This window comes from Drosophila biarmipes, chromosome 2L, assembly GCF_025231255.1.
Source record: "Drosophila biarmipes strain raj3 chromosome 2L, RU_DBia_V1.1, whole genome shotgun sequence".
Classification (NCBI taxonomy): Eukaryota; Metazoa; Arthropoda; class Insecta; order Diptera; family Drosophilidae; genus Drosophila; species Drosophila biarmipes.
In genome coordinates this window covers 21,746,462-21,878,741 of record NC_066612.1, presented here as the reverse complement: position 1 = coordinate 21,878,741, position 132,280 = coordinate 21,746,462, and the positions used below count along the sequence as shown (strand labels likewise).

Genomic DNA, 132,280 nt, shown 5'->3' with positions numbered 1-132,280 from the left:
ATAATTATGAAAGTGTTTGAGAAGATGAATTATTCTGTCGACCCATTTTCACAACATCTGAAAATAAACTTCATGTGACAAGCAACTGGACTTGACAATCAGGTTAATGGCTTTCAAATACAGATTTCCAACTAATTTATGTATCCGAAACCAACTTTATGTACATGCCAATTTGCATCGGCTTGAATATAAATTGATAAATAACGAGGTATAACATTTTTTCGACTCCCCCATAGATTCATTTAGTTCATCTTTCTTCATTATTGCGATTGGCTTGTTAATGGCTGGGAAAATGCATTACTCCACCCGAGATATAATGTGGAATGACGTTTTTTCACATCGAAAAGCATTTTGCAGTGCTGTTCAAACGTAATAACTCTCGCCTGCCAGCAATATCTCGAAATTCTTTAATTGTCTGTGACAGAAAAGTTGAAATGCGGATTAGTACTGGCGAATACAGGGCTTTAATTGAATTTCCGGAGCGACAATTCGTTCTTTGTCGTTAACTCGATTACGGTGGTATGTAAAAGTAAAACTAGAAATTAGATTTGGCAACAGTTATTTGACCTGACAGCTAGTCAATCTAAGCGCATTCCCTTAGAGTTTTTGTGGAACTGTCCAGAAGTCAGCTGAACGGCTTATATTCAGAAAGTGTATAAAAATGTAAAGCAATAGACGTTTTTATATAAAAGTTTTTGAGTTAAAATTTCCAAATAATGGGAATCTTGGCTATTTACTTACTAAATCAACACATAAAAACGTCTCTTGCCATTCCTCACCAGCGAAAGCAGGCATACATATAATTTGTCCCAAAGAATCCATTGTGGCTCCTTTAAATTTGCATATAAACGGCTTTCGCCGTAATATCAACGGCAGCCGATCACATTAGGGAGTGTGTAAAAGGCACGTAATTCGATCGAGGGAATGAAATACAATAAAGCGCAGTCAAACACGCTTTCCTCAGCCGCTCCTCCTGTTCTTACCCCAATCACAATCCCCGTTTAGTTGGCAGTCGAGGCTTTGGAGGCCTAAGCCCGAAAAGCGAAGCCAAGTACGGCAAATGTCTCTTGTCAAGAAGGAGCAATAGCAATGCAAAAGGTACGCCAAAGTTATGTGACTATGGCCTCCCATTTCAGGAACTCCACCCTTTAGTACTCCGCTCCTGCGGGCTCCTCCACGGCGCTCACTTGTCAGGCAGGTAGACCCTGGAAAAATGCAAATATTTGTAAAATATATGCGTGTAAAAATTGTTGTGCTCCATTATCCTTTTAACTGAATATGTAGGGGACTGCACAGAAACACTCACACAGCAGGGCACTTGCTCAGCTGTAAAATCACATCCAGCCCCTGGATACCCAGTACGCAGGTATATCCTCCGGACTATGTTTATTGACTTCAAAAACCGTATTCTTCTTCATCATGTTTCATTACTACACCTCTAAACTTGAATAGTTGGGCCTTAAATGTTGGAAGTGTTACCATACTTCCTTTCCTTCGATTAAATGAATGTATTTCTGCAATAACAATATTGTGGTGATCCTTTTTCGGCCATGTTTTTAATACACTTCTCCCGGCAAATACCCAGGGTATAAATATACACACATGGCAGGCAAATACCGAGAGCCAACCAGCAGCAATAGCTAAGCAAGCAGATAACAACTTGAAGGGGTGCCCCACCCCCAAACACCCCCTAACTCCCAACCCCTTTGGGTGCTTGGTTTTTTGTGTTGTCAATGCGTGTGCAATTTGCTTGTCGAAAGGGAGAAGCTGGGCGGGGAGATGACGAGCACAGGTTTGTTGGCTCCATCTAGTTAAAGTGGCTTGTCAAAGCAAACATCACAACAAGGAATAATAATAAAACGAAATCGGCTGAGAGGACCGAAGAAAAGGCAGTCGAATTATGGGCCATCCCTACTCAAGGACCTCTAAACGCTTTCCTGGGTAGTAAGCCATTTTGGTATGACTTTAATTTTATTCCCGATCGGTTGGTCACCGGATTGATGCTGCTCGCGTAATCAATCGGAGTTATTGCATAATCACGGCATTGCATGGAGTACGAAAGTCATTTCGGTTTGATTTAATACTCCCCGCAAGCATAGGAAATTCGGCGGGTGGGGGGAAAGGCAGTTACACGCCTGGTCGCATAATGTGTCACATTTCATCTGCTACGCTCTGCCGACCGTGATCCCAAACCTTGCAACCGTGATGCACCTTGGCGCAAAAGTGAGCTAAGTCTTCAAAGAGAAATCGAAATTCCAATTTCATGTACTGTAGCAAGACTTAATTGTAAGCACTTAAAATGTTTACTTTTCTTTTATTTGGTTATTTAGGAAATGATATCCCTTGTATGGGAAATATTATATTTGTGGTATTTTCTGTGCACCCAAAATTACTTGCTTTTAAATGTTTTCTTAGCTTAGTTACACTCGACCCAGTTTGTCGAAAAGCAGTTTCCCTTTGTGACAAAAAGAAAATCCATTTATCGTCACACTGTACGCCATATGACTGTGCATATGAATGCCACCACGTTTCCATCGGGCCTTCGAAGTGAGGATTTCCAGCCCGAACTCATAGAAGCCTGGCTAAAGTCCCACCGATTGCAGGCGCCACCTCGACGTCTCGTTTGCAACAAATGCAGGCTACACAGATAGATACAGAGTCAGAGAAGAGGCGCAGGGCGACAGTACATCATCATCATATATCGAATTGTATTTTGTACGAGCTACATGCAGCAGAAACATCGCAACGAACATGTGTAGGTGTTTGTGCGAGGGATATATTTGCTCTATTGGAGCGGCATCAGTGTAGGTTTTCCATATATTCGTTTGTTTGTGGCTGCTTCCCCGGTGGTCCCCGCTCGTCCATCCGTTTGACAGTAGTCAATCAGATGCTGCGATTGCCAGTCGTCGTCATAGTCGACATCGATGTCGCGAATGATTTATGAGTCGCTTGCTCGGCTCCAGCTCCCGGGAACCCCGCTCCCTTTGTGGCTGATAAAATGGAACTGTCACACACTTGGCCCCATTGTCACGGAGCAATCCCAGTAATTTCTTTAGCTGTCACGGCTCGAGATCTAAGCCGAGATCAGCTTTGAGTTTGTTCCTGTGACCCGAACCACTGACGGAATCTAGGTACCATAATTCATTTAATTATTTTAAGGACATTTTGTCCTTATTAATATACCAGGCGGCCAGTTGCGCATCCAGCTACAAAGGTGTATGGTTCGATGAGTTTCGCATAGCCTGTTTAGACTGATTTGCATTTTTACTCACACCAGGCTCCCAATTTATTATCTTCAAATCGAAAATAGCATAATGAAAAGCACTCGAGTGCAGTGACGGATAAAATCTAAACAAATAATTAAAACCGCATGGATTTCAATTAGTTTTCACGAGCTTCGTGTAATTGCAGCCACTCCTTCTATCCCTGCGGTGCCATCAGCCCCAAGTTCACCCGTGTTCGGCCTTTTCGGTGACCTCCCCCAAAGGCAACCGCCAACTCATTCCGCACAGAGGAAGCGCCTGCACCCGTCTATTAGCCATTCATTGAGTGCGTTTATAGCGCGCTTTTGTGCGCTTCCTCCGCACAAACACATATGCCAACACAAAGGACATTCACACACACGGAGGGGAAAAGAACGTTTGCATTCAAAGGAAAAGGTCCTTTGGCAGATTTACTGATTGATAGCTATTAATTTATTTGTTGAGTTGCGTTGCCCAGTGAAAGCCGGGAAAGTTGCGGGATCGGGTGCTTTGGGGCAGGAACTTGCCACAAAATAGTCGAATTAATAAAGATTTAGATATTGTGAGCCTGAATTCATTGTTGGCTCCGCTCCTCCCGCACTGAGTCTGCTCCTTTCAATCAACTCACAATAGCTTAATGTGAAACAGCAGAGATCTGTTATGGCATATCATAAGGAATAAACATAATTGATGTGGCACATACTGTGCGGAGAATATTTAATACTTCCTGCTCTTAATGCAGTCCGACTGATTGCCTTATTATCGGAAAATGTACTTGAATTAGTTACTCTGGCAATATTGATAGGGATGCTATTGGTTTACATGCACTTAGAAATATAGATTGGATATATAAACCCTTGCGAAGCGTAAGCATAATTTGTTTAAAAGCTCATATAAAAGCCTAGTTGAGTAGCTAATGCTGAATCAAAACATTTAAAGTGCGAAATTCCATCTTTAGTAAATTGGCAACGCACACCCAATTAGTATTTATGAAGTGCCTTAAGCAACCTAATTATTTTCTGAGATCCGAATAAACCTAAGAAAATGCGGTCTAATTATTTAGACGCAAAATGTTTAAATCCTATTATTTACTTCAACTTCCAATGAAGAACCGCCTACGTAACTTTCAATAAACTGCTACCTGAAATAAAACTATGAGCCTGAGCTCCATTGCAGAGGCAATAAGCACTATTAATTATGGAGACCAAAAATCAACTTATCAAATTTACCACTTTAATCTGCAAGGCCCATCGCTCCGATGACTTTCCATCACAGATTGGCTCTCCGTCGACTGGCTGAAAGCACACCTTTAAAGCCCCACCAGGCCATCTGCCTGATGAGGCGAAAGTTGGCTAATTACAGCTTGGCATGTGGCTTATGACATTCAAATCTATGGCTACCCGTCTGTGTGCTTTTGGGGGCGTGGCCCCAGCGCCCACCCGCGCACAATCCGTTCGATGTTGAAAATGACAAGTTCAAATTATTTCACGTGAAATTAAAAATCAAAGTCCGCCTGCCGGGCAGGCTTAAACTTTTTCGAATAATGAATATTTCTGTTGAACAGGGAGAATGAAGGGAAATTCATGAATTTCACAACTGATCAGGGAAATCAATTTAAGGAGGGATGGGCGCAGACTTCGCAAAGCCACAGCCAGGAAGGGAAGGACCTCCGCAGTCGGCGTGACTTTCTGTGGGGCGTGTTTCCCACGCTATTGGGGCCTGTCCCCTCACTCCGGCCGCCTATATGGTTCCCTGATCCAAATAACTGGGTGGGTGTGGGCCTGTGTCTATGTGTGCAGTCATAGATAATCAAATTTGGCACTAATTCACAGCAGACACGCAAAGCATAAATAAACTTGTGTAGTCTGTCTCCATCATCGCCTTTGTCGATTTTCCTTTCGTTTTTTAGGCTGTTTTCAACCGCAAGCCAACATGGGCAGAAAAGTAGTTGCGACACTTGCGGACGCCTGACATTTGAATACCCTAGTTGGCAACAGCCTCAGGTGTTTATTGGGCCTCATACTAACGTGTGGGCCAGCACATCCAAATCACATAAATCAGTTATTGTGTCTAATTAAGCGGCCTTGGGCTGTGGTACGTATAAATACTGTTTGAGAATCGCAAAAGTCAATTAGTTTTGTAGCTGAATCGTGCGTAGAATCCGATTAGTGAGTTAATAAATCATCGTCACAACTATTGAGATACTAGATACGCTTTATCTGTATAATAACTAATTTAGTTTAAACAAATCAAATAAATAAATCCCAAAGCAAAAATAACACGCACTTTTAAGTTTTATTTCTTTTAGTTTTAGTCCTATCAGAATTTAACAGATAAATAGAACTATTCACATCCAGTTACAGATTACAAATCTCACCCCTCCTCCTTTAAATATGTTATTTTCCCCTGCTTTTCCACCTACATCGTCCACGGCCTTGCCGAGCAACCCCTGTCATTGCCCTCTCTTCTGCATGCCCGAAATACAATAAGGAAGTTGGCCAAAAAATAATAGTGAAAACCCCGGCGACAGCTAGCTTCAGCGGCACACCAGCGGCGAAACAAATCGAAAATGGGTGAACCAGCCACGCAGATATGGGAACGAGCGGACGGAATAAATTGGTGCCATGTCTACGGCTACGGCTCATTTAAAAGTGCATGCCACAGCTACCCCGGCACCGACGACGTGGCGTATGAGTAACACACTCCAAATAGAGAACGGAAAACTGCGGAATTATGCGCAAAAGCAAAAGCATAACAATAATTTGTTGGCAGCGCATGAAAAACATAACTCAGGAAAGGGGCCGTCGTTAGCCACACACGCTTTTTGCAGCCCACCTTGGGGCCAACCTGTCATTTTGGTTTATTGACTTTGGCGAATAGTTGTCGGCTCAGGTAATAACATCAATGCAGTTGCCATTTTTTCAGCGCCCACCCCCTGAGCTATTGGCCCATTTCACCCATTTCACATTTCCACCACAGAAATTTATAATCCTTCGCCAACTTTTTCTACGCTGCCCTGTCGATGGGCATTGCATTTTATTAGCCACTATTACACGTCCCCACAGGAGCAGCCGGCGAGTTGAAGGAGGGCCAGCGACGGCCACAACGGACCGCATAAAGCCAAGAATTATTATAATGTGATTATTATTATGATTATGCGATCGTTATCGTAAACAATTTTCAATGCTCCGCATGTGCTTCGACTACAATTTTCCCCCTTCCTCGCCATTTCCGCTCATGGAAATCCGTTTGGCTTTTCGCTCTTCCTCAGCGCCCTTCATTCCTCCGGTTCGAAGGACCTCGTTTATGACAAAAACATGAAAATGTAACTATCGGCCAGCGAAATTATCACATACTAAGTCAGCTACTTAGAGCCTTTTGTTCTATGCAGCAGTTCATAAAGCAAAATGCAAAATGAGCAAAAAGTCATCGTAATTTTCGCCACAAAGCTCAAGGAGAACGCGAACGAAATATTCCTATATACACGATGGCCAGGAAGAAACAAAGTATAAAATGCAAATTAGATGAAAACCAGACAAAGAAATGCGGTTGCACAGGACCGAAGAAGTTGTCTATCCGGTTTGGTGAACATTCAGACTGTAATGGAAAGTCATGGGACGCGATTGAGTGGGGAAGAAGTTTTTCCCAGTCTAGAATACTAAAAAATGTAATACAAAAATCAAAGATTGAATTGTTTCGCTTTTATCAGGTTATGCAATGCAAATTGTACATATTGCTCTTTGTTCATTTTAGGCAACAAGATCCAATGGGCACAATGTTTATAATATATATATAATGTTTACGCTGCACTCCAGTTAAAATAATGCACATTTTAGGTTTGGCTGTTGTATTCAGCAGATTAATTGGAATCCCAGCTCAAAGCAGCTGTCCATATTTATTTAAACTAAATTGTTTCATATTGTTTAAGATTAAACATTTTCGTTCGACAAATAAGCTATTAAATTAGTACAGAAGTATAGTTTGCGTTTTATAGCCTTCCAAATATGACTTTTATTTCAAAATATCAACCGAAACAATTATCCTGAAAATGATTCAATTGGAATTTGTCTCATTGCTCTAATTAGAGTTGAGCAAAATTGATATTTTAGTTTTTGGCCTAATTAGTGGCCGGCACTGACAACTGAAATGAACTGCTAATTAAGGCTAATAACCTAATAAGCGAGTTATCAGCCATAGATTCATTACCGTCCGCATTTATTTGCAGAGCGTAGTGGCGGAAATCATTATTCAAACTATTGCAAAGCTATTAAAAATGTTCAGTGCCATATAAAATAAGTAATAGATTCTGATAGGTTTGATTTTTTGTTTTTATATGTAGCAGTTATTTTGGCATTTTAAGTGACTATTAAAGTTTGGCCAGAGCAATAATTGTTATTAAAAACGATTCTTAGTAAGAACAAAAGTAACAAGTTAAAGCTTATTGTCTGGCTGATAAATGCCAAGGATTACTCATATTTATAGTAGCAAGAAGATGCAAATGGTCGTAATTGTAAAATAATTAGACAAATTGTACAGATCTCTCTAAACTACTTAGCTTTAATTTATTTTGCAATCTCTGGCTGCCGCTCGGTGGCAATGTAAGGCGATTATTTCGCCTTAACTTCAAGTTACCCAACAGCAAAGCACATACACATTTCAGCTTCACATGAGGCGTTATATTAGCCGAGACTCATCGGGAGAAAAATGGGAGTGAATAGGAAATAAAAGGACGCAGGGACTGGGACTCTGAGGTGGAAGTAAGCAAGCAAGGCGGAGCACCGAGGCAGCATCAACTAATCGCCTAATGGTCACTTTGCAGATAATTACCAAGGCTTATAGTTGCTTGTAGGATTAGCGGCGTGGCGAAAAGGAGGCGACCGGCGACCGGCGAACGAGAACGAACGCGAGACTGTCCTGGCAGGACAACTCAAAGCCCGGACAGGACAACTGAAGTCGGTCAGCGAGTGCGCGTCCGAGGGGCTGGGCGGCCGGTCGTGGGCGGAATGAGCAGCTCATGGCATTCGCGGGTGCAACAAGCTGTCCTCGGACACCAGAACTCTTCCCTAAGGGTCATAACTATAGGAGTACACTGAGAGAATGAATTATACACACTCTAAACACTCACTTTCAGAGAAGAGGTCCTCAAAACAGTACTGCCCTAAGAGAGACAGATGTGGAATAACTAATTTAGAAAAAAGATAGCGATTTCTCTAAAATTAAACTTGAATAGAGTTGAGTCTTGAGACAGACTTAAAATAGTAGCTCAATGTTTATGAAAGACGGAAAGCAGGTAAAACTATATGTCAAAATTTATAAAACATAAAATTTCAAAGAAAGTTACAATTAAGAATACAAATTATAACTTCTCTTCAGAAAATCTACATTTTTGCCCAAGTGTATGGGGATGGCTTGAAGGAAATCAGGGTATTGAGGATGGCGGGGAGCTGGACATAAAGCCCAGACAGAAAGAATGTCCGAAATGAGAGTAAATGAGAAAGGAGGAGCCCTCGAAGTGCGAAGGAAGTGTCTAGGCCTGCTCCTCCCCTTTCATTGCTGCCCATTCACTCCCTCTCCAGGGACATCTGCCAGTCCGTAGCGAACTAAACCCAATTAGGTCACATTAGGATTTGCGTGGTTTAATTAACTCAAATTGGTTGCACGGACTGCAAATACCCTGGCCATAGGCCTTATCTTCGTCTTTGACCAAATCCATTCCCATTTCCAAGGCGCAAAGGAGAGCCGGCCAAATCGGGTTATATCACGGTGGCTTGGATACAGATACATCACTATTCAATATTGGGCCTGTCATGCAGCCAAAAGCCCCTTAAATTTGTTACTCATACCAGCGTACGGGTAGGAATTTATAATTGCTTAATATACTTTATTCCCGTTCTAGGATATTTTGAATGTTATATTTTAAATTTTCTATGTTGCTGTTATAAATATTTACCATCCACAAAAATCGTCATCAAAACACTTAAATTCATATCCGTTTCTTCTACTTATAATATGTTATACCTATGATTATTTTAAAATATTTCATATTTTGTTATTTAACTATTATCCACCATTTCCTGTTGCGTTCCTTTTGTTCCATGAAAATTCCGCCATCAATAGAGTTCAATTTATTTTCCACCCTCTTTAAATTATACACGTCTTAACCATCGACTTTCGTTCACCGGTTTGGCCTATAATAAAAGGAGTTTTCTCTTTGCACGTGGCTAGAAGTCGACTTGTGGGAGGTTCGGTGGTGTTTCGAATTTGGTAACGACGGCAACAAAGGCACCACCGAAAAACTACTCGAGAAACAACTGGGCAGAGTGGACTTGAAAAAGTTCGAGCACTCGAGCGTCGTCAGCATGTGTAATAAAGGTTATTTATGTATATTTTATCGCCACCCCCGTTGCACCTGAAACCCCCAAGAAACCACCAGACCAGCCTCGAGATTGGCCAGCAAACTTGTTCGAGGGGTTCTAGCCTGGCCAAAGATTTATTTCGGCCAGCTTAGCAATTAGACGAATGAAAAGTTGCTCATATAAATGCTAATTCTCTGCGAAAAAACCAAAAAAGGAGGGAAAGCCCGGTCGAAATTGCAACTGCAGCTCATTACGCGAAAGGAGGGAAATAAATTAAAATTCAGAAGGTGACACGGCATTGAGCTCAAGCCAAGCACCTTGTGCCAAAGTGTCGGAACGGAAGTAATAAGTGATAAAACGGAAACACAAAGACAAGGAGCAGGCACCGGATGCGCATGCAGGGCCAGAACTATTGCCAAGGCTAATCGCAAAAAGACAGGGGAGGTGGAGTGGGCGGGGTTTGGAGGCTTGGAGGGTTGAGTTGAAGAGGTGGCAAATTGACATGCAGCAATCGACCTTTATTAAAAAGTTTTTTTCGCTAACCGCCAAACCGACCGGAGAAAAAGAGCGAGTGGCCCCCAAGACGCAATATATACGGGAAAACTTCCACTCACTCCTGCCCCGCCCCCGGAGCCCCAACTGAGGGTCGCCTCGGGGCTCCGCTGGCGAACCAATAGAAAAATGTTTGTTTGTGGCAGCATCAGGAGCTGGAGCAGCAGCAGTTGCCGCCGTTGTCCTTCTCGCAAAAAGCAGGGATCCCGGGATGCCGGGAATCCGGACCCCAAGCGATGACAAAAGCTTATTGACAGATTATTCAACTGTTGGCACATATTGCCGCCATAGTTTGGCACCATCGGGCGCGGCAACAAGGCCAACAAATCAACCGGCAGCATCCAACAAATCAACAAGCGTTTCGAGCAAATAATTAAAAAAGTTGCCATTATTAAAACCGGGCCACGACAGCGGGCATTCCCGACGGGAATCAGAAGTGGAAAGGGGATGTGTTACTCATATAGTTTTAGGAGGGCGAATCTAAGTTGGATTTGCGAATATTTCCTATAGAGTTCCAATGAAACTTATCGAGTAAGGTTGTGAAGAACAGAGGAAAATAAGTAAAAACCATTAAAATACCTTAGTTTGGTTTAACTTTTTATCCGTATTGTAATTGATTTAATGCTATGAACTTCGCTTTACTTTAAGGTATCCCCAAGTCGCATAGCCAAGCGCAAACATTTGAAATTTTTGAATTTGTTGGCTGTTTTAGTGTAGCAATTCGTTTTGGTGCTATAATCGGTCAAACTCAGTGTTCTCAGACACCAACTGTCCTCTGTTCAGCTGGCCCGAGGGAAAGTGTCTGTTTATTGAACCTTGTCTTAGCCTCAGTGGAAGTCCTAGTAGCAATCCGCAAACCCACATTCCACCTCCACTTTCATCGAGGACCACACACTCGAGGCGCTGCATTCAACTGCTTTATTGCTTCTCGGGGCAAAAGTTTTTTCTATAAAGCACAATATATGTCTGCACAAGCATATAAGCAAACTCAGTTTTATATGATGTAAGGTCCCTGTTTGATTTGATGGTCTTTCGCCGCATACCCTACATTTTTGTTAATTGTTAAATAAAGCAAATAATAAAGGGTCAGTCTAACATAATAATATTTTATGAAGAAATATTTAATAAATTATTAAAAATAAAAAGTATTTAAAAAGCAGAAAACGACTTTTACCAGGAAACCATAAACCTTTTTTAAAAATACTAACAGGGCATTGCAATTCGCTGAACCTTTAGATGTCTTAAGCCCGGGATTCGTTGCGGGATCTTGTTGGTGCATGTGGGTGAGATACAGATTGTCGATTGTTTTGGCATATTGCGAAATATTGGACGGGCAACGTTGATGCAGCGGCCGCCGGTGAGTTCTCCATTGCTCCGACCACTTGGCGCATACTTAATATGCAGCTGCAAGAGCAACTGCAACTCAAACACACAGCCGCAGACAAAGCCCGCAGATACTCTGGACGAAAGCTTACAGAGGGCTCCTTCCATTTCCATTTTCACCCTGCAATTGGGTTGATTCATGAGCCAAATCTAATAAGCATTAGGCAAGAGTATATTTCCCTCCTTCTCTTTAACTCAGTGTTTTTTGCATTCCATGGACCGCAAGAGCCCAAAGAGCAAATGCACAAAACCAAAAACCAATGGACGCCAACAACAGGGAAAATACGAAGCGAAAAACCGAAATGAATGAAGGAAATTCAAACAGTTTTCCGAGAGTTGCCAAAAACCGTTTTCTTCTGACCAGCACACACTCACAGAAAAAATGAGGAAAGGTCGAGGAGAGGGCAGCGAGGGGAGTAGCTGAGCGAAGCGAGTGAACCAGTGAAAAACAAATCAAGTTGAAGTTTTCTCATTTCCATAACTAATGCAAAAATCCAATTTCTTATGCAAACATAAAATTTTCCACTCGCAATGGGCTGGTCGAACGGGCGGGTGGCGGCTGGCGGAGGGGCGGAGGGGCGGAGGCCATGCATGCATACTATAAAATTCAGGTCAAGCAAACCATAAAATCATTCATCATTTTCGTGTAAGTGTTGGGCTACACGTACAAACAAAGCACACTCACTCACAACCAGGCTTAGAATCCTTGCCAGCCCTAAGTGTGTGTTTGTGTGGGAGAGTGGGTGCTGGGTGCTGGGTGGCTTTAAAAAACGGCCGACGTTCGCATTTCCACAATAAAAATCAAGAAGCGAAAATGCCCCCAAAAGGACCCAGCCCACATGCACGATACTCAAATATAAAACAAAATAAAAATAATAATAATAATGAAGGAGCCCCGAGACTGTGCAAGCGAGACAGGTGACAAGGGCCCATATACACACCCCTCCCTTACATTCGCAAGCACTCAACGAAAAAAAGTAGTGTTGTTTTTCTAAAATTTGAACTGGGCGTTTTAAGGAAATTACAAAAAATTGTATGCATGTTTTTATTTTAAAAACCCAAAATTCAGAAGGAATGAAGTTTAATTTTCAAATTTAACTTTGTTTTTACGTCTTAAATATGGGTTTTGAATACTTTTTTGTGTATAATAACCATTAAAGTTGCACAAATTAAGGAATAAACTCAAACATTTTTTTCTTTAGCTAGCCAACAAGATTTTATTTTGAGTGTTAACTAGGGGCGTCAAGGGAGGCGGGGCATAAGTGTCAAAAGAATTTGGCATTGTCCCTATGGTATGCCCATTTTTTATGCATCGTGAATTGTTGTTATTTTGTGGGTGTGCGTCTGTTTGTTTTAATGGTAAATAGGCTGCACCCCTGCCCTTTAAACTTCCCACCCCTACAGGTTGGCTCTGCCTGCGTAGGCAATTCAAGCTTTGCTGACTCGACCGCCGAGGAAATGTTCTGTCCTTCTCATTTCATTTTTTATTCCCCAACCGAACCCGCACTTCTATTTATAAGAATTTATTGTTGTCTACCTCACAGCACAGATAAAATAGAACAGAGCAAAAAGGAGGGCATAAGAGGAGTTCAATTTAAATTCGTTTAGATTTTTTGTACTTTTTTGCTATCTTAATTGCCGTCGATATTGCCCACAAATCAAATAAATTTTACTGGCACTGAGAAATCGTTTTCTGCACAAGTAAATTGAAAACGGACTCTTTTTGTCAATTTGAATAAATCTTAGGAAAGCCCCAAAGAGAAGTTAGAATGTCCTGAATTTTGAAGAGGCCATTTAATTACTGGATTAGGTTTTGCCTGTAAGGAAAAGCCACCTTTAAGAGCATTTCTTTCGATATGAAACATATTTTCTATACTTTGAACAAAATGGAAACATTATAGGGTAAGACAAGGACTTCCTTATTTTTTATCTGAATCGAAATGTTTTAAAAAAATGTGTCTGTGTACAACAAGCTGGAAAATTCCTGCCACTCACCATCCACTCTTGAAAACAAAAAGCTCCAACTAATTACGAAATGAAAGTCAAATAATTCGATCAATGGCAAAATTGCAGCAAAGCAACGAACTTGTGCAGAATCTCCCCGAAACCACCCAGCCCCCTGAACTCTTATTGGCTTCCAGCATAATTGTGTAACACAATGAACCAATTTAGGTTCGAGTTCTCTGTGTCTTTTTACACACACGCCGGAAAGTTGATAACTTAATTTTTTAGCTTCAACACTAGAGAAAGTTGTCCGATGATGTGATATATATTTTTCCCAGCCATCCGAAGAATGTGGCCACTAATTTGGTCGATTGCACCCCCCACCACGCCGGAAGAGTCCATAGCAAGCAATTTATTTTATTTTGGAACGAAGCTGCTGATGCCCATGCTAATCAAGGGCGAAAATGTCGTAGAATAATTTATTATAGTTTTGCTAACCGCTAACCACCGAACATGAAGACGACACTCCCCCGAAAATACGCCCCATCCCCGACCCACCCACTGTGTGTAGGGGCAAAAATTAATTGAATTTTTGTACCACAAATTCTTGAGCATTTTCTGGGCCAGCATTTTCTGTTTAATTGCTGCCATCAGCGTGGCGGTTAATTTTTAGAGCCCAGAGGGGGAGAGTAGTCTGGGAACCCAAGGCCTTTTCCCGGTTATTGTCCTTGCAGCTCGCTCGAAAGTCCCGCCCACCACATCTCATATTTAAAACGCATTCCTGCTATCAGTCCACCACCCGCCCGACCTTTTATCCTTATCATAGTTGCGGTTTCTGGTCGAGAGGGAGGCCCTCGGGACGGTGGGCCTGGGGTGGGTGGGAGTCGGTAGAGCAGCCTTGACTGCTCGCCTTGCGGTTAGTGCCGCTGGCAATCAAAGCAATTGCTTCTGCGTAGGCCCCTTTTTCTCTAATAAAATAATTGAATTGCGGCCATGTGGTAATATCTCCCCACTTCAAAGCCAATGAGCCAAATGCAATTAACCAGCGAGATCGAATAGAATGAATCAACTGAGTCGCTTCAAACTCAATTTATATAGGAACTCGGTTAGCTAGTCAAAAGGAATTTTTATTCAATATTCATAGCAGGAAAGCTATAGCTCAATTTGAAAAAGTCTTTAAGACCATATAAACGGGTAACGTGAAACTGAAAAACTTGTACATAAAGAATTAAAAAATGAGGTGGGGTTAATTTTTGCTAAATATTTTTAAAGTTATAAGTACACTAGATTTATCGGTAAGTATGTAACAGATGCGATTTATTAAAGGGGTAGATCGGTGATCTTCTTACTTCAATCAAAGATTTAGAATTTTCCGGCTATATAAAGAAGTCTCCTCGCGCACACCCCTGGTGCGCTCCTCCACATTCACTTCCCATTCCCTTAGTGATTGGTTTAATATATATGGTTTAGGGAAGAGCAAATATATATGACCTTCCCTGGTTTTAAAAAATAGATTGAAGCAAAGACTTCATTTTTAGTGGTTACTAAATCCGAGCTCACGGCCTCAACCTTGCCGCTTTACTCCTCTTTAAGGCGAAATACATGCAATTACCTGCAGCTCATCGGCTGACTGACTAGCAGGATGCAAACGCGCCTCAAGGCAATCTCCTGGGCTCCCTTTGAGTCCGACAAATTGGTATAAGGAGTGCTGGAGCTGCGGTACAAAGAAAGCCGGGTTGCTGGCTGCAACAAAGTGTTTGCCGTCGTAGTCGCTGATGCTCCACTATACGCATATGCAAAATATTTAAGTGCAGCCGGCAAAGAGCAAAGCAAAGCCTCAAAACACACTCGACAGGAATCCAGCAGGCCGCCCACATTTCCGCCTTACTGCAGCCCGAAACCTCCACTCCCGCCCACCGTTCACCCCTTTTCCAGCCCACGTCAAACCATCTGAGGCAGCCCCAATTGCAACCACGCACTCAAAAATGTTAACCGTCTTATTTTTGCCACGTTGGTGATGGTGACGTTTCCCTCCAGAAAGCAACGCCCCCAAAAACTCCGTCCCACATGCTGCACTGCGTCTGCAGCACACATTTCGAGTGCTGCACAAACATTTGCACAGTGAAACGAGGCGACGATGAACGGGAGGTGGTGGCGGTGGCTGGGGGAGCGGCGCCTAAATGTATGCAGCATATAATTATTGATGGAGTGCGAGTGTTGGAGCAGGCCTGAAAATGATGAGTATACTTACAGGCGAGGGGTGGGGGGACTCGGGTATGTGGGGAATGCCTGCTAGTTAATGTTGTTAGCAGGTGCTCGAGACATTTGCATATGTTTGTGGTTCATTGCAAGTGCGAATCCATTAACATCAAGTGAAGCATTAGATGGAGTGCACTCAGCGAAAAGAGTGCGAGCATGAACTTCAAAGTTTGAGCGATTTTGAAGAAGTAGTCCCCTCGGTCCTCATGAACTATTTCATTATCTTGTGTTATGATGGGAAAACGGGGATACAAGTTAACCTAGTTTGGTTATTATTCTAGATGGATACTAACCAGAATGGAAGTGACCCAATATTATATCTCCTTATAGGCAGTTGCAAGCACCAGTTCAAATTAAATATTACTTAAATTATAAATAAATACACATCTCTACGATACTGTTAGTGCTCTCTTAAATAAAATGCACAATATTGTTCGTGAGAAATACAAAAATATTAAAAACGCTCTAACGTATTATTTCCAAGAACAATAGCAGTTCTTAAAAGGGTGTTGTGCCCTTACTATTTGGCAAGTGTATACTATTCTTTTACAGATAGGAGAAATCATGGCAGGGCTTTGGGGAGGACTAAGATGGAGAGCTTTTGAGTGTGGGGAGGATTCTTAAGTACCCCAGTGCCTGGTTATAATTTTCTCATTAGTCAGCCTAGGAATTTCTATATACCACAGAGGCAATAAATCCAAGGAATCCCAAAAAAGCAGGAACGAAAAAATTCCAAAGAAATTCTACAGACGGCAACGGAAATTGAGGGAGTGCAGAAAAGGGAGAGGGAGTGCGGAGTGCGGAGCAGAAGGAAAAAAGTCAATACGAGTATAAGGAAATTAATTTCCAAAGTCCAGACCGACCAGGGCTGGAAGCAGGGGAGGGGTTTGGGGAAGACAATCTTAAGGATTGGCGACCAACACATAAAATTCAATTAACCCGCAAATACACACAGAGAAAAGGCGGGTGGAGTGTTGAAGGAGTCCACCCCCGGCACTTGTCAGCTCACTTGAAGGAGTTACTTGGACCCGGACTTGGACTACACACACTCCCCAGCACCCCAGCTCACACACACATAAAAGCAATTGAAAGAACATGCGAAAAACAATAAAAAGAAATTAAGGTAAAGTAGCTGGCTAGGAGGACCAAGGGGTGCGGCGGGCGAAAAGGGAATCATTGAATCATTTAATTAGCGTTTAGATTGCACATACACACATCCAGCTTATTGAATATGTAAGCTTGTGTGGCCGGCAGAGGGGCCAGAACCATTTTCAATTAGTTTGCCAACCAATTTATGCGGCTACTACAAGAAACGAGCCAAAATAATGAAGGAAAGAGGATAACATGGCAATGAGTCTACTTACTCACGTGTGTGTCAGTGCCTGTATCCGTGAGATGGCGAGATACAGTCGGTGCCTTCGTCACATTTTCGGTTAAAGAAAGTAGCATGCCAGGCCAAACCAAAGGGATCGGCCAAACAGAACAGTACAGAAGAGGGCAGGCCAGGACATTCTCTCGGCAGCCTGAAAAGGATGAAAACCACAAAAACCGCAACAACAAAAAGGCCCAACGGGCCATACTGAGAAAAGAAAGGACAATCTTAATTCCGAATATTATGTAGTCTCCTAACGGAAGTTGAAACCCACTAGCTACTAGTTCAAACGTATTTCACGATATTTTTAGGCGTATATAGATGAAATAATAAATAGATATTTATTAGTTATTTATTGTGAAAAGCAACATCTGTTTATCGGACAATAAAAAAGAAAATGTACATTTAAGTCTTTTAACGGTGTCAAATCCTGTGTGTTTTTATATTAAACTTAAGAGTTTGAAATACTTTTTCATCTGGAGAGCTTTTGTTTTTTTGAGTGCTCAACTGGCCCTTAGCCCACGGATCTGAGCCTCCGCTTCGACTCCGCTCGCAGCCAAAACCACAACAAGCCAAATAAAATGTGTTCTTTCTTTGGCTCGGCTCTTTTATACATAAAAAATATACATTATATATTTTCTTTTTGTTCTCCAGCCAGACGGTGGAGTCGGCTAAAGAGGGAAAGCGATTGGGGAGTTCAGAGACAAACACAAAAAGCCGCGGGCAATTCACAAAAGAGTAAAAATTATTGATTTATTTGCTATGGTTTCATTATCCACCCACAGCTGGACCCGCTGCGAGATCATTTCTATAATAAAACACAACGGCAGTGGCAGGAACCGCAACGAACAGACACCAGACATCCTTTAACAATTATTATTCAATATTTACGGACAGATATGAACCATTGATTATCAAGATTAATGGGGGAGAAAATTTAAGTTTAATTTGTCGGAAAATTCTGAAAAATGCTTCTGATTTGAATCTCTCAAAGGAGAAGTTCGAAATAAGTAGCGAGAAACGTCAACCAAATTATTTTTAATTAATACGTGAGAGTCATTGAAAAATGGTATTGAAAAAAAAACCACCAGCTTACAATAAATTGAAATTGCGCAAAAAAGGATCATAGTAGTCTTTTGTAGAGTTGGAATTGTTTTTAAGGAATGGTAATATATTCTTTAGTTTACAACTACAATGTCCCCCGAAAACGTTGTCGAATAACTGACTAGGAGCATTGAGAATATTGTGAGCTACAGCCCGAAAAACTTAAGACCTAAAAATCCTAAAAACTTTAGTTCGATTTGTATTGATTATGTAATGGGAACTAAATCCCATTCTGTTACGATAAATAGAAATAATTTTACCACGGCTTTTGTTCTGCTCAAAAACATATACTCCTCTTTGCAGCTTCATGTACAAAACTCCTGGCAACTCATATATGTAAAATGCAAAGGCAGGGAAATACGAAAAGCCAATCATATGCAACGGCTACATAATAAATAATGTCAACACTTACGGCCCGGAGTCCCTGGATGTGGATGGGTGGCAAATCATATATACACAGTATTATATATGCATTGCCCGGTCAATTGAAATGGAATTGGATTCTGTCAAGGCGTATCGATAGTGCCCGGAATAAATCGCAGTGGAATAAGGGCGAAGGGGTGGCTTTTGGTTGGATGGGTAAACTCACAGTTCGATTCATCGTTGTCATCGCAGTTGAATGACACAAATTTTTATTGCCTTTCCAACGTTCGACGGACGGGCGAGAGAATATTAATACGGATACCTCAACCAATCTGAATTTGACCAGTACATCAGGTCAAAGCACTCACGTTTAGGGATGGCAAAAATGGTGAATAGACTGTGAACTATTCACCTTGATTTATTTTCTCAAAGTCAGTTCGAACCTATACCAACTTAAGTCTTTCACAATATTCACCATATCCTTACAGTTTGCAAATAGTTATTGTGAAATAACTAGGGAAGTTTTACCATCGCTATCGGTGTTGAATCCCATGACTTTGCATTATAAATATATCCACCAAGCATGCACCTCGATTAATTCTATTGAGTGCGTGTGCAGCAGACCAAACCGCAATAATGTACAATAATTATATAATAGAGCTATTACCTGAACGCAAAATTGCCTTCGTCAGAGGACCAAAGTAAAACCTTCGGCAATTTTTCCTCTTTTCTCTACCTTTTTCAAAAATGTACTTGATGGGTTTTCGATGCGAATTATGGTCTGGAGCTGCGGTAGGCCGAAATGCAGCCCCCTAAGCTGAAAAAACAGGGCAGAAAAAGGCAGGGGAGATTCGGGCCCAAAACTGTCACAGCAAATATTTTTCGACATCCCATCCGAAATGTGCCGGAATCAGTCAGTCGTAGCTTAAGAGCTCCACCCCCACACATGAAGGAGGCCAGGATGTGAAAAAAGGACTCGGCGCAGGACCCAGGCCAGATGAAGGCAAAAGACCGCACTAAAGCTATTTTAACAAGGAAAGGGACTGGAAACAACAGCGGCTGGCTTCGAGGGCCAAAGAAAAGGGGAAAAACTCCATTTACGCTTGCTTAGTTCCTTTTAGTATAAAGTTTAAGCTTAATCCAGCATAAAATCAACTGGTAAATTTTTTATGGGACCCTGCCCTGCGATTCCCCCATCAAAAAGATTAAAGAGTTAAGTGTTATACCCGGTGCGAGCGGCTGGGAATCGAGCCTAAAACTATATACTGGCATCGAATATGATTATAGGGGTTCATTCATGCAATCTCGCCGCTACTCGGTCTCGGTCTCTGCCTCTGCTTTTTTATCTCTCCATGCAACATAAGCCTGTTATGATGGATAGGACATGTGATCTAATCAACTGGCTTACAATAAATTTGTCGATTGAACCATGCCCCAGATTGGAGAACTAAGCTATGGACACTGCAAAAAATCAGCAACAATATATTGCCTTCGGTGGGCATAGCCACACTATTTGAGGTCAAGAATAACAATAACATTACAAATTACTTGAAAATACAGTAACATACCGAATAAATAATCTGATGTAGAAGAACAGCCTCGACTATTAGATACCCGCTACTCAGCCAAAGGCAGTGCGAGTGAGACGGAGACATGTCTGCAATGGACCGATTAAGACCAGCTTTGATTTTTCTTATGACAGCTGTAGTGCTGATTATTAATATATGTGCAATATAATACATTGAGTGTACTCCACATTTTTCTGCTAGTGCTCCTCTCAGCCATGTGAATATGGATCTGACCAGACACGAGTCCGGATTTTTGGTCCAGGGTTCGGTTCTGGTTCAGGTGCGGTGCGTGCAGCTGATGGCGGAAGCACGTCTGCCGGCCGTTTTGTTTGGAATGTGAAATCAAACCGGAAATGTTAAAATATGCAGCGTGCCTCTGACTTTCGAGCGGACCACGCCCCTTGCATCCGCCTTCCGCCTCATTTGCATTGTCCTGGCTGAAAGTTGATGTTGGCTGGTGTCGACAGGCGGACAGAGGGCAACATTAAATGCCATCTGACATATGTCAGAGATGGATGCTGCTCGACCTTAAATAAAATACACAGTTCGTAAGTGCACTAGGAAAGCTTCTTATACTAAGCTTCTGGTCAGTTTGTGGGCTTTTGTTACCCGGCCTCAAAAGTTAGCAGTGAATCGGCTCAAGACAAAAACAATCGGCTCTTTGGGAATGATGAATGCTAGCACCGAAATTAAATTATGAGCCATGCTCGTCCACAGAAAACACTTCAACCAGCAAATTGAACTCGGTCTACAGCAAGGACATTTGAGTGGAAAACTGTTTTTGGGGTTAAAATCAATCGGGCAATGTAAACAGGTGAATTCACTTGAATCCAAACCGAATAATCCATTGTGATATAAACTAGTGGAAATATCTGGACATTAAATAGTTTCAAAGCGTGGCCCTTAACCGGTAATTTAATCCGACCTTTAGGAAGCAAATGCTTTATGTTTATATTTTTTGGACGCAGGAGAAACATACAATTGGTTAAAGTGAAAGCTAAACTTTAGCTTCTATATTTCGGAAATATAACCGAAGAAGCAAACATAAAAATAATTTATCTTCGTTTTCACAAATTGTTTTTTTTAATTACTCATAGTTATTTTAATTCGTCACCATTCAGGTTAAACATGTGAGAACGTTACCGACGAACAGAATCGACGTAACCGACAACTTAGTCAAGGGAAGTGCGAAGATATGCAAACCTGGCCCAGTCCCTATATGGAGGTATGGATTGACGGCTAGTGATCCTGATCAATATATATATATACCTTAAAGGGTCGCAAACAATTAGAGCTACCTGCTGCGTACTTAGGGTAAATAAAAATAAATTAGTGTAGGCCCTGAACAAGAGTTCTTATTTCGATTACCAACTAATTTTCCCTTTTCAGCTGGCATTGCTTTATGAAACTCTTCAATATTCATCTACCTTGCTTCTTTTTCATTCTTCTTTCTTTTCACCTGACATATTTCTGTCCGTCGCAGAGGTAAATATAATTTCTTTGGGAAAAAACACTTTCAACTTTCTCTCGGGGCCATTGATCTGCCCTGCATCAAAAGTTGCACCTAACTTCGATGTAGTTCCCTTTTTCCTTTTGCTATTATAAACTGATTTATTGGTTCATTTCCAGGCGCCTGGATGAAGGACTAAGTGCAGCCAGCTCGGTAAAAGTTGAGCGGGGAAAGGAACAGAGTTGAGAGGCAAAGGTAGACAAGGTAAATTAGATTTGGCACTGCCTTGATGATGATGCATGCGACAAGTGAGTTAAGTTTCCAGGGAAGGCTGGGTGGCAGTAGCAGACTCAGCCAGGCGCAGCAAGCCGGAACAATAAGAGCAACAGACGGCGAACGTAACTTTAAGCCGATATCAAATCTTTCAATAATTAATATAGCCCACAGCCACCCACAGAGAAAGGTGCACAGCGGCGTCGAGCTGGCTGGGCAAACAAACGCCGGCTCATAAATAAGCACACAGAACGTTTTAGTTGGTAAAGTTTTCCATGCCGCGCACGAACACTGCCAAAAAATCGTATGTAATTCATACTATTTCTATGACATTTAAAGCGGAAATAGTATAACATACTACTACTGGTACTATTAAACTTTGTAGGTGTAAGCACCTTTGTTTGAGCATCAACAACTATTTTAAAATATATTTTATAGTTTAAGTTTTCACCATTATAAACATACTTTTTTCCATAAAGTAAAATACATTCTCTCCGTCATGTTCTTCTAGTTATTGATTGTCTTAATACCAGTTACTCGTGGAGTATAACGGTATACTAGATATTTGTAGGGTAGGGAAAATATGCAACAGGTAGAAGGAAGCGTTTCCAACTCCGAGAAGTATGAATATTATTGATCAGCCATGTTCGTATGTCCGTCTGTCCGTATAAACACTTCCATCTCGAAAACTATAAAAACCCATAAATGACTGGAACAAGTCTTGTGTCCGCACTATTTATTATTCTGATATAGTATTATATGATTCGTATAAATGTCACAACCAAATATGTTTAATATTTTGCAAGGTCAGTTGAGATTGCACACCACATCCAGAAAACTAGCTGTTTTCACTAATACCCCACTAGGGGTGCCACTAGTCGGTGATATGGGATTGGTTGCGCAGGGATGCGCTAGGTGGCGCTATATGTTTGCTAGTGTAAAAGCAGATTTTCTGAAAGCCGATTTTCCCTCTCGCACTTCTTTCCGCTGAATAAAAGGTATTTCATAGCCGATTCGAATATATTATTTGACGCACTTAGTTGATAATCTAGTATAATTTTAAAAGAGAACAGTTCGACTTTCGTTTTTGCTTCCAGATCATCTGTTATATTATGGGGTGGCAAACTGTTCCTTTTAACTGGTACATACCTTTCCCAGAGTACTGTATAGTCAATGTTTCTATTCCATTTACTAGTACTGTTAGTAACTATAACCTCTTTTGTTCAACATTTAAACTCTAATAAAATACAAATATAATTTACTTATTACAATTTATTTTCCAATTATATTTTACCAGTGTACTGAGGGCACACATCAGCACGTGTTCATTTCCGGCAACAGCATTTACCGTGCATATCCTGTCGCGTATCCTTGGCCAACTCTCCTTCTGCTCGGCCCTGTTCTGGTCTGGTCTGTTGTGTTGAATCCTGTAGCTGTTGCTTTTCCAGCGGTGGCTGCCTAAGCCGTGCTCCATCGTCGATACAGAAAGCTTTCAGATTTAATTTTAATTAGGTGCTATTGAATTTATACATTTTTCAGCTGCTGTCGCCGTCCTGCGTCCTTTGTCCTTCCCCCCTTTGGCCTCTTTGTCTCCTCGCCGCACACGGAGAACTTTGCCAGCCATTGGCAAAAGTTTACAGGGGGAAATCCCATCGGAGGCACCCTGCCTGTTGCCTGACACTAATAACAATAATCGCAAATTGTATTTTCATGAATTTTCAACTCGTAATTACTAATATTTCAATATACATACAAATACATAATCTATATACACAGCACCCCCATCACGCGCCCAAATAGAAGCCAAAACTGGCGCATAATTAAAATTTGTTGTCCACGCCTTCTGTGAAATGGGAGGTTGGATGGGCTGGTCCTTGGACTGGGTTAGGGGATTTACCTTTTACAATGAATAACAATGAACAGTGTACATTAATTTTCCGTATTAATTGTTTATTTGCGCAGGCTGCATATTAAAATTTTTGCTAATCAATAATAAACCCCATTTGAAAGAGATTACTTTTTGTTGGGCGTTATGATTATGGAGAAGTCTTCAGGGAAAGGTTAGCTTAATTGCGTTTTAAATGGTTCTCAAAGCTTTAAGTTAAAGAAGGGGTTTTGTACAGGACAAAACTTGAAATATTAGTGGTGGTTGCCTGTAGATGCAAAACCACTTTAAAATCGTTTACCGCCCCTTAAAAGAAGCTTAGAGTGGGATATTTAAGCGTAAGATCCTTACACAAAAACTATATTCCATAGCTCCGATGAGATATTCGGAAAAAGAATGAAAGTTTTTTTTTAATTATAGCTTGGTTATAATTTAAAAAACCACTGTGCGAAGAATAAGGTACTTTTGTTGGTGTTTTTTCGATTTTCGTGTTGATGTGTTCTCTGAATTCCTTCCACTCGGCCCTACTGTTAATAATATCCTTTCGCACCTTATTCGCCTATTAAAAGAGTTTGTGTTCTTATTATCAGTATTCTTATTAAAATGACACTAAATGCAGCAGATAAGCTGTTTTCAATAATATGTCTCAAAGTCGCTGGGGCGTTGTTAGTGTGCCAGTGAAAAAACAGATTGCTGCAATTATATATCCATCTCTCTCTTTTTAGGGGAGTGACTGGTATCGAGTAGTCGAGGTAACAATCTTTATCATTTTCGTTTATTAATTTTAATACTATACAAAATCCAATTTAAATAAATGTTTTGAACATATTTGCCTAAAATTCGTTGTTAAGATAAGTTTTGATTTGTTTTCATGAAACGTTTCAATCTAGTTACCAGAGAAATAAGATTCATGCTCGTTGACAGTTCACGAAAAGCCCAACATATAAGTCCTATGTCGTTGGCGTGCAATATGGATCGACTTTTTAGTTTTCGTATCGTAATTGCGATTTTGGCTGTCGTTCTTGAAGTCAATTCGCTGAACAACACAACCTCGGCGAGGCTGCAAAAGTTTGTGAACTGCGAGGATAAAACCTATGAATCGAGGAAGGCGATCTATCGCGACTACTGGGTGCTGGAGAACTACGTAATGGCGGGTCACGGGCAGCTCTCGTGCTATGCAAACGTCACCTACTCCAGCCATGCGGACTACACATATCTGGATAATGTAGTACCCCTCCTGGAGCGCTGGCGGTCGCCCCTCAGCCTGGCCATTTACGCCCCTGGCACGGACTTCGCACGCACACTGGAGAGTATTTTGTACCTGCTGCAGTGTCATCCTGGCAAGGACTTGGTTCGCGAGCTGTCCAGCTTCCATCTATACTTCGACGTGGAGCATCTGCCCCAGGTGGTGCCTTCGCCCAAGTCGGCTCTGAGGATGAAAGCCAACTGCAGCGGTCCGCCGCCCTACAAGAATGCGGCTAGAAGAGACTTGTACAGGACTCAGCAGGGACTCGATTACCCGGTGAACATGGGTCGAAACATCGCGCGCAAGGCTTCGCTGACGCATTACGTCCTGGCCTCGGACATCGAACTCTATCCCACGCCCGGCTTGGTGCCGGACTACCTAAATTTTCTTGGCCGTCTTGTAAGATTTGTTATTGAGCTTCTAGTTATGTTCTGGTTGCCAGTGAGCTTCTATTTTTATCAATTTGGATCGCGCTTCACCCAATAAACATTTTATTTTTTACCAAGACTCTAACAGTTATACAAATTGATCAAGAAACCACATCAATAAATTAAATTATTGAAGCAAGACAGCACCAAAACTTCATTTCTGTTTACACCTTTGAAAAACGCTGTTGCCTGGAAAAGAATTATACCACTAATGGCTCTAGCCTAGTTGTTTAACATTAAGGTGCATACGCTTTTTACAATAAAATATTCAGATGTACCTTAAAATGATCGTCTTTAATTTACAAATAGTTTTTAAAATAAATAAAACGTTTTATGCGGCGTGAGGAAACCAAATTTATATAAAGCTTTTCAATATTTAAAATGTTTAAGCCCTGTTTTTTAATCTTACATTTGTGCTTGCTTTCTGGGGGTTCATAACTTTAAAGCTATAAACAGTTTAAAGCCGTTTTAAGGGACACAGATATGTAAATCAAACTATTTCTGGTTTTTTTAACAAAAATAAAATGTTTTTTTCCTAAATGTTGTTATAACCCGCTCTATAGGTTATTGGAAGGCCCGGACAGCAGCCTACCTCGCCAGTGGTCCATGTGCTGCGTATTTTCGAGGTGATGGCAAACGTTTCAGTACCAAGCTCCAAGCCGGAGTTGCAGAAACTGTTGAAATCGGGTGAAGCCGTTCCATTTCATATGGAAATCTGCGCGGTTTGCCATCGGGGACCCAAGCTGGAGGAATGGATAAATGCAACAGTGGTCTCCGAGGGTCTGAGCGTCTTCAATGTGGGTCATCGCTCGCAACATGACAACATGTGGGAGCCGATCTTCATAGGCACCGTGGAGGATCCACCCTACGACGAGCGACTGACCTGGGAAGGTCAGAGGGACAAAATGACACAGGCGTACGCAATGTGCGTACTAGACTACGAGTTCCACATCCTTGATAATGCCTTTTTGGTCCATAAGCCGGGCATCAAGCAACCCGCCAAAAGTAAATCAAACTTCCAACATTCCACCCGGCGCACCAATGGCCTCATCAATAGAAAAATTTCTAAGGAGCTAAGGATTATGTACGGTTCTCGAAATGGATGTGTCATTTAGGATATTTATCGTATACGGTTTTCAAAATTTCGTGTTAATATATGAGATATTTTTGGCAGAGAAAAGTTTAAAATTTTAAGTATAAAAAAACTCGTAGTTAACTTTAAACTTAGCCTATATATTTTTTTAAATTTTTATAATAATATTGGGGATGATCACTTCTATGGGAGCTTTAAAATCTAGTTGTCCGATCCGCCTTCTTCTGACTTAAAGCGTCGTTTCATCCCGATAGCTTCAAAACTAAGAGACTACTTAGCTACTTTAAGTTACCGGGCATACCGAAAACTTTAAAAATAAACAAAAGGGAACTTTTTATTGTCAGATATCTAAATAAACAAGGAAGGAAGTTAACTTCGGCAAGCCGAAGTTTGTATACGCTTGCAGTTATAAGAAATAATCAACTTTAGTAAATAATTTTTTCATATTATTTCCCACTAATTTCCAGATTGTTCCTATGACAGCTATATTATATAGTCTTCCGATTTTGATAAAATTTATTTATTTATGAATATATTTCAAACTAAGAAATAACTTAAAAATGTTACATGTTTAAAAACACCAAAGATATAATTTTATTATATTTTCCGACTAAAAGTCCGATAGTTTCTATGAAAGCTATATGATATACTCGTCCAATTTTGATAAAATTTAATTCGAAATTCAGATCTAATTAAAAATGTTATTTCCAAGCTTAGAAGGTTATATGTTAAAAAATACCGAAGATATCATTTTTTGAGTTTTTTCCACGATAGTTCCTATGAGAGCTATAAGATATAGTTGCCCGATCCGGCTGGTTCCGACTTATATACTACCTGCAATAAAAAGATCACTTTTGGGAAAGTTTCACCTCGAAAGCTTTAAAACTGAGAGACTAGTTTGCGTAGAAACGGACGGACAGACGGACGGACAGACGGACATGGCTAGATCGACTCGTCTAGTGACGCTGATCAAGAATATATATACTTTATGGGTCGGAAACGTCTCCTTCACTGCGTTGCAAACTTCTGACTGATATTATTATACCCTCTGCAAGGGTATAACAATGTGCTTAATGAGGTGAACATGGCTAGATCGACTCGGCTTGTAATCCTGGTTTTTATTATTTGAATTCTTAAAATGTTCCATACACTATCAGTTACCTAAGATTTCGAAGGTGACACTCTAGTTACTGTGACACTGTCCCTCAGTTATATATTCTCAGCTCAGCTTTACATATAGCTCAGGGTTGTACAACAAGAAAGCAAACAAAATACAAACAAAGAACAATATTAAATATATTTATTACTTATTTAATTATTACTGAACAACAAATTCAAATGATTTATTTCGATTCTAATTGTGATATTACACTTACTTTTGTGTGTGCATTCTACCAAATTTTCACAAAAAACCTTTCTTTTTATCACCTCATGGCAATTAAGAATTGTAACCTTCTCTATTGCAACTTGAATACTCCTTTGGTAGCGCACTTTAAATTCGCCATAGCTAAGGGCGAAAGCATTTTATGCTTCCGTCAATGTTTGCGTAACTTTTTCTGTTGTACAGTTTACAAAAAATCAACAGCAAACGCAACAGCATCAATAGTATAAAATATGAACTGCAAACCTAAATAAATATTTATTATTTGCTGCATTCTACTGGCCGTGTATGTGTGTTTTGTATGGCAAAACCATGGGAGAGAGAAATTTTTAGCTTAATTGAATATCAATTCATTTTAAAATGCGCACCATAAGAGGGAGAAGGGGAGAGTAAAAAGAAATCAAATGGTGGATGAGGCCTTTATGATTTCCGCGGGGCGGGATTTTTAGATGCTGATTGGAGAGGCGACCAGAGGGTTATGGAATATTTATGGCGCAAATTATTAGCATACAAAATGCAATTGATGCCCTCCAGTGATTAATTAAAAAGTTTCTGAGCGCGTATAAATTCATATTGTTTATTGCGGTTCGTGCACAGACACAATGCACTCGTGTGAGCTCAGAGTACGAGGTCATGCGCCACTTTTGTGGTTCACTGCACTTTGCGGATGACCCAAGTGCCAAGGTGGCAAAGTTCCGGTGCAGGACTTCCCACACCCTAGAAAACTGCCACCGCACCTGTGGTTTAATCATTTCGGCTCAAGGGCCTAAACTGCTAACGAAAACTGCCTCAGAATATTTAAAACAAACGAAATAAATTATTAGTTGATAAATTTATCGCCAATGACATCCCTTTGTGGTTATTATTTATCGTTTTATTGACACTTGCCAAACAATCAAGTTCTACAGCCTTATTCAAACATATATACATTAAAAAAAAACAATGTAAAACTCTATAATAAGATAAATGTATTCAGTTTAAATTAAGCTAAATATAAAAAAACATGAATTGATTGAAATTTAATAACTTAATTGCACTAAATTATTCTTTTTATATGCGTTAGTCGAAGCGAAGAGGCTTTACCACATCCGTCGGAAAGTAAGTAATGCTGAAGGAAAGCGCTTATATTTACTCATGATCACTCCGTACGAACGCTGAGATTGTGGAAACTTTAAGACCTTTAATGTTGGTATTCGGTGTGCAGAATTTTGGTCTTCCTGCTCCCACATATTAAATGTATTAATATTTTGTATAACATAAAATAAATGATGTTTTTGATAATAATACCCATCTAAAAAATTATTCAAATCTGACCATTTACAAAAAATTGTTAGCAAAATAATATTAAATAAGTGGGAAATTCAATCGAGTGAGAGATTTGTGCATTCTCTTGTGCTTACATTATTTGTTTACTTCAAAAATAACCTAAAATCCAGTATATGTTCTTAAAGGTATTAATTTATTTTTATAATTGAAATATCATATGAAATAGCCTAAATTCGATCAAATAAGAATAGAATGGCGCCCAATATTACCATATCTACATACTCAAACCTAATAGTAAAAAATCTTACAACTGCTGTGGTAAAGGGCCACACTCTGCAACATAATACCTACTTGTAATGATTGTCCCATAAGAAACTTATATCCGAAAAAACCAGGCCTTAGGCTTGTTCGGAGCCCTATAAAATGAAAATATCCACTTCTGCTCGCAGGCAAAACATAAATATGGACAAAAACTGACCATAGCGAGACAGAGTGTCCTTCCCGTCCCCGTCACAGTGACATGGCAACTTGGCGAACAAAGTGAGACGAAAAGTTTTCCAAAAAGACAAATGACCCTTAAAGTTGAAACTAACAGTGACTAAATGGAGATAAGAGCAAAAAATTTGAGTGTGTCTGGGTGGATGGGTCCATGCAATGAAAGGGGTAGGTGTGGGTGGGCAATGGGAGGTGGCTTACGAGGATTGGGGGGATGAAGAGTACCGAAAACGAAAGCAGCTGAAGCAGCATGAAAATCTTTTAATTGCTGCCACCAGTAGCCAAGCAAGCAAAAGCTTTCCATTTGTCTTCCAGCCAGCTGCTGACGCTGTTGGATCTACCCAAACACAGAAAGAGACGGCCTGTGCGGTTAAGTCAACTGCACGAGAAAGAGACGGGGACAATGCCTGGGGCCCCGTGAAATTGCAAAACTGTTTCACCTGAATGCATGGGGCTCTGTTCTGCTGCCCATCTCAGAACACATCTGAGACTTCTGCTCAATAGGACGATGACGAGTAATCAAACAAGAAACTAGTTTGCATCAACAATGAACGACAAGTAGTTCGCCTATTTCACAGTTTCACAGCTACGCCAAAAAAAGTTGTTTTAAATATCTGGTATGAGTTTTTCATTTCAAATTAAATCGAGAAGTTTTAGATTGGGGGAATCTGTATGGTTCTTTGCAACTTAAATATTATCCGGTGACTTCTGCTATTTATTCTTTATAATATATAACGACGCAGATATTACTTTTCTTAACTAAATAGTAAAGATAGTAAAATAGTTATATATTATGGTATTATAATTTATTTGAAATGTCAGCGATATCCAATTGACTCACTCACAGATTCCGGTTGCCGATTTTCACCTCGAGCTTTTTCCAAAAAATGCACTCAAATTATAAACAATCAAGCTGAAATGTACCAATTCGCCTTATCGTTTAGGCTCAAACACTTCATAGTTCGGAGAAAATAAAAAAAGCTTCTCGAGCCAAGATTACTCTTCGACAGCCTTTAGCATTGACCACAATGAAGGGCAGCAGAGCACCATTCAATAAGTACTTTGGCCCAACAGAAACCCCCAATTTCCCAGCTGCCACCATTGTTGTGCAGTATGAAAAACTAGGGAAAGCGACGAGCAAGACAAACAAAACGGGGAAAATCCAAAAGTAGCAAGGAAAAACTAAAAAAGTGAACAACAGCGGAGGAGGAACTCCGAACAATAGGCAGCCGTCAAAGTGAGCGATTGTTGGAACGTGTCGGGGCATCAATAGAAGGTCCAAGTGGTCACCCGACAGGAGGCTAATTCCCCGAATGCTTGACAACTCACCCGGAGAGATCAGTCTGTTCGGCCGGCGAATAAATAATTTACAATAAGTAACTTAATTGAGTAAATCCACTTGGACTTTCTCCGCAGTGGTCTCCATTTTCAGCTACCTTTAAACAAAAAGGAAAACCTTGGAGTTCAAAATTTTTTAGTTGTTTTATCTTAAATTATTATCGAATTGTATTATCGAAACTGATTTTAGTAAACTTTGCTCGCATCGATAGCGCGACCTTAAGAATAATTCAATGATTATTAAACCTTTTACCAAAAGCACTATAATGAATTTATTTTGTAGTTGTACATGCAAAATATTCGGGCCCTTATGAGGAAGTTGAGATGGACAAACTCTGGAATTTTCCACAAACCAAACCATTGCGGCATCAATTTTCCCATTGAATAAAAGATTGCAAAGATGCGTTCGCACACAGATTCTTTTGTCCCATAGAAATTGCTGTTTGAGAATGGCCAGAAACTTTCTTAAGATGCTGCCAGTTTTTAGCCCCCTCAAAAGCAGGGCTTAGGCAAACATCTGCCATTGAGTGAATATCTTTTCCATACAAATGCCATATGGCTGTGTTGAGCGTCTTAAGAAAATTGTAATTTTGATGTCAAACAACGATTAAAAGCAACGAGATTACCTGATGCATATTGCATGAATGCATTTATTGTGTTTGCCCTGAGTCCCTGCTCCTTCGTCCTGCTGGAAATATCCTCTGAGTGGAGGGCTGGGCTTGAGGGGGTCTGAAAGCAGACATCGTTGAGCTCATTTGCACTTTGACGCGTCCTCGCTCAGAGTTCCATGACATGGCATCGTGTGGCAGGACGAAACAGGACGAAACTGCAGAGTCAGTCAGGTGCAGGTGCAGGTGCAGCTGACGGCAATGACGATGTTAACGAGTCCACAAAACAGCTCCAAAGAACTCGGCACCCTCTTCGGACCGCATACCCAAAACCATTTGCCCCATCGTTTGCCCCCGCAAATCGACGCAAATAAGCAAAAGGCGCCGCTATTGCCCAGTTTAGGACTTCGGTCCCCAAAAGCGGATTACTCTATGATTCCCTTTCAAATGGTACTTTGATTGTTGGGAAATTTAATGTTCAATTTAGGGGGTGGTAAGATATTTTAATTTTATTTTCGCTTTTTTTCCATTGCTTTTATTAATGTAAAGCATTGTTGAAATTTCATGTCAACAGGAGGAAAATGTAAAAGGATATGACCATTTGAAGGATGGGCGGTTCAGGCCGGTCTTCTAGCGTCCAAAACTTTAAATCGTTCTTCTGAAAAGTGTGCTTTAAAGTCGGTGTACAATCTCCTTCGAAAGCTAATGTACCGATCGTTCTAAAAACTGCTTCTGTACCTAAATGCACAGGTAATTATATACAAAATTTGAATAATTAAAATATCCAGTTTTTAAGGCTAAATTTGAAAAACCTAGTTACCTTCGGACATTTAATAAACACTAAAACATAAACTAATAAACATATTTTGGTTTTTTATTTTCTGATGATCTGCCAACGGCTCATTTTTTTTTTGGATAAAAACTTTTTAAAACAGAATTTAAATATTGTACTTTAATATGCTAATAAAATAAAATACAACTATTTTTGGTCAAATTAACCATAGCCCCTCTTAATGATATCCATTCAATATGCACCAAAGACAGATTTTGCATTGCAGCGATCTTTTGTGTCAGAGTATGTGAAGCTCTGTAATATAAAAGCCTCTTTTTTAGATGAATGCTAGTTGCGCTTTCGATTTTTTTGACTCGTGTTTTTGGTTGGCGAAAATTTCAACCGCAATGTTCAAAACAGCAGCGGAGCAGGAGGAGAAAATCTGTTAAAATTGCAGCAGTGGCAATAGGCGCTTAAAAAAAGCTAATGGAACATATGGCTGCCGGAGCAGGGCCAAGCGGATCTTAACCTGCGCTCGGCCCCTCATGCCACCGTGTATTCCCACAAAAATGAAGGGGGTTTCGTTTGCCCATCCGCCTCCCAAAGAGTGTTGTACACTGAAATAAAGTGTACGCTTACGTCTTTTTCAAATTAAAAAAAAGTAGAAAATACAAATTGTAAAGTAATAGTAAAAATGAGTTTCGTTAAATATCAGTCATACTTCATGTATGAGACAAACAATGATATTTGAATAAATATAATAATTACAGTTCCTGTCTTAAAATACAATTATTTTGTTTTGTTTTCTTCGACACCCCTCTTTTACTTTTAAAGCCTATCTTACACTTATCAGCAATAAATATATATAAAGAGTTTAATTTTGTAAACTAAATATATAAATAAAACACAAATCTAAGAAAGTTTGAACTCGAACTTTCCCAAAATTTAATTTTACTTCGCTAATACGGAAGTTTTAAAAATTTGTCCAGCGAATAATTCGAGTGGAATTCTGAGCAGTGCAGCCTCTCCTCGTACAATTTCCGGCTGAACACATTTTGTGGTCGGGCGCAAATGCATTTATATTTGAGCAGCAACAACAACTGCGAAGGGAAAGGGATCAGGGAAGGAGAAAGCAGGGAGTCGGAAGGAGAAAGGGATTCGGAGGGGGGGAACAGAGTGAAGTAACCATCGGCGACGCTTTGGAAAGCTTAAGCCATTTCATTTTTGGTTCGTTGGCGCTTGTAGCATTTGCTATTTTGCACTATTTTTATGAGTCACTGCGGGGGCAGCTTTTGCACTGGGGACGCGGGAGGGTGAAGACGGGAAGAACTGGGAGGCTGCAACTTGGAGCAGCCGCTCGACCAGCCACGGGGCACTCATATTTCTTGGAACTCATACAAACACTCGCAAAAACTAATAGAGAGGGCCATCGAGCGCCGAGGAAAATAAACATGGCAAGCTTGGAAAAGAATGGGAAAAACCGATCAATAAACGGGTAACTTTTTTATCCTGGTTATGTGTAATTACTTCATAGAAGGGTACTTGGGTGGGAAAATAATAGCTGAGGCCAATTCTTATGGCACAGTCAACAATTGCTTTCTCAGTAGAGTAATTTACTCATCATTTGTGGGCTTATAAATAAGTAAAGGGCTTCATATTTCTTTGAAAAAGTTATCAAAGACCACACAGCTAAATAATATACGAATTTAATAAAAACAAGGAAGAACGCTGCAATCAAGTGACCCGACTAAGAGGGAAATGGAGATATATAAGCAGCATGAAAATATTGTAAAGCGCCACCTACCGGCTATTTTGCTATATACATATGTGGGCGGAAGACAGTTTTAAGAGTTTTGGGGGCGTTAGAGTAAGCGTGGCAAACATTTTTTTAGCTCAATCGAAGGGTTTTAATGAGATAAAAACCGTTAAGCAAGCAAAATTTTCTAGCATGACAACTGTGGCCACCATAGTTTTGGGCAGTTTTTGGGCGTGGCAAAATTTGTTTGGGTCAATCGATAGATATTGATGAGCCACATACATTTTAGGTAAATTTTTTTCTATTATAAAAACTGTAGGCTCTACAGATTTTCTGGGATTGTGTGCGTTAGAGTGGGCGTGGCACCCCACTGAAACGAACTTGTTCTGCGTAGGAAGCCTAGGAATCTGCATGCCAAGTCTGGCTTTTCTGACTTTTATAGTTTCCGAGTTCTCAGCGTTCATACGGACGGACAGACGAACGGACAGACAGACGCACAAACGGACCTGGGTAATGATCCTGATCAAGAATGTAAATATGTCGGAAACGCTTCATTTTAACCGTTACATACTTTTTAACGAATCACCAAAAGGGTGTGCGAAGGCAACTACTATATATACACGAAGAAATGAAAATCTACAGTAATGAACGGATTGTTTCGACAACCTAGTTGTATGTTCAATTAATTGAGAGTCCTGAAATCTCTAGACGATGTTAAACAGCTCAATGTAAGAAACATAAGCTCTACAACTTTCCGAGACACTAGCTAGTTTGGCAAGAAAACACCTAAAAATAGTTAAATGTTGTATACCCGTAACACGGAAGTACTGAAGCTAGAGGCTTGTGATATACGTCGTTGGAAAGGTATTTCGAAACACAATGTTCGCCTTTTAAGCACAATTTCTATACCCTTGAAGAGGGTACAATGATTTCAGTCAGAAGTTTGCAACGCAGTGAAGGAGACGTTTCCGACCTTTACTTATACTTTATGATATATATTCTTGATCAGCGTCACTAGACTAGTCGATTTAGCCATGTCCGTCCATCTGTCTGTCTAAATTTTATCAAAATCGGACGACTATATCATACAGCTGCCATGGAAACGATCTTTGTTTTGGGCGGTTTGTGAGCGATAGGTAACGATGATACCAATACATTTCAGTTAAAATTAGATGTTCGAATTGGCGTTAGAGTGGGCGTGGCACCCTGCTGAAACCCAGGAATCGCATGCCAAGTTCCAATTCTCTCGCTTTTATAGTTTCCGAGATCTCTGCGTACATACGGACGGACGGACAAAGGGACAGACGGACACACGGACTTGGCTAGATCGACTCGGCTAGTGATCCTGATCAAAAATACACATACTTAATGGGGTCAGAAACGCTCCTTCTGCCTGTTACATACTTTCCGACGAATCTAGGATACCCTACTCGTAGAGTAAGAGTAACGGATAAAACTATTTAAAGATGTAAGAAAAATATACCAAAGAGGAAAAAATAAACTTAAGAAACCTAAAGTATTTTAAAGGTTTAAAAAAGTGGAAGTAGGCGTAGTTTTTGTTTAACCTGGTAATAGAAGTACCACCAACAAGCAGTAGATTACCCCAAATCGGATGTAGTTTTTGCAGAAATTTCATTACTGTAACCGCATTTACCAATAATTTTGCTCTTACCAGTTCCTATTGATTGTTCAGGGACTCAGCAATCCCCCACATATCAAACATTAAGCCCAGAAACAATGCAAATGCTCCTAGTTCGATGGGTTATCATAGAGAAATCCACTTCAGGGGGAGGGTGCTGGGAGGGAGCGAAGCTCCAAGTTCATTTGCAATTTATTAAACGCAGCTATAAACAAATCGAAAGCGAAATGCTGGCCCCCCATTGACCGCATTTATGTCGATTTAAGCCATATCGGCTGGACCGAGCCCATAAAGGAAGTCAGCAGGGCCGAGAGGATGTGAGGCTATGGAGGGTCACTAAGTCAGTCGGCTGTGCTTACGCCGTCCATTGGAATTGTGGCACGGCGTATTTTGTGGACTGCAGACACGCACCAGCCTATGGAACATGCATGAGTTCTGATGGAAGGGGCGCAGATTGCACATAAATAGCTGCCAGAAGTCAGCCGAGGAACACTGCAAGAAACAGCGTAAGCAATAGCTTTTGCGATTTATATTTGAGAGGCCCACAGGGGATGGAGTTGTAGTACAGCGTTTATAAAGTCTAGCTGATTTCAAATTTAAATATAATGAATATAAAAACAAAAATTAATAATTAAAACCAAAGTTCGCATGCCTTTTTTAGTTAACTGGTTATGACAGCTCCTTAACTGAATAGATTAAAAAAGTACCATTAAGATACAATTATCTACCAATAAAATGTCAGTATTTACAAGCTTCTATCTGATCACTATGTAAATTATTCCAAACCTACAATCAATTCTTGCCATTAAGACAAGCAGACATAGTCTCTGCATATGCCATGGCACTAAAAGAGCTCTGCTCGATCTCCGACGCAACACGTACAGCGGACGGTACACACATCGACGAACACACCAAAATGGAACATTTATGGTATTGTATTATGAGCCGACCGATGGACTCGAATAGAATTTAATGTTGATTTCTACGCACCGACTTGGAAAAATAAAATCTGTCTAAATTCAGAACCCAACATAAAGGGTTTCCGGATAGGGCTCACCCCTACAAAGGATATTAGGCCTCACTTTTAATATAAATATTTAAAGCAAACGAATTGGCCTTTAAGTAGAACAATGATTTAGTGAAATGGATATTTTTCCGTGCAGTACGGGCACTAAGCTAATTTACTTTCATGAACCGAACCGGGCTCCGAGCAGTGGGCGGTGGTTCGAGGGGCGTGGCGGGACGGACCTGCAGAACCCCGAACTGAACTGAACGGAATGGAGTGGAACCGAAGCGGAGCGGGCGGGCTGAATGCAATGAGCATCTACATAACGCCCAGGAGTGATTTTCTGTGTCATTTGGTTGTAATCGTGTCTGTTGTTTGTTTCTTATTAGTGTGTGTGCTGGCACTCGGGTGTGTGAGCAGGGTGTGTGTACATATATATGGCATATTGCATGTCCTATGCCATATTGCGCCATTTGCATGGAAGAGTGTCTCCGGCGGAGAGCCCGTGTGTGTGGGTCTGCCCCGTGTGCGTTTGCAGTTTGACTTGTCTTAATGGTCATGTTAAACAAATGTTTATCAGGGCATGCAGCTGCTGTTTCCATCCGTTGGAGCCCTCCTCTCAACCCTCCTGACCCACTAAGACCCACCTCCAGTCAAGGCCATTAGTCAATTCGATAGTGGTTGTTGCTGTTGCACTTGCATTAGGTAGTCGTTGCAGCTGCAGCAGCAACGTGAGCCCCAGCCTTGAGGTTGCTCATAAGCCGAGGCAGCAACACATGAAATATGCATATCTCTCGAAGAAATGGCTAAGGTTAAGGTTAAAGTTAAGTGCTTGCCGAATGTGCATAGGGCCAAATGGCAGGCGGACAAATTTCGTATGCAAACAACTAATAGATTGCAGACACATAAATGCATGTACTGTACGTCTGTACACAAACAGGGGTTAACTTATGACAGCGATCTCGCAAACAAGCAGCAACATGCAACCGGGGTCAGTTATTAAATTATTATTATGTTTCCTTACTTCTGGCCCTTCATCATCTTAATTGGGCTATCAAGCGAGCCATTATATTATAATATTATATTAAGAGTACAGGTTTGGTAAAGTGGAATAGAAGAAAAGCGGGAAAATTAAATTCATTTTTTATCAACCACTGTGTCGAATTTTAGAGGCTTGGAGTGTAAAAATTGGCTATAACAATAAAAATTAAGAAGGAAAAACAAAGTTCTTTAAAAAATGCACCCACCTTATATACCATATTGCGTTTTTGAGTACATTTTATTTTGTACTTCTCTGCATTTTGTCAAGAATAACATTGAGGACCTTTACCTGTAATTATTGTCTTATAGATCGAGTAATACACCAAATCTTTTAATCGAAAAAATATTCAAACGCGAGCGAAGCCTGAAGTAATACAGACTGAACATTACTCAATAATTTATATCAACAATCATATCAGATTAGCACTGCAACTCAGAGGATATATCTATTTTCAAAACAAGTTAGAGATAAGGAACCTCAAAGTGCGACTGAATAATGAATTACCTTTTTGTCCCAGCCTATAAAACAAGTTAGAGATAAAGAACCTCAAATTGCGACTGAATAATTAATTACTTTTTTGTCTCAGCCTATAAACTGAACTATTCAATTAAGATTTACATTGCGCTCTATTAAAAAATGATTTTAAAAAATAACAAAAACGCGCAATAAATTGAGTTCAACATTTCGCTCATTAATCCATTTTAATTGCCCAATCAATCAGTGTTTCCCTTTTAAGAGTGACTATTGCTATTACATGAAACTATGAAATTATGTTGCGAGCCTGACTCAAATGTCAGCACTTCTGAACCACTTCCATTAAATCTTGTCCACTTAAATCCCGACTACCAGTTCAAGTTATTCTACGGCCGCAGGCACGGCCAGATTAAACATGGCATATGTTGATTTTGATGCATATATTATTTAACACTCTTGCCGCTGAACAACTGATGGCAGAGCACACATAATAACCATGGCTCGAAGCGTGTTTGGAGTCTGCTGCTGGTCATTTCGAGTGTTTGCACTAAAAATCGACAGTTTTTCAATGATGTTCTCATGTTGAGTGAAAAAGCGTACTTTTTCTTCAATTAATTTTTAATTTAAGCTCGCCTGTGGCCGGGGAAAAACACGTTTGGATGATGTCGAGTACCGGGAGGGGAGGGTTATTTGCCACCTGAAAGCGGTGAGACGGAGAAAGCAACAGGTGGAAAATGACTTTCTAGTTTTCCATTCCATTTCCTCCTTTTCGCATACTTAAGAGCAGAAATCAAACTCAATGCGCTTGTCAAATAAATATTACGCACACACACAAAGGGTCACATTCGCTTAGTCACACACAGGCACATTCACTCACACACATCCCGAAGCGGAAGCTAAATGCTATGAAAGCGCACTCCCACTTCCGTTTCCGCCCCACCTCCCCGCCCATTTCCCACTCCCCACTGTTTGCGCTTCGTTTTCAGTTGAAAGGCAAAATTAACAATATGCAAAATTCATGTTAAAATATCGGAAAAATATATATTTCTTTCCTGCGCGCAGCAAGCAATCCCTTTTTCCTTGCCCTCTCTCCGCCCTTGTCGCCCCTTTTTTGCCGCCGTTGCGCTCTTTTCGTTTGGGTTGGCAGCAGAAATAAAACAGCAAGGAACGAAATAACCAGGAAACGGGAGAAGTGGATAATGCGGCGGATCGAATAGTAAATGTCCTTGATTCGATTGGCCTTATCGATTTTTCGTTGAATTTTTTCTTAATTTTTAAAGTAATTGTATACGTTAGGCTATTTTAAATGTTCAAATGCTTTAAACAATTATGACGATTATATCAATGTATGCAATGTTTCTTACCGGAAACTTGCCTAAAAAGTGTCGCATACAAATGTGGTCTACTGCTAACCCTATTTTTTGGTAGGCCATTCCTCAAAACTAACATGCTAGTCCTACAAGTATATACTTTTGCTAAATATTCCAAACTAAATCAGATGTAAGGAGCAGAATGTATATAAAGATACCTAGTAGGAGAATACCGTCTTATAAGCTGAAAGCAGACAAGGACAGATCAATATCCAGAGGTTTATATTCCTGGTCTTCCATAATACAAGGTTGCCCAGTCCTCGACTAGAGTATTCGAGGAAAAAAGGCATTAAAGGGTTGTGGGTGTGTTTTTCTGCCGGAGGAATGGCTTCGTCGAAGCGGCTTTCATATGCTCCATGCCAAGCAATAAAAATGTAACTTCTGTTGTTGTTGCTCATGTGGATGCTGCTACTGTTGTTGTCTCGCTGCCACTGAATGAATGAAAGCGTCGACCCGTCGACGACTCAACTCCACGAGATGTGAAATCGAATCGAATCTCGAAATTCTTACGGCCCAGCAAAGTGGGCGCCAATATATATACTTCGGGGATACGTATTCAAAGGACGATGTGCACATAAAAACACAGTTATCTGTTCTATTGGAGCATTTATAAATATTTGTTTGCGTCAGTTCTCGATATGCACATGCACATTAAGCCAAGGAGCCACGCCAAGGCGGGCCGAAGCCAGCCTCCAGCAGGACCTCCGACTCCTCGCCGCCTGAGTTATTGAATTGGGCTTTAGTCGTGAGCGGGTTGCCGACCTTTCGGCCCCGTATCCAATCCAATCCCACCGAATCCCCGTCCATTCCATCCCTTTGACCCCCGGGATGTGCTGCTGACACCCCAGAGAAACGGGGCAAAATCTCTTCGCAACCTTTCCCACTGCTCTTTTGTTCGACTACGGTCTTTATTTGAATTGTTTGGGCATAAGTATGTCAAATTTCAAACCATTTACTGGCTCCGGCCAGTGCATAAAAGCGAGCGAAAAAGTGAACAAAGTATTGGGAGCTGATGGTTTTAAAGCGTCTTCCGGGGCTTCGTTGGGCCAAGGTCAGGGGCTCAGTGCTCGCTGGCTGCGAACTTTAATAAATATTATATTTATGGTGAGATTATGTTGCCGAGTGAGATGCTGCAATAAAATGGGTGTGTTTAAATATTCAAAGGGTCAGTCATCACATTCGCTTACGCTCGGCAGTCATGAAGAGTAATTTAAATTATATATTTAATAATCGCATTAAGGTTATTTTAATTGAACGGAGAGGGGCTTAATAATCGCCGTTTTTACAAAAAGAGGAGCTTCTCATACATATACATACAAAGTTACAGGGCTAACATGTGTGTCAGATGCTGCAGCAAACAGTAGATCGCAGTTCAAGCCATGAAACGCACTGTAGCCCCCGGGGAACAGTTTATGGCAGAAAATGTAAAAAATGCTTATTGGAAAAAATCAAATTAACTTACTCGGCATGTACATGAAAAGTTACAGAAGTTGAGAAACTATCTCCAGCAAGGACACCCCACCAACTCCCCTGCGGCCCAGCCCCCACCTCCTCAAGGTCATCTGCCAGCAGAGCGTTACACAAACGCAATGGAAATGGGAACAAAAAATCAAAAGCTGAAAAAGAATGCGTAAAATTTCATTTTCAAATTGCACCCCAGTGACACATTTAGCCGAGCTAACCTTTTACTTGCCTGCAAGACCCAGCCCCTCCTCCTGGCACCCCCTCACCCGTTCTCCAGAGAGACACTCCCAAGACAATCGAAAAACTTTCAGTCGAGTTTTCCGCTTCTCGTTCCCGTTTCGGGGAGTTTTTCATTGTTTTTCTTACGACTCATTTCACGTTTTAATTTCTAGGCGTTGCGCCGACTTTCTGCGTCATTTGACACCGACGACAAAAATTTGTCGAGCAGTTGGACAGCATTAAGTGGATAAGTGCACGCAAAGAAATATCGCCACAAACTACTTTCGGAGCCAAGAATTTCGTGAAAATATAAAATATATTTTATAAAACTTATAAAAAATCATTTATTTGTTATTAAATCCTTAGGTTTGTGGAATATTTCAAGTTTTGAGATATTTATCAAATTTATATGACATGTAAACATTCATCATATACTATAAATACCTAAATCCACTACACTTCGACTTCATATATAAGTATCTATCTCTCTAAGTGTATGGTGGATTTTAAATATTTGTCTTTGCTGGTACTCGTACTAAAACTCCGAATTGCTTGGCTCAGTAGGAGTTCAATTACGAGCAGCTCGTGGAGGATAATAATAGAGTGGGATGATGATTAGGATGATGGGGCCAGATGATGGCCCACATTGATAGCAGCTGCGATTGATGAGTTGGGGTGGGAATGCGGCGGAAATGATCTAGGAGGTCTAGGTCCGCGTCCAGCAATTGGTTTAAATTTTATTTATGAGCTGCCATCAAATCAGCATAAGTAGGTTAAACGCAAATGTCAATCGTAAATTCGCTGACTTCCAGCCACGCCCTCCACTCAGCCCCGATCCCGGGGCCCAGTAAAGCGGCCAAATAAATTAAATTGTCGCCCTGTCGCCGCAGCTGAGCTGAAATGCTAACCAAAGTACGTGCCACCATCGATGTGCAGCATCTCCGTCGCAGAACCAGAGCTGACACCGCCCCATCCTTCCGCCGGGAAGCCAGAATGCGAAAAAAGTGTTCCGCAATATTTCATAAAGTGGGGACGGACGGCACGAGGGGCTGGAGCAGCTTTATAGAATTAGCTAATGCTGACATAGATACCCAGAAAGGAACCTAATCCCGGGCATCGTTTGTTTAGCCTAAATAAGGAAAAACCACGCCAATTGCAGCCAGCAGGGGGTGGAAATCTGAAGAAGGTAAGTGGGATTTGGCATTTCGGCCCAGGCCAAAGTAACATAGATTTTATTATTTTCCCCTAATAATCGCCCTTGATGGTAAGGCGCAGGAAAAAGCGAACTGGATTTGAAAACGATTTTTAGGGTGCGAAACATCAGGGTCAAATTAGCAGTAATCTGATTACTCATAAATTCACACGTATTCTAGCTGAAAAAATTAATTCAATATTCGTACCATGATCCTATTAAATTGGATTAGTTCACGTGAACACATTGGTAATATATTATTAATATGTCAGGTTTGCTCTATATTTGTACTTATTTATATTCATATTTTAATAAGAGTTTATCATGTAAAGTATCTCATTATAAAATAGCCTTAAAGGTAACTAAAAAGCTCGACTGACAACCATCACAAATAACCATAAGATAGAGCCTTCCAAGCAAGGAAAAGCCAGTCCTAGCCGGAAAACTTCACTTGAGCACTGTTCTATCAAACAAAAGCGATGGGATATCTGATGGGCTAAACATTTTGTTACAATGCTGTTCCCATTTAAGCGAAGTCCTTGGTTGGGAAATCTAACCAAAGGAATCTTTACCGCATTCATGGCCGTACTCAAGAGGGTTGTGTCCATTAGACCAGGGAGTGGGGGTGTCAAACAAGTCTGACAAGAAGCACATGAAACTTTAAATAGATACTTTACTTTCATTGTATTTATGTCTCTCAGCATTCTGGACTTTGATCAAAATGGTAAACAGTTATTTGAAATACATAAGAAAATATACAAAATATGTAAATTTAATAAAATACTTTTAAATAAACCCCCTGTGGGTCCATCAAGGCCGGCACCATGAGCCCACATTCGCTGGGGGACACGTGTTCATCTAAATCTTCCTGTTAAAACTCAAGCATTTCTCACTAATGATGAGGGTGCCCCATCATCATCCACACCACAGGCCTGGGACACCCCATCCCCGTCCTCCACCAACCGTTGTGGCCACTGTCTCCACACTTGTCCTTAGCCTGGTTAAACCTGTTAACGTTAACTTTTGCTCCATCCCCTTCTGGGTCTCCGCCTCCACGGCGCCACACCTCCAGTCCTGCAGTCCTGCAATCCTCCATCTGGGGACAAATTGATGGAGCCTCCTTTGGGGCTCCCTCGGCCTCGGCTCAGTCGTGCGCACTTGACCACACATTGGCGCATTGTCACGCGCCGGCCTCTCCAGTCCCCTCCCGCTGCCGGCCCTGTCACATGTGAGTGGCCCACCAGCATATTCATCAATAGAGTAGCAAATGCTTCCAGCCCACCGTTCGCTCTTGTTGGGTTAACAAAAAATCTGTTAAAATAAATCACAACAATTTGTACATTTTCGCTTCGTTGGAGTCTTCCTCCCGTAAGAGGGCTCTCGGGTTTTCCGGGGTTCCGGGGAGTTAGTTTCCCAGAGCGGCGAAGATGATGGCAGAGGCGACACATGGCAGCCAGCAGGAATCCTTGGGTTCGGAGAGGACAATGTCTTCGCTTGGCTTGATTTTTTGGGCGATTAAGCTGTCATTTGGCTGCGGGTGGGAGCTGCCCGCTGAGCCAGGGGCGTCGTTAGCGGGGCTGGATAATAACCGAAAATAAGGTGGTAAAACTCAAGCTGAAGATTCTAAAAGTAGTACTCGTAGCATAGAGTGTTTTTACTATGCTCAGGGAAAGTGTTTTAAAAATGCGAGGCCCCCATTTATACCAATTATTACTGTTCTTAAAACTGTAGTTTTTAAGTGCAAGAAACTAAATAAATATAACAACAACTATTATGTTTCTCAGGGGCTATCCCTTTGGGCCCCTGCCCATGTTCCCGTATACGTGACCTCAGTTATCTGTCCCTCGTTTGGGGCTGCGTGGGCGTTGTCCTGCTCAACTTATGACAGCTTTGATTGCAGTCAATTTATTAGCAGCTTGCCGCCGAAAGAAATCTGTTTGCCAAAGGTGAGCCAAGAGCTTGGGCTGGGACGTGGCGCGATTATGTGTGTTGTACAAATGTCAGTCATAATTGCTTAATCCCGCTTTTTAATTAGCCGCCACCTGTGGCCGCCGCAGCGGAAAACAAACAAAGCAAAACACACCGAAACCAAAACCAAACGAAACCAAGGGAGTCAAACAAAAATCAAAATTCACGCAAAAAGCTGTGAATGTTAGCCGGGATATGCTTAAAACCCTATTACCATGGTAATCCTTTTGACAAGTGAATTTTAGCACGGCCTCACAAACTCACCTGTACAGAGAAAAAACAAAGTGAGGGGAAAAATAAAGTCAACTAATTAATATATGTGCAAATGTATAACAATGTAGTTTGCAAGAATTAACCTGCAACCATAATAACGTATCTCATTTAACTTATTAGTTTAACCGCAGCTTCTTTAATGCTATTTTTAAATCTATGATTACAAAATCCCCACATTCTAAGTTGCTTATTATTCTTATTAGAATATATATCTTTTGATATATATATTTTGATGTCTTTGTGGGGTTGGATAACCAATATTACAACATTAAAGTTGGTAAAGTAATTAGTCTTAAGTGTAGGAATTGTTTGCAATCGGAGGCGTCTGGTTTTAACAAGTTGACTTTAAATTAAGTTTTACCTTAATTTTAGATCTCGTTTGGGTACCTCCTAAAAATGTTTAAAACAGAAATAATTTTTTGAGTGCACACACTCGAACACGCGCACACCCGCAAGCTCGCACCCAGACAGCAGATGTCACATGAGTGAAGAGAGAAATGGACAGACACCGACAGGGAAGGAGGCGCGAAAAAGTATGCTATAAAATCCGTATGCTCACTGCCACCTCTGCGGGAGTGCGTCCCATTTCCATATGCATTGCTTCATAGACAGGACATGAAAACCAAAACACTGATTCGCTTTTGGATAATTTGCGGTTTTCCGTGGCTATCCATCGCTTGTCAGTCAGGTTTTTGGTGAAACACTTCAAAACTGCTTTGACTCGTATTTATGGGTTTGGACTCCTACCTTAAATCACCAAGCTTATTAAATATTGTTTCACCAATCGGCAAAATATGCACAGCATAGTAGAAGCATATCCGACCACATAGAGTAGACATACCACTATAGTAATACAATAAATTAATAAGCCCATTCGATTCGGCAATGTCCGTTCGTCTGTCTGTCCATCGGAAATAGTTGATTTCAAGTATCAGAAACCGAGTAAAGCTAAACGTACATTTAAAATATTACTGCGCCCAATACTTTTGCAAAACTGAAAAACGCTTGCTTCAGAGAAGGGCGCTTACTTTCACTCGCTTACTTTCTCTTGCTCACCGGAAAAATACCCTCACTCACACCTTAAATCACTTAAAAGAAAATATGTACATTTTCATATGGGAGAATATAAATTTGTACAACGTTTTGATGCAGCAGCAACTTGAGAGCAATAGAAAATGAAGCGCCGCATGACATCCACCGTGGAGCTTTGCCACATCCGAAATAGGTCCTTTGACGCGTGAGCAAAGCGATCTACCAAGGAGCTGCCCCCAGGAGCTGGAGCCGAGTCCTGGAGTATATGTTTGTTTAGTTGCGTAGCACGCACATTCCCACGACGGCTATGGAAGATGCCCCGAACCAGGAACGGTCCGTCCTTTCTTCGCCACCGCACGGTGGGACTAAGAAGTTATTATAGCTTTTATTTTTATTGCAATAATGGTCAAAATGCATAAATTACATCCGATACTAATTTTAAAGACTATTTATAGATTAAACAAAAGTATGATTCGACAGTTAATCAACTTTTGGATGTCACTTAATTTCTTGTATAATTCCCATTTCTAGACCCCGCAATCGTGGAGTAGATGGGGATACTACATTCCGACCACTTGAGTGTATATATGCTCGGTCAGAGTCACTAGCCATGATAATTTCGCCTTTTTCGTCTGTCCGACTGTCGTCAATATAGTGCGAGAGTGATGGAGATTATTCGTGGCTTTTGTGTGGTGTGTAATCTTGTACTCCCTTTAGCTGAGTAACGGGTATCTGATAGTCGAGAGCGTCGTTCCCTTGCTTCGCTTTATAAAGCCTTGTGACTCACTCTCATTAGGCACCTATATAGAGAATTAACTTAGAAAGAAACGCACACGATGCTCAATAAATTGCAAGAATCTCCTAAAAACATACAAATTTGAATTGATAATTATTTGGGTAAATGGTACGCTTACACCACTGTGGTCGTGCCTCAAGGAACTCCTGTGCCTGCTGCTGCACGGCGGGCGGCCAATTTCTGGGAACCAACTTGCCATACATCAAAAATCTTTCACTCACTTTCGGCTGCCGCTGATGCGCGGGCAATAAAATATTCATTTGGCGCCTTTTTCCGGGGGGCGATGCAACTTTCAAAGGAGTTCGAGAAGGGGCGGTACCGGCCCCGCTCTGCCATTCATGTCCTGGGATCGGGGATTGACACTTCAGCCAGGAGCCAGCACCCCTCATAAAAAATGTAATTTCCAAACAGAGGAAGAACAAAAAATACATGCATTGATGTGGGAGGGTGTTGGGGCTGGAAAATAAGAAAAACATTTGAAAATTTCAAATTGAATTTGCCGCACGCTTGAAGTTTTGTGTTCCCCAGATCCCAACCCCGCGACGAGACGTATGCAAAAGGCGTTGCCAAGATTACCAAGGGAAAGACCAGCCGGCACACATAAAAGCCAGCGAAGGGGCTGGCTAAAAGGGGCTTTGAAACATGGCCAAAAGTGTAAGTGACATGAAAGCGGGCACACAAAGCGCACACCAAACCTTTAATAACTTTACGCTTTTTGTTTTCAAGTGCACTCGGCATCAAGGCCTCAAGCTGCCCATCAAAAGAAAAAGCAAGGCCTTGCAACTTCCCCTTTGAAGTTTGTTCGGCCTGGTAAAAAAAACTAAAGTTAAGCCAAGGACTTTTATTTTATGGAAATTTTGGAAACAGCCCCATCTAATTCTCAGCCCATTCAATTCGTAATTTATGACCTGTTTATTGTCAATAAATGCAGCCTCCGAGCAACCATTTTGTGTGCGCGCCTAAATAAAGACAAATGGAATGCTCATTTTCAGTGGGAGGCTCCCAGCAAATATCTAAAATAAATACATATATCTCAAGGTGGATGGGTAATAAGTGGCTGGAAATTGTCTCCAAACTGTTCGGACTGCTTTTTGGGGCTTATAAATATATTTTATGGCCCATCCACTGCCACATTTGTCAGGCAAAATTTTGAGGCCAAAGCTTTAAGGTGTCATAAGAAAACTCGAAAAGTTGGGAGGATTTCTGATGACTGCATAATTTATACATTTGGAAATCTAGTTACATCATACATAAGCGAAAAGTCCCAATTTCCGCAGATTTATTGAATGTGAAACTCAAAATAGGAGTTAACAATTGATTGTAATAATATTTTTGGATGTAACTCTTTTAAAGCAGAGTGAAATCCTACAGCTTTTGGCGTAAACTAATTTTTTTTAATTATTTAATGTTTTGGGGTGAAGTGATCTGATAAAAACACACTAAAATTCTACGCAGCACTATGGGGTAAATGACACCTAAAACTGGCATTTGGGCATTTTTTAAAAGTGCTCCTATTGGAACCAAGTTACTATGAATGTCTTAACAAAATATTTAACAAGGAAGAACGCTGCAGTCGAGTGCCTCGACTATGGGATACCCGTTCCTCAGCTTATGGGAGCGAAAAGAAAATGGAGATATATAAGCAGCAAAGCGATATTGTAAAGCGCCACCAACCGGCTATTACCGTCTAAGCATTAAAGTGGGATTGGCAACATTTTTTTTGGGTCAATCGATAGGTATTAATAAACAATCTTATTATAACCAACTCTACATATATATAATTTATTTTTTAATTTTGTTAATTTAAATTTTGTATACCCTTAAAGAGATATTATGATTTCAGTCAGAAGTTTGCAACGCATCGAAAGAGACGTTTCCGACCCCATAGTATATATATTCTTGATCAGCATCACTAGACAAGTCCGTCTGTCGGTCCGTCCGTTTGTACGTCCGTCTGTCCGTCCGTTTGTACGTCCGTTTGTCCGTCCGTCTGTCCGTCCGTCTGTTTGTCCGTCCTTCTGTCTGACCGTCCGTCTGCTATCGGTCTGAAACATTCCCGAAAGTTTTCTTTCATTTGCAGGTAGTATATAAGTCGGAAACAGGCGGATCAGACAATTAATAATCGGGGAAAAATTTGTTTTATTATTTCTTTGGTGTTTTTTTCTGATTTTCGAATTAATTTTATTCAAATCGGATGACGGAAACATTCTAAATGAAACGTTTTTATCAATATGCCATTATTTAGGTGTCGATGTGATTTTGGCGTCATTTTGATATTTCCGAAATTATTAATTTGACCCTTTTTGGTGTCAAAAAGACACTACGCGTTGGCATTTTTAGCGAGAATATGTGGTCACATTGACACTACTTTGCAGTAATTTGAAACTGAATCGGGGTATAAGAAGGCCATTTAAGGGTCAAATTGATACTACTTTAACACCCAAAAATGAAACAAATAAATTCTTTTGCAATTTTTATTTCTAAAACGGTGATTTTTTTTAAATACAGTAAATAATATTTTCTTGAACATAGGTAATCCTTGGAGTTTCAAAAAAAGATTTTTGTTAATTATTTTTTATTATTATATTTTTAAAATAAAAAGTTAAGTTAAAGGACTGAAAAGCAACAAATGTTTTTATTTTATCGGACTTAATTTCTATTTCAACGATCTTTGCTTTTCTTAAAAACCACAAAAGAAAAACACATCGAAGTTTCATTGGGATTTTAGTAGGGCTTATTCAATCCCTGTGTTTATTATTTTATTTAAGTATAGATTTTACAAAAGTTTTAATAAATTGATTTAACTACGCTGACCATTTTTCTTACTGATCTTATCAGTTGAAGGCAAAAATTTCTTGAGTGAGTTTAGGTATCATTCTCTTTTTCAATATTTGTTAATTTAAGTACATAAATATGTGGCATACATTACAGTTCTTCTCATTTCTGAACCTATCATTGTTTCAGCCTGCTTAAATCGGGTTTTTGTTGCATAGAAAACTAAGTACAGTTAACAATAGAAAAATACACTTGACTATGTAAGTACATATACATATTAAAAACGAACATAGAGTAACCGACGAAGGCCCGACTGGCTTGAATAATTTCGCTTAGGCTAATGAACATTCAGTTGGTATTTGCTAATTTCTTCTGGTTATTGTTTGCTTTGCTTTGTTTGTTTGCTTTGTTTCGTAATTGCCTGTCGTAGTCATGAGGTAGAGCATTTTCCGACTGCCAGGTGCCAGTGCCAAATGGCTTAAAGCTACCGATCAATGACTTTCCTCTCGTACATCTATATTCCTAGGGGGTTTTGTTGGGGCACTCTTTCGTTTGAGTTTCGTGTAGTTTCAAGTTGACATTCGTGGATCTTAAACTAGGTTGGCATCCTTGGCCATGCTGTAGAAGGCAGACTTGGGATTGTCTAGCAGCTCCGTGGGTGATGCGAATTCCGTGATCTGTCCCTTGTCCAGCACGATCACCTTGTCCGAATCCAAAATAGTGTTCAAACGATGCGCAATTGTTAGGACAGTGCACTCCTTGAACTCGGTGCGGATTGTTTTCTAATAATAATAAAATATTTAATAAATATTGTAGAAAATAGAACAACATTTACAGCTTAGCACAAGTGTTTTTAGTACCCACCTGGATCAAGTCGTCTGTTTCCAGATCGACAGCCGCTGTGGCCTCGTCCAGCACCAGGACTTTGGTCTTGCGCAGCAGAGCACGCGCCAAACAAACCAACTGCCGCTGACCCACCGACAAATTCTCGCCACCCTCGGCAATCTCATGGTTCAGACCAGCTGCCAAACTCTTGACAAAGGTCTTCAGATGGGACAGCTCCAAGGCCTTCCAGATTTCATCGTCTGTTTTAATTTCGAAGGGATCTAGGTTGATGCGCAGAGAGCCAGAGAAGAGCACTGGGTCCTGTGGGATGATTGTCAGACGGGAGCGCAACATGTGCAAACCCATGGTGGCAATGTCCACTCCATCAATTGAGATGCGACCACCGGCAGCTTCAATGATTCTGAAAGCGAATCACAGGATTTTGGTGATCATGAAGCTTTATAACAAATAATTTTTCCTACCTGAACAAGGCTAAGGTAAGACTGGATTTACCGGCTCCCGTTCGACCAACTATGCCGACCTTTTCGCCACCCTTGATGTCGAAGCTTACTCCGCGTAGTACCAGATCCAGCCCCTCGCGATAGCGCACCTGGAAGTTCTGGAACTCAACACGTCCCTCCTGCGGCCAGTTCTTGGGCTTGCTCTTGTCCTGCTCCAGCTCCCAGGCAGCCTCCTGCTTGGTCTCACCATACTCCTTGATGCGCTCCACGGAAACGATGTTGGTCTCAATGTCGGATGACATGCGCACCAGCCAGTTAAGGGTTTGGGTCACCTGTAGAGCGTAGCTCACCGACAAACCCACCAAACCTGGATTGGTTTGTCCTCCGAGAACGGCGAAGAGCGAAGCGAACAGAATGATCAGATTGCCCACCATCTCCAGACGAATCGCCAGCCAACGGTTGGCTATCACAGAGGGATACTTGCAGACCTGGTTCTTGTCCACCTTGGCATCCGATTCATCAATAAAGCTGAAGTAATGGTCAAAAAGACGATAAGTAAAATGGAAATAAATCAACCGTCAAAGTAAGATTTCTTTACCGATTTTCCACGTTGTAGGCACGAATTGTGGAAGCTCCAGTGACGGTTTCGCTGAAGTGCGAGTAGATCGGAGAACGGGAAACGGATTCCAGACGCATCAGTTGCCGGGATGTGGCCACGTAGAAGCGCTGGGCGAAGTAGTAGAGGAGGGCGATGGGCACGATGACGGCCAAGAAAATCGGCGTGGACAAACTAATTACCACAATGGTAGCCAGAACCTAGTCAATGGCAAAATAGCAATGTTAATAAATCTGTTCAGGACAATAAGATTGACGAAAGTGCGAGGAGTTGCGAGGGGTTAATAGAAAAACGTGATAAAATGAAAAAACTGAATTTGCCTTCTCTTTTGGATCGAACGCTTTAACTTGATGGGGTTGGGTGTAAAGGATAGGAGAAGGGCAGTCATTGGGCGCCGCCAATCAGATATTAATATGGACTAGTTAGTTTTTCTAATATGCACTCGGTAAATGTCTCTGGGGCTACTTCCGATGGGTTTTCGTAGCAATCTGAAGACGGAAACTGGTGCCTGGAGCTGTGAAATTACCTCGTAAGCACACCAAAGGCATTCATTAATGACCTGCGGCATTTTCTGGTCAACCGTTTCAACGTCTTTCGAGAATCGGGACAGAATGCGACCCACCGGCGTCGTATCGAACATGGCCATTGGTGATTTCATCACATTTTCGAGGAGAATCGAGTGAAGGACTCTCGCGGCATGCACGCTGCCGAGCGCCGGAGCCAGGTCCGAAAAGAACGACGTAACACCTGCGATTAGGCAATTCAGTTTGGATGGAGAATTAAATTTTCACATCGATTGGCAAAACAATAGTCCAATCAGCTAAATTCTGAGCTCGAAAGGTCTATTCGAGTGGACAGTCAAATAAAGGTTGCCCAGCTAAATCCCAAAAATGGTACGGGATTGACATACTTTCTAAACAAATTATTTACTGAAATTGTATTTTTTCTTTTGGATTCTAAATTGTTTGATTTTTTCTTTTTGATTCAGTTTTATTTGTGAACTAAGTATGTGTTACAAGTGCACATATTAACATTGAGTTAATGAAATTGAATGAACGTGTTTCAAAATTTCAGTAAATTCATTTGTTTTAAGTTTTTAGGCGGTCTAGACCCGATCCAATCATGGGAAACAACCACAGGGAAAAGATTTTTAAGTTAAAGAAATAGAAGTGAACGATACAACATGCGCCCGCCCCGTCAATCCAACTATTTATTTACACACTACGCTTGTGGGTTGTGGAGAGTCGGAGAAAGCCTCAAATTGCTACGAGTTTAATGATAACTATACCATTTTTTAGTCAGGGTTAGTTGTGAAGTTATTCTTTAGTTGGCTGTTAGTCACGGCGAACGTACCCGAAACACTTGCGAGTTAAATACGCGTATTAGTTCTGGCAATATCACATCCAACTTGTAAATATCGTTTGCCAGGCGATCGAGAATGCGGGCCCGGGGCTTTATGTCGAAAAAGGATTGCGGGACATGCATAATATGGCCAAATAGCTGGATAAATATTTTTTGGGTTCCAATCAGTGCACCCAGGTAAACGATTACCACACTGCCTATATAGCTGAAGACTACGGATATCGAAAGGAGTTCAACTTTAAATTTTGGACGTAACTTTTACCATTGAGCATTATTATATTTTCGACTGACTGACAGGGCTTAGGACAAGGGTTAGGAGGCAGACAAGAGTTAGCCTAAGGTTAGGGTTAATTTCTTTGGACAAAACAGAAGAAAACGAAACCCTCGTTAGAGGACTTAGCAACCATGAACAGAGACCTCGCTCAATTACCGGATGGAACTTTAGGTATTTATTAAAAAAAAAAAAGGCGGAACAAAAAGGATACAAATATAAAACTCTCGATTGAGCTTTAGGGGAAGAGATTACCTGAAATGCCGTGCTCATGACCATTCTTATATTAAGCGGCATTACCAAGTCCAAGCAGTTGATATCGTTTGAACACCGATCTAATATCCGACCCTTGGGCGTGATATCGAAAAACTTTGAGGGACAATGCATGATGTTGTTAAACAGTCGGTGAAACACTCTGGATGAGGCATGTAGGGCGGCTGTGAAAAGTGATATGGCGGCGCCGTAATTGCAAAGGCCTAACTTGATTCGATGAGCATTAGAAAAAGAGGGGAGAGATCAAATGAGATAGAGATACGTTTGAAGTGTTAGAGGTATGAATGAAAACTTGTGCAAATCCTTTCTAGAACGAAAGTTCTGCCAGTACAAACCGTAACACTTTAAGGCTACAAATCAAAAGTTATCAATCAATAATAACAATAAAAGGGGGAGAAAAAATACTGCAAAATGGGAAAGATCAAAATGCAAATACCATAAAGATAAAGGTCATAAAGGAATCCATGGTAGCGGGCAACTCTTCGTCGACAACATCCATATCGCCGCTAAAACTGTTCAAGATTCGCCCGATCGGAGTGACGTCGAAGAAGCGGCAGACCGAGCCTCGGATTATGACGGCCAGCAGTTCATTGTGGATGGTCTTTGCGGCCTGGAAGCCGCCTAGGTAGACGATGACCACTGCAAAGTAGGCTAGCACACCTGGGACAATCGGAAAGGTGGAAGAGCGGAACAGGGGTGCCCGTGGGCATTTGGTAAATGTCTGGGGAATTCGTTGCGATTGGATGGCTGACTAAATGAGGCGATCTCCTACATATCTTTGATACCAAGTCGTTCAACCAAAGCGTAATGGCAGCACCCACTTATAAAGAAAGCTTAACACTAAGGGCTCTGAGACCAGCACATCTTCAGAGTGTTTTCCCACCACAACAGCTGCTTACGGTTGGGCTTAAGCTTTAATGGTTTCAGTTCCCCTTTCGGACTCTCGCACACACAAGTACGGACACTCAGTGAGTTCTAAATCAACAGGCAGGCTGTAATGAGTCTTATTTTAAGTTATCGCGTATTTTGATCCAAAATCAAAGGCAATAGGTGTAAGTTCTGATGCTTGGATTGGTAAAATGTACATCTTCATGGAAAAGGATACAAAGAATACTTCAAATGCGATGTTAGGTTAAGGTATTAAAAAGTTAGTAATTTATAAAAATGATGCAGATAAGAGTGCTTTTTCGGGGGGTTAGTTGAATGCAGCTTTTGTAAGGTTTCAAGCTAGGGATCTAAGCTTTCCCAATTCCATCGGGCAGTAGGGAGGTTTGAAGGCTAAGAGTCAATCTTTACCCCGAAACACGTGTTCAACAACTGTACGATTATCGATGGCAGCACACTGTCAACCGTGTCGATATCCTTGGAGTAGCGACTCAGAATGCGACCTATTGGCGTCGTATCGAACAGTTCCATGGGCCATTTGAGGCCTGTGTGCAGCAGTTTGTTGAATACATTCTTTGAGCAATGAAGTCCTCCGAGCGCTAGGGCCAGGCCCGATAAATATTTGGAGACCACTGCATATAACGTAAATCGTTTTAGGTGCTTAGTATTACATTATGGGTTTTGGGGAAACTATCTTTCTAAAAAAACTTAAGATTCAACTGATCATGCTGCTATGTTGGTGTAAGCCCCAGAAGGTTAGTAATCAAATTTACATATATGTACACAACATCGATCGTTGGAGTTAGTGCAAAAAGAACAATTTGCTTGGGAGAGTTTTTATTAGGATTGTGCCAATTGGAAAAAGTTGGTGAGTATTATCGGTACAGTATGAGTAAAACTGTGGCTAGAAAACCACTGCAATAAACTAACGTTGTCCCTAAAAGATCACTGAAGTTCACATATAATCCTTAGCCTTTGCCAATTGGTTTGAGTATCAGATTCTTTCAGAATATGGATGAAAAGCATAGGGTTTGGGTAAGAAACGTTTCATGCTAATAGGTCAGCGTAGAAAAGGTTATGTATCGAGCAAACTAAGCCAGGAAAGAGCACAAACTATATATTGACTATCTGTAAAATACGGTTCCAATGAACGTTTATAGAAAGTTGTTTTCTAGTCCCTGACCTTATAGTTGTGAAACGCCCTTCCTAAACCGATAGACATTTACCGCAAACGCTTGACTTATGACCATGCGCCAAAGCATGGGCAGGACATTGTCGATGGTATCGACGTCCTTCGAGAATCGATTAACTATGCGCCCAAGTGGCGTGGTATCGAATAATTCCATGGGCCAGCGGAATACGTGTGTCAGGAGCCTCTCGTGCAGCGCCTTGGAGCAGAATATGCAACCAAGGGCCAGCGTGAGTGAGCAAAAGAAGTACGCAGAAACTGGAAAGTTAAATTATTTGATGTATTCTTTTTTAACGAAAATTTAATTGAATTACAATTGGACAAAACATTCTATAAAGCTTTGACAACCTACACAGAAAAACTGAACTAACCAGATGTGGCTGGAGATGGGGACCATGGCTTTGAAATGTGCTTTGTTTGGATAATTAAGTTAAGTGGCAGAATGATGTCAATTGTGTCCACGTCCTTGGAAAAGCGATTGACAATGCGACCCATGAAGGCCATGAAGGAGGTCGTTGTGCAAATATCGGGCACTATAAAGGATTAGGGGTGGATATATATCCTCCAACAACTTAGAAAAGAGCGAAGACACAGGTATATCAATTAGTGACTACATACCGCCACAAAACCAGGCAGAAGCCTATAACGATATATCTTCAACCGTGCTTCCACTTTGACAATTAATTTAAATTAAGATTGAAAGTGACCAAAAGATTAGTTTGGTTTGGCATAAGTCGAATTAGGAGCACGACAGAATATTATAAAGGATAATAATATTGTTATTAGTGAGATGTAATGTATAATGAGCGTGGCCGAACCATGACAGAATGATCCGAGTTCCTTGTTTGAATATTTAAAGCAGTGCTTGGATTAAAATAGTTTGTGGCATTCATTGATGCATCTGTTCCGACTCCAATCAATTACCATAAATGCCTGGCCAATGACGACACGAATGTTGAATGGCAGCACGTTATCGATTGTATCGATATCTTTCGAAAAGCGATTGACAATTCGTCCCAGCGGTGTCGTGTCGAAGAGCTCCATCGGCCAGCGGAGATTGTAGTACAGCAGGGTCTGATGTAATAACTCCGAGCACTTAAGACAACCCAATGAGATGGCGAGGGATGAAAAAAAGTTCGTCGCGACTAGAAATTGCCAATTATTCGTTTTCGATGTTTTCGATTATTGGTCGATAGTTTTGGTTTATTTGGATTAGGAAGGGTCGAAAAGTATTCACAACGAATAATAGTGTAGAAAAAATTAATATGCATCACATATACTCGCACAAACATACACACACAAAAGGAGAACCGTTAGTAAAGTGGGTTAAGAGCAATGTTTTGTCATACGATAACTTCGATCGCGATCGACCGATAAACACAAGCTATCGATATACATTTTCGATATCCAGAACTTTTTGTTTAGCACAAAGTACGTGTACGGGGGTTATATTAATAGCGTTTATTAATATAGAAAGCCGTTTGTGTTCAGTTTGCTAAGCGTGCAGCAATAAATAAACTAATTGGTTTAAGGTGTCAGTGCTTTCAGTTTTATGTGCTTTGCTTGCTTTTTTGTGGTAAGCCAAAGGTGGAGTTAGTCATTTTGGTTTAGGAAATCGGAGATGAAGTTTATAAAATCCTAATGGTAACAAGCAGCATGTGTGTTTTCTCGGCGTCAAAGTAAGAAGCAGTAAATAAGCAATACATAAATAAAAACCCCAAACATAAAATAATCTAAGAAACAGGTATGTCAACGATGGTTTCAAACGTATAAAACTATTTGTTATGCGAGTTTAAAGTGTTTAATAAAGTTCTAGCAATCTATGATTTTAAAGAATCCTTACATTTGTTGTCGGCGTCGTTTACGAAAATAAGGTAAATTAAATGTAAATATTTAAGTTTTCATACGTTTTCTAATAAGAACTGGAGTTGAATTTTCAGCCATTCAAAATGCATTATTTGTTTTGAGACCATCGTTTTTTTTAGAAAAACCAAACAAGTATACAAAAGCAAACATAAAACATAAAACGCTTAGGCGGTAAGCATAAAACACGCAACCAAATAAAAAGATTAAAATAAACATAAATTAAGAACACAAAATGGACATAACGAACATGAAACAAGAATAACTTCAAACGAAGAATATAAATAATAAATCGAATCACAATGGACTTACCTTGGCCGAATCCGAAGGCACCGTAGACACCCAGATACATGTCCCTGAGGCCTGTGTCGTTGCCGACGTTTTGGTCGTTTGCCCACTGAGTGAGCCACAGATTAGAGCCGATTTGGAAAGCTTGGAAAACAAAGTTGAGCACTAATGTTGCCACCGACAGGAAGATTCCAACGCTCTTGATGTAGTGTTTGTATACGGCAAATTTTACGCCACCAGTCTGTGATTTTTCAGTTTCAATCAGCTTGCCCTCGACCTCCTGCTTCTTTTTCAGGGATGCGGCGGAGGCAACGGAGTCGTGGGAATTCTGACGCCTAGTCCGCCGACGGAGACTTCCTCCCCCGCCCATCAGACTGTCTGCAGAGGTAACGGAGCTAGGAAAGGGAAATTCCAGGTCTTAGTTGAATGTTTTAAAATATATATACTAAAATAAAAGAATTTCCATCTCGCATCTTGCCCTCCAATAGGTACACTGATCATTTTTACTTACATAGAATCCGACAAGCTTTCCGTGCGCGCCAACTTAATGGCCTTCTCGACACTGCCTAGCAACTCAGGGACATCTCCGGTGCTGGAGATCTGCCGCTTGATCTGGTTAAGCTCCTCCTCCTCTTCATTGCCATCCTGCAGATGCTGGATAATAAAGTCGGCAAAGGCGCCCTTGTTCTTGACCAACTGATCGAATGTGCCGCTCTCGCTAATTTCGCCCATTTTCATCACGTAGATGCTGTCCACCTGGGGCAGGAAAGTGACGCCGTGGGTGACCAGCACGCGTGATTTGCGCGCCAGTATGCCCTTGGGTCCGATTACCTCCTCAAAGATGTGTTTACCCACATGGGCGTCCACGGCGCTCAGAGGATCGTCCAGCAGATAGAGATCGGCATCACTGTACACGGCTCGGGCCAACGAGATTCGCTGCTTCTGGCCACCTGATAAATTAATGCCTTTCTCACCAATTTCCGTCAAATCTCCGGCCGACAGAATGTCGATATCGGCACGCAGGGCACAGGCGTCGATGACCTTGTTGTAGCGCTTTCGGTCGTAGGGCTGTCCAAAGAGAATGTTGTCCCGCACCGTAGCATTCTGAATCCACGCCTGCTGCGGCACATAGGCCAGCTTGCCCACTGTGTTGACAACGCCCGCAAGTTTCTCCATTTCGCCAAGGAAGGCCTGCACCACAGACGACTTGCCGGAGCCCACCGTGCCAACCAGGGCCACCAGGCTGCTCTTGTGCACCTCAATGTTGATATTGCGCAGCGTAATCTCATCGCCCCAGGAGAACTCGCCATTCTCAATGCTCATGGGGTGGGCTGTAAATCAAACGTGTTAGCCCAATGATCTTTAGAAAATAAATTAACGTCCTTACGTTTGGATTTATCGTGTAGAACACTGTTGGGATCCAGTTCCTCACTGTTCAGGAATTTATTTATACGATTCACAGAAACTTGCGTCTATTGGTTCGCACATGAAAAACGGGAAATCGGTTAAAAATTTGCACGAATTACAATTTTACAATGATACACAGAAAAGTTAGTAAAAGGTTTTGAAAAGGAACAGTATGGGGGAGATGGGGAAACCTTGGATCCAATTCTGAATGAAGTTGAAATATCATCGGTTTACCGATGATTTTTTCTACCCCTGCAGAGCAAAAAACTGTAAGGCCACTAATTTAGGGCTACTAAGAAGATGACATAGGTAATATTAGAGATATTAGGATTAGTTTTATTATTATAAGGTCTTTAGACCCAATGTGCATAGTAATCCTGGACACAACTCATATATATATATGAGAATGATTTTCATAATTGCATCCACAAAAAATTCATATATTTCCTTTGGAATGGACAGACAAATAATCATGACTTCGCTGTACCCATAACTAAATTTCCCACATTTAGTGCCCGCTGCAAGGGCATATTTAAAACCCAAACAAATGGTTGCTATTGAAACGGATGGAAGAGGCAACCCACCACCAGATATATGAGAAATCGGAACTGGTTTGGTTCGGACAACGTTAAACCCAGATTAAATGGTAAGTGGATAAAAAGAAGTCCGAGGGAAGGATAGGGTAACATTGGTTAGGGGAAATCTTGGGTGTAAAATTGGTTTGGCTAAAAAAGAAGTTAAATTGAGTAAATAAACATAAATCACAATCACAAAACGGCACAAAACGCCAATCACAGTGGGGCCGGCGACCGGCGTGGGTTATATTGAAAACGTAGTCCCACAGCCCCACTGCGATCAACTAAAGTGGGAGTATTGGGATCTGCAGTAGAGCGTAACTTACTTGCACCAGGTTGGTGATCAGCATGGGCAACATTGTTAACGGAAAACGGAGAATGTTGAATAATGATAATGAGACAAAGGTTTTGGTGGCATCAAGCACGTTATTTTCATCGATAAGAACGTAAGTGGCAAATGTGACTAATGAGACCTAAAAGATAATACACAATATCGTTTAAGGCGTTGCTAAAATGACTTTTCTTGGTCCGTGCTTTGACCGGGATGTATAAAGAAGAGGCGGAGATGCACCATAGCCGAAGAGGTTGTTAATCCATCGTCAACGTGGGCGCCGTACCTCGGCTATGTCAACACTCAGCATGGGCAGAATGGTCAGCGGGAGTTTCATGAGGTCGAAGAGGGCGATTGAGACTAACACCTTCTCGACGCTCAGCTGATTCGCCTCGCTGGTCAGCACGTAAGTGGCGAACGTGACCAAGGAAACCTTTGATTGTTCGAACACGAAGTACACATATTGCCAGATTAGTCCAATGCTATACGTCCAACTCATCTCGGTCAGCTGTAAAGAAATCTCGGAGGACTCAGAGCCCTGCGGGGCTGGCATATCTTACCAGGAAGGGGGCACAAGACCACAGGAACGAGGTTCCCGCGTTCAAATATGCGGTAGATCGCAGAGTCGCAATCTCCTTGTCACGGATGTCCAACACTTGCTTCTCGAAACTCGGCTCCCAGGCGTACAACTTGAGGACCTGTTGGGATTTAATATATTGTGAGCATGTGGGATCGACTCTTGGCTTGAGCCACCATGACAGTGGATAATAACTTAAAAGATTAGGATTGACCGAGGACTGACAGTTATTAAATAGGATTACAATTCAAACATCTTCTGACGTTGATCCTTCTGTAAAAATGTAGTACAAATCCTACGTTGGAATCACTCACCTTAATGCCGCTCAGAACCTCATTCATCAGCTTAACACGCTCGTCCTTGTACTTCATCTGTCTAATCTGATAGGTCTTGATGCGGCTGGCAATTACTCCGTTCACGGGGATCAGGATAATCATTACAGCCAGACCGGCCAAAACAGACGGTCCCAGTTGCTGCCAGAGGAAATAAAGGGCCAGGCCGATCTGCAGAGGCGCCGACCAGATCATATTCAGGTAGGTAGTCAGCTCCATGAAGCGCTGTGCATCCACAGCCATCAAATTGACGATCTCTCCCACGGTGGACTCCTTTTTAGTGGAGTTAGAAATGAGCAGGGCCTTGCGGTAGATGGCGTTGATCAAAGCTGTCCTGATCCTCAGACCCACGATGAACATGCGGTGGAAATACTGGCCCAGAATAAAGGTCTGGGCAGCGGCCAGCACGAAAAGCAAGACAGCGTACAAGATACCCTTCCATTGGGGTTCTGCTACCGTTTCTTGTGCCTCAACGAAGCTGATGATCAAACTCAAAACCTGTGGCTGGGCAAATGTCAACACGTCGGTGAACAGCTTCATCAGGGCGCCGAACAGAAATACACCTCCGAATGACTTGTAGATGGGTGGCATAATACTGGCCACGCCCTTCTTGCGGCCATTCTTCTCGCCGTGGGGATTCTCAAAGGTCACATTTCCGTTGCTGAACTGCGCTTTCGGTTCGACGCGAGCTCTGCCTTTGTAGTTTTTGCGCACGTTCTGGTTCCAGTGGTGGGCGAAGATGGGCATCACTTCGGAGCAACTGTCCTGTGGCCTCAGGTCCCACAGGTCCTTCTCCTCCAGCGGATTGCGATAGCCCTTGAGGGCCATCCTATCGAACCACTGGTACGTGATCCTAGAGAGGAAACTGGCCGACAACTCGGGAATCTCGTTTTCGCCCCTCTTGTACTTGGACTGCTCGGGCATACCGTCCGCGAAGCAGTTTAGGATCAGCATGATGCAGGTGAAGGTGAAGAAGACGAAAAAGCTGACAAACTGGTACTCCTCCCAGGAGAAGTTCTGCTCCGTGGGCTGTTGCGAGTCGAGTACCTTCTGACGCTCCGCATCTAGCCGAACTTCCGTGCGGCAGCGGGGAATCGACAGCACGGTAAGCAGGAACCAAAAGATAAACTGGCAGCCCGTGGTCTGAACACCGTATTTCCGGTTCAACGGGATGAAAATGAAGAGCAGCAGGAAGGTGGCGAACTTAATGATGGGACCCCACACATCCACGTCGTAGAGGGGCAGCTCGGAATCGCCGCCCTTCTTGATCAGGGCCATAATCAGATCCAGGGCAGTGATGACCAGCAGGCCCAGGTTCACCAGCGCCTTGCTTACATTCAGCTTGTTCCAGGGTATGTTTCGGTCCAGACTGGCTTTCAGGTAGTAGAAGTCGAAGATCACAAACACCCAGTAGAAGGCGCATGGCGTCCAGACCAGCGCCGTCTGCTCAAAGCAGGGCGTGAAGTCCGGATCGGTGGTGTACCATGTCTCCGTTGAGTTCTGTTGGGCGTTAAACGGAAACCATATATCTCCTGACCAAAACCCAGGTACCTATGCACTCACCCAGAATGTGGAGCCACAAAATCTGTCCATTGCGGAGCTTGTGTCTTCCGCCATGGTCACTCGTCTCTACGGCAACCCTCTCCACGTGCGACTGGGTTATGCCTGCTATATCGGGCGATGTGGTAACTGTAAAGCGGCAAGGAAACAAACGAATCTATACTTTCTGACCAACAGCTGTTCCTTCCCAAGCCGCACAACTACAACATCCGCTACGGGCGACAGTGGGAGAGGTGTTTCGGTACTGGTATTTTTAGGTATTTTTGGACAGTGGGTGTCGTGCATGAAGCAAAACAAAAGTTGCTTGGTATTTTTTCAGAATACTTCACCAATATATTTAGTTTTAATGATATAAAAAAGAAGTATAATCTTCATCAAGGAGAAATGTTGGAACTTCAGGAAACAACTAAATAACTACTTCATTTTCATAACTAAGTAAATACTTTCGGAGCACTTGGACTTATAATTGCTTCGTATTTGTCAATACTTAGGGATAATTGGGTTTATTTGTTCGCAATTCGCAAATGTTATGTTTGTAATTGAAAAACTGGTAAATGGAAGGCAAGTCACAATTTACGAAAACCACTTCCCAAAACGCGATATCTACATTCTCGCCGTATGAGTTTCTGGTATTTTTAGTGAACTGTGTGGCATTGCAAGGTTCGCCATTAAGGGTCACACTACCGCAGTCATTTTAATTTCAACCGAGTTGACAGCTCCGCTCTGATAAAAAGGAGAATTGTGTATTTTTGTCTGTGGCAAAGCGAAAAACAGCATTTCACTTGGTTAATTTCGTGGCAGGCTTGGAAATCGGAGAACAACATGTCGCGTCGCTCCAACTTCATTGAGGGCAACGACAATTTTCGCGAGCAGAACTTGCGATTCGTGCGGGTAAGAACCTTTGAGAGCGCGATGCGAAGAACTCGAAGCACAATAAACTTGCGCATTTTTCAACGCAGAACGAGTTCGAGGACAACATCAACCAGTTCTTCGGAGGCGCTAATCCCGGCGCAGGTGGCCAGCAGCAGAGGCCTCCGCCGCGGGACTCGCTAGTTGTGCAGCCGACCGCAGGTGAGTGCGTTCGCCGCAATAGCCGGAGTATCACAGGGGACACTAATCTTGGCCGTCGGAGCGGAGAATGCCGGGGACTCCAGGCGGCTAAGCATGACACCAACTTTATGAGCTCTAATCTCTGCGAGCGCGGAACCATGTCGACCAGATAAACATCTCACGTCGCTATCGATTGCGCGTGAGGCCGGTACAGTGAATCCGCGATAAGCTGGCGACGGCTTTGTTATAAATTGCTTTGATTTATCCGTTTTTCACGCAATCCAATATAGCAGGTATTAATGTTTATGTTTTGTACGTGAAGTAATTGAAAGTTTTTAGTTTTCACACCACGAACCTTCAAAATATCAAGACAAATGATAGCTTTTTTAATAGAACCAAACTCATCTTGATTTTATCTTCGATTCTGGATACTAACACAACCCATTATTTTGCAAAGTATCCCAGTCAAATCAAAGAACGCGGCATTTGGGGGTTAGGAGAACTCGCTTAGATTGTAATCTAGCCCCTCGTAATTGTGGGCTACGCGCAGATAAGTGCTTACATGTCCAGGGCCACTTGTGGAAGGTCTCGTCGCGACCACTCGAAATGATAGTTTATTGCCTGTTGCCCAACGATTGTTCGTTGCCAATGACAAATATGCACCGAAAACGAGTTTTCCCGCCTCAAAGAGAACTAATGTACAGAGAAGAAAGACGAATTTCGAGCTAATCTTGACCGAAGCCGCGAATTTGTCAGAAGCGTTGGGCTAGTCACATTTTATGGGCACTAAAAACTTGTTTGCCCGTTCACGCATGTGTTTTAGGCATGCGGCTTTAGATAAAATTCTGACAGCAAAAACGGGTATTTTAAGTTCGATATAATTAGCGGAGGAACCTGTTCCCGCCGCGATTATATAAGCACAACAATCGGCGGACAAAACCCCCAGCAAATGTAACATTCAATTGCACCAACTGTTTGTTGATTTTGACGCCGACGAAATTTCTCTAAAGACAAAGCGCCAAGTCACGATGAGATGCCAGGCGAAATGGAGGCGAGATCTCTCGCCTCTCCAAACAAACCAAGGAAAAAGGCACTGCCTAACAATTCTCAGGCCAAAAACAATTTCTCTCACTTGACAGCCTATTGTTTGTTCTGGATCTGACGAGCCGGCACAAATTGTTGATACGTTTTTCTTTGTCCGGCAAACAAGCATGATTTATTTACACAATATTAACGACACTCGACAGTTGCTGTCTTTAAGACTGCAGAGCGATAAGGCTGACTTGACTGACTGCACTTGGCTGAGTGCGAACTCCGAAAAGGATCTTCCCTGTAGCGTAAATGCTTTTTATTATCAATTCCCTATCGGGCCCCCACGGCTGAACCTTATCGGCCCACCATATACTGGACTCCTCCATTGTGTTTGTCGTTGCTCTAGTTATGAGTCGCAGTTTGTAATCCTTCTATTGCTGCTTATCGCACACTTGTTTGCTCTAGCTGCTGTGGCTTCCTAGCCTCGAGAGCTCCAGCGCTCTTTCCTACGAAAGAATAATCACCGTGATGGCAGAAGCTGTCGAAACTATAGATACCATCTCTCAAGGCCTCTGACGTCAGCAGCGGTTACTGTGGGACCCACGAGGCAGTTATTGTCTATCGCGGTCTAATTCGTTTGAATGAAAGACTACAACCTTGCGCACTCCAATTATACATTTTTTGTTATCAATTAAATAATCGCGCTACAAGCATGACGGAACACTAATGGTTATTATCAAACCATTTCGATAGTGAATCACCCATTTCGAAGAATGTTTGGGCGGGATTCTCTGGAGCCCTTCGGAAATTTCACAATTTCGTGCAAAGAAACTTTCGCCTCCTCCACGAAATACAGATACACTTCACGTAGATACAAACGCACACTCACACACTTGTCTCGCTCTAGCGGACTCCAATAGCAGCAACAACCAGAGAAGCAGCAATGGACGGTATCGATGCGACTGAAATGTCACTTATAATTACCTCTACGTAGAAAAAAGTAGCTGCGGTTCGGACGGATCGGGGCGAATAGAATCAAAGCGTACCGTAGCGGTTGGGACCGGATCGCGTTCGGACGGAGGGCAGCGAAAGAGCAGTAAATCGACGCACAACCTGCTCGTTGCGAGCTAAAAAGGCAACTGAAATCGAGCCGAACGCGGCGAACAAACTTATTTGTTTTGCCTTTCCGTGCTCAAAACAAAAATGAGATAACAGCTGCCCCAGAGAGGGATGTACCTCGTAACAAGAGTATATCTATGCAGTAGAAAACGTTTCACCCCGCTCTTTGCTGAAGGCCCGGCTCTCGCAATAGGGCCATAGTACCGTGGTTGGTCAGAAAAAAAACCTATCAGATACCGAGAGATAACATCGTCCTTCCATGACTTTAAGTGGTATATGACCAAAATGGGCTTTCCCTGCTCTGGTGAAATTATTCAGACCGCGTGTATCGCTGCCGAGATCCGAGAAGCAGCCGTTTGTTGTCGCAAGAGAACAGAAGCCCCCAAATGATAACGATACGGACAGTAGACCCCGAATCGGGAGGATTTAATGGGTGTTCGCTTGCGAAGTCTCAGTTTTTTGTATAAGCATGACCATCACTATTTCTGAAGTTTGTACGCGTGACTGAGGGCTTCTTGGCAATTAGGTAGTTTGTTGTGATTTGATTTCATATTTATATTTTGTGCATACATATGCCAATGCAGTGCTGGCTCGGAAATATGAAAGGTATGCATGGAAAATTCTGGAAACTCGAGTAATGCTGTAAATATTCAAATTATAGCATTGATAATCTAATCAACTTGGGGATCTTTTACTTCAAACTGTACATAGCTACTGTGATTGTTTAATAGATTGACGAAAAACACTAAACATCAACTCTAGTCATCAGTTGATAACGATTAAAAGCCAATTAGCCATGCAATTTAAACTCTACTTTTATGTTATTTTACCCATTGAGTATTGCAAGTATTTTAAGTCTTAAAAAGAACATGTGAGTGAGCAAGACATTAATATACAATATATATTTGGAACTTTACCAAGGAGAATGATGGGTCGACCTCTCGATCATGGAAAAGAGTCATAAATATTTTAAAAATACATGTTTTTTAAAGAGTTTTTAAGGAAATTGTTTGGTTTATCCTGTTTTTAATAATTTCTCGAGTTGTGCCTGCCAATACATCTTTCAATTTGCAATCACAGTGTTACCCTTTAATAATTTAAAACATAATTACTCATAATAAATTGAGTTTAGTGACTAGAAGCGTCTGTTGATATCGTGAAATCTCTAACTAAATCGTACTTTTTGGCTGTAAAATTGGGTTTTAATACTTGAAAATGGATGATGTGAGTGTTTATTTCAATAAATCTATTAAACATAAACAATTATAAACGATTTTTAGCGAGCACTGGATATGTATATGTAAAGTTTTAATGAGTAGATTAGATTGGAATCGGTCAGGCAAACGTGACAATACCTCTAACCCACGACGTGTCTGCTTTTCTAAATTTCTAATACCAAACGGAACCATGAAATTAGCAAACAACGAGCTGGACAACCGACGGGAGTTTCTCCGCGCGCTGGGCGCCAGTCGGATGTTGGCCAACGCCCTGGCCCAGCGCACCCTCAGTGTGCCCAACTTCAACCTGCGCCACTTCCAGCGCCAGAGATTCCGCCTCAGCGTCGAGCTGGGCGACAGTCGTCAGGACGTGGTGGACAAGGAGGTGCTGCGGGCCATCGGGGAAGCGGTGGAGAACCCGGACGAGGTCGAGTCACGGCCTCGTACTCCGTCGCCACCACGAAATATTAATTGGCACAACATCAGCCGGGATAATTCGCCGGTAAGAGGTGACCGATCCCGCCCGAGAATCCGTGAAAGGGACGGCAACTTTCAAAACCCAAAAGACAACAGTCAGGCCTTCGCAGAGCCACGGGGTCCGGTACGGGAACCAATTAATAGAAATTGTGGACCTGTTCCGATCAATCGGAATCGAGGCTTCAACCGCTGCAATTCTGGAGGAGTTCATGAAGAAACGAGAAAAAATCAAAATAGGAACATTGCTGATAGAAGTGCAAGCCGACCAGAGTTTAAGCTGAAAAATACGATTGATGAATTCAGCCAGAAACCAACGCGAGCGCCGAACAACAGGAACTCCGCACCTACTAATGCTCTGATCAATCGAAATAGGGATGTTAATCGCCGTAATCCGGGCGGGGACCCAGAAGGACTTAATCGCTACACAAATCTACAAGAATTTAATCGTAACAATAGAATCGACGAATTCAGTCGTGACAGTCGCCATGCAAGCCAGCAGGATCTCAGTCGCAATAATCGTAGTGCGAGCAGCGTTGAATTTGTTCGGAATAATCGTAATACAAATCCTCAAGAACTTAATTGGAACAACCGAAATGGGAACGTGCAGGCCAATCAGCAGGATTTCAACCATCATAATCGAAATGTGAACCCGCGTGAATTTAATCGCTACCAAGAACACGCAAACGATGATTTCTATCGAAACGTTCGTCATTTCAACGACAATGAATTGAATCAACAAACTCCGCAAGGACCTAGCATTCGTTATGCGACTCAACAATTCGACGGTGAACCCAATTTTAATATCCAAGATGAAGGTAATCAAGTTTTTAATCGCAATACCGACATTGGTGGTCACTTGCAAAACAGTAGAGGTACTGCGTCAAACCTAAACAATTCTCGCATCAACAACAACAGAGGATCTGGTATTCACAATTTCGTTACCAACCAACAAACCCGCTTTGACCGAACTTCTGTAATCAATCAACGTGGGAACACCGAGGGCAGCTTTCAGCTGCCTAGAGAACGATTCCACTCTCCCGATAAGCGCTCGCAAGAACAACAGGAGCATTACATTGACCAAGATATTCGTGATTTGGACGCAAACGATGGCGGAATCCCAGCACGTCAAACCAGTCGCATTTATCAGCGCATTGTTAACGATAATCAAATAACACTCTGTCGCACAGACTGGATTGAAGCTAATGCAAGAAATGTATATAAAGACGACCCACCCGAGGATAGAGGACCTTTTGGACCGCAGCATGGTCATTTAAGAGGACCGGATGTGCGTAAGCGAGAAGATCGTGGTTATATTCAAAACTCTACGGCTAACCAACCGAGCCCACGAGAGCAAAGCTATGGTGACGGCAGTTTTTATGGACGTAGTCACATCGATCAAAACTTTGACGGAAATAGGCGCCACTTTGATCGCGGACTTGATCTTCGCAACACAAATGACGACTTCAATCAGCGGAACAATTCTTCGCATGGTGTCGGCTCGCGTGGCGTCCGACGCTTTCCTCCAAGGGAGGACGATACATTCCAGGGCTCAAATAACCCGCATTTTCAAGCCAACAACGAACTACAAAATGTCGTCCGTGGATCGGGCTCTGTGGATGGTTACCCCGATAACCCGCAAACTGGAGGTCCAAATCTAAACAGAGCCATCGGCCCCAAGCACAGCAGACCGAATGTAACAAATGCATATAGAGTTGCACCAAGGACTGGCAATCCTGGTGGACCAAGTCAAAACCAAGCTACTTCAAGTCTAGATCGTAAAACGAAAAGAAATACTATTCCCCGAGGAACACAACAACAAAGACCAAGTCCAAGTTCAGGCATCAATCCCGGCGTGCCAAGGCAACCAAGATCTTACTCGTCGGCAAGTCAAGATCGCAATCAAAGCCGACCAAACGAAGCTAGAGATGGCAAACCCGGTGTGCCGGACCAAAATAAAAAAATACGTGGACCGAATCAAAGGAAACCCAATCAACCCGCAATCGTTGCTAGGAACATCGACGCTGCTGCAACGAGACCGGCTCAGCAGCAGAGTAAACTTAAACCAGAAGCTACTAGGAACAATAAGGCGAATCCACGTGCTGGTAAGAGACGGCTTTTCCTCCTTTTGAAAAACATCAACCAGTTGAGAGCTACAAAAAATCCTGTTGTATGCTTTCTATTGGTTCAAAAACCCCAATTTTCACCCATGGAATGCAAACCGACTAAAACAGTTTTGTTTTTAAATATGCTTTTCATATCACGCTTATTAGGAAATGTTTCGGATTGCAGTTTCAATTGTCTTCCTTTTCTTAACGGAAACTGTTCACTACCATAGCCAAATGGAGTTTTTTTATTCAAACCTGACTTAAATTATTAAGAGCAGGCGGGAGCAGCAGAGGTGCAGAACTGTACCAAGTGTTTCCGAGAACCGGACTTAGCTTACCCTATTTCTTTTAACCTAACTATCCAAGTTGGAACTGTTTTGGTTTGCATTGCTAGATCGTCGAAAATACCTTAAAAATAAAGCCATATTGAATTTTGCAGGCCAAAAGAGAGAAGCCGAATCAGCGGAGTTTGGGGCTCCGCACCGGGCTGAAAAACCCGTCCCGAAGCGCAAGAAGGTGGACACAAGTCGCAGCTTTATTATAGGCGGAATGCGACTTCCCTACATAAACAGCAATCAAAAGAAACTACCACAACCAGAGGAAGAGTCCTACGCGGTGACTTTCTTTGAGCAAACGCCCATCTACAACACAAACATGTATGCCACAGATGACGGCGGGATCAAAGGAAGTGATGAAGATGAAGACTTGTCTGATGCCGAATCCATGGACTCGAACCGATCTGGCCTTCAGTCAAAGATCCAGAGTCGAAACGCTAAGAAGAAGGTGCGCGCCCAGTTGCGCAGGGAGTGGACGAAAGTGTACAGGACCAATAACTACAAGGACTGGCATGCTTGGTGGAGGGATTACAAGTGGTGCGGCAGCGCAATCAACAAGAAGCTGGAGAAGTTTGGCGACCACAGCTTGGGTCACCGCTTTAAGTGTCCTGGAAAAGTCATCACCGAGAAAGCGATTAATCAAGTGTTTAAAAGTGGCCACATGGGCTTGGAAAAAAATACATTCAGCCACTACCGCAACATGCGTTCGATTTATCTTCTAATGAACAAATCTTTCCTCGAGAGTTTGTCCGTCACCCAAATTGAGGACTTGCAGGACTTGATTCGTGGCATTCCAAATCACTTATGGCTGTACAAGATCCGCGCTATGGTCTACCTTTGGGAGAGGTATCATGGCACACTTAAGAGTCCAGCCCCAAAAAATGTGCAAAAGGCTAAGGAATTGCAATCGATTGCTAAGGAGTGGCAGAACCCCGTTTTTCACTGGCTAGCCAAGCAGGCTTTCGATGAGCTTAAGGTGGGGTTGAAAGTTTCATAAATATAAATGCGCCTGACAACAAGAAAAACTAAGCTTTAATTTTTAAAAATCAAAGAACGTTGCTAGATATTGAGTACAAGTAATAAACATTGTCCCGAAGCAACAATTGAAATCGTACAACCATTTGTTTTAAAATAGGAACGATCATTTACAACTTGTTGTCAGGTGTGTCCTTCTACATATCTGGCTAAGCGACTAACGGATTAATATTTATATTTTTAGGCAATCAGCGAGATCGCGTGGCCAGATTTCCACAAAATATATCCTGGCCTGAAAACATAATTAGTGCAAACGTGTTACCCCATTACCTCTAAACTTTATGTATATTAGATTGTATACTGAATTAAAGCGAAATAAACGATGGGTTTTGCTTCTGTAATGGAAAATCGCTTGAATCACCACAAGATTGATTAGTTAAATGCAATTTTTTCCTGAAAACAAACTCTAATATCCATTTCCGTTTCCCCTCTCTGCCTCCTAGGAATCTGCGTGAAGAGCTTTAAGTTAAATAGCGATGAGAAGTTTTTCATTAATGTGTGCCAGGCACCGGAAGTTCCAGCTCCCCAAGATGTCACCGAGGAGGAACTGATTGCCATACTGGAGTCCCCTACGCCTGGTTCGTATCGGGTGCCAATGAGCATCTCGGAGCCCAGGCACACAAAGGACCGCTCCGATAAAACCGTCGATGTCTGCGATATTGCCGTCAATCCAAAGTTCCTGGTCAAGATCCAGAAATCGCAGCTGTTCAACAACTTCTTTCTGCAAATAGTGGCTGAGGCTCTGAGCGAAAAGTACAATGTGCAGATCAACATGGAAAAAACCATTATTTTGAACAATCGCAAGTTCATAGGCAGCCTGGTCTCTCACAGAGTGCGCAATGACGATGTCCGAAAGGCTCAGCCCGTAACTGCAGACCCGGCTACCATAACCAGCCCGAGTGCAGCCTCGACATCGGATAAGGCCGGCAAGTTAGTCCAGGAGATCAACGAGAAGGATGCTGCGGCCATAAAGAGTACCCGCCAACTCGCAGGCGGAAGTCAGGACTTGCAGTACAAGCTTCGTGCTCGAGTTCGGGACGATTCGGTTGATGAAATCCACGCTGAGATTTACCTACCTAATTGCGTAAGTATCAAACGCGTCTCTTGGCGAACAGAAATTCAAAAGCAGCGCATCGTTTGAACAGGTCTCTTCACAAGAGGTTAGTCTAGATGTGGGCGAAGATCGTATCCTAGTGGAATCCCATAGACATGGCTATGTGTTTGACAAATTTGTCAATTACCGTCTGCAGCAAGATCGTGCACAAGCCTTATTCGACAAGACCAGCAAGGTAACACACTGTGGGACCAAACGAAAAGCCATTCCTAATTTCCGATTCGCTCTTCTTTCATTTCAGATGCTTCAGATCCGCATCCCAGTGTTTAGTAATTGAACGATAATTATGCTTGCCTTATGTAGTGAATCATTATCGTTGTGATGTTAATAAATTTTTAAATGCAGAAGAAACTTATTTGTTTAAATACATCTCTCAATCATAACCTATCATAACAATAGAAGGAATTCGGAATGAACAGATGCTGGTGCTTTGGAGGTAGGTTCTTTCTGCGGGGGTATATGGTATCAATATAAATCGTAGACGGTATTTATGTGATGTCGTCAGGACATGAAGATAGTTCTGGGCTTCTCCTTAAGATAGTCCATCCGAGGATAACGGATCCTACAGCTGCCCCTCAGAAGGCGGCCTTATGTCTTCCTCCAACTACTCTGCAGATTCTTCCTGTTGTGGTACTGTTTTCGGGTGGTCAAGACCCACAATAGCTTGGATTAGGGGTCCTTTTGGGGTCTTTGGTGTAATTTTTGTGTTTTTCCTTCCACTTTTAGATTTCGGCTTCGACTTCTGCGCGAACACAGCCAAATATCAAATTTTTTATTCTTTAAGCTGGTATTTCTTGTGGTATTTCATTAGCTCCAACAGACACGACGACAGACTTGCCCCTCGCTCGCAAATGATTTTCAACAATCGGTCTACAGTACGGGCAGAACATTAGTGAGTTCATAAACTCTATTTTAGATTTTTAAAGCACTCAAAGCATTAACTCAAAATACATTTTACAAATGCATAACACTTTTTGAAAGAGCGTTACGACTATTAACTTTTAGGGCAGTAACTATGACCATTGTCATAACGAGCGTTATGACACGCACCCGACGTCAGTGCTAGGCACAAAGCAAAAAGGAAGAAGTTTGCCAAGTATTGAGGAAATACTGTACTTTGCAAAACCTTAGAAATAACAATTAGCAAATCCCACAACTTCACCGTAGTGTAAACAAGGCTTTAATTTTAACGTGCAGAAATTAAATTGAACCAACAGGGAGCGCAGTTCTGAACCATTATTTCTATTAGCTATCAAATTATTAGCTATAATAATTAAAATGGTAAATGTTAGTTACCAAATTCGTTAATGATAATCACTTACTAAAGTCAGTATTTTTAACACGATAAAATACCAGCATCGGTTATCGAGTTTTTAACCATTTCGTGTAGCCGGCTTCCATTTGTGCTGCAACCCTGGTTGACTGAAAAAAATTTGGGGAAAGGAAAGCATTTTTTAGGCCGCGTTTACATAGTTGAGCAAAGCGTCGAGAAGCGTGTTTACTTTATAAAAGACAAGACCCAGCGACAAGGTAACTCCGGATCAGCACAAGTCGGGATGGACTACCGCCAACTGAAGAACGACGCTTACGGCATTGGCCAGCGGCGTGGAGTGGGTAACTCCGGCGGTGGTGGTGGAGGCGGAGGAGGGATGTATTCCTCAAACTTCGGTGGTGGCGGCAATTATGGCGGCGGAGGTGGAAACCCAGGTGGCGGCGCCTACGGCGGCAACCGAAACCCGACTTCGGATGGCGGAAACTTCAACCGCGGTGGCTATAACAACGGCAGTGGCGGCAACAGCAACTACCTGCGCTCCTCAGACGATCGCTCCGGCTTCAATCCTAACAATCAGCGCTTCGGTGGGAACTCCGTCGATGATATTCAGGACAACAACTTTCGAGGTGGTCCCTCATCTAACTTTGGACAATTGAACAGAGGTTCTTCCAACGTAGGGAACATAGCCCGATTGTTGGAACTGGAGGCAGCGCAGAACCGCATCCCCGGAATCTCCGCCAATTTCAACTCGGACCGCAATCCGGACGTCAACTACCGTGGCCCGCAGTCGCAGGGGAACGGCGATGGCTACTTTAATAACGAGCCCAGAAACCGGGGTTCTTTCAGTAACTTTGGTCCCAACGATGGGCCTTCATTTGGCGGCAATAATGGACCTCCTTTTGATGGAAACAGTGGACCTCATTATGGAAGCAGTGACGGTCCTTATTTAGGAAACAATGGGCCTTCTTTTGGAGGAATTAATCAACGCAATTCAGGAAATTTCAACAATGACAATTTTCAAGGAAGAGGTCAGAACTTCGATAACCAGCAGTCTGATTTTAATGACTCCTACGGACGAGGTGGAAACCAAGGAAATTACCCGACCAATTCTGGAAACTTTGGCGAAAACAATAGCGACATTGGGAACTTATACAATCGTAGGCCAGGAGGCGGAGGACCTGGAGGCCAAGGCTTCAACCCGAATTCTGGTGGCAATTTTAGCAACAACAACTCCGGAAGTGGCTTCAACCCAAATTCCGGTGGCAACTTCACTAACAACAACTCCGGAGCCGGCTTCAGCAACAACATCAGTCGCACCTTTAACGACTCTCGAAACAACTGGAACAACTCGCAGTCGCAATCCTCTTCGTTTCAGAGCTCTGGCTATCAGTCGAACATCGGTAGTGGAGGAGGAGGAGGCGGCGGAGGAGGAGCCAATAGCTCTGGTTGGGAAGCCAGCCAGCGTGCCTTCAATTCGAAGCGCAATCAATTGCAAAAGATGAACTTAAATAATGGCGGATCTGTTCGAAAACCCGGACCCCAGCCCGCCGCCAAAGCGGTACAGAACTTGCGCAGCAATCCCCGCGCGGCTGCTGCCATCGTAAACACTGTGGGCAGAAGCAATGTACCCAATAACAGGAACAACCAGACAAACAGGCCTGGAAACCCGCGTCCTGGCAACGCCGCTGGATTGCAGAAGAAACCACCCCATGCGGCACCCAATCAGTATAAGGTCAACCATTTAGCTCACAAGCCGAATACGGCAGTAGTGGCCAACAAGAAGCCTCCAGTGGCTGGACAAGCCGCGAAGATTGGAGCTGGTGCTGTGAGGAGCGGACCGCAGGCAGCCAGAACAGGGCCGCAAGCTTTGAAAAGTGGTCCACAGGCTCAGAAGTCGGGGCCTGTGGCAGTTAGGACTGGCCAGCAGATAGTGAAAGGTGTACCACAAGCCGGCAAACCAGCCGTTTTGGCTAATAGGCCACCAAATGCTCCAGGATTTCCTGTCCAAGTCGGTAAGTTTGTATTATTTTAACTTTAACCTTGTTTCCTGGTTGTGTGTGCCATTTGTGCGTTTTATGACCACTGAAAATAAATAATAAGATTTGTTACATATTGCAGGCCAGAAGCGTGTTGCTCCCGCTCCACCGCTTGAAACTGAGGCTGCCTCCAAGTCGGTGAAAAAGTGGCGCCGCGTGGCCCGCAAGCGCGGATTCCTGATGGGCGGATTTAAGATCCCGTACCTCAACGACCAGCCCAAGAAGCTTCCGCAACCGGAGGCAGACTCTTATGCCTTGTCCTTCTTCGAACAAATATTCAACTACAGTACAAACCAGGACGCCACAGAGGAGGACTTCTTGGAGGCGGCAGTGGTGCTCAATGAGGATTCGGAGGACGAGTCGGTGGCCGATGATGCCAAGTCGGCTCGTAAGATCGCAAAGCGCAATAGGAAGCGATTAAGGTCCGAGTGGGCCCCACTGCACGAATCCAAGAAGTACAAGGACTGGGGCAACTGGTGGAAAGACTACAAGAGCGTCGGTGAGGAGATCGGACAGCAGCTTTTGGAGTGCGGCAACCTCAACCTGGAGCATTGCTTTCTGCCCAATCTCCCCAAGCTTACTACGGAGCAGGTGGTTTACGCCATTATTAAGTCGGCTCACTTCGGACTAGAGAAGAACGCGGATGTGCCGTACGACACTCTGAAAACCATATTTACGATGATGAACCGAACCTTCCTGGACAACCTTACGGAGCTAAACATGGTGGAGATCCAGGACATTATTCGCGGTATACCCAACGATCTGTGGGTATATAAGATGCGCAGCATGGTTTATCTGTGGGCCAAGTATAAAGCCATTACCAATTCCACGTCCACCGCCGAGGAGGACGTCAAGGATCAGCAGGCCATCGCCCGCGAGTGGAAGAGTCCTTGCTTCCATTGGCTGGCCAAGCAGGCCTTCGACGAGCTAGTGGTGAGTAAATATAAAATTCCGTGCCCCTTCACTTTTACTTATCGTGTATGGTCTTTATCAGGCAATCAGTGAAACCGAATGGAAAGAACACCGCAGTGTCTTTCCGACATTGGAGTAAACACACGTCCTTTCTCAACATCCGAAGCTAAACAAATCCCACACCCGAATGGAATGTAGGTTCTCCGTCGGGACTATTTTATGGATTATACATACGAGTATCTAGTTGTACTAAAAACATTTATTGCACACATGAAGAATCATCCTGACTATAAAATGTATTCTGTAACTAGACCAGAATGCTTTAACAAATAAAGAACTAGCCCAGATGCGTGTATCTTGCGCTCTGGGGGAAAAATAGAATTGATCAGAGAATTTCCTCCTACTAGGAAGTCAATAGCAATTATGTCTGTGTACTCATCTTTGGTAAGAGTTAACCTCAAGTTCTTAAATTTGTATATGACATTAGGTAAATTCTATTTATATAGAAGTAGTTTGTAATTGGAATAAATAAAAAATAAATACCCGGCCCAAAACTGGATTTTCTTGCTTAGGGACTACACGAGAGCCCCCTTTTTCCCTCTTTCGATAAGCAACATATAATTGCCAACTTATGGCCTAGATAGTCCTCAAATAGACAGAAAATAAATGAATATTACATAAGATATGATAGGTACCACCAAGTAAAAAATATTTTGAATGCAAAAACATAATATCACCAGGTAAAAACCTTTTCGGGACTTAAGGCAAAAGCTTTTGTGAAGTGTAACAAGAAGCTTTAGAAGTTGATGTTTTCAACAATTTTATTGCCAGCAACAATGTTTTACAAAGTGTTCGGTAGTGTCTTTTGTTCAGGCTTTCGGTATTAATAGATTGGCGAATCATGAATCCAATTCCAACTGGCCTTATGATGTATGTGGGGCTGTAATTAGGCACCCAACTGCTTGTAGAGTACGGGCACATAATCATCGTACTCCGCCTGGTAGAGGTTTCCGGCAATGGGATCGCCCAGATCGTACTTCTTCGCGAAATCGGCGATCTTGAAGCCGCCACGTCCATCTCCGCTGTTGTTGGGCAGCCGCTTCTCGTCGAAGGTGAGCCTGCACTTCTGCTCGTAGATGAGGAATACGTAGCGATGGAGCCCGGTGTCTGGAGGAGGTCCCGATCCCACGTAGGCGGACAGGACCTCGCCCTTGGCGACATCGCCGCCCGGAATGTTGCCCACCAGCCAGTGGTGCCACTCCCGGAACTTGGGGTCCTTGCGACTTGGGGCATCCGGATCGGTCATGCAGAGGGTGTAGAGCTTGCTGGCATCCGCCTCCCACTTGACGCACGGCTCATCCTTCACCTGGGTGGGGGTCAGTACCTGACCCGGCTTCACCACAATACCGCACGGATACTCCACCACAGCGGTTTGCGCCGGGGCCTTGCCAATCACGTCCGGGACCACGCAGTTTTCCTCCATGGTTTTACCGAGATTTTCACAGGAATACAGCCGTTGAGATGGGGTGAATGCAGAGAGCGGATCTTTGGTTAGGAGTCGGTGTCCGTTGCTCAAGGTTTTCAGCGTTCTAATGGCGGCCGGGAAGTTGACAGCTGAGCCCTTGGCATTCACAGCGGTTGCCCGGGGTAAACCTTTCCAAAGCCCAGCTAGGGTACTGCGATTGAGATTACGCAACACTCTTAAACGCACCAAGCTCATCCTTATTGCTTAAACTAGCCCGTCGGATTAATTAAATAACTGTTATTCTTTTGGGGGCCAATTGTCAATGGGCAACTCTGCCATTCACCCGGAATGCTCTTCTTTGTTATCGCTATCGGTAGAAAGGAATATTTTCAAATTTGGATGGTTCTTGGAAATGTATTGAAAGGGCTACTGGAGCGAATTGCGACTTGGAATAGACATGTTTAAGCTAGGGCATTTTCGAAACCGGTTGAAAACTTGCACATCATGGCCTGGGTGCCCAAGACGCGGTTCGAGCTCGACCTGGTGAGCATGGAGCCGGGATTCAATGGAGGATTGGGAGGACACTAGTACGGCGGAGATGGAGGCGGTGGCCATGATGCGGAGCTTTGGCATGAAGTCTATGAGTCAGGACCTACTACCCGTTCTTCCACAGATAAGTGTGCAAGGTCAAAATCGGCTATTACCACTAAACAAGGACCCCGAATTCTGTTCGCCATGTAAAATGCGTAGGCCGAAGGATCCTCCGCCAGCGGACAACTCCAAAGACTCAGCGGATGATTCTCTTCACACAGCCGAAAGTATGAGCAACTGCATCTTGGTCTACGGATCTGGAAACTCTTCTAAAGGCGAAACACAAGAAAAAAATAACAAGGAGCTCAAGGAGGGAAAGGCGGTCCCCTCGTTCAGTTATATCAAGGCGATTCCTGTTCATATGGATAAGGGAAAGGGGAGAAGGAAGAGCCAGCGATCCTCCCAAAAATGACGTCGTCAGCAATACGAGGCCAACCATAAAAAGGTTTTTTCCAGTTCTGATAATTGAGTTCATATTGCTCTCTTCAAATCCTTACTGAAAGACATTAATTCTTGCCTACATCGTTTTTAATATATTTTTAAATAAAAAGCCACTTGAAAGTTGATTTTGTTTAAGTAAATCGATTTTAATATCTATTCAACCTAAACCTAAGTCCTTATGCTAGAGAATGTGTGGATAACAAGATCGAAGGAACAATAGATGGGGATGAGATGTGTGAATGCAAGTGATATGCACAGATATTTGGACCAATGCTTTGTCTTCGGAGACAGCCCCTTGTCTTCAGGCCGTCCGCTGCAGAGGATGCAACTAAACCTGGTACCGGTGCTTATGTCAGGCCTTCCGGAAGATATCGCCCGATCCGTACGACAGCCGCCTTTCCTTGGAGTTGCTGGTGACCAGCACTTCCTCGTCGAACTGCGACACTCGCTGCATTTTCGGTCGCATCAGACCCCTCACATCATTTAGCGATATATCAATATCCCTGAAGGCGTTGAGCAGGAATACGGCTGTGATTACAATAAGGAAACCGCAAACATCGCCCAGGATGTCGTCGAAGCGCATGTGGGTGAACTCCTTGAACAGGATGGCAGATGCGACTATCACCAGAGTGGTAAACATCACATAGTAAACTGGGGTCACTATACTAGTGTTGAATATATCCAGCGCCTTGTTCAGGTAGTTCATCTGGATTGCTATGAACGTGACGGTGACCAGAATCAGGAACCAGGGCATCCAGGTGAGAAATACATTCCCTCCATTATTCAGCGTCTGCCGGATGGCCAGACCCAAAGCCTTGCAGGACATCACTGTCAAGGAGCCAATCCCGGAGCACATGAAGATGTAAACCACCACATTGGTGTGTCCATGACGCGGGGCAATAAAGCAGGCCACGAACACCGTGGAGCCAACGATGCAAATCACATACAGGATGAACACGGGGTCCAGGAGCATGTCAAACAGAAGCTGCAGATCCTCAACCTCCTTCTCTTTGGGGGAGTGAATCACAATGATCGTGGATCCCAGTATGCACAGGAAGCAGCCTATCTTTCCTAGCAGGTTCAGCTTTTCGTTCAGGAATCTGGAGGCCATCACGGCGGAGATTATCACGCTAAGGGCACCCAATGGGGTCACCAAAGAAGCGGGGGCAAAAGCGTAAGCCGCAAAGTTGGCCGCCTCTCCCACACCCACTGTAAAAAACAGAGACAGTGAGTCAGTAAGATAAGGGGTTTTGTTTGTGCGACAACATACCCTTGCAGGCGGTATTCAAATTTGTAAGAATGTTTGGAACACATATTCGATCCTAAACAGATTTAATAAACACATGTGTTTTTCTGTTGTTATCTCCCTGTTTTAAAATCATTGAATGTTTACAAACATTCAAATTACTAAATTGTGGCGTAAGTAAAGGGGAACTACTGCAATAGGGTATCTATATCTAAAGGCGATTAGTCTTAATTAGATTTCTTTTCATATTTTGGAGATAATTTAATGACACATAGCAGGAAGGAACAATTGGAGCAGCCGACGGGTATGTTTCACAACCCGTTTGTTTACTTAAATATATTTAAATTTGCACTATTCAGAGCAAGGTTAAAAATGTAATACTTCAAATTTTAAAAGCACTCAAGTGGTTTTTGAGTAGACTCGTACAAACAAGTTAAGAAGAAAGCAAATCACGTATGTTCCTTTAGAGTAATCACACTGCAAGGGCATTCCCTGAACCAATTCTTGTTCTTGTTTTCCACTCACTCGTTAGAAGACCCGCCCACCAGATCCACTCCCTCAGGTATCCGAATCCTCCGGCCGAAGCCCGCACCTCGCCGTATCTGCTCAGCCGGATGAGGGCCTTCTTCTTGATGATGAAGCTGGAGCCGATGAAGAAGCAGGAGGAGATGGCCAGGCCCACGCCGATGTAGAAGTCCGTGTTGGACACCGCCTCCGACACCGAGAGAGGGGCGGGGCCCGGCGGTTGGTTGGCTTCCCCCGGGAGGATGCCCCCAACCGTCATCTGGGACATCTGCAGTGATGAGGCTTCGCCGTCGCTGTTCATGGCTAATCCGCTCTGTGATCCGCTCCTGCAGTCCACCTTTTCGCACTTCGAAATCTGAGTCACAGGCTAACAATGAATCTCGGGAGTGGCTGCATTTGGTCAGCGGGAAAATACCGAATTCACCAACACTGGCAGTGATGGCAAATGAGCTTGTTAGTTGATTGGCTATTTTTCATCTTAAATGAGATCAGCTATTTTTTTAATTTACATTACTTACACCAGTTATTGGTTTATTATATCAAACCACCATAAAATGTATACAAAGATAACTAAAGTAAATGCACTGAAGTACATTTTACTTTGTTTAGAAATAGACAATAAAAGAGGATTAAAACGTCAATACAATTTAAGAAAGAAGCAAAGAATGCAAATTTTGTACTGATTGGAAGATTTGACACTTTTGTATCAATCTACCATCTTCTGTCTGTTGTGGTCAGAATTTTATATGGGTTTAACATCATTGTTTAAGTATGAATATTATGAACTTCTTTAAAGATTAATAAGAATTAAAAATGGTTTTGCTATTTTCTGCCAATTATTCCACTAAGAATGGGTGATTTCCTAGCTATAACTTTGTAGCTGCATTTGCCCAGAGCCAACCACCACTTGCCATTCACAACGGACGCCTCCACCGAGAATGAAAACAAAACGTGCCGGGCTACGCAATGCCGCCAAAGTCGAGCAGCAAGAAAAACCAGGCCAGTTGGTACCACTGCGAGTCCTGTGGCGTCCACATTCCCTCCAAGGCGAGGGATAGCCATGAGGGTTCGTGCTCCGCCATCAGCCAGGATGAGGTGGGTACCGATTCCGAGGCGGAGTACGTGCGCAGTGGGGCGATCTTCACGAGAAGCCTCCAGCAGCGGAACTTTGAGGTGGAGTCACTGAAGGATTTATCGGCCAAGTATGCCAACATGCTGATCTTTGTCTCCGAAGGCGCGATGCAGTTAGCCCAGCTGCACATCGGCCAACATGTGGTGCTGGAAGCTCCTTCGGCGGCGGAACAGCCGCTGGTGAGGATTGTTTGGCCCATATCAGAGCAATTCCTGACCACAGTATTTGTGAGCGAAGGTGGTAAGTAACAACAAGAAAATTGAGATTCTCAGCATTAACATCATGATTTTAACCAGACTTCAAACTCCATTGCACTCAGCTGCGGGGAAAGTTTCTGAAGATCTCTGCCTTGGACCCAGGTCGCCTCACAACTGCTGCCAGCATTTCTCTAAAGCATCTGAACAGCACAGGGAGCCCTCTAAGTCCCCCACAGCTTCAGGACGCATTAGCCCTTCTTAAAAGAGACATGGTCAATAGAGTTTTTTGCGAGGGTAGTCAAGTACTCATGAATTTCTTCAACAAATCTCTGACTTTTCGGCTGGAACGCTGGCAAGGTACCGTAGAAAAAGCTCTAGCTGGTCTCAGTCTGGACTCCAAGCCTTCGCAGTTTGTGCAGGTTACCAACACCACAAAACTGCAATTGATGGCGGAAAATACAGGCCAGCAGCAGCAGGAGCAGAAGATTAGCCTTCGGGTGACCAAATCCCAAATAGGAGGGCTGGATAGGCAATTGCAGCTGGTCGAGGAGAGCATGGAATACTCTTTGGGCTTCCGGACATTGCCTGCAGGCAAGTTTTACCCAAGATTTTCTTTCAGCTTTTTATTGTTGTAATGATTTAGGTCTTCGAGTATCTCGTGGATTGCTTGTTTACGGTGCCACTGGCTGTGGAAAATCAATGGTTTTGGAAGCCATGTCTGCAGTGGCAGAAGAGCGCAGCCAAGGACACGTCCAACTGATTCGCATCAACAGTGGCGAAGTCTACAGCAAATTCTTGGGCGAAACCGAGCAGAAGCTGGCGGCTATTTTCGAGCGTGCCTACAATCACTACCCGCACCCAACTCTGCTGCTGATTGAGGATGTCCATAACTTGTGTCCGAAGCAGGACGGCAGCGATCTTGTCAAACGCGTTTCGTTGTCTTTTCTTTCCATGCTGGATCAGTTGAGCTCGCCCAGTCAGCTAAAGGGAAGCAAAACCTTCGTGCTGGCAACCAGTTCACAGATTGAGGCTCTGCATCCCAGCATTCGGAGAGCTGGTAGATTGGACAGTGAAATTGAATTATGTGCTCCCAGTTCCGAGGCAAGGAGAGACATTATAAGATGCCTCATTCAGTCGTTGGAGAATAAGTTGAGTGAAAAGGAAACCGAGCATATAGCATCTATAACCCATGGCTACGTGGGAGCAGATCTAGCAAATCTGGTTTACGCTGCCATGCTACAAGCGCAGCCAAAACCCCTCGACTTGATGCATTTACAGGCTGCTTTGACCCGCATCAAACCGTCAGCGATGCGTGAAGTCCTTATAGAGTGCCCCAATGTTCAGTGGTCAGACATTGGTGGCCAGTCGGAGCTCCGATTGGCGATGCAGCAGGCCATCGAGTGGCCACTGCTTCATGCTGAGAAGTTCCAGCGGCTGGGCATTAAGCCACCAAGAGGAATTCTCATGTTTGGACCCCCGGGCTGTTCCAAAACAATGATTGCCAAGGCCCTGGCCACTGAAAGCAAGCTTAACTTCCTGTCCATCAAGGGCCCAGAGCTCTTTTCAATGTGGGTCGGCGAATCGGAGCGAGCGGTGCGTGAGGTGTTCCGAAAGGCTCGGCAGGTCGCTCCCGCTATAGTGTTCTTTGACGAAATCGACGCCATTGGCGGCGAGCGAGCAGAGGGCGACGGTTCCGGCTCCGGCTCATCCGTAAAGGAGCGCGTTCTTACCCAACTACTCACCGAATTGGATGGCGTGGAGGCCCTGCAAAATGTTACCATTGTGGCAGCCACGAATCGACCAGATATGATTGATAAGGCGTTACTTCGACCGGGGAGAATCGACCGAATTCTTTATGTGGGCTTGCCACAGAGTGAAGCTCGTCGGGAAATTTTAAAGATCAAACTGCGTTCCATGCCGATTTCTGAGGAAGTGGACATGGAGAGGTTGGTGCAGATGACGGAGGGATATTCAGGAGCGGAAATCCAAGCCGTGTGCCATGAGGCTGCTCTGCGGTCCCTGGAGCAAAGCTTTGAGGCGGAACACGTAAAGTGGGCAGACTTTGAGCACGCATTAGAATCAGTTCCTCCACGGACCAGCCCAGAGCTTCTGAAACTCTATGAAGATTACCTCAAACGAAAGTAAAGTTAGATCAAGAGGAATGGTTGATAATAGCCTTAAGTTAAAAGGTATCCACTTGTTTATAAAACTATATGGATAATATGTAAACTTAATCCGGCACATTTTAGGGGGAACACCTCAAGCACTTACATCAGGCTAGAAAAAATTTAAAAATATGTTTTACGAACATTTATAAATGAGAATATCACAAAGAGAACTTTTATTTGTATGAGAGGTCGACAATAAGATTAATATTCAAGTGGGTAAATATTGTGAATAAAACAAATTGGCTTTGCATAGCACATTTAAAGTATTTACTGGCGCAGCCTTGAAATCAAAGTCCCGATTGTAAAGCAGACCCGATCTGAGATATACTGTCTAATATTGTGTTCAGGCAGTGCTGAAAATATAATTTAGTGTTCATAGATTAGGCTAAAATGATAAGATGGCATATGCAGAGTTATCAGTAAGCTTGTGCGGCTCTATTTGTACTCTTTCAAATTCGAGAGCAGAACTGTCTGCTCATGAGAATGGAGAGCTAACCACTTGAACGAGCATTGGATGAATTTCCAATTAATGCGTCACTCAATTGACAATAAATTGATGTGAAACAACACCAAAAATAACTCAAATTATGAAATGGGTTTTATGTAGGTGAAGCAACTGATTTAGCTTACCTTGCCAATAAGTGAGACGAGAGATTGTTGTGGGTACTGCGAAACTTGATTACAATTTTTTAACTTCAAGTCCATTTATTCTTTTAGTTCGGAATATACATAAATGTAGAAAATGGATTGAACTGCAAGTTGATTGCATTTTAATTTAAGAACGATCGAAGAATTTATTCTTCACGTTCTTCCGAGGTCAAACAGGCGCTGCAAAAAATATCTGACTTTCTGGCAATTTAGTTTTGACAGTAATACCAATGTGTTTATCTGTCTGTAGTTGTTTATGCGTCCTTTAATTAAACTGTCGATGACCTTAGGCAGTGAAGGAACATACTGGTTATTTGGCAACACACGAATTTTAACCGTGTATTGCCAAGTAAGTAAATATTTTTATAAATAAATAAAAAAATATAAATATTTTTGGGACAGTTCGCATTTTTAGGGATCTATGGTAACTATTTACACATCGAATTCGAATCAGACATATTATAACGTTTAATGAGATATTTGAAGTTTAAATAACAATACATTTTGATAAAATATTATTACAGCTTTTCGAGCCGGGGAAGCCTATCCGGCTTGGGTTTGTAGTTGTTGTGTGAGCGTACTTCTGGCCACGACTGTAGCCGCTTTCCGAGAGCGACCGGGAGACACTCTGCTCTTAATTCGCGCGATCAGTTGCCGGCTGGCGTTCGTCGCGCTTGTTACGAAACTGTTCAATTGGCGCAACATCTGTCGACGGAGGGGTTTCATTCCGATAGGCCACCTGGTATCGCACCTTACGACATGAAGAACTGGCTGAAGATCTCGCTGCTGCTGTGCACGTTTGGGTTTTTCCGGGAACTTCGACCATCGGAGCCGTACGTCACTGAGTATTTGGCTTCGGACTACGGCAATCTGACCACGGAGCAGATCAACCAGGATGTGTACCCCTTTGGAACGTACTCGGTGCTGGCCCAGCTGGTCATTGTGTTCCTCATCACTGACCTGGTGAGGTACAAACCGGTTATCGTGCTTTCGGCGCTGGCGGGGATCACCCTATTTTCCCTGCTTATCTGGTCGGAAACCCTGAGGATGTTGCAGGTGACGCAGATATTTTTCGGCACGTTCACGGCCGCGGAAGTGGCCTACTACACGTACATGTACGCCAAGGTTAGCAAGGAGCAGTATCAGATCGTCACGGGTCACACGAGGGCTGCCATCCTGAGCGGAAAATTCCTGGGCGGCCTCTTTGCCCAGATTTTGGTGTCCACCGGCAGCATGGACTACCGGCAGCTCCACTACATATCTCTGACCACGCAGGTTATCTCCCTGGCAGTGTCCCTGTTTCTACCAAGTGTGCCCCGGAGTCTCTACTTCTACGCGGCTTCGGATGGGAACCCCGCTCCCGGTGGCGAAGTGACCGCGCCTAGGTTATCCTTTTCCAACGCCTGCCGTCTGCTGTGGTACCACCTCGTCTCCTCCTACTCCAACCCAGTGGTGCTGCAGTGGAGTCTGTGGTGGGCACTGGCCACGTGTGGGCAAATCCAAGTGAGTTGGCTTTCACTAGTTTTACGATTTTTTCAAACTCTACTTTAAATAGTTATTTTATTCAGTCATACCTTAGAAATTCGTAGGCTTCCACATATTAACATTGGTAACAAGGAAGGAAGCTAGCTTCCACAAGGCAAAGTTCCTATACTTTTGCATGTGGATCTCGTGGAAGCATTGTTTGTACAAAGCGTTCCGATCCTTAGAAAACAAAAAATTATTTTTAAAATATTCCGATTCTTAGAAAACAAAAATTATTTTTAAAATATTAAGATAATGGTCCTTTCAGTTTATTCACTTTTCGGATAACGAAATATAACGGTCTGTTTATTTTTTTGACTTCTGGAATTTCAGGAACAATAGCAGAATATAACTAGAACTAGAATATATCAAACAAAAAGGAAAATAACTTCGGCAAGCCAAAGTTTGTATACCCTTGCATTTATAATAAATACTCAACTTTAGTAACACCATGTGATATTTTTAAGGATTATTGCTGACTTCAGTGATATTAAAAACAAATTATTTCATTATTTTCAGACCATTTTTTTGACATCTATAGAGTAGTCCGGTTTTTTATTAAATTGAATTCAAAATTCTTAAAAATATAAAAAATTTTATTCCCAATATTTAAAGATAATATGTCAAAAAGCTCCAAAGCTATAATTAGTTTCATTTTATTTTCCCACCAATTTTCCGATCATTCCTATGTCAGTTATTTATATAGTTTTCCGATTTTGATAAAATTAATTCGAAATTCAAAACCTATTAAAAAATGTTATTTCCAAGCGTAGGAGGTTATATTTAACATAAAAATAACATTAACAAACAGCAAATACATAATTTTTATTTTAAATTTTTTCCCCGTAGTTCCTATGGGAGATATAAGATATAGTTGTCCGATCCGGCTGGTTCCGACTTAAATACTACCTGCAATAGAAAGAAGACTTTTGGGGTAGCCCGACAGCTTTAAAACTGAGAGACTAGTTTGCGTAGAAACGGACGGACGGACAGACGGACTAGCCATGTCCGTTTAGTCTAGTGACGCTGATCAAGGATATATATGCTTTATGGGTTCGGAAACGTCACTGCGTTGCAAACTTCTGACTCTGCAAGGGTAAAACAAGTTAAAACGATTTCTTAGTTAATTAGATATCTAAGGATAAACTACACCGTAGGCCTATTAGGTTATTTTATTCAATGAATAGTTCCGAAAAAGTATCAGAGTAATATAAAAATATATTTCTGTTCCACAGGTAATTTCGTACATCCAGTTCCTTTGGAAAGAGGTGGCCCCGGATCACCTCAGCGTGTATAACGGTGGAGTGGAGGCAGTGGCTACACTCCTAGGAGCTATCGGAGCTATTCTGGCGGGCTTTCTTAACTCCAATAAGCGACGTGGGCCCTACATGATGGGCATATCCATATGTGCCGCTCTCCTGGGAGCCCTGATCATCTACGCAGCCAAGACGCAGGAGATCTGGGTGGCCTATGTAAATTATGTGCTTTTCTGCGCCGTTTTCTTCTTCATCATCACAGTGGCGGGGGCGGTGGTGGCCGAGAATCTGGTGGAGGACAGCTTTGGGTTGATCTTCGGCATTAATACGTTGGCGGGATTGGTGCTTCAGACCATCCTCACTATTTCGGTGGTGGAAAGAGTTGGGTTCGCTCTGAGCCCCCGAGATCAGTACGTGGTCTATGGTAGCTACTTCCTAGTGTTGGGGGGGATATACATAATTGGGGGCCTCTTGGTGAAATTGTTTTGCGGGTCTAAGACATCAAGTGCGGGGAATGTGGATAGTACAGGATTTTAGATACCTCATAAGAGAATAAGATGCTACGTGCAATTCTGTAAATATAAGATTTCCTATGTGCCTGGGAATAAACAGTTATTCCATTGTTCATAGCTGGTTATACCTTTGTAAATAGCATCCATATTTGTATTTCCATCCATGAAAATAGGTGTATATATTGGGTACATAAAATAATTTCGAATCTAATTAATTCATTAGCCGGTTCAGGAGACCTCCCACCGATTCAAGAGAAGCTCAATGATTGTAAAAAAACTTGTACTGAAGAAAATAAATTGTTGGGAATGCATTCCATTGATGTATTCAAAAGCCTAAGACATGTTTTGATATTATTTTTATCAATACTGGAACATTTAATATTTATCTAACACGTTTTTAAATATTTGTACTAGAAAAGCTTATTGCAAGAGTAGATCCATCTCCTCTGCATTCGAGGACATAAGATCTCGCTCCAAGCTGGTAGTGGCTGCAGTCGCCTGGTTCAGGAACAGGTCGAAGTCGTATCCATCGTTCTGGGCCGCAATGGAGTCCTTTTGGTTGCTAATGGTCTGCGGATTGGACAGCAGGTCCACATCGTACAGACCCAGTTCCTTGAGCAGCGTTTCGTTGTCACTGGTGGAGTGGGAAGCAGATGAATCCACGGATGCCTTTACATCCACGTTAATGATGGCCGCCGGCTGCTCTACAGCCTCAAATCCGCAATCGACGTGGGAAGAGGTTGAATTGGAATGGTTGTTGGCCTCTATTTCATCGTCGTCCAGCTCCTGCGGCTTCAGAGTACTAGACTTGTACTGGAAGTCCGTCTCCTTGAAGTCTACTTCGATGGGAAACAGAGGCGGCAGCGAGTCCAAACGGTCCACTAAACTTCGGTGAAGTTCCGCCAAACTCTCCAGCAGGCTCCTTAACTGCTTGTTCAGATCCATGGCATGTTTGCATTCCAGCAGCTCCATCTTCTCGAGAACATCCGTGCGGAGCTTGGCGAACTTGCTGCGTGCATCCTGGCGACATCTCAAAATTAATCTGTACTCGTAGTTGCCTGTTTCGACGCGATAAAGTGGCTCTTGTAGGGCAGCAAAGCCGTGCTCCTCGTCATCCATTTCCTTGACCTTCAGGCAATACGAGAGATATGTGAACTTTGCATCCGCATAGCGACGTACCGTGAGCTTTGTGTCCGGGATGGCCTTGTTCAGATACGTTCCCAGATCGGCAAGCACTGGCTTTATCTGCTTGATGATCCCCAGACCATCCTTCTCCAAGGTGCGATGGAACTCCCCAAAAGTTCGAAAAGCCTCCGAGGCCCGCTGTTGTGGCTCGTGGACCGATATTTGGGTGAAGCAGTCCCCAAAGGACTTGTACGTCTGCAGGAGATCGTAGTAGGCTTTGAGCATCCGGCGGGCATGCTCCACCAGACCCTTGTACATCAACTCGGTGCCCTCGAGCTCCTCCAGTCGCTTCACCAGCGAGTCATTGCAGAGTATTGCCCGGGAGAGGCCCAGAGTATCCGCTGTATTGCTCGACAAATTGTCTACGATCCGATGCTTTAGCTTCTTCAGGATGATGTCTAGTGTCTTGCCCTGTTCGGGGTCAGCATGCAACTTGTTGTAGTGGACAACCACCTCGTCTGTGGCCGTCTGGATCATCTTGGCTACCTCAACCTTCGTCTTGCCCTTCACGCTCACCGAGTTGACCGCCAATAATTCGTCTCCAGATTGCAGGGATCCCTCCCTTGCGGCGGGCGTTCCATCGAAGATCTGCAGTTAAGGAAAATATTGGTATATATGGCAATTCTGGGAGTAGTTTTCATTTATTAAACGATTGATTAATGGACCTAAAGCGTTCTTTGCATTAAAAATATGATTTGTTCCCAAATTATAATGCTACCAAGCTAATAGTAGTCTTCATTCCAAGCTTCAAAATCGATTCAGAATAACAATTCTGATACACATTTGGGTAGCCAAATTATGACCACCAACAACTGGAGTAAGTGGTTTGTGGGGGATTTTACAAGTGATCCCCAGACCAGACCCAAATTGCTACCGGGCTTTGACCGGTTAGATGACAGACTAAGGGCGGTGCTCCTGGAGCAGGACTTGCAAACGAATTTGCTCAAGCGAAAACAGGCGGGTGGCGGCCAAAAGCAGAGGAAGCGCCAGAAACCGAAGAGGGTCGTGAAACAAGCCCCCCGGGTATGTGACTTTCAGGAAGTATACGCCGAGAAACGCAAGGAGCTTAAGCGTTTGGCCAGAAGCCAAAGGAATGAGTTCCATTTCCGGAGTACTCCTGTGCCCAACTTCGAACGATCCCATCAGCGTTTGGAGAGGCGCAAGATATACCTGAACTCCCTGCAAAAGGTGACGAAGCCTCGATGTCCCGGCACTTTGGCCACTTCGATGGAGGCGCTCCAGAAACGCAACAAAGAGCAAGGGCAGCGACATAAGGTCTCCGGCTTCACACCCAGGATTAATCCGGGGTCTTCCATGGACTACCTGCACCGCCAGCCCTTCATCCCGCGAGTCGAGTCCACCTGTACCCATCCAAAACCTTTTCGTCTTCACACTTCTGAGCGAGCACTGAGGCGGCGGCTGTATGACGAGAGGAAAAGGATGCGGATGGACCTGCAAATGGAGCTCCAGGCCAACGACTGGTTTAAGCGGGAACGATCTGAGCTTCGAAAGCTTCGCCAGATGACAAACTTCAAGGCTACTCCCAGTCCCTGGAAGCGGAAAAAAGGCAGCTCTGCAGGTGTTTCGTAGGAACATAATTTCCACTAAAACAACTTTGGCAAGTAATAACCACAGGACAAAGTGCAAGAAACCGAAAAGACCTTTTTGGAGTGTGTTCCAACCCCTTCTAAGATCTCGGTAATTATGCAGATTCTATAACACTTTTGGTCGTAAACTTGGAATAAAGGAGTATTTTAATACACATTACTCGTAGAATAAAATGGTATACTAAGTTCGTCGAGAAGCTCGTAACAGGTACCCTGACGCTATAATGTATATAAGAAGTGAGTATAAAGTATATAAGAAGTGAGATTTAGTTTTGATTTTTAATATCCAAAACATGCCAATAATTGTTTAAGTCGAACCACTCTCTAAAGTCGACAATAGCGTTCTCTCTTTTTGGAAATATTGTTCGTATCAACAAGACCCTTGCAAACTACACGAAATAATAGAGAACTATAGGAAACTTCATAGACATAAAACTTCGGTTTATACCCATAGGTTAAATTCATTCGATTTACTTACTGATAATAAAAGTATTATATTTTATATTCGTATCTATATTTATCAAATAAAATTTTAAAAATCTATTGAAATATCTTGCGAAAATTTGTTTCTTACATAACTCTTTAGAAGCGCTTTTCGGTATCTTTGAACTCACCTGCACAATGTATAGACAGGGGCACATGGGTGCTCCACCTCCAATGCTAATTCCAATCAGGTTACTCTGATCCTTGGTAATGACGACGGCACTTGTGCTGACAGTCATCCCCCTGTTTTAAAAAGTACAAGAAGTGCCACCATTAGCTTCGCAGTTCTACGATATATTCAAGCGTAAACTACGCGTGCTATATGGTTTTAAAAGTGTAGTTATGGGTGGGTGATTTAATACCAGTTTTCCATACGTACTCACATCGAACGGTGCAGTTTTCTAATTAGCCATGTTACCAGTTCTAGGAAGGCCATTGGACTATTACAAATTTACCTACTGCTGTTTAGGGAATCTGTGGATCGGGGCAGCTTACTCTAAGGTTCGAGATAGTATCGATTGCGAGTATAGGGATCCGAATGCCAAAGGGCGCCTCGAAGTCAGTATAGTTTGAGTAATTCACTAGCTAGCCTAGCTATAGATACGATATTGCTAGGTATAAGCATCTAGATGTCTACACACATAATAAAATCATATTGGCCTTTCTGGATTGACTCATTAATAAAATACAAGAAAATATAGTTAGTTCTAGTTAGTCGTAAAAATACTATAAATATAGAGTACAATCATCGCTTGAAAAAATAAATATTGGTAACAAAAGTGTAAACTATTATATAAAATGTTTAATTTATCAAAAACCAGCAAAAACACAAAATTTAAGTAACGAGTAAAATAAAACAAGAAAAAAAATATATATTTAAAAAAATAAATACAAAATTAAAAATGAATTTCAGAATTCGTCCAAAAACTTGAAATGTTGTTCATAAGAGGTTAATTTTACTAGTTATCGAGCGACCAAAGTGGAATACTAGTCGAACGGTTCCGGGTCAACGGAGTTGACTTACAAACGGTCTAACTCATATTTCTGCCTATTGGCGGACTCGACGCCGAACCTGTCCCCGGATCCGGGATCGGAGCAAAAGCCCGCCGGGGAGCAGAGCATAACGGTGGCCTCGAGCGGAGCGGCGGAGGGTTGCCCCTGCTCCTCGGGAAAGTCCTTGTGCCGCCGGACGGCCTGGGCACTGTCCCCATCCAACTGGATGAGCAGGGGTTCAGGCCTGAGTCCAGCAGGGTGTTTAGTGGGACGGTTATTGATTTTTAACAGATGCTCTCGGCACATCGCAACAGATTGTTGCGCTCAAACCATGCTGGGCAGAGAGTTTTCGTTAGTTGCTGGGCCTCGACGGATACTTACATCTTATCCTCCTCGAAGAAGAAGTCATCCTCGGTGTCCGTCAGCATTTTCCGTGATAAAAAATACACTTGTTTATTTTGGCAACTGAAGTTCCTCCAACTGTCATCGGGGCTGACGGCCGATTTGAAAAGTATCGCATCGCACTGCGAATGGCAAACTCCAGGGGAAATCGAACATTCTCACGGGAAAATGACCACTTGTTGCCTAGGAAACACCGAGGAAAAGCGTAAACAAAAGATGATGGACTGGGCCGAGGAACTCAAGATGACCATAAGAAAGGTGAGAAGCAGTACTTAAATGCGTGTGTACTCAAGTTCGGACGTATTTTTGCCGTAGACGACGGCCAGGAAGGGCCGGCGCTCCAAGAGCCGCGATGTCTTGAAGGAGGACTCCTCGCAGGCGCCCGCAGGCTCCAAGGACATTTCCATCGACATCACCCTGAATGTCCAGGCAGGCTCTCCGCCCACAACCTCGGACACGGCCACCTCGTCCACCTACAACAATGAATTCGAGTCGCACCGACCGCCCATCCGTCGGATTTCGGGAGGTTGGGCGGATTCGGGACTGAAGGGGTTAAAGTGAGATGACAAAGCCTGAAACTGGTCCTTTACTTATTTCTCCGTACCCCACAGGTCCAAGAAGAACAACTCCTTTGATGAGTGAGTTATATAAAGTACTCTTCAGTTTCTCAAGTGCCATGAGTATAATGGGTTGGAATACACACATTGCAGAATATATTTTAAAACGCTTGATATAAGCATTAACAGTCGCTTCACTTCCTATGAGTTTTTAGTTACAATTTTCTGCAAAGAAAATCACTAAAATAAATTAACCCACAATAACCATTTTCAAAGTTAGTTCATCTCGAGACAAGAAGATTTAATGCTGTTTTGTATTTTTCAGCGAGCGTTTCAGGCAAACCAAGTCTGCTACAAATTCCATTCCTACTGATGACATTCCCGTCATTCCAGACATGGATGATGTCAAAGATGAAATTATGCTCAATGAGATAGTGGAACCTCCTACGTATGCCTTAGACCGTATGTTTTGTCCACCACACTAACTTAGTACCTACCACTTTCAGTATGGGCACTTCTCGATCCGCTGTCCTAAAGGAGGCCAATTCCGAGTTGCTTTCCCAGTACGCCTTTTCTGCAGTGGACGGCTTCGATCTCTCAGTCCTAACAGACTGCCTGGTTCCACAGGAGAGTCTCAGCGAGAAGGACGATCTCTGGCAGTGGGACCAGCTCTTTACCGAGGTCACGGCCGAAATCCATTCGGATAAGGCGCCCATCATAGGCATGAAGATAGGACCTGATGTCGTACCCCCGACACAATATTCCTAAGGGATTTAAACCTAAAATTTCAGTGCAATACAAATACTCAATATAAATATTAAGGGAGCACAAATGCATTTCTTGCCGTCTATGATCACAAAATATACTTAACAGCGAAACTCATTAAAATTCGAATTTGAAATATTATAAAATCGGGCCTTCGCTGATTTATTGTATGGCTCTGCCAACTCCATCGAAGGCCTTATCCTTGTGGTCTGCGGCATTGGCTCGAGCCTCGTAATTGCAGATGGTTACTCCATGATAATGAGCTTCGGTAAACTCACCCCGAAGACCTTTAATTAAAGACTGATTTGAGTGATCTGTAAACAAGGTTTCTGCGGGCACCTACCTATGTAGTAAATGCGGGTATTGTCATCGCCAAAGTTGCTAGGGAAGTACAAGGAGAGGTGGTGCACGGAGGAGAAGGTGACTACTTTGGGCGAGTACTCGATTTCTCCGCGGGCATCGCGGGTAAGGTGAAATTCTTGATCGGGCTTAGCTTTGGCATCGTCGAAGGTCATCCTGGGTCGGTTTTTAAAGCTGAAAAGATATGTGCACATCAAATTATTAACCCACTGGTACGATCTATGAACCGCTTTCTTACATTTTGACCCGGTTCGGATGAGAGTCGTCATTGGCGCCGCTTATGATGATTCCCTTCAGCTTGACGTTGCCGGTGAAGGGAATATTGAACAGGAGTTCCTCGTCCGCGTCGCTCTGCACGAACTTGGAGAGATCCTGGCGCTTTTCGTAGGGCTTAAAGACACCTTTTCCCTGGCCTTCCGTCTCCTCGTTCAGGCACTCCGTGTTGTCCAGGTCGATTTTCGTGTACAGGCTGTACTCGATGCCCATTTCTAGGGCGTGATCCACATCCGTGGCCTCATGGCTGCATCCGCCATGGTCGTGCGAGTGTCCGTGCGGCATTACTTATATTTAAAATTTATCTAAAACAAAATGTAAATAAACCAGCCGAGTCACTACCGAGAATGTGGTAACCCCGAAATGCCATTCGCCCAGAACGATTACTCTCACACCAGTAGGCTTATCGATTTGGACGGTGCTCGCAGACCAGCGGTTTCCCGCCTAATTAGATTATTTACTTAATTATATTACTTTAGAACCAATATGTGCAACACGCAAGCTTTGCAAGTTTGTTGGCACCAAGCAAGAAGTCATTTTCTTTGTTTTTAAGAATACGATAGTCACGACGCCAGACCCAACGCAGCCACACTATTTTCCGCTCGCCACTAGCACCTCTTCTTCTTCCGTTTTGCTTCCGCTGTGCATTTTAGTGTGGGAATAATTGGTATCGCTTGAATTTGGTGTGGAAATTGTGCTTTGCTTAGAAATATAACTTAACGATCCAATGGCGCCCAAGGCAAAGTCGGTTAACATCAAGCCCACGGCGAAGGCCTTCAAGGACAAGTCGAAGCCCACGGACGTGCGTTTGTCCAACATCCAGGCGGCCAAAGGTGAGAAAACGAGGAAATTTACTGAAGTTAAGGAGGTCTGAGGAGCATATGATCTCCCGCGGACTATTTGTGGATCTAGGAGTCTGCCAACTCGAGTTTTGACCAGTGCTATGCCGGAATTCCTGACCAAATGGCCCCTGAAAATCGCAGTTGGATGCCGGCTGTCTGGAAACTTCTCGGGTGGAAGAGGAAGAGCGAGCATTACTCATGTGATGAATTGAGCGCTGAAAATTAATTATAATTCTAATTCCTTTCTGGAGTTAGTTTAGCCACGAAACGGGGTTTACACTTCCGAAGAGACAGTTTTTCTCGCCATTAATGTATTTTAGAAGTAAACCACTAAGGGAAGTGTGCTCGAGCACATCTGTCTGTTTATGTCCAATTAGTCATGCGATATTTGAGCATTCAGCACTGAGCACATGCTTCTTTAATATTTGAAGACAAGCAGTTGTACTTTAAATTAAAATTGTTTAAGAACTGGTATCAAGTAACAATAATTCCATTTCAGCCGTCTCCGATGCCATCCGCACCAGTTTGGGCCCCCGCGGCATGGACAAGATGATCCAGGCTGCCAACGGCGAAGTTTCCATCACCAACGACGGAGCCACCATCCTCAAGCAGATGAACGTGCTGCACCCGGCCGCCAAAATGCTGGTGGAGCTGTCCCGTGCCCAGGACGTGGCCGCTGGCGACGGCACCACCTCCGTGGTGGTCATTGCTGGTGCTCTGCTGGAGGCCTGCGAGAAGCTGCTGCAGAAGGGCCTGCATCCCACTGCCATCTCGGACTCGTTCCAGCGCTGCTCCAACAAGGCCGTGGAGATCCTCAAACAGATGTCCACGCCCATCGAGCTCAACGACCGCGATACGCTGATCAAGAGCGCCTCCACCTCGCTTAACTCCAAGGTGGTGTCGCAGCAGAGTAGCCTGCTGGCCCCCATTGCCGTGGATGCCGTGTTGAAGGTCACGGACCCCGGCAAGGAGACTTCTGTGGATCTCAAGAACATCAAGGTCATCTCCAGCCTGGGCGGTACCGTTGAGGACACCGAGCTGGTCGATGGCTTGGTCTTCACCTGCCGCTCTGCCGGATCCAATGCTCCTAAGCGCATCGAGAAGGCCAAGATTGGTCTTATCCAGTTCTGCATCTCGGCACCCAAGACCGATGTGAGTAGTGAGCTTCACTTATACCGACTTTCTTATTCATTCAAACGACATATTATATAGATGGATCACAACGTAATTGTGTCGGACTACGCTGCCATGGATCGTGTCTTGAAGGAGGAGCGTTCGTACATCCTCAACATTGTCAAGCAGATCAAGAAGTCCGGATGCAATGTTCTGCTGGTTCAGAAGTCTATCCTGCGGTAAGTGAAGCCCACTTTCACCTTGCTCACCATGGACTCATAATTACCTGTTTCCTTCTTAGCGATGCTGTTTCTGACCTGGCTCAGCACTTTTTGGACAAGATCAAGTGCCTGGTGGTCAAGGATGTGGAGCGCGAGGACATTGAGTTCGTTTGCAAGACTCTGCACTGCCGGCCAATCGCCTCCCTGGATCACTTCACTGCCGAGAACCTGTCCAGCGCCGATTTGGTCGAGGAGGTGGCCAGTGGCACCAACAAGTTCGTGAAGATCACTGGCATCCAGAACATGGGACGCACGGTCTCGATCATCTGCCGCGGATCCAACAAGTTGGTGCTCGAGGAGGCTGCTCGCTCCCTGCACGATGCCCTTTGTGTGGTGCGTTGCCTTGTAAAATTGCGCGCCCAGATTGTTGGCGGTGGTGCGCCGGAGATTGAGATGGCGCTGCAGTTGGCTGCTTTGGCTCAAACTGTGGAGGGTGTGGATGCTTACTGCTTCCGGGCTTTTGCCGATGCCCTGGAGGTCATTCCTTCGACTCTAGCCGAAAACGCCGGCTTGAACCCCATTGCCACGGTCACGGAGCTGCGCAACCGTCACGCCCAGGGTGAGAAAAACGCTGGTATTAACGTGCGCAAGGGCGCCATCACAGACATTTTCGCTGAGAACGTGGTGCAACCCCTGCTGGTCAGTATTTCATCGATCACCTTGGCCACGGAGACAATTCGCTCGATCTTGAAGATCGACGATATTGTAAGTGTTATTAAAAATAAATGATTATTCGTTGTTAAACATACCCTTTCCTTTCAGGTTAATACCTTCAGTTAAGCATTGTGAGCTGACTCCTTCGGTGGTCTGTCTCTGATCAAGATCAATCTTATAGCATTTTCATCTAATCCCTCACATCTTATGCCCATCATGCGATTGCGCATTAAATTTTGAATAAAATTCACATATACACTACGCCTTACCAGCTTAATATGTATTTAAAAATAAAAACTAAAAGATTTAATACTTCGCTAACACAACCCAAAAACAGAAATCATGTTTATTCATTTTTTATGATATATATATTAAGATATATCAAGGGTCCAAATGATTAGGAAATAAATCAGATCAGCACTACACTTGAAAACTATAAAAGTGAAGAAGTTGGGATCAAACATGCAAACTCTGGAGATTCCTGCGCAGAGGAATATTTTAATGACCGCAGCTGTGTGTATATGGTTTTGTCTTCGTCGTTTATAACCTGGTTAAAAAAATCCTACATTATTTTGACTATGGGGTTCAACAGAAAAAGAGTGACACCTTTGATAAGTTCTTTCGAACTAACAAACCACGAATCGGTTCTTCTGTTATTTCGGTTGAAAAAAACAAAAAAAAAAAACAACCTTTTTTGAACGTTCAATCCGGTATCTCAGACTCCTTGCGCGGAGCATTTATTGGAGAATACATTTCTTAATTTTTGAGTTGGCTAAACACCCCAAAACTCCCTCTTAAATAAGTATAACGCAACTCCTTTCATTTCGGGACAAACTAAATGATTATCAACTAACCGTATCCTCATCTAATGTGTTAACTTATTTTCCTCGTTTCCAGCCACCACCTTGGGTTTCAAAGGGTTGGCTGAACCCCATCCATTTCCCACCCGCCTCCAATCTTCCCCTCCCTTTCGGATTGGGGTTCTTTTGTCCCGGGCGTGTAAATAAAAATCACTTGATGCGATTTTTATGATGTGCGTTAAATGATTAAACCACTTGAACTGGTTTCAAATTGTCAAAAAGGGCAGGCGGCGGCTCTGGTTGTATAAAGGCTTATCCTTTTGTTTTCTTAGCCCCATTTTGGAACTTTGTGCGGGTTGGGTTTTCGCTTGGGTGTGATTAGATGGGGACTATCTCTCGTGTCCGGAAACTTTCGGCGTGTGTAGTTTAATTAAATGTGTAAACATGTCAAAGGGATCAGCTTTTCCATCCCACTATCTCCCACCACCCATCTGGCCAAGATGGTGTTGATTTCGGATCACGCCCTTGATTGCCTTTGATTTTCGAGCCTCAGAAAAGCTACTCCTCTAATTGGCTGCTGAAAACTTGGGGGTAGGACTTCCATCTGCCCTCGGTGGTCGCATGCAAATTTTTCCATTTTAAATTTTGGTTTTCCTCCAGCGGCCATTGACTGGGTTTCCATTTTGGATTAAAGAGGGTGATAAATCAGGCTGCTGAAGATTTCTGTATTTGCCATATTTGTGTGGGTAAAGAAATTATTTATTTTATTTCTATCCTTTGAGGCTTTTAATATAACTATTTATTATTATTATTATTCAGCTACATAATTTTCATATATTGTGCAAATAATAAATAACATATATGTACATATATCCAAGAATATCTCCTATTTTTGTTATTTATTTTATTTTTTGCTACTTTTTTAGATGTTTGCTCGACTGTCTTGGGGCATTGTCGTTCACGTCCTCGTTTCCATTTGTTTCTTGTGCAAATATTGAATTTGCGCTTTTTTCCCGAGCTATTTGCAGGAGCCAGTGCCCACACTTTTGAAACTTTTCATTTCGGGGGTTTTTCCTTTGTTTCGCCTGTTTGCTTAATTTTCGTATGCGATTTTCTTCATCTACTTTTTGCTCATTTCATATTTTCATTGTAATTCAATTGTGTTTCCCCGCTGCTGTTGTTTTTGGCCAAATGTTTGCACAAGTCTTATGTTCTCCACTCGGGCGGAAAGGGGTGTGTCCCCGTTCTCCCTGCTCCTTTATTTTTGTTAGACGAATTGAAATTCAAAGCACCGAATTGTCAGCCAGTCACGCAGAAATTTAACATATGCTCGCCATGTAATTTTCGAGCACTTTTTATTTCGCCAAATTCCTCCGAAATTACCAACGTCTGGTACCTCACATCTCGGGTATCTAACGTTTGAAGAAAGACAAATCACATTGAAACTGAGCGACATAAAATCGAATCACATTACGTATACCTGTCTCATTACTATCGTAAAAAAACAAAAGAATTTTAAACGATTTTATAGTTTTCGGACAAATAGTAAAATCAGAATTTGAGAGTGCTCCAAATTTAATCTCAAACGTGTTAATAGACACATTCTCTGTATCACTTGGCGTTACATTATTAAAAACCCAGAAAGAGAATACAAATGTATTTAAAAGGTCTAATACTTAATAGATTGCTTAGCAAAACACTCATCATAGCGAAAAGAAATGGTCCAAAAAAAGCATAAAGGGAACTTAATTTTCGTTAGTCCTGCCAAGTGGCGAGTGATTAATGGTGGCAGGACAACGACAGTGTTATGAAAACGCATTCGAAAATTTCATTAAATTGTTATAAATGGAGCGGGCGAAAAGGAAATGAAACATTTCCCGGAGAGAAAATTCAATTTGCAAATGCAGCGATGTTTGCTTGTCCGCCGAAAGGAAATCCATCAAAAGAAACCTGAATGGAATCTCGGTCGAACGATCTGCAACCACCGGGGAACCCCCTGACGGCCTACGGGGCTTATCAACCCATTTTGACCAGCTCAGCCTAGGGCACTTTGAATACGACCAATGCAATTGAAGTTCCCCCATTGAAAACCCACAAGCCGAATGGCTCAAAGCCATTTTGCGTTCGTTTCCATTATACTTTCCTTTTTGGCTATGTGGAATGGACAGACGTCGTCTGCACAGGACTGATAACATTCAAGGAGTCCCAAGCCCAAGCCCCCGAGCCGAGGTTCGAGTGCTCGCCAATTAAGTGTGAGTGCCGGCATCGATGGGCTTTTCCCTTGGCCTCCGTTTGATGTGAGCTCGAGTGTGTGGGCGAATGGCCTGCAAATTAAATAGGGTAAGCATTCTGGTCGAGATTTCACTTCTGGCCAGATTAAAAATTTATTCGCTACTCTGGTCAGCTGTGGGCAAACTGTCAAGTCGTAAGCGAATATGGTGGCGGAAAACTGTCAAGCCTAAGAATATCCATTTGCGCAGGATTACATACCACAATAATTTAAAGAACAGATCGAGTCTGCAGTTCAACTATAAAGAAACAACACACCCTTAGTGTAATATGTATCCTTGGGCCACTGTTATTGGGAAAAAGAATTTTACGAATGTTGTATTTATTTTTTTAACAAATGAAGCTTAGCTTACAATGACCAACTTCATTTCAAATTGCCTTCGACTCGTTCGCTCAGATTTTATCCGATTCTCGTGCTACTGAGGTTGGTTTTGAAATTAATTATATCTTACCTTATAACGATTTTCTGAAAATACTTAAAACCAACCAAGCCCTCTTGGAAATCGTATTTAAAGAGAACGATTGCCAATTCTAGCTTTCTGAGGGCAAACATACTGCTTTTGTTTGTTGTCTCATTTTTCCTTTGTATTCTACATTTGTTCTGAACCAAATAACTTTCGTTGATCAAGTGTTTAAACATATTTTTCAATTTATGCGAAATAGTTTCGGAATGAAATGATTTTATCAATGCATTGATAACAGTCATGTTTAATAGAATTTTTTTGCTGATAAAAACATGCCGTTCCCTTAAATCACTGATTACCTAATTTATTGGCACACTTCCATTAAGATATCTCCATGAAGGACTTGACTCGCTTAAGCGATTCAAAAGATACAACTGGGACAGCATAAAATACTTCCACTGCCCACATCGGGGACCGAAAACAGCAAAAAACAGGAACTAGAACCAGAACAAGACCGAAATCAACCACCGAGGCGAGGACCATATGACATAACTATGTGTGAATTGATGGCACGAACCCTTTCCCTTCCCCATCTCTTGTCATTTTTTAGAGATTCGTGCCCTAAACGAATCAGAGCCCGGCAAACTTGGGAAGGGAGGGGAATCCAGGAAGAGGGATCGGAGTTGGGGGTTGCCAGAAAGGATTTACACGCTTGCCTCGATATACAAATAAGGGTTTCTGTCTGGGCTGCCATATTGACTGTCGCCGGCCCAAAAAGATGAAGTGATTTCTTATCCAACAAATCCACACTCGACAACCAAAAAAATAAAAGGGGTTGCTGGTGTGGGTCCATCGAATCCCTTCTGCCTTGGCCCGCGCCTGCCAGGAAGTTTATTAAAAAATGGTCGTGTTTGCCTTTGTCGCGTGGCCGGCAAACGCTTTTGGAGCGGGCCAAGGAAATCAGTTAACTAAATATCTCGTTCAATATTTATTTAGGCGGTGCCTAATGAGGTTCGAGTGGGTTTTGGGAAAGCACACGACCGGCAATAAACCCAAAGCGCTCGCTAATTGAATAATAAGCTGAGGCCTGTTTTCTCCTTGAGTTCAGATAAAAACGTTTAAGGATGAAACATTGAGTTTAAAAACTATAAAATTTGCTTGCCATTTCAAACTGGCTTAGCAATTACGTAGGCTAAGAATCAAACGAACTTTAAAACTGATTTATTCTCTTCTTAAGAATCAACACCAAAGATTTTTATACCCTTACCTCGCTTATTTCCAAAGACGTGGGACTATTTCACTCGTATATATCTCATATTAAAGTAACCACCCAGAGAAGAACATACGATACCAGTTTTATATAAATTAATTTATCGGAATAATTTTATTGAAATTTTTTGGATACTACGATCTATGTTCAAGATCAATTTACAATTGGACATCGTACAACAACATCGGTACACATTCACATCTAAGTCAATACACATAAAGTACAACTAGGGGAATTGATTTGTGGCTTAGTGGATGCAGGACACAACAGATACATATATGGCATTTGGGGGACAGTTAGAACTAGGAACTCTATATGCATACAGATACGAATAGGTAGTGTGGAACTATATGTACTCATAAATTCGTAATGGATTTTCTGATACGACTGGCTATCACCTAGTTTACTAAATACATCCATGGCATTGTTTGCATTGATATGGAGAGTGGCTTGTGGAATGTCGTGGAAGAGTTTGGAGTATAAGCTGACTATGTACAAGGTGGCTTTGGTGTTCCGGCTGTTCCTACTCCCCGGAACTGATGGAGCTGCCGCAGAAGGAGCCCGAACCAGCCTCCGGTTGCATGTGGGACATGTTGAGAGCCTGAGGTGGGTAGCCAAATGCATGACTGCTCAGGGGAGTGCCCGTGGGACTGTCCAGGTCCAGCGACGGATTGATGCGCTTTTCCTTCTGGCGGCGATTGCAGAACCACACCCGGATCACCTCCTTGTCCATGTTCAGGCGCTCGGACAGCTGGCTGATCTCCTCTGACGTGGGCTTGCAGTTCATCAGGAAGGCCTTCTCCAGAGTGGTGCGCACCGTGGTCTCGATGGAGGTCCGCTTCTTGCGCCGGCGTCCCAGGATGCTCTCCGGTGTGCTGCTCAAGCTGCTGGTCATCGTGTTGATGTTGAACACACCGCCGCCCGATTTGGCCACACTGCTGTCCGCATCCTCCAACCATTTCTGGAGCAGCGGCTTAAGCTTGCACATGTTCTTGAAGCTCAGATTGAGGGCCTCGAATCGCGAGATCGTGGTCTGCGAGAAGTCGTTTCCATACAGTTTGCCCATGGCTAGGCCCACATCGCCCTGGGTGAAGCCCAGCTTGATCCTCCTCTGCTTGAAGGTCTTGGCGAACTGCTCGAGCTCCTCCAGGTCGGTGGTTTCCTCGGGTGACTGCTCCAGCTTGGCCATTGCTGAGGCCACAGTGAGACCGCTGGAGGGTTTCGGAGTGCTCTGCTGCAGTTGCTGCTGCTGCATGCTGGGCGTGTTTGGAGTCATCACGGCGCTACTGAGTCCCAGGGAATTGGCAGTCATCGAGTTGGGCGGAGTTCGTTGCTGGGACTTGCTATGCCTGGGCACCGGACTCAGCGAGGGACTTCTCAGGGGCGACTTAGCCAAGGGAGTGGAGTAGCTGGGCAGAGGATCCTCCCTCTGCTGCTGCTTAATCTGCTGAAGTGCCTGGAACTGCGCCAAGGCTTGCAAGGAGTTCTGGAGCAGGAACTGCGTGGCCAGGTTGGGATTGGGAAAGGTCTCCGGAGCCAGTTGGCGGACCATTTCGATGTAGCTGTGCAGCTGCAGTTGCAGAGCCTGGTGCATTTCCCCTGGCGCAAATCCCATGGGCTGCGGCGGAACGGCACTGGCTACCGATTCCTCCTCTCTCTCCTCCTTGAGCTGGTTCTCCGCCAATCTCTTGGGGGGCGGTGCCAGGTCAAGGACCTCATTTTCCAGCTCCGAATCCAGCTCCCTGGCCTGGCGCTTGCTGCTCAGGTTCTGCGGCATCTCGCAGTTATCGCCCAGCTCCAGCTCCTCCTCCTCAAAGCTCTTTCCACAGTCTGCAAGAAAAGGAAAAGGATATTTTTTATAGTAGCTGATTGTGGGTAGTTTGCTTTTCAATTTTCCAACTCAATGAAGTTCAAGTAGCCGGACTGGTCAAGGCACGCGTAGCATAATTTGATTTTAACCAAAAGACTTTGCAAGTTTACAATATTTCTGAATCTTTTTTAAGGGTATACGGGGCAGACAAGGCCTTAACATTGAAGGTATATATAAAAAAAGAAACGTAAACCAAGAATGTTTGACTGTTTAAAATATATATATATATATATATATTTATATATGTATATAAATATATATAAAATAGATAAATATATTTAATAGTTGTGGAATCATTATATATATATATTATCTTATTATTAAGCTTTTTTATGGTTAGCTAACCAATATTTTAAAAAACAATTAAGCCCGGTTTTTTAGTCTCTCCTATGCATGTTCCATGCGTTTACCAAGTGTATTCATTGACCGACTTTCTGTAAATATGTTCTTTTCAGCCTTTTAAGGAAATTTTATTCAATCTTCCAATTGATTGCCCATCCTTTTTCGCTATCCTGTCCAATGTCTGCGTCCTGCGGTTAGCTACGATAGACGCTCAAGCGGAAGGGTTGCCTTTGAGGCCCCACTCCCCTCTTCTCTATTCAACCTCCGCCTCCCCCAACATCCTTGTTGAAAACCCAATCATGCATAATAATTGAAAAATAGCCATACATCAGAGGCCACGCGGAGTCAAGCAGGAAGCTTGCTCCTTTGTCTCCGATAAATGCGCAGTAGAGCAACGAAAAGAGCTCAGATTTCATAATTTTCTAAAGGAATATTGATTTGGTGGGGACTAACATAATAAGTCGGGCACTTCCGACAGGAGAAATATGAACGAATAGTCTCCATCTTAGCCAAAAACACATGTAAGAGAAGACCGGAAAGCCATTTTTAAAAACCTCCAGTTGACCTTATATCCGAATCCTACTTCTAAACATTTGTCAAAGATGTAAAAAATGTAACGCTGTAAACCGATTTAAAAGTAAGGAGAAATGATAGTTCTAAGCGGATTCAACCCCGTGTTAAACTCGATTCACCGGATTAGGACATTTTTCAAAAAATATCTCCAATGCGGGCGTCTGAACTTTGCAAATAAATTGCATGTGGGCAGCTGTTTTTATGACTCCCTTTATGTAGAACGGCGAAAGTTGAAAACGCCGTAATAAAATTAGCCATTGAAAACGCATTGGGAACCAGTCGGAAATGAAAATCATCTAAGGGTTAGGCATAGTCAAAATTTGTCACCCTTTTTGGGAATATTTTCAACCCTCCACCGACTTTCGAATTTAAAATTCGTTACAATTCCGAATGCACGAGTTGCGGATTAGAGCAGAATGCAACTTGCCATTGGGTGGGGAACTGGACCAGCCAAAAAAGGGTTCCACGTTGCATTGTTTGGCTGCTCGTAAAAAGGAGGAAAGTCAAGAAGCCTCGGGAGCAAGTTCGAGCCTCGGCAAGAAACATTGTTGTGATCCTTTGTGAGTGGAATGCGCCGGCAGCGAGCGGTCCGCGATCCTCGAGCCTCGATTTGCCGAGACCCAAGACCAGGTGATGCCGCTTTGTCTGTCTCCGGGGCAGATGTGTTATCCTGCTGATGAGGACTACATGCTGAATGCAAGTTCCTAGCCCTGCCACAATGGCAATGTGTGACTGCTTCCACTGACAAATGAAGTGTTGCCCTATTCGAAAACTCTGAATGCTGTGCACTCCTTTCCCTGCAGATTTTAGGGGTTGATTTCGCCTGTCCCAAGAGGGAGTGTAAAGTGCGTTTCGATTTATGGGAAAGATACAACCTAAATATGTAGAGTGCAGCGAGAGAGGCTTTCAGCGACAGGGACCAGATCCAATTATCCCTCCACATCTGAGCAGTTTATCTACATACTAGCTACGCAAAAACTTCATTTTCACAACTGAAACCCGATCTAAAAGTCTAAAATTTCCATAATCGAAATGTTTTAAAATGATCGGTTCTTGGTGAGAAAACTGTTTTTTAAAGGGCGCATTAGAAATATAAATGTTTACTACAACACTAGCTTCAACAAAAAGCTACAGTGGTTTTTAGAAACTATAAGAATAATAAGCTAATTTTTTTATTATTTAAAATTTAAAATAAGGTTTCAACCTTGGAACTTTTGTCACCTTTGCTTAACCCTTCGTTAAAAACTCGTCCCGCCTCTCGGCTCATTCCAACTTTTTTGCATGGCACACAAAACGCCCTCGAAACGCCCTCGGAGGAACGCTTTTTGAGGTACAAAAAATGAGAGCACCCAATCAGAACCGCTGATTATAATATCCTTTACGCGTTTCCTCTTCTGAATCACCCTTTAAGCATTCGGAGAGTCCCAATTAACTTCACGCAACCGAATCCTTTCAATTTGAATATGAAGCGAGGGGAGATCGTTCAACAAGTGGCACTTTAAAAAATGAGGTGGCAAGGGTAACCCTTCGCTTAGGGTTCCCCTCAATCGACTTCACACCTCGTCGCTATTCAAATGATATGTTAAACAGGGTTGAGCCGGGATCAACAGCTTGCCTGTTGTGGGTTTGTGATGCTAATGTTAGGGCACTTGAGTTTTTTAGCGGTTGAAGCAACCCTTTTTTGGGAAGCAGAGTTCCCCCTTATTTTGACAACATTTGAATATGCATAATGGCCTGAAGAGGGGTGAGAGAGGGGTTAGGCACCCCAGGCTCGATTGACTCGCCTAATTTGTGTAAACCAATAAAAATGCAAGTTTAATTGTCAACTACTATCGGATGGCATTGGCAGCCCTGTTAATGCGCCGCATTTATTCAAATGGGGTGGATTGCCATGCTTGTTTTGCATAGATTAGTTGCACTTTGTTAGGGGTTGCTAGCCTTCGTTCCGGGGTCCTTACATAATTGCCATCGGGCCATAATTTAAATGCGCAGAGCAAAAATTTACATTTTGACAAATTGTTATTTCTGTTTGTTTGCGAACAGAAGAGGGTCGTGTTAGGGTCACCGGGGGAGGGAGGTGGAGGTCAAAAGAGCATATAGGGGTCTCCGAAGGATCATCTCTAGTTTAAGCCTGCTTCCCTGCGGGGTTGTTTCGGGGGAGGTTGTGGGTGGGTGTGGAAAAAAAGATTTTGGGTGGCATTCCGAGGAAGTGCGTTAGGGGGATTTTGCGTTTGAATAAAATTTGACAATGCGACACAATGAACGCACTTATACTAATTATTTAAATATATATATATATTGTAGGTTCATGTACTTATGTACATTATACATTACATGTTCTGTACTTATGTACATTAAAATAACAATCCATAAATAGGGACATTCTCTGCCAATTCCATATTTTTAGAACAATTTAAGCAGGAAGTCGTCCGAATTTCTTTATCAGCAGTTTGGTCTTTTGGAGTCCTTGAACTTCTTATTGCAGCCCAAAGGCTGCTGGCACGTCCTCAGTCACGCTTCGGTCACGTGCTGGTTCCTCAACAGCTCCTATAAACATTATAGGCGCCCAAACCAAATGCCTCATTACCAGTAACAGAGCAGAAACTCCAGCTCTGAGTTACTACCTAAGCCAAACCCTAAAATAAACCCGGTGTGGATAGGGGATGGATGCAGTGGAGGGGAAGGGTGCGTGGCTTATTGCATATTGCAAAACGGGGAAAACGGAAAACTATAAAAATTGTCTGTCGTGTGAGTAATCAATTTAGCCACAAAGTAGCCACGTTCCGGCACGAGTCGGGAGCAGGATGAAAAGGACATGTCGGCTGAATGCTGGCCAAGGATTAGCCATACTGTAAATGTACAAATACGTAGGTATTTACCTGATAGGGAGCGCAGCGGCGAGGGCGGAGTGGGCGAGTTGGACATGTGCCGTATAACTGCAAGAGAAAAACAAAAATATTTTTAAATTTTTAATAATGCTCGTCACTCGAAAACTCAAATGCAAATGACACGTACTGCCCGTTCAAGACAGATATGGTCAGGACATTCAGTTCTCAAACAAGGAGTGGGGATGGTTCTCAGCGACAGGGTGTTTTCATTTCATGTGTGGCTCGTAAAATGTCCATTAGGAGTTCGGACATAGCACATTTCTTATGGCGTATATAACATGCAAAAATGTTTTTAGCTCTGAGCTGAGTGCTTGCTGGTGTAAAGTTTTTAAGGGTCACTTTCCGCTTGCGAATGGTTGGCATTATGTAGAGTAGTTTTCACACAATTTTTATGAAGAAGGAAAAACACTGTACATAACTACGCAGTTTTGGACTTCATTTGGTTTTGGGGTCTCAGTAGCTATCTTTGCTTTAATTGTAGTACATGTTTCCTATTCAAGCTGCTAAAACCCAAAGTTTATAAAAAACTTGGACCCCACCATTTTTCATCCATTTTCGCCCGTCCGCTCTTATCCTCCCTCTAGTTTTTTTGTGCCATTTGGTTTTTTGTTTTGCAAAGTAGATATTAAATTTATAGCTCCCTCGGGGCGTAAGCAAAGTAGTATCCTTGCCCGAGAAGGACAACGGGCAGCAGAAAAAAGTAACATATTTTTACGACAATATATTGTTGCGAGGACGCTCTGACTTGGGGAATCCTCGTGCATAATGTCCAGTGCAGGACAATATAAATAAACAGATTACCCATTGGCCATTGGGATGGCGTTGTCCTTGTGGTTTGGTAATGGTTTTGCCCGGTGGGATTGGGGTCGGCTTAGGTGGGGTCGGTGTTTGACCTCACACCTAGCTTCTTGGCAGGATAACAAGTGGCATTAGTCAGGGGATCTTCGGGATTTTAGCTGTGCACATGATCTGCATGTTTGAATTTCTCTGTCTTTTTATACCCACACCTTCGGCTTAAATGTAATTACACAAAATTTGCCTTTTGTGGCTAATTTGGTTTCTCTTTCTTTGTTCCGCCCAAAAAATTACCTACTCCTGAGGTTCGAAAAGTAGTTTTCCCTTAAAAAACGAAGGAACTGCTAAGAAAGATGAAAAAACGTTTCCTTTCTCCTTTGTTGCCGTGCAAAATACCCTCAGAAAAAAGACAACGTCTCGGACACAGGTAAAAAGGACACTGCCAGGATGCAAATGCAAACACAAGGAATCTGAAAACTACGATCACACGCTCGCACAGTGGGACGCTCAGGACAGCTGCTGCCCAAAACGACACCGTCAGCAGCAGGACATCGCATCAAATCTATTGCAAAACGCCATGAAATCGTTCATCTGATAGGGAAATTGTGTGTGCGTCTTTATGCTCTTCTCCATCTGATCTGGACCCTCTGCCCGGGATAATGTGTGGGCGTGTAATCATCATCGGTGACCTTTGTCAGCTCCGGACTGGTTTTTCTTAGTCCTTTGGTCCTGACCGAATTTATTGCTCGAGAAAGTGAAAAGTTTCAGTAACAGGTACACGGTCTAAAAAATCGGGTAGGGATTTGGTTTTAAAATGTGTAGTTCAATCGGTTTTATATCTTTCGGAATCGGTCTATTAGAACTTATAAACAAAGAAAATATACAGATCAAAGTTGCATTTCAAAGGAACAAGTTTTTTAGGTTCAATCTAATGGTTAAATAACAAGAGCAAGAAATCGCGAATTCGCAAAACTGAGGACTCCAAAATGCTATCCAATATCTTTTTGCAGTTGACAAGCCTTAAAAGGTTTGAAAGCTGCCGGCTTGTTGTGGGTGGCAACCCTGAAGACTCACATGCGTGTGCAGTTGTGGTGTTCTCCTGGTGGCAAACTTTTGTTGGTGTGCTTTCGCCATTCGCCGATTGTTGCGTTGGTGTGCTTGTGTTGTTGGCCGATGTTGCATCCCAGAGACGCTGTTGTTGTTGCTGTAGCACCATCATGTTGCAGTGGTACTTTTGTCAGTGTTTGTAAACTAAATGTGCACTTGAAACAATCACAGCGAAGAAAGCCTGCGCTTCTTCTAGGTTCGATATTCTGTTCTTGCGCTACTTCTCCTCGCTCTTTGCTATTTCCTCGAGTAAGAAACCGGACCGCCTAGCTTCAACTGCTTCAGTCGAATGCAACTTAGAAACTGAATTGAGGAATCGTATTTTGCTGCATTCTCGCTGAGTGCATGCTACCTCTCGCTCGCACTCGCTGCCGCTCCCTCTCTCTCTCGCCGGTTGTTGGTGTGTGTGGTATGCCTTATGATTTGCAGCGGCACTTTTCCCCATCCGCTCTGCGCTCTCCGCACTCCGCTCAACGCTCTCTCGCTCGTTTTCCCTGGCAATCAACCCTGCACCGTTAGCCGAACTTCAATGTGTGTGTGTGGAACGTATCCCTTGTTGCCTGCATTCTGATCGGAATTTCCATGGACCCCATTGTCGCCCTCTCCTGCATTTTCGCGTCTCCTGCACTTCCACTCTTTCCTGCATTAGCATAGGCCACTGGTTGACTTCTCCTGCGAAATGGGTGTGGCCTATGTATTATGCATTTTCCGACTTTCTGCGCAACATGCATCGTTTCCTTGCATACCTCGCTTCCTCCGTTGCGAGTAAATCATAATTAAGGGGGTTTTATGTGCTCCTGGAAAGGTGTCGTCTGGTTTTTATGTACCATTTCGGATATAGAGTTTATGTATAAGATAGATTGGATGTGTTGGGAGCTCAACCTCCGGGCTGATTCATTATAATAACTTTTATTTCGGCACCTTTTGTTGTTACTGGTGTCCTGACACTTTCTGGGCAGGCAGAGAACCAAAATAAACATATGAGACTAACTGCCTGTTGCAAACACCTCGTAATATTAGCTTCAATAAATTTGTAACTAAATAAAGGTATCTTAGTTGTAGTATTTAAAGCCAATAAGTTTCGAAGAAAAAAAGAATTGCCTTTTCAGTTTGGTTGAGTTAATAACTGGTATTAAGAAATATTTTCCGTTATATGATAAGAATTTTGTTTACAAATGTATTAGCAAAAATATAGTGATTAAATAAGTCATTTGAAAGTAATTTTCTTTTTATTTTATTTCGCTGTGACTTTATTGTGTGCTTTATTTTTTGCCATTTATTGAATCCAAGAGTCCTTCGGCGGCCTTATCCGAGTCCTGCAATCCTGCCACCCATCACGTTGAGCATTTCGGCGTGATTATATAAACACAAAACTCACTCATATAAACATCAGCGCAGCCATTGAACCGAGACTTGGTCGGGTAATTACAACAAGTGTTGCTGCGCTCTCTTGCTTTCTCCCAGTTCCTGACCCTTTTCCCCACCTCCCGTACCACCCACACAAGCTCACGTACATTTTCCTCCTTTTTGTGAAATAAAAGCGAATGGAAAAGGACCTTTGCAGCCCTGGTGACAGCGCGTACATTTTATGAATATGACTGCGACTGCACTTGCCTTTGCTTTCCTTCTCTTTTCGCCCAAGTTTGTGGGAGTTACAAGAGCAAATTCTTTCCTGGGGAAATTCATTCCGATTTCCTTTGGCTGACTCGGGCCCATTTCCCGTTTGGTCTGGAGCGTTTTAATTAAAACTGCAAAATTAATGTTTTGCCTTCAGTTCTCGATTTCCTTTGCAATCCAAGGACCAAAAATTAAAGAAATGTTTGAAGCACCAATCAGGTCAAGAAACCTATATACAATGGTTTCTCCTTATGAATAAATAACTTACTAATGTCATAAAATATTATAGTTCGAAATGTTAATGGATATATTGAAATTATGAAAATTGTGGACATAAATAATGTGTTTTTTTTTAATCTCAAGTGGGCTATTAGGTTGCAATTTGTTATTCAATTTGTCTGATTTTTAGACACTTAGTGTCTAAATTCCCTAAATTAAAAATCTCTTCGGGCATAATCGTAGTAGTATTTTTTAATAAAATAACGGTTGGTATTTGTCTTTGTAAAATATATTAAACCTTAAAAATAACTTCCATTCTAATTCTTAGGACATTTATTTGTATTTCATTCCCACAACAACTGCATGATTTACTGCTAAATAATAGGTTTTCACTATCACTATTTACACATTACTTCACATTAAAGTGCCAAAATGATTTAAGGGCCAAAAACGCAGGAAAATCAATAGCATTGGTATATTCTCCCCCAAACTAATTTCAATAGTTATCCTTTTGGGCCTGGATTTACGCTGCTGCTGATTAAACTTGTCACTGGGAGACAAAAGATAAACAGTTCCTCACTTTGGATAGTTTCCCTGTGTGTTATTTTGCGTTGTCCTGGGCGGTGTCTAGGCAATTTGATTATTTGCCAGAAGCGGACGGCACAGACAGCCAGGGCACCAGTGGACACTCCAGACAGGACCAGAAAAGGGGGACGAACACCCAAATACACACATGTGCATGGCACATAGAAGTTTCGGGCATGGAAATTAATCAAGAAAATAAACGCTTGGCAGCATCGCCGGAAAATCGAGAGGAAAAGGGCAGTGTTGGGTGGAAACCACACACACTTTGCATGACGAAAACAGACGGCACAAGAACAAGGACATCGGCAGGACCGTCGGAGGCAGTGGACGTGGGAAGTGGGAGCACTAACCCGGAACCAAACAATGTCGGGTGGTTGTGAAAACCCCGACATTTCCCTGTCGCTTCTCGTTCCGCCGTCGCTGTTGTTGCATCGCATTAAAATGACATACCAATTTGCGTTAAGCAAATAAGACGAGACTAGCATTCGGTCCTCAAGTCGGTGTACACTTTGGGCAGGGAAAATGGGGGTTAAGTGGTTGGGGCGGTGGTTGTACATCTTGCCATCGTTGGGTGGTTTCTGCATGGGTTTTGTGTCTTTTCGTTTGCGTCGGAAAGTTAAGGCGCAGTTTCTAAAGCTAAATATATTGAAAATATTGCAGCTTCAACATTCGATGATGAAATCTTGATATCTACTAATAACTCAATTTAAATAGAAATACTCTAAGAAAACAGCTTTGTGTTTCTGAACAGCGTACACCAGTGTAGAGGTACAATTTTACTGATCCTTAGGTTACCAGTTTTAGAGAAACAACCTTTATCATTTCAATAAAAAATATAGACCTAAGAGTCAGTTTTGTACTAAATTAATAGAATGTTTAAAAATTTTATTTAAAGACGTAACGGTTTTATTTTTCTCCTCTTCTTTTTCAATGCCAAAATGGGTTAAAAAACAGGCACGTAATCAATAATTCCTCACCCAAAAAAATTGTGAGAAAATGTTGAGAAAATTCCGTTAGATATCCGTACTTAATCATAGTCCCGGCACCCAAAAAAGTAAAAAAGGAACCGCAGTTTTTCGAACCTTTTTCTCACCCTCCGAGAAGACACAAAAATCGCACAGAAATCACCAAAAAAATTGCCCTTTGTTCAATTTGAATTTCTTTCAATTTCGAGCTGTTTTTACCTTAAAAAATTACGCATTATTGGGGTACATTCACCTTTAGGTAGCCGAGGCCAAGGGGTTGCTACCCCTCGTGAGTTTACCTTAGAGCTAAGCCGTGGAAGATCTTGGGTAATCCCTGACAGTGATCCTCAATTTTTACCCTTGAGTCCCTGTCGTTTCTTCGGTTTTCTGTCCCAAAAAACGGCGCGCAATTTTCTTCGGCATTGTGCGGCGAAAAAATGTGGAGAAAATGCATTATTTTTTGTCGAAATATCCGAGTTTGGCCTTCTACGAAGGGTTGTAGCGCCGATTGACAGCGATTTTCTGTGGCAGATTGCCGCTGGGCAAGTCGAAATCAATAAACGTTAATAAATAATCCAAGAAGGGAAGATCCGGCGCTACGAATGCGGAAGTAAAGGACATTTGGAGGCTGCTTTGTCCTCTTCCTCTATTGATTTCCGTCGCTGAGGCTTCCTCATCGATTTGCACTCGCTTTAATCGAGTTCCTTTTACTATTTGGCGCGCTATTTTTGTGGGTTTTTTGTACAAGATTTTGGGTCTGCAGATGGAAAGAGTTGAAAAGTTTTTGGAGGGAACGCAGTTTCGAGAGGGTTCTACTTTTGTAACGGCTGACAGTTGGGTAAACACTTTATATCTAAAAAGTATGTGGTCTGAAAATCACTTTTATGTAAAAAGTGGTTAGATGTTGACATCGTTTTAAAATCATATTTGCCTAAAGTCTGTTACTCATCGCTAGCTTAGGATTTTTGCATTGTTAGTGTTATAAATATTAATGTCTTTATTATGTGTTTGTGCTCAGTAATTTCGGATCTATCGACACAAATAAAGCATATTCCCCTATCCGACGCCATTTTCCCGATCCCAGTGTTTCCCGCTAAGGTTCACTTTATGCAAATCTAACCCTTATGTTCTTGCGCAACCACTTTAGAGTCGGTGGAAAATGTTAAATCGCATTTAAATGGAGGTGGTGGGTAAAAACAAAAATGGATTTATGATCTTTGCTTTACAGCTTGTAAAGCGTTTTTATTGGATTTACGGCCACCCCAGCGGAGTTCGGTCCCCGCGGCGGGGCTCAATTGGCCATAAGCTGCTCAGAGTACCGGGCCACAGTTGGTAGTGACACCAGTTTTCGTCAGAGCTTTTCCTTTCGACTTTCCCCTGCTTTTTACGGTGCCGGGGTGGGTCCCCGTCTGCTTTTTGTCTTGCGTCCCCGTTAAAGGTTACCTCATGCAATTGTGGTTCGGTTTTTTGAGCGCCGCAAGCAACCTTTTCGAACAACCCGACAACCACCCACCAACTGACCCGAGGCTAACCCACCCACCCACTGGGCACTCAAAGTGGTTTTAAATTCCATTAAATAAAGTTGTAAAGGTTGCGCTGGTGTACTTGAGAATTTTCACGCATATTTTGTTCGCACTTTTGTAAAATTTATTAATATTTTAGTAATTTTAAATGGAGTTTGTATGTTGGCATTTCTAAGGGGGCCCTTTCCCTCCTGTTCTGGGGCATGGTTTGTGGTGGGTGATAGCATGAAAGGTATTGTATTGAGTTGGGAGCCCGTAATTGAGTTGGATTTCGTTTTATTTCCACTGTTTGAGTGCTTTTGGGCTTAGCTTGGATTGGATTGAAGTAGTAAATGTATGTTTTTGTGATGTTAAATGGATGACATTATAGGAGTTTTTACACAAGGCATTACTATTGAGAAAGTTTATAATCTTAGTTATAAACCAACATTAATTGATAAAAAAAAACATTGTTTATTATTTACTTTATCTTTCTTATACATAATTATGTATATTGACAATATTTTCCACACTTTCTTGACTAACTAGTCCATTTCCCCTCTTTCTCCCCGCCAAACAATTAATTCGAGCATTAAACTTACCTTTGTTGGCAGGACGACAATGTCGACCATTCTGAGCTGGCTGCTCGTAAACGCTGGGCTCCTTGGGTGGATCCACGATGGCCAGGAAGGATGCGGAGTCCGGGGGCAGGCCCTCCCTGACTGGCGGTCGTTGAGGGGGCAATGGTGGTGGCCCTGCCTTCGGAGGGGCAATGTGGAGCAGCCTCGTGGCGTGGCCGTTGGCATTGCAAACGACGCCGTGCCAATGATGGTTATGCTCCAGCTGGGACGGAACTTCCTGGGCTTGCCCCGGCTCCACCACCAGGCAGTCCTGCTCCTGCTCCTGGAGGACTTCCTCCTCGTCACGCAACTGCTGCTGCTTGAGCTGGTGCTCCCGAATGAGGCGATCTCGCTCGTGAAAGTGCCGGACGAAGGAGTGGTCGCCGGCGTGATTCTGGTGAGTTCGGTGGTTCGGGTGATTCTGGTGTTGCTGCAGTGGTTTCGGCGGGGTTAACGACTTGAACGTCTCTGCTTTGGGGGGATAGCCCCCGACCAAGCCGGGGGGCAGACCATTAATTAATGTGCCCATTGTCCTTTGCTGGTAATGATGTTGTTGGAACATAATTTCGTGCAGCGGTATTAGAAAGTCTGGCAGGGATTTCGGTCTCTGTTTGACAGATGCCAGCGTCTCCATGCCAAAGAACGGGGCTGGCAGACATGTCTGGCCATCGCCGCATGCGGAAGTCATCTGCTGGCCAACATCCTTGTTGATTTCCCCGCTGCTGCCGTTGTTGCTATTATAATTATGATATCCAATGCCGTCGGCTGGCCTTAGATACCAGGGACTTAATATTGTTTTGCCACGACAGCTTGAAGCCAGCGCTATAAATCACGGAGGGGAAATAAGTGGAAGCAGAGAAAAGGGTTAAACGATTGCATTTTTATAGACTAGCCGAAATGAAGTGAGAATTTGCCCAAAAAGAGCTGGAAAATGGGCTAAAAAGGGGTAAAAAAGGGGTTCAATATCATTATCAACACTTGCTGGCTTTTCACCCCTCCGATAGTAAGCAGCCCTTGTTCATGCTCCTCCAACCCCTTTCGCAAGCATATTGCCAATGGAAACCGTTTATGTCACTATCAATTACTCATCATTATGGAACTTTGATACGCCTTTCTACCTTGTAGCCCCCTCGCGGCACTGCACCCTCAGTCCATTTGGTTACGCTGCTTTTTAGTGGGGGTTGTACGCCATGTTCGCCATATTCGCCATATCCACTTTTCAATCAGTTTTTTGTTCTTCGTCGATCTTTTCATTTATGACTTTGATTGATTATGAAATCTGTACACAATTTTGATTTTATAGTTTTCAGATAAGCGGCGGAGGGAGTGAAATCCGAACATTTGTTCATCGAAGTGTGGGCGTTGTGCGTCATCATTGGGAGTGACACGCCCTACTCTGGGCGACGGCGTAACTCCATTAGATGCATTTAGGACTACTAATGGAGGTAAAATGAACCCAGAAGGGACACAAATGTGTTTTAAATTTTGTTATCATATATAATATATAAAGGGAAAAAACCTTTACATATATTCAGGACACCCTTTTCAAATTATATTTTTATATATTAGTTTTAACTTAAAACCTATAATATTGGCTATAAAAGGCAAAAAATACAAAAGAAGAATACGTAAGCCAAGAATTTGTTAATATTACCCCTAATTAAATGTAAGCGCCATGGAAGCCCAACTATTTACAAAATCCCTTTTTCATTTTCCGACCCACCAATTCCTCGCCGCCAATTGCTACTGTACGGCACATGATCACTTCATTGTATTTCATTTGTGATCCAGCACTCAACAGAAAACACAGAACACTTTATGAATGAAACTCTGACCTATGGCTAATGATGCACAAAAATAAAAAGCATCAAACACAATTGCCACCGCTTCAAGTCCAGCCGGCCAACCGCAAAATGTTCATTAGAGCGCCAAAACCCGTCTGAATTATGACAGAAGTTCACGAATCTCGAGTCCGGGGTAATTGTGATTAGAGGCAGTAGTCAGATCGGATCACAGCCGATGTTATGGGTATTAATTTGATTTATGGCCGGGGGTCAGGTAGAACAAAGCCGGCAAAGCCGCAGGAAAGCCATTTCCCCTTCTCTTCGCACAGACTGAACCGGATTCTTAGCATAATGAGAGTAGGGAAGAATTAGTTGACGTTTAACCCTCTGCCACCCCTTCGGCTCGTGCTGGTCACGCGACATCTTAAAGATGCAAAAAGGGTTGACACACCGGAAGTGGTGCAGAAACATCTGACGCGAACTGTGATGCCAGCCCAGCTATTTTCGAGCCAAGTAGTACAGCTCTAGCACTGAGTACTTATAAAATTGAAGATATGCCAGTGTCATATATTGAAAAACTCTTTAACATTTAAGACACTTAACTAAAAAGTAAGTGATCAACACGGAAACTTGTTTAGAATGTGCTTAGGTTTTGTTTGAAATAGGCATCAGTTGAGCCGATTTTAGGTACATTAAATTTAAATATAATGAGCACACAAAAAGTCAAAGATGAATTAGTTTTCAGTACTTGAAATTCTTGCTTTGGCTTTTTTTACAAACAAAATTTGTCACGACTGAAGGAGAAGTGAGCCGGGGATTGTGAAAATGAAACGGGGGCGGGTCGGGCCACAAAGCTGACTTTCCATAATTGGAAAGGCTTCCTGATTTCTGAAAACGATTCCTGCGCTGCTCCTGTCAGTACGCCTGAATGCTCGTGCCAGTCAAGGTCCCTTCAAAGTGCAATCTGTCGAGGGGAAAACTCTCGCTGAAAGATGAAGATCCAAAGGTGAAAGTTTCAATCAAATGAGGGGATGGAAGCGGAAAAGGAGTCGTTGCTTGCACAGTTGCCGTCGAAGCAGCTGGTTTAGCCGCACAAGCCGCAATTGTTAAAAAACTGAACATTAAATCCTTTTTCAGGCTCAATTTGCCACTGATGCCGAGCATCCTTTGGCCCCGTGCATCCTAAGCCTCGCAAGCTGTTTCCACTGAATCGAAGGCGCTCCAAGGTATGCCCCTGCCATCGCCGTCTTCTCCGCTTTCTCCGCTTTTTGGCATTGTTACTTTGTGCGACTATATTTACCTGCAACATGGCGATTAACGCGCATCCTGCTCTACCTGGCCCGTCTTTATTGCTTTCCTATGCGCTTTGATTTCCCTTTGCGGCAATATCCTTTATCCTTTGTGCTCCTTTGTTGCATGCACCGGCTGGCAAACACATTAGAAAAAGTGAAAATCGGGGGCAGGGGCAGGGAAGGGGGCAGCCCCGCAAAAGTGTCAGGAGCGCAATGCATTGGCAGTTGGCTTGTTCCCCTCGATCCTTTGAGAATTTTCAATTACGCAATGTCTGCGAAGGAAATTCGCCGAATATCTCTTTTTTCGGTTGATCGAAATGAGTTTTTTTTTATGATTTTTCTTTGGAAATATTTTTAATTGAGAAATTGGACCACACAGCAGGCACCTGGGGTATTGTGTGGGTAAAAAGTATTCGACCAGCCGCTAATGTGAAAAGTAGTTAAAAAGAGGTTCACTTTTATTGAAATTTAATTTGCAACATTACCCAGGGAGGAAAATACATAATTGTGGTAATACGAATTTTTAAAATTAAAAAATGTATTTTATTGTGGTTTTTTAGTGACATTTAAAACGAAACGTGTCAAAAAATGCACAAATTGTTTTGCCCATACTTAATTGAAATATAGCATTACTGTAACCCATAATTTGCCTGATTCTATTTTTACCATTAAAATTGGTACTATTCCGAGCGAAATAACCAAGGCCCCCTCTCGACGAAATTCTCTCGCCCTGCTGACTGATGTAACGAGTCTATTCCCAGACAAGTACGTAACAGATAAAAACGATAAAAAATAAATAAAAATGAAACCACCAGATGCGAGAGTTAAAAACATTTAGAAATGTTTGCAATATAATTGCGGTGATTATTTCGGATCGGGGTCATTAACATGTGACATGCTCAAGCAAAAAAGAACACAAACAAATTCGAGGCGAGTCGGGAGAGAAACCCTCTGGGACGAGATCTCCGGAGAGTGATAAGGTAGTTAAATCAGCATTTGGGGCATCGAGAGCTTTCTAGAGTGATAAGAGCTCTTTTGGAGAATTGCGGTTAATTGAAGAATGCCAAGATTCGGGCGGAAGATTCGCTCGCTCTGAGGTAAAACCATAAATTGCTCCACTAATGCGAGTTCTGTGGTGAATCCGAGAGTGTTGTATTACCTAAGCCACTGAAGCGTGTTCACCCCCTTTTACCCGAGTGCCCCTTTTGGCTCTGGCCAGGTCATTATTGTATAAATTGCCAAAGCGCGTTGCCAAAAAAGTTTAGAACTTTTCTGTCCGCTGCCGGGCGCGCAACTAATTATTGCTCCCGAATCGAGTGTGCTTGTGTGCTCGGACCATGGTCAACGCTCCGTGGGCCACGTTAACAGCGCTTGTGTTCGTCGGCCCTGTGTTGGCCAACGATCTGTTTTCCCTGCCACCTGCCACGAGTCACAGAGAGGAGCTGCTCGAGGACTATGGCCGATTTCTACTGTCCACCATGAACAGGAGCATCGATCCCTGCGAGAACTTCTACGAATTCAGTTGTGGCGGTTGGAAGAAGGCGGAACTCGTACCGGAGCAGGCCAGGAACACCAGTTTCCTCCACGCCATCCAGCACAAGATCGACGAGCAGGTCCTGGGATTCCTGCAGAACGCCACCAAAAGGGAGCTGGAGGATCTGGGTGTTAATGGCACCAGGTCGGCGGAGATTAAGGCCAAACAGTTTTACGCCAGCTGTGTGGAAATGAAGGCCAATTTGACGTTGGCTTATCAGTATTTTTTGGGACTCGATGAAGATCGTCTGAAGGGCACTAACGCCACCTACGATTGGATGTACATCAACTTTATGTCCAAGTACGACATATATCCCCTGCTGCCACTGAAAGTGCATTACAGCACCTCGTCCAGGAAGTTCGACTTGCTCTTGACTCTCCCCAGCAGAGTTCTATCCGGCATAAGTGAGGAGCAGCTGAAGAATATGACCAGGGAGTTCGGCTTGGACTCGAGTGCAGAGAAGGCTAAGCAGTTTACGGATAGCTTTGCCAACCTCACACAATTCGAAAGGACCCTAGTTTCAGTCGGCAAAGCTCGCAACGAAACAGAGCAGTTGAGTTTCAATCATTTCCTGGCAAAACACAAGTACGATCGCCTAAACTGGACGCGGTTCTTTGAACTGGCCTTCAACGGCAGTCAGGAGGCTCACTGGCCAGTGCTCAACCAGCTGGATACTGTCAACGATTTGGTATACCTTCTGGAGCAAACCAGTCTGGAAACACTGAGGGGTTATATTAGAATGCGGGAGCTGCTAAAGTTTTATGGCCTGTGGAAGACTCAAACTAGAGTGGGGGGAGTTCAAAGAGAGTGTCGTTCCTTGTCGGAGACCTATTTCAACTACGCTCTGCTGCCCTGGTTCATTGGGAAGGTCTTCGATAGGGAAAGGCGTGCTGATATACTGAGTGTAGCCAAGGACATCAAGGACACGTTCTACGATCTCCTGGACCACTACACCTGGTTGGACGACGAAACTCGGTCGCAGGCCAAAACCAAACTGGCTTCCATGGACATTTTGGTGGGCTACACGGATGATCTGCAGCACCGCGAGGTGATCGACGGCGTTTACAACGACATCAACATGACCGGGAGCTGGTTCGAGAACCTGTGCACCCTGGAGGGAAGTAGAGCCAGGATACGCCTGCGGTCGGTGGACAAGGCACTGATTCCTCTTCTTATGCCCACGAGAACTGTGAACGCGTACTACGCGGACTTTCTCAACCTGGCCTTCATCACCATCGGCATGGCCCAGTGGCCCTTTTACCACTTGGACTTTCCCGACGTCCTGAAATACGCAGGAGTGGGTAACATCATAGGCCACGAAATGGCCCACGGATTCGACTCCTACTGCTATCAGTACAACTATGATGGCAAGAAGACCAACTGGTGGTCTTCAGCTTCCTTGAGGAACTTTAAGGAACGCTACCGCTGTCTGGAATCGCAATACAACAAATTTATTCTGATGGGCGTCCAAACAAATGGGACCCTCACCTCTGGGGACAATATAGCCGATAATGTGGGCACCCGAATGGCGTATTATGCTTTCAAGCGGAGAACTGGCGACAAGGCTTGGCTGGAGACGCCCCTGAGGGGTGTGAGCTTCAACAACAAACAGCTGTTCTTCGTGAAGTTTGCCCAAACCTGGTGCAACGGCAAGGATAATGGCGACAAGCTGCGGAGACTGAAGACTGATGTCCACGCCTACGACGAGTTCCGGGTCCAGGGCACCTTGAGCAACATGCCCGAGTTTAGTGAGGCTTTCAACTGCAAGCTGGGCACGGAAATGAATCCGCTCAAGAAGTGCGTGGTTTGGTGAAATAAAGTGAATTTGTAAAGAGAATGGAAGGAATGCATCTAGTTATTGGGCTAGGGTGGGAGAGCATTGGAACAACAATTAATAGAAAAACAGAGCATTACTGTTACAAAATACGTAACCGATAAGTAAGTTCCTATTTAATTACAAATGAAGAGTAGATAATTGTAAAAAAAGGTTTAAACAACAGATATATTTTCGAAATTGTTGAACATAAATATTTGTCGAATTTCAAAGGACACTTACAGTATTTTTATGGTTCTTTAAAAATGAATATTTAACTCTTTGCTGGTTACGAAAGATACCTAAACTATACCTAGTTAGTAGTATTACCAATTTAAAGTAATATCATCATATACTTGAAGGAATCGCTAACGCAGTACGCATACCTCTTAATGGTGATTAAAACCGCAACTAAACATTGTATAGCCTGCCCCAAAGATGACTTCATTTCCTCGGGAAACTGCTTCGGAGCAATCAGCGATTTCGTGGTTCTTCTGCCGGCGGAAAATCGATATTTCATGGACCAAACTAACGCCCCCCACTTGGAACAGCTGATGGCAATCGAAGAGAAGAGAAGTACTAATTGATTTGATGCAGAACCTGCAGGAGGAACCTCCCACCGGGGACGGGAACCCGAAGTGTGGGCGGGTCCCGGCAATATTTGTCTTTTGACTTTGCAGCGATGACACCTTTCTCATTACGAATTAATGGCATTTTCGGCCGGCCAACAAAAGGTGCAACAAAAGGCCTAGAAGAAAGTCACCGGGCAGCAGAAAAGGTGCAGAAAGTGCGGCTTCGGTCGAAAACCGTTGGCATGTTCTGTTTTTCCCAAAAAGAAAAACAGTTTTTACTATCATTAGTCGTCACTTGAGAGTCAGATACGGAGAACAAAACCAATGCTTGGAGTCAAAAGGAAGCCAAACCGTTGGATCGAGGCTGCAGCCTGAATACGAAATAAGGATATGTGTTTGCTTAGGGATATTCGGGCTTATCTCGGGCGTCCGAGCGGCGGCCTAACGGATTTTCGTGCATTTGTTATGGATTTTCGGCGCCAGGTCTCTTATTAGCTGGCCAGGAGCAGGCAGGTAAGTGATCCTGCTGCCTTTGCATCCGCGCAGCGGGAGTCCTGACTCCTGGCAGGTCGTAAAATCCAGCTCATGCTTTGCAGATAGATCATTAATTTAATGGCTTTTGTGCACTCGGAAATGCAAAGTGCAATCCCGCATAAGTACATAAACGAGTGTATGTACCCACATCAGACAACTGAGCGTGAAGGTGGTCTTAGGGCAAGTCAAATTGCAAAATCGCCAGGGCTGGGAAATTCGAGACTGCACTGCTATATCTCATAATTGCCTTTCCGCTGCACAATGGACCAGTCAAATTAGCCTTCATTTGTAATCCTCTGGCACAGGTTCTCGAGTCTCGCCCCCTCCTCGACCACCCGGATCCCCTTTCCTGGTCGCGTAATTTCATTTATGTAAACCATTTCGGAGGGGCTTGTCGCCAGTAATTCGAAAGGCGTAGACGGTGTAATAAAAAATCAACTTGCTCGAACAGCCTTTGAACAGCGGAGGGGGTGGCTGCCAGGCTGGGTGGGTGATGTTCGGGAAATATGGCAGAGTAAAGGGTTGTCAGGTGGCTCAATAAAATGGACTTAATTGATCACAAATGGCAAAATTGAATACAAAAAAGTTTATAAAGAGGTTGAGGAATAAATTGTATACAAATAATTAAATTATCTATTTAAAGTGTCCAATCAAAGGTCGATGATGCATTTATATAGCTTCTCATAAATTATACTATAAATTCGCGAATATTCCAGCAATAAATAAATTTATTTATTACAAATTCAATTTTCTGAAAGGCCAGCTTTTCTTTAAAAATGTTCAATGGTTGACCTGGCAACCCTACGACACCGCGCTCTGTGTAAACAACTTGCCAAAATCATGTTTCCATAATTACATGCAGAGTGCCCTTTAAGCACGGCAACCTGCTTCCGCCGCTTAGCCAATAATGCCTCATCCACCTCGATCGACATCAGCATCAGCCTCAACCTTCACCCATCACCCCTACCCCACCTGGCTGACCCCCCAGCCTCGTCGTCGCCCTCATCCCCATCCTCTTCCTCGTCATCATCTCCATCTGCCTGCACCATCGCAGAAATTGAACGAAAGGGGCGTCGTCGCAGGCCAAGCTAAAAGGCAAGCTCAGCCGGGCCAACTGCCAGGTAGGAACTACCAAAACAGTTGCACTTGCCGGGGATTTTCGGGAGGGGTTCTGGGGCACGGATCGGCAGGAATCCATCGGTGCACTAGCTGCCAAGTCGGGTGTTCATGGTGAATTATGAAAATCGTTGCGAAATTAAGTTAAGAACTTTTTCAGCTTAGCAGGAAGCAAAGGCAGCAGCAGTGCAAGTTGGGAACGGATATGGCAGCGTGAGAGGAGCGTGAGCAACTGGAGTTTTGCTTAGATTATCAATGCCGCAAAGACAAAACTAATTTGAAATATATTTTTAAGCCCAGTGGTTTTGTTGTGAATAGATGTTCCATACCCTATATTTAAGTGATACGCTGGCCCGCTCATTCACTTGCTATACAATTTTTGTTTTATTCTTAAGTATTGAAAATATTCACTTTTTTTAATTTTCAGAAAGACTTAAGTTTGTCTTCCATTACGAATTAGGAAAGCATGATCTAATATATATTTTGTTATAATAGAAAAAATACATTTGTAAACAAAATTTAATTATCTTTTAGAAGCGATAAGCATGCGTATAAGTAAATTTTAAATTGTGTTCAGGTAATTGTTGTTATGAAAAGAACACGTTAAGAATGCCCTTAGAAAATACCTATTTTCAAGCTACTCTGAGACATCGTTTAGCCTGCTGGTCACGCTGCCACCTCTGCGAACCTGCAACCGCTGAACCCGTAGCTTTATTAAATGGAGATGATCAATTTAAATATTTTGCAATTGTTGCCGGTGGTGCGTGAGCGCCTGACCCTCAGTTGCGGTGGTGCCGGGATGCAAGAAGCCACCGCAGCTGGGCAGGAGCAACGTCATTGGAGCGAGGCAAATGCTTGCGGATCTTGATGCAACCTGCTGCTGCTGCCGATGCTGCCGGTGCTGCCGCCTCCTCTCGATTTGTATAAAAAATGTGCTTCATTTTATTTGGCCGCGACCGGCGTCCGCCTCCATGGGTAAACGCCCCAACTCTCAAACTTCGAGTCCCCACCTCCAAGGAAGCCAGCCAGCCGAAAATGCAGCCAAACAAATCGCATATGGATCGCATGGATCGCTGGTGCTTCTGCTGGATTTTCTGTTTTTTGCCAACGATTATCTAAATTGCATACGAAATTATTTTAATTAAAAAATCTAATTTTCTCAGCCGCCTTACGTTGCAAGGGAACCTCTTCTTCTGTTCTTTTCGTTCTGTTTTTGGAGCAATAGTACTCCTGCCTACCAAGAAAATTGTTGTTTACAATATATCGAACTTGCAACGCTGGGAATTTTTGGTGAAGCTAACTTGTTTGTCCATTGAACCTTTAATTTGACGCGATTAAAATGATATTAGTGGTGCACGTCACATCTGCTGCAAGGGTTTTTCCTTCGGCAATTCCTTGAACTTCCCTGTACAAGGTGTGAAGATGTGTCGGCGTCAGCTGGGGCCTCATCTTTCCAAACGTGACCATTTATTGATTAATGATGAATAATTTGGTGGGGAATATTAGTCGGGTCTAGGTTAATTGACGTCTTTCCGGTTTGAAATGCGATCGGCAAGGGTTGATGAAGAATAAAGCAGATACAATTACATTTGTTTTTGGGAGTGGAAAAATGTATACGATTGTAAAATAAATTTAGGCTGGATATTTTTAAATTTCAGCTTGAGCTATGAAATTGAAATTTATAAATTTCTTTAATAAATGCATGCATTTAAGAAAAAGGATGTTTTCAAAACGAATTTTTCAATTTAACTTAAAATAGCTTTCACGTTCAGCGATGTTTTTGTTAATGACATTGGACCTATTCATTACTAAATCGTTTTCCAACCATCTCGAATTTCACTCATCTTCAGAAGCTGTAAGAAAATCTCAGTTGAACGCGATTCAATCAACCACCAACCGATGCATAAAATTTAAATAAATGTTTGATTTGAATTTAATTGCTGCGGCCGGGCAGCCAGAACCTGTCTGTATGCCGTCAGAGAGCCTCAATTGAATATAAATCAAATGCAACCGACAGCCGCACATCAGTGCGGATCAAAGGGACGCGCTAATCACACGCTGTGCCAAATAGGATCTAATTTCCACACAAGAAACCCCATTTTTATATGAATATATGTATAGCGAAGAGCCGAGAATCGACAAAAGATCGTATGGAGATGCGTTTATAGAGAGATCAGGTGCATTCGATGGGCATTCAAATTTCGCGCATCTCTGGAAGATAAATGATGGCGCGGGCAAGACAGGTAGACGAGGCAGGTAGCCCAACCATTTCAATTTGAATTTCTACAATAATTAAGCGCAACAATGGATTTATTGAGTTTTCCCCATCGGAAACCTAGGAATTGCTTCTGCGGTTCCCGCTGCCAGTGAGCCCACAATTAGTTGGGAACCCAAGACCCTCTATACACACCATCCCATCCGATCCCGTGGCAGTTGCAATTATCATAATTATTTTCATTCATGCGCCGATGCATTGAGCATCTCCGACTGACAGTTCATCTCTAGCTGGTGTAGATTGGCGAGATAAATCCGAGTCCGCTCTGTATGAACTCTTCGGGCTCTGAACGCCGTTTCCCTTTTGTTATCCCAGCACTATGTTCTCACAAGTTGCAGTGGCAGAAGTTGGGAAAGAGGATGCATCCCAATGTTTTCTTTTTCTTTGCATTTCCGGCACTTGCTGCGAGAACTGCACTTATTTTGAATACCCTTGTATGGGGAAGGGGGTTATGTGTATACTTCCTCAGATCTTGATCGATATGTACCTTTTTAGTTCGAATTTGCTTCTGAGGATTTAAGTTTAAAACTAATATTTGGTTTCTCAGCCCGCTACACGTAGATATTTCCTATATTTCTACATTTTTTAATTTTTGATAAAAATTAAATTTTAAGTTCAATTTTTCTTTACATTTTCAAACAGTCTTTTATTTTTATACCCGTTAGACGTAGAGTAAAAGGGTATACTAATTTCGCCTGAAAGGAAGGTTTTCCGACCCCATAAAGTATATATTCTCTTCTTCAGGATCACTAGCCCAATCGCAGTGTCCATCTCTTCGTCCCTATGAACGATTATATCTCGGAAACTAAAAAAAGCTAGTAAGGTGTTAGATTCTGGGTCAGCGAAACCTTAGAGTAGCACGCCCACTGTATCGCCTATCCTAAAACCTGTTAGTGCCCACATTTTTGAATATTTTGTTAAAGTGTAAATGCCATTGATTGATTATCAAAATCTACTCTCATGCCGAACATGGTCAAAATTAGATAGTGTAATAAAAACTTATGAGTAAGTAAAGAAATCGACGCTAGGTGGCACCCATGCAATTGTAAACCGTCGCTGTGATGAGTAGCGGGTATTTGACAGTCGATGGCATTGACTATAGGGATTTCTTCTTCTTCTTATGAAAAAGTCAGTATTTGATAATATATACTATGACTATTTTATACTCATACCACCTTTTAATTTCATGTAAGTACTTATATTAAAATTGTCTTTTACTTCTCTTCCTCTAAGCGCACAGGAACTGGAATCTTGGGATTGCATCTACCAGACCACTTCCCATGGTGTATCTGCCGTAGATGTGCCATTGTGTGGCGTTGGCTCATTTATGGCAGATTATTGTTTGAATCGTAATGGGAAGCTTGCCTCAGACCTGGGTGATGGATCGCCCCAAATGCTAACGATCTTGGGCCTAGACGAACATCACGAATATCCAACAGAAGATCTAATCAAAAACCAACCTCGGTGAGCTACATTTGCCTAAATCGACTTTAATTTCCGGTCGCGTGTTGGGCTCATGCGTTTTAAGGTCCCCTCCCTTTGTTTTACTCTAAATTTTTGATAATTGCGCACTTAAGGAGGTTTGATTTTTTGTGGGTTTTGCATGTCATGAGAGCATTTCCGAGCTGGAGCAGAGGAAATGGATTTACATATGAAGATGAATGGTAATGAGTACCATTTAAATATGAGTAAATTGGGGTTCGGTTCGGCGGGCTCCGAATACAATTGAGGTCACGAGAAGGGGTTTCAAGTCCCCCGAGTGATATCATCAAACGGCAAAATGGCAATTTCAATAATCGAAAGAAAACAAGATGTTGCAACCCCCTTTGGGTTGAGCCGGAGCAACAGGATGTGCGGCACCCTCCTTAACCCTTGCGGTTCCCCTTGTCCTTGTCCCTCAAGACGGATGAAGTGTTTGACAACCCTTTCAATCTTCATAAATGCTCGCACTCGTGCCACCGGGCGTCTCACTGCTGCAATATTAGCCCGGGCCCGGGTCCCTTGTGTCGCATCCTTTTCTCCCAACTCTATCAAGATGACGACGACCCTTGCCAATAAAAAATGAAATCTGTTCCGATGCATAAAAAATGGAAACTCCCATAAGCATGCGTTTGGCACGAGTTTTTCTTTGGCAAAAGGGGTTCCCCCATTTCTTGAGACTTGTTTCTCGAAGGCCATGAAAAATGGCCGTGCCCTTGTTAACACGTTGTAAATACCTCATTTTTCACTTAACGGGTTTTTAAATACACATATGCATTTGAGTGGAGGCTTTTGGGCTGGGAAATGGGCGGCAGATGGAAAAGGGATTTTCTTTGAGAAGGACTAAGGTGGTAAGGTGAATGGGATCAAGCTGTTTCTCTGACCGTTAAGAAGTTAAAATGTCTCTTTAACAATTCCTTACGATTTGAATATAACTGTTTTTATTATGAATTTAGGGGTTAATTTGAAGTGGAGCACAAAGCCGAAATTAAAAAAAAAGACTGTGGCTATTAGAAATTTGACCTCATGACTTTATGGTATTAAAATAAAAAGTAAATGTAAGCTGATATTGTACAAGTTATTTGATGGGTTCCAAATATATGACCGTTATAATAAGTTAATAATTATTGCGATCCCTAAATAATAGATATAAATAAAAACAAAACAACTACAATTATGATTTAATATTAGACTACTTCCCCTTTTATGAAAGGCGTTTGGTACACCCTTTTAAAAATAATGTAATGCAATGCATTGAGCTCTTTGGGCTTACGACATTGGGCCTTTCCCATGAGAAGAGGGCCAACCACTCACCTGGTGCTGCTGCCAACTGCTGGTGGTTCATGGGATTGCAGCTGGAGCTCTCCGGCGGCGACTCCATGAACTCCTGCTTGACTTGGATCTGCGGCAGGCGCAGCAGTCCCTCAAAAGCCTCCTTGGTGGGTGGAACTGGTGGGCAGTTGTCTTTAGGGTTAAAGCCATTCAAATGGCCAACGTTAGCGGCATAATTAGCCGCTGATGCTGCCATCGCCGGCAGTTGCAGTTGCAGTTGATCGTCGACTAGAGTTGCTGAAACGCCTTGGCCAGTAATTTGAACATTAACACCTGCTGCCGACGTTGCTGTTGCAAGGCAATGAGTTGCTGCTGTCGGCGACGTCAGCAACATGGTTGCTGTTGCCGCAGTTGCTGCTGTTGAGCTCAAGTGTTGATGATGGGAATTGTTGGCGAGTGTTGTGGCCAGCAGTAATGGCATAGTGGTTGCTGCTGCTGCTCTTGCCGCAGCCGTTGCTCTTGTGCCGATGTTGCTGCTGTTGCGTTGCAGTTCGTCAGCAGCAAATTGCGTCGCTTTGATTTATGGGAGCCTCAACTGCTCCTTGCTGCCTGTGGCGACTTGTTTGCCGCTCCGGTTGCTGCCTCAGATTATGATATTGACCCATGGACCGATGGCGATTTATATGTATGTTCCTGCAGCCTGTCCCGCCTGCAAACGGTTGATAATTAAAAGTGTCTTCTTCTGCTGAAAGCTTAATTTGCTGCTAAGTGCATTTTAAAAAGCTGTTATTAAATATATAGAGCGCTGATCTGCACAACTCGATAGCGGAAGTAATTGATTTTCCCTTTTCACATGCACAAAGCTGACCAGGCAACATTCTTTTTCACGTGACTTTTTCACTGAACTTGGCGAGCGATCACTTTGCAGATTGAAACAATGAATTGAATTGAAATCGAACTGATGTTTCACCCGAGTTTATCGCTTAGATTAGCTAGTTTCGTCTAACAACTGGCTCATGAGTAAGTTGCTCTGTCTGCGCATTTTGCGATTAGCAAGTTTGTATTCTGATACGAGTCTGTGGAAATATAGGGGAACATAGGGCTGGTTTAGAAATTTTTAAATAGGTATAGATCGCCCTAGAGACCTTGAATTAGTTAAAACCACTTTTAATGTAATAAATTATAATTATTATTATAAATTATTATTTGTATGTTTTAGGAGATTTATTCTCCAATCCGCCTTATAAAATTATCATTAACTAAATATCTATAAAGTATTGTTACCTACTTACATGAAAGAGCAATAAACGCTTTCAGAAAAATAACAAGTTTTCTAAATATAATAGGCTATTTTTTATTTAAATGGCCTATAGATTTGTTTTTTTTTTTATGGCCATCCAAACAATTTCTTTAAAATTTCCCATGACCTGCGAAATCAGCTCCCACAACTCTAAAGTGGTTGTATAAACTTTACGGCAGTAGACGCCATAAAAGGCACTAAAACCGTAACTTTGTGCTATTATGCAAACAAGTGAGGGAAGGGAAACGGGCATATTTACCAAATGTGACTGGAAACGAAATTGTTGTAAATTGAACACAAATTGAAGTCAGAAGAGATAAGGGCTGGGTGGGAGTCGAAAAATCACAGCCAGGCGATGAAATCAAAGGAAATAGAAATGGGAAATTAAAACACCCCAAGACGATCAAATGCCCCGAACAGGCACAAGTCACCTCGCAGATAAGATACGGTGCTGAAAAGTGCAACGAGTTTATGGAAATGTTATTTACATGCACAACCGTATACGAGTAAGAGGCGGGTCGGGCAACTAACATTAATGGCACTTGTAAACAAATCAATTGAGTTGTCAGTATCGCCGGCAAATTGGCCACAGCCAAAGTGCCACACGAAGATTGTTTATCAATTTTGCAGTCGGTAAATTATGTTCTTTGCATGTCAGCAACCAATTGCCAAGAATCGATATAGGAACCGGCCACATCAAAGTCGACGCCGACTAAATGCAGCCACCTCTTCCCCACTTCCACTGCTACTTTCAATAATTCCCATTCGAGCCGGTAATTTCTTATTGGCCCGATATCGGGGCTTTCGCTATTTTCGTTTGACTTTACCTTGTTTTAAAATAAAACACAACTGCTTACTCCAGGGGGATCGTATCGCATATCGCATAATACCGAACATTGCGTTGTTTGTCTCCAATTTGGAATGTGTGTTTTCATAATTTTCTATTGGGTGTACACAGTTTGGTTGTAAAGATACCGGGGAACTCAATTTGATGATGTGATTTGCTTTCGGTTGAGAAATTGTTTGTCGTGATTACCGAACCATTGCCAGGAGTGGAGCAGTAAACAGCTCATAAAAATAAATGTGGAGTACCTACGAGTGTTTCAGTATCACAGGAAGTTCCCTGATAGAAAATAGGTTATGAGATCGTCCTTAAATCAAAATTGGATTTTATAAAATAGGCTCCTCAAAAAGCGTTGGTTATAAACATTTCTGAGATGCTGTTTGTGCTTTGAACTAAAATATGGTGTGCTCCGTATTTATTTATCATTACATTGTTTTGGAATAGAATTTAAATTAAATGGTTCGAAAATAACTGTTACTTTAGGAGTTATAAATAAAACGGAATGAATACCAAGTGTTTACACAGTATTTAATTAAATTTTAAAGTTTGATTATTAAAAATCAAATTAAAATTTTAAAAACTGTAAATCATGTGTTTTACTGGTTGATTAATTAAATCAAAAATGATCAAACTTCCGAAAAACGTTGGAAATGTCGAATTGGGGTAAGTGAAAGCTTGGCTAGGATCACAGATGGATTTTGTTCGCCTAACCAACTGCAAGGCAGCCATATCGGGGCACTTGTTGGCCCTCAAACTCATAAGGCCAATTAAGGACGCAGAATCGTATAATACCGGGAGACACGGGGAAAACCTCATTAGGAATCTGACAAGCCAGAAGAGGCTGCGCCTCTCCCTTTTCGCCTGCATCTTGCAGATCCATCTCGCTGATCCATCGATCCCGCGGAGTGTGGGCGTTACAAGACAAGCTCCCTGACACACTCGCGCGGATCTAAAAGGAGGCTCACTTACATGGGCTGGATGAGGGCGCACCTCCTTACTGGGCTGCCTTTACTTTTAAGTATTTTTCCCTGTCGCGAATTATAATTTAATTGTTTATTTAGCCACACTTTATAAATTGTAGTTGCATCGAGAATTGCGACAGCTTCACGCCCTTTCTGGGTTTCCTGGGGGGGAGGTGATCTCAGCCTTTTGGGACAATTCTCCGAGACACGCTTTTTGATTGACTTCCGACAAACGACTGACTTAAAAAAACGCGCCAGGAGATATGGGCAAAAAGTGAAAAAACAGAGTACAGAAAAGAGAAAGAGCAAAAAGAAGCCAAGTTCGCGACGACTTCCGACGACGTCCGACGTATCCACAAAATGTCAAGCGAGCACAAAAAATACTTTTTTATAGAAGCTGTTGGAGAGAGTGCGGGACTGTGCGGGTGTATTGGTCTGCCTGCGATGTGTGTGTACGAGGGGAGGGGGCTATAAAACAGGTGGAGGGGTGGTGCGTGGGTGTTTTGGGGCGTTTGACTTCGTTTTTCGTTCTT

General features: G+C 42.9%; 16 protein-coding genes across 35 annotated transcripts; 10 read left to right on the top strand and 6 right to left on the bottom strand.

Annotated features, from left to right (window-relative positions):
• The first annotated feature begins 24,656 nt into the window (after positions 1–24,656).
• Positions 24,657–26,652, top strand: LOC108033442 (beta-1,4-glucuronyltransferase 1). Its single transcript, XM_017107770.3, has 2 exons — positions 24,657–25,396; positions 25,989–26,652. Exons 1-2 carry the CDS (start codon positions 24,662–24,664, stop codon positions 26,538–26,540), a joined length of 1,287 nt encoding a protein of 428 aa, XP_016963259.2. The 5' UTR covers positions 24,657–24,661; the 3' UTR covers positions 26,541–26,652.
• Positions 26,653–49,320: 22,668 nt separating this feature from the next.
• On the bottom strand, positions 49,321–65,408 carry LOC108033629 (multidrug resistance-associated protein 1). 14 transcript variants are annotated; one of them, XM_017108033.3, is made up of 13 exons: positions 65,266–65,408; positions 62,203–62,328; positions 60,622–62,139; positions 60,291–60,428; positions 59,726–59,872; positions 58,805–58,889; positions 57,929–58,748; positions 57,442–57,812; positions 53,629–53,852; positions 51,269–51,486; positions 50,692–51,198; positions 50,249–50,630; positions 49,321–50,166 (listed from the first exon to the last, which is right to left on the bottom strand). In XM_017108033.3, exons 2-13 carry the CDS (start codon positions 62,254–62,256, stop codon positions 49,975–49,977), a joined length of 4,656 nt encoding a protein of 1,551 aa, XP_016963522.1. In that variant the 5' UTR covers positions 62,257–62,328; positions 65,266–65,408; the 3' UTR covers positions 49,321–49,974. The 14 variants fall into 14 exon arrangements, with proteins under 14 accessions (XP_016963522.1, XP_016963525.1, XP_050740741.1 ...); XM_017108036.3 differs by having other exon boundaries at positions 65,328–65,408; XM_050884784.1 differs by lacking the exons at positions 53,629–53,852; positions 59,726–59,872; positions 65,266–65,408 and adding exons at positions 56,191–56,411; positions 60,017–60,163; positions 65,171–65,243.
• Positions 62,682–72,034, top strand: LOC108033631 (PIH1 domain-containing protein 1). Of its 3 annotated transcripts, none has more exons than XM_017108047.3 (5): positions 62,682–63,090; positions 63,159–63,270; positions 66,818–69,196; positions 69,639–70,510; positions 70,754–70,920. In XM_017108047.3, the coding sequence occupies exons 1-5, from the start codon at positions 63,022–63,024 to the stop codon at positions 70,811–70,813; spliced, it is 3,492 nt and encodes a 1,163-aa protein (XP_016963536.1). In that variant the 5' UTR covers positions 62,682–63,021; the 3' UTR covers positions 70,814–70,920. The 3 variants fall into 3 exon arrangements, with proteins under 3 accessions (XP_016963536.1, XP_016963537.1, XP_043950067.1); XM_017108048.3 differs by lacking the exons at positions 66,818–69,196; positions 69,639–70,510; positions 70,754–70,920 and adding exons at positions 71,013–71,653; positions 71,715–71,858; positions 71,925–72,034 and having other exon boundaries at positions 62,881–63,090; XM_044094132.2 differs by lacking the exons at positions 62,682–63,090; positions 63,159–63,270 and adding an exon at positions 63,281–66,006.
• Positions 72,035–73,078: 1,044 nt separating this feature from the next.
• Positions 73,079–76,459, top strand: LOC108034063 (uncharacterized transmembrane protein DDB_G0289901). The gene is made up of 3 exons (XM_017108817.3): positions 73,079–74,968; positions 75,075–75,925; positions 75,987–76,459. The coding sequence occupies exons 1-3, from the start codon at positions 73,240–73,242 to the stop codon at positions 76,041–76,043; spliced, it is 2,637 nt and encodes an 878-aa protein (XP_016964306.1). The 5' UTR covers positions 73,079–73,239; the 3' UTR covers positions 76,044–76,459.
• A 248-nt stretch (positions 76,460–76,707) lies between these two features.
• Positions 76,708–77,685, bottom strand: LOC108034317 (protein D3). The gene has a single exon (XM_017109187.3). It carries the CDS (start codon positions 77,622–77,624, stop codon positions 76,851–76,853), a length of 774 nt encoding a protein of 257 aa, XP_016964676.1. The 5' UTR covers positions 77,625–77,685; the 3' UTR covers positions 76,708–76,850.
• Positions 77,686–77,838: 153 nt separating this feature from the next.
• Positions 77,839–78,517, top strand: LOC108034318 (uncharacterized). Of its 2 annotated transcripts, XM_017109188.3 has the most exons (2): positions 77,839–78,046; positions 78,120–78,312. In XM_017109188.3, exons 1-2 carry the CDS (start codon positions 77,935–77,937, stop codon positions 78,191–78,193), a joined length of 186 nt encoding a protein of 61 aa, XP_016964677.1. In that variant the 5' UTR covers positions 77,839–77,934; the 3' UTR covers positions 78,194–78,312. The 2 variants fall into 2 exon arrangements, with proteins under 2 accessions (XP_016964677.1, XP_050741046.1); XM_050885089.1 differs by having other exon boundaries at positions 77,839–78,517.
• A 5-nt stretch (positions 78,518–78,522) lies between these two features.
• Positions 78,523–80,561, bottom strand: LOC108034287 (magnesium transporter NIPA2). The gene is made up of 2 exons (XM_017109147.3): positions 80,173–80,561; positions 78,523–79,610 (listed from the first exon to the last, which is right to left on the bottom strand). The coding sequence occupies exons 1-2, from the start codon at positions 80,471–80,473 to the stop codon at positions 78,754–78,756; spliced, it is 1,158 nt and encodes a 385-aa protein (XP_016964636.1). The 5' UTR covers positions 80,474–80,561; the 3' UTR covers positions 78,523–78,753.
• Positions 80,562–81,104: 543 nt separating this feature from the next.
• Positions 81,105–83,924, top strand: LOC108034177 (ribosome biogenesis protein SPATA5). Its single transcript, XM_017108990.2, has 3 exons — positions 81,105–81,544; positions 81,601–82,092; positions 82,145–83,924. The coding sequence occupies exons 1-3, from the start codon at positions 81,139–81,141 to the stop codon at positions 83,644–83,646; spliced, it is 2,400 nt and encodes a 799-aa protein (XP_016964479.1). The 5' UTR covers positions 81,105–81,138; the 3' UTR covers positions 83,647–83,924.
• A 1,029-nt stretch (positions 83,925–84,953) lies between these two features.
• On the top strand, positions 84,954–87,946 carry LOC108033928 (thiamine transporter 1). Its single transcript, XM_017108606.3, has 2 exons — positions 84,954–85,820; positions 87,077–87,946. Exons 1-2 carry the CDS (start codon positions 85,077–85,079, stop codon positions 87,632–87,634), a joined length of 1,302 nt encoding a protein of 433 aa, XP_016964095.1. The 5' UTR covers positions 84,954–85,076; the 3' UTR covers positions 87,635–87,946.
• Positions 87,947–87,952: 6 nt separating this feature from the next.
• LOC108033927 (PRKCA-binding protein) lies at positions 87,953–92,371 on the bottom strand. 3 transcript variants are annotated; one of them, XM_017108603.2, is made up of 4 exons: positions 92,259–92,366; positions 91,909–92,121; positions 91,016–91,127; positions 87,953–89,382 (listed from the first exon to the last, which is right to left on the bottom strand). In XM_017108603.2, the coding sequence occupies exons 1-4, from the start codon at positions 92,303–92,305 to the stop codon at positions 88,030–88,032; spliced, it is 1,725 nt and encodes a 574-aa protein (XP_016964092.1). In that variant the 5' UTR covers positions 92,306–92,366; the 3' UTR covers positions 87,953–88,029. The 3 variants fall into 3 exon arrangements, with proteins under 3 accessions (XP_016964092.1, XP_016964093.1, XP_016964091.1); XM_017108604.2 differs by lacking the exon at positions 91,909–92,121 and having other exon boundaries at positions 92,259–92,371; XM_017108602.3 differs by lacking the exon at positions 92,259–92,366 and having other exon boundaries at positions 91,909–92,183.
• On the top strand, positions 89,519–90,556 carry LOC108033929 (targeting protein for Xklp2-B). The gene has a single exon (XM_017108607.3). The coding sequence runs from the start codon at positions 89,593–89,595 to the stop codon at positions 90,382–90,384; it is 792 nt and encodes a 263-aa protein (XP_016964096.3). The 5' UTR covers positions 89,519–89,592; the 3' UTR covers positions 90,385–90,556.
• LOC108033931 (intraflagellar transport protein 43 homolog) lies at positions 92,169–93,746 on the top strand. Its single transcript, XM_017108609.3, has 5 exons — positions 92,169–92,537; positions 92,595–92,836; positions 92,891–92,917; positions 93,162–93,284; positions 93,343–93,746. Exons 1-5 carry the CDS (start codon positions 92,169–92,171, stop codon positions 93,602–93,604), a joined length of 1,023 nt encoding a protein of 340 aa, XP_016964098.2. The 3' UTR covers positions 93,605–93,746.
• On the bottom strand, positions 93,654–94,598 carry LOC108033930 (PITH domain-containing protein CG6153). Its single transcript, XM_017108608.3, has 3 exons — positions 94,200–94,598; positions 93,945–94,135; positions 93,654–93,888 (listed from the first exon to the last, which is right to left on the bottom strand). Exons 1-3 carry the CDS (start codon positions 94,517–94,519, stop codon positions 93,764–93,766), a joined length of 636 nt encoding a protein of 211 aa, XP_016964097.1. The 5' UTR covers positions 94,520–94,598; the 3' UTR covers positions 93,654–93,763.
• Positions 94,599–94,847: 249 nt separating this feature from the next.
• On the top strand, positions 94,848–97,464 carry LOC108034203 (T-complex protein 1 subunit delta). Its single transcript, XM_017109034.3, has 5 exons — positions 94,848–95,067; positions 95,576–96,228; positions 96,289–96,428; positions 96,491–97,175; positions 97,233–97,464. Exons 1-5 carry the CDS (start codon positions 94,962–94,964, stop codon positions 97,248–97,250), a joined length of 1,602 nt encoding a protein of 533 aa, XP_016964523.1. The 5' UTR covers positions 94,848–94,961; the 3' UTR covers positions 97,251–97,464.
• A 4,524-nt stretch (positions 97,465–101,988) lies between these two features.
• On the bottom strand, positions 101,989–131,965 carry LOC108034050 (POU domain protein 2). 2 transcript variants are annotated; one of them, XM_050884868.1, is made up of 5 exons: positions 131,751–131,965; positions 128,684–129,350; positions 114,953–115,792; positions 107,552–107,608; positions 101,989–103,717 (listed from the first exon to the last, which is right to left on the bottom strand). In XM_050884868.1, the coding sequence occupies exons 2-5, from the start codon at positions 129,120–129,122 to the stop codon at positions 102,411–102,413; spliced, it is 2,643 nt and encodes an 880-aa protein (XP_050740825.1). In that variant the 5' UTR covers positions 129,123–129,350; positions 131,751–131,965; the 3' UTR covers positions 101,989–102,410. The 2 variants fall into 2 exon arrangements, with proteins under 2 accessions (XP_050740825.1, XP_016964294.1); XM_017108805.3 differs by lacking the exons at positions 114,953–115,792; positions 128,684–129,350; positions 131,751–131,965 and adding an exon at positions 109,430–109,739.
• On the top strand, positions 119,384–121,393 carry LOC108034052 (endothelin-converting enzyme-like 1). The gene has a single exon (XM_017108806.2). The coding sequence runs from the start codon at positions 119,384–119,386 to the stop codon at positions 121,391–121,393; it is 2,010 nt and encodes a 669-aa protein (XP_016964295.1).
• Positions 131,966–132,280: the final 315 nt, after the last annotated feature.

Bases quoted from the DNA above. Each gene is read 5' to 3' on its own strand.
- LOC108033442 (XM_017107770.3), top strand. From the start codon at position 24,662: ATGCTCGTTGACAGTTCACGAAAAGCCCAACATATAAGTCCTATGTCG. The intron at 25,397-25,988 runs GTAAGATTTGTT...CCCGCTCTATAG, and splicing joins TAAATTTTCTTGGCCGTCTT to GTTATTGGAAGGCCCGGACA.
- LOC108033629 (XM_017108033.3), bottom strand. From the start codon at position 62,256: ATGGCGGAAGACACAAGCTCCGCAATGGACAGATTTTGTGGCTCCACA. The intron at 58,890-59,725 runs GTAAGTTACGCT...GCGAACCAATAG, and splicing joins TGATCACCAACCTGGTGCAA to ACGCAAGTTTCTGTGAATCG. The intron at 51,199-51,268 runs GTAAAGAAATCT...CCATTACTTCAG, and splicing joins GCCTACAACGTGGAAAATCG to CTTTATTGATGAATCGGATG.
- LOC108033631 (XM_017108047.3), top strand. From the start codon at position 63,022: ATGTCGCGTCGCTCCAACTTCATTGAGGGCAACGACAATTTTCGCGAG. The intron at 63,091-63,158 runs GTAAGAACCTTT...TTTTCAACGCAG, and splicing joins AGAACTTGCGATTCGTGCGG to AACGAGTTCGAGGACAACAT. The intron at 69,197-69,638 runs GTAAGAGACGGC...TGAATTTTGCAG, and splicing joins TAAGGCGAATCCACGTGCTG to GCCAAAAGAGAGAAGCCGAA.
- LOC108034063 (XM_017108817.3), top strand. From the start codon at position 73,240: ATGGACTACCGCCAACTGAAGAACGACGCTTACGGCATTGGCCAGCGG. The intron at 74,969-75,074 runs GTAAGTTTGTAT...TACATATTGCAG, and splicing joins AGGATTTCCTGTCCAAGTCG to GCCAGAAGCGTGTTGCTCCC. The intron at 75,926-75,986 runs GTGAGTAAATAT...GGTCTTTATCAG, and splicing joins AGGCCTTCGACGAGCTAGTG to GCAATCAGTGAAACCGAATG.
- LOC108034317 (XM_017109187.3), bottom strand. From the start codon at position 77,624: ATGAGCTTGGTGCGTTTAAGAGTGTTGCGTAATCTCAATCGCAGTACC.
- LOC108034318 (XM_050885089.1), top strand. From the start codon at position 77,935: ATGGAGGATTGGGAGGACACTAGTACGGCGGAGATGGAGGCGGTGGCC.
- LOC108034287 (XM_017109147.3), bottom strand. From the start codon at position 80,473: ATGAACAGCGACGGCGAAGCCTCATCACTGCAGATGTCCCAGATGACG. The intron at 79,611-80,172 runs GTGAGTGGAAAA...TGTTTTTTACAG, and splicing joins GTGGGCGGGTCTTCTAACGA to TGGGTGTGGGAGAGGCGGCC.
- LOC108034177 (XM_017108990.2), top strand. From the start codon at position 81,139: ATGCCGCCAAAGTCGAGCAGCAAGAAAAACCAGGCCAGTTGGTACCAC. The intron at 81,545-81,600 runs GTAAGTAACAAC...GATTTTAACCAG, and splicing joins AGTATTTGTGAGCGAAGGTG to ACTTCAAACTCCATTGCACT. The intron at 82,093-82,144 runs GCAAGTTTTACC...GTAATGATTTAG, and splicing joins CTTCCGGACATTGCCTGCAG to GTCTTCGAGTATCTCGTGGA.
- LOC108033928 (XM_017108606.3), top strand. From the start codon at position 85,077: ATGAAGAACTGGCTGAAGATCTCGCTGCTGCTGTGCACGTTTGGGTTT. The intron at 85,821-87,076 runs GTGAGTTGGCTT...TCTGTTCCACAG, and splicing joins CCACGTGTGGGCAAATCCAA to GTAATTTCGTACATCCAGTT.
- LOC108033929 (XM_017108607.3), top strand. From the start codon at position 89,593: ATGACCACCAACAACTGGAGTAAGTGGTTTGTGGGGGATTTTACAAGT.
- LOC108033931 (XM_017108609.3), top strand. From the start codon at position 92,169: ATGCTCTCGGCACATCGCAACAGATTGTTGCGCTCAAACCATGCTGGG. The intron at 92,837-92,890 runs GTGAGATGACAA...CGTACCCCACAG, and splicing joins TCGGGACTGAAGGGGTTAAA to GTCCAAGAAGAACAACTCCT. The intron at 92,918-93,161 runs GTGAGTTATATA...TGTATTTTTCAG, and splicing joins AAGAACAACTCCTTTGATGA to CGAGCGTTTCAGGCAAACCA.
- LOC108033927 (XM_017108602.3), bottom strand. From the start codon at position 92,183: ATGTGCCGAGAGCATCTGTTAAAAATCAATAACCGTCCCACTAAACAC. The intron at 91,128-91,908 runs GTAAGTCAACTC...TTTTTAAAACAG, and splicing joins AAATATGAGTTAGACCGTTT to GGGGATGACTGTCAGCACAA. The intron at 89,383-91,015 runs GTGAGTTCAAAG...CCTTAACTGCAG, and splicing joins CCTGTCTATACATTGTGCAG to ATCTTCGATGGAACGCCCGC.
- LOC108033930 (XM_017108608.3), bottom strand. From the start codon at position 94,519: ATGCCGCACGGACACTCGCACGACCATGGCGGATGCAGCCATGAGGCC. The intron at 94,136-94,199 runs GTAAGAAAGCGG...ATATCTTTTCAG, and splicing joins CATCCGAACCGGGTCAAAAT to CTTTAAAAACCGACCCAGGA. The intron at 93,889-93,944 runs GTAGGTGCCCGC...CTTTAATTAAAG, and splicing joins TACCCGCATTTACTACATAG to GTCTTCGGGGTGAGTTTACC.
- LOC108034203 (XM_017109034.3), top strand. From the start codon at position 94,962: ATGGCGCCCAAGGCAAAGTCGGTTAACATCAAGCCCACGGCGAAGGCC. The intron at 95,068-95,575 runs GTGAGAAAACGA...ATTCCATTTCAG, and splicing joins CAACATCCAGGCGGCCAAAG to CCGTCTCCGATGCCATCCGC. The intron at 96,229-96,288 runs GTGAGTAGTGAG...CATATTATATAG, and splicing joins TCTCGGCACCCAAGACCGAT to ATGGATCACAACGTAATTGT.
- LOC108034052 (XM_017108806.2), top strand. From the start codon at position 119,384: ATGGTCAACGCTCCGTGGGCCACGTTAACAGCGCTTGTGTTCGTCGGC.
- LOC108034050 (XM_050884868.1), bottom strand. From the start codon at position 129,122: ATGCCATTACTGCTGGCCACAACACTCGCCAACAATTCCCATCATCAA. The intron at 115,793-128,683 runs GTGAGTGGTTGG...CGTGATTTATAG, and splicing joins GCAGTTGGCAGCAGCACCAG to CGCTGGCTTCAAGCTGTCGT. The intron at 107,609-114,952 runs GTAAGTTTAATG...TTTCTCTTGCAG, and splicing joins TTGTCGTCCTGCCAACAAAG to TTATACGGCACATGTCCAAC.